The sequence below is a fragment of the Enhydra lutris genome, unplaced genomic scaffold, assembly GCF_002288905.1.
Source record: "Enhydra lutris kenyoni isolate GAN:26980312 unplaced genomic scaffold, ASM228890v2 scaffoldscaffold62, whole genome shotgun sequence".
NCBI classification, from domain to species: Eukaryota; Metazoa; Chordata; class Mammalia; order Carnivora; family Mustelidae; genus Enhydra; species Enhydra lutris.
Window position 1 is genome coordinate 8,175,813 of NW_019154146.1, and position 101,479 is coordinate 8,277,291.

The 101,479-nt window shown below is 44.1% G+C and overlaps 5 protein-coding genes and 1 pseudogene across 9 annotated transcripts in view; 2 read left to right on the top strand and 4 right to left on the bottom strand.

Annotated features, from left to right (window-relative positions):
- LOC111158671 (PARN like, ribonuclease domain containing 1) overlaps window positions 1-16,322 on the bottom strand; it is a 19,064-nt gene extending 2,742 nt beyond the window's left edge. The window contains exons 1-16 of the mRNA XM_022520865.1: window positions 16,051-16,322; window positions 15,564-15,621; window positions 15,176-15,249; window positions 13,884-13,923; window positions 13,021-13,144; window positions 12,772-12,860; window positions 11,063-11,163; window positions 9,465-9,541; window positions 9,142-9,285; window positions 8,595-8,664; window positions 6,967-7,052; window positions 5,807-5,862; window positions 2,803-2,867; window positions 2,360-2,413; window positions 2,130-2,172; window positions 344-443 (exon numbers count right to left, since the gene is read on the bottom strand). Of these exons, the coding sequence (XP_022376573.1) occupies window positions 344-443; window positions 2,130-2,172; window positions 2,360-2,413; window positions 2,803-2,867; window positions 5,807-5,862; window positions 6,967-7,052; window positions 8,595-8,664; window positions 9,142-9,285; window positions 9,465-9,541; window positions 11,063-11,163; window positions 12,772-12,860; window positions 13,021-13,144; window positions 13,884-13,923; window positions 15,176-15,249; window positions 15,564-15,621; window positions 16,051-16,126 (1,257 nt within the window). The 5' untranslated portion in view covers window positions 16,127-16,322. The remainder of the gene's footprint in view (window positions 1-343; window positions 444-2,129; window positions 2,173-2,359; window positions 2,414-2,802; window positions 2,868-5,806; window positions 5,863-6,966; window positions 7,053-8,594; window positions 8,665-9,141; window positions 9,286-9,464; window positions 9,542-11,062; window positions 11,164-12,771; window positions 12,861-13,020; window positions 13,145-13,883; window positions 13,924-15,175; window positions 15,250-15,563; window positions 15,622-16,050) is intronic.
- Window positions 16,323-17,672: 1,350 nt separating this feature from the next.
- On the bottom strand, window positions 17,673-23,177 carry LOC111158672 (mitochondrial ribosomal protein L18). Of its 2 annotated transcripts, none has more exons than XM_022520867.1 (4): window positions 22,954-23,177; window positions 22,475-22,661; window positions 18,701-18,783; window positions 17,673-18,061 (listed from the first exon to the last, which is right to left on the bottom strand). In XM_022520867.1, the coding sequence occupies exons 1-4, from the start codon at window positions 23,003-23,005 to the stop codon at window positions 17,994-17,996; spliced, it is 390 nt and encodes a 129-aa protein (XP_022376575.1). In that variant the 5' UTR covers window positions 23,006-23,177; the 3' UTR covers window positions 17,673-17,993. The 2 variants fall into 2 exon arrangements, with proteins under 2 accessions (XP_022376575.1, XP_022376574.1); XM_022520866.1 differs by having other exon boundaries at window positions 18,552-18,783; window positions 22,954-23,173.
- Window positions 23,178-23,910: 733 nt separating this feature from the next.
- On the top strand, window positions 23,911-35,043 carry LOC111158669 (t-complex 1). Its single transcript, XM_022520861.1, has 12 exons — window positions 23,911-24,134; window positions 25,014-25,099; window positions 25,303-25,431; window positions 27,594-27,691; window positions 28,085-28,195; window positions 28,507-28,688; window positions 29,073-29,199; window positions 32,775-32,950; window positions 33,331-33,454; window positions 33,759-33,951; window positions 34,084-34,247; window positions 34,729-35,043. The coding sequence occupies exons 1-12, from the start codon at window positions 24,071-24,073 to the stop codon at window positions 34,943-34,945; spliced, it is 1,671 nt and encodes a 556-aa protein (XP_022376569.1). The 5' UTR covers window positions 23,911-24,070; the 3' UTR covers window positions 34,946-35,043.
- On the bottom strand, window positions 34,939-48,730 carry LOC111158670 (acetyl-CoA acetyltransferase 2). Of its 2 annotated transcripts, XM_022520864.1 has the most exons (9): window positions 48,560-48,730; window positions 47,905-48,039; window positions 46,097-46,278; window positions 45,077-45,194; window positions 38,697-38,840; window positions 37,728-37,850; window positions 36,374-36,528; window positions 35,742-35,852; window positions 34,939-35,336 (listed from the first exon to the last, which is right to left on the bottom strand). In XM_022520864.1, exons 1-9 carry the CDS (start codon window positions 48,612-48,614, stop codon window positions 35,166-35,168), a joined length of 1,194 nt encoding a protein of 397 aa, XP_022376572.1. In that variant the 5' UTR covers window positions 48,615-48,730; the 3' UTR covers window positions 34,939-35,165. The 2 variants fall into 2 exon arrangements, with proteins under 2 accessions (XP_022376572.1, XP_022376571.1); XM_022520863.1 differs by lacking the exon at window positions 48,560-48,730 and having other exon boundaries at window positions 47,905-48,328.
- LOC111158658 lies at window positions 43,092-43,765 on the top strand (annotated as a pseudogene).
- An 8,307-nt stretch (window positions 48,731-57,037) lies between the features above and the next one.
- Window positions 57,038-84,595, bottom strand: LOC111158696 (WT1 associated protein). 3 transcript variants are annotated; one of them, XM_022520905.1, is made up of 8 exons: window positions 84,447-84,595; window positions 76,718-76,755; window positions 74,503-74,558; window positions 70,925-70,983; window positions 68,796-68,923; window positions 65,017-65,195; window positions 59,752-59,906; window positions 57,038-58,304 (listed from the first exon to the last, which is right to left on the bottom strand). In XM_022520905.1, exons 2-8 carry the CDS (start codon window positions 76,745-76,747, stop codon window positions 57,721-57,723), a joined length of 1,191 nt encoding a protein of 396 aa, XP_022376613.1. In that variant the 5' UTR covers window positions 76,748-76,755; window positions 84,447-84,595; the 3' UTR covers window positions 57,038-57,720. The 3 variants fall into 3 exon arrangements, with proteins under 3 accessions (XP_022376613.1, XP_022376612.1, XP_022376614.1); XM_022520904.1 differs by lacking the exon at window positions 84,447-84,595 and adding an exon at window positions 84,113-84,279; XM_022520906.1 differs by lacking the exon at window positions 84,447-84,595 and adding an exon at window positions 81,644-81,683.
- Between the last annotated feature and the right edge of the window lie 16,884 nt (window positions 84,596-101,479).

Sequence of the window (101,479 nt, forward strand, 5' to 3'; positions counted from 1 at the left end):
GGGCTTTCTGCTCAGCAGGGAGCCTGCTTCCCCATCTCTCTCTGCCTGCCTCTCTGCCTACTTGTGATCTCTGTATGCCAAATAAATAAATAAAATCTTAAAAAAAAAAAAAAAAAAAGAAAACCCTAAGAGGCTAAGAGAGACTGTGTCTCGGCTGGGAGTGGACGGAAGGAAGGTGCACAGCCACGGCAGTTGAGGCAGGAAACACACGGAAAGAGCCAGCCTAGCAGGACGGGAGCTCCTCTTGCTGTGGTTTTGGTTTCCAGACCACCTTGGAAAGGTCCCCAAGGAAACCAGGCTGATTCCCTGAGTAGGGCAAAGGAGCAAAAGAAATGCTACTCACAATCTTAGGGACCCCGGCTCGGATCAGATTCACCTGGTTCACATAGGGAGCCAGCACGTCGAGGTACAGAGGGAAGGAGGGCTCTGGCATGGGGCCGGCACTACAGAGACAGAGAAAACCCCAAAGCATTCAGACACACCAGCGGTCAAGTACACGTCCTCAGCCACAGCAAAGGGTCTGGGGATGGAACAGGGGCGGGTGCCACCTCAGACCACTCTCCCCCTCCCTCCCTCAAATCTGCAGGCCTCCCCCAACCCACCGACCCCACAGAGTACTCTCCGGGGCCCCAGACACAGTAGAGCTTCAGGTGGTCACCACCCGTCGGGGACACTTGGGTAAAGACTCCTTGACCGGGGCGCCTGGGGGGCTCAGTGGGTTAAAGCCTCAGCCTTCGGCTCAGGTCATGGTCGCAGGGTCCTGGGATCAAGCCCCACATCAGGCTCTCTGCTCAGCAAGGAGCCTGCTTCCCTTCCTCTCTCTCTCTCTGCCTGCCTCTCTGTCTCTTGTAATCTCTGTTTGTCAAATAAATAAATAAAATCTTAAAAAAAAAAAAAAAAAAAAAAGACTCCTTGACCAACATCAGCAGTGGTTCAAACAGTTAGTGAGAGGCCACGGTCCAAAGGCCCACGTGACAGGACATCGCCCTCCACCCCGGATGGCTGTCCCTCACCCTTCATCCTCGCGTGCCCTGCCTCGGTACAGACACGACCACACACCAGAGCCCAGGTCTGCGGGGGGGAACCATAGGCCTCACAGCCAGGCAGGTCCGGGCTGCTACGGAACTTCACTACACCTAGGAGGGTTTTTAGGTCAGGAGGATTAGAACGCAAGGATGGAAGGCGCCAGGTGCAGGGCATAGGGGCTCCCCTGCAGCTAGTGGCCCTCCCCGTCGGGCACACATGTGCCTCCCCAATAGCACTCGGATGCTGTCAAAGCACAGGAAAGAGTGAGGGGGCAGATTTCTTATTTAAGCTTGATTCCTTATGTAAGCTATAAGTCTCACATCAGTAGGTCATAGGCTATTTCTATGCATAATAGCCATCACTAGAATAAAAAACCTAGGCAGTACCAAAGCTAATAAATAAGTCCACAATCATTATTAATTTTATTAGTCTGAAAAGGTTTCCAAGTCAGCCTTGAAGACCCGGTTACAATTTTGATCTGCTCTTCCATCAGACCTAAATCCTATTTAACAAACACGTACACCAAGGATTATGCTCTAGAATTCATATTCTAAGTGTGGCCCTGGTGCCTCAGGGCCCGGTGCTGCGGGCATCAGGGGCGATGCTGCCATGAGGGAAATGCATTTGCGATTTCAGTTTGGGATTTTAAGAATCTCTCCCTTATCCACCTTAGTCCGCCACACTACCCCTCTCCCCAGCCCGACTCTGTGGACCCCAAGGAGGTGTCCTTCCACCTCACAGTGATTTCCGTGGTTATGATAAACGGGGGCGGGGGGGGGACAGACAAAGCCAGCATACCACACTGGGAAGGCCCGAGGCAGGGGGAGGCCCTGCACCTGACCTTACTGCCTTGGCCTCCCGCCACACGACCCCTCCCGATGCAGAGACAAGGGCCCCGTGCCAGCACAGAGCAGGCCGGGACGGTAGGAAATGCCATCCCAAGGAGGAGGGCAGCTGCCCAGTCAGCGACGGTCTCTGCACCACAACATTCAGTGCCCTCCCATCTTTGGGAGCCACAGGAGCCCTGAGGGCTTAGCTGACAGCAAGGGCTCAGGGGTTCAGACTGCCATTCCGTGAGCACGATGGAAGGAAGGAACACTCACCTGTGTACTCTCCATGCGAGCAAGTGGGCCACTTTCAGAAGAACTGGGGGGGAAAAGCTAGAGATGTAATACACATCCAGGCTCAACCAGATCACCTCATCACAAGACGCCAACTTCTGCTTTATTTCTGTGATGCACAACCCACCTGGAAGTAAATGGAGAGCCTCGGGCTGGTGGGGGAGTACCACGAATAAAGCAGGAGGCCCCTTTCAGAGGGCAGCAACTCTCACCTGATCCACAGAGGAAGGCATCATACGCGGCCTCGTGGGGGTACTTGGTCTCCACTGCAGCGGCGCCCCAGTAGAGGAGAGTGGAGCAGCCATCAGAACACGGCCTGGACAAGGGGTCTCCTCCCCACCCAGCTGCACACCGACCACCCTCATTCCTCCAGAGATGCGGGTGGGGAGAAGGGCACACACACCCGTCTTCAGACCAGTGCCCCCACAGCAGCAGGAAGCCGAGGCACAGAGCCTCCCGGCAGGCCAGCCACATGCCCAAGGGGATCAGAAGAGCCCAGGAGCTGCGATGCCTTCTGGGGTGGCTCCTTTGTGAGGAGGGGTACACGGAGCCCCCCATGACCCTCCCACACACCTGCCCACGGTGGGGCCAGGCCTCGTTCTGCTACCTCAGTACTTGGCTGACCGTGGCGTGGCTTATGCTCACGGGAACGTACCGTATTTTTCACACTTGCTCGCGTGAATGACCACTGGCCCGGAATTTCTGGTAGGATTCAAGTCGCTGGTAGAGAAGAAAAACAGGATAAAGAAGACTCATTGCAAATAAGCCCTTCTTGGTCTCTCCTCACCGCGTTCATATAAGCAAAAAGGGTCCTCAGGACTGGGGTGCCTTTTAAACAAAAGACAAACGGGACCAGGCAGGTTGGGTCTTGGTAGGCGGGCACCAGGGCAGATGGAGCAGCCCAGCAGGGCTAGAGGCTGCGGCCGGGTCGCTCGGGGCACCTGCCCCATGCCGAGCTGAGCCGAGACACTGGGACATGCACGACACCAGCTGGGACCACAGAGCTACCCCACGGTCCAACGGTTGTCCGCAAGCCTCGGCCCGCTGCTGCAGTGCCCGAGGCCCACACAGAGCACTCAGGACACAGAGGTCATGGGCAGGAGGGCGGGAGGGCTTCCCGATGCAGGCGGTACCACCGGAGTCCCGAACCAGAGGAACTCGGGCCGCTGAAGCCATGTGGAGGTGGCCGGCACTTTAAGCATGGGGAACACGCAAAGACAGCGAGGGAAAGGGAGCGAGGCCCGGTGGCGAGGCTGAGGCACAAGGTGCGGTGAAGCCCCTGTGGGCAGGGCTGGGCCGGGCGGGAAAAGAGGATCTTCAGGAACATCAGGAAAACAGAGCAGAAACCTGACCTAATCGGGTTCACATTTTTAAACCTCACTCCAGTGGCAGGGGTGATGAGCCAGGACAGGCCACAGGATACCCATGGGGCCTCTACCATCCCTGGAATGAAAGAGGCTGGGCAGAGGCCAGGATGCTGGGCGCGCAGGGGAAGGGCAGACCGGAGAGATGTCAGAGACGCTGAGAATGTCCAGACAGACAGGAGTCCGCCGACTACAAGGCGTGGCTGGCCCGCTCCCAGCTCTGGCACGGGTGGGGGCGCTCAGTGAGGAAAGCTTCCCTTCGTTTCCTGACAAAACCTCTTAGAACCAGGGTGTGTGCAGCAGACACCGCATAGACACGGGCTGAGTGCAGGCCGTGGTCTGAGTCCATTCCCGTGGCCGAGCACGCTCATCTCCACGGAACCTGCGAGTTCCCTGCAGCCACGTCCTCAGGTCACAGGTGGTAGAACAGAGGCTCAGAGAGATGCAGTCATTCTTTCAAGGGTGCTCATGAGCTGGCTGCGGGGCGGGGGAGGGGGGGGCAAAGCCAGGCTTTCAACCCAGGACATCTGGATTCAGATCCTGTACATTTCCAACAAAACCTTCACATTCGCACACAGCCCTCAGCACGGCCCCTGGGGCCATAAGGCCTTTGTGTGAGTTGCTCCAGGAACAGAGGTGGGTTTGAGGGACCAGAACAATGCCAAGTTAAAGATGCACATGGCCGTGCGGGCAGGAAGGCCTGGCAGCCAGGCAGCAGGAGGGGGGGTCCTGGAGACCTGAACGGTCACAGGCAGTGGTAGCTGACACTAAGGGAGCGCCTTAGGTCACCAAGGGACACAGTAATGAGCAAGAAGAGGGCCAAGGAGCAACCCTGAAGGGACTTAAGAAATGGCTAGAAGGACAAGCACCCACAAGGAACGGGCTGAAAACTATAAAACCCACGAGAAGTCCAAGGAGGGGAACCACCGAGACATGGGTGGGGAGAGGCTAGGGTGCCAGGCACCAGAGAGCGGTCAGCAGGCCTGTTCCATGTGCCTCGTGCCTCATGCATCGGCCCTTGACTGAGACGACGGAGCAGCCTGCACCAGGTGAGATCAAGAGAGCGAGTTCCGTGAGGGAAGATAACCCAACCTCCGAGGGCCAAGGCCACATAGAGGCCCCTGAAGAAGCATGTCACAAAGAGAAGAACGAAGACTGAGGAGGGAGGGAGGGAGCAGAGTCGGGAGGGAGGCTCTGCGGTTTCTGGGCCCAGAGAACGAGGATGATGGTGAGGGAGGGGAGGGGAGAGGGCCAGCCTGGAGGCCCCGCCAGGGACACTGCTCAGCCAGGGGAGGGAGGACCACGGGGCAGGATGCTGGACAGGCAGGCGGAGGGCAGCCCTTTCCCTTGGGCCCCGCAGGAGGCGCATGTGTGTGCTGGCTGCTGGGAGAGACCCGGACAGAGATAACACCATGAATGTCTCCAGGGGGAGAGCAGGGAGAGGAGATCACCAGCACTTGGCCTCGTATTTGCTTCCTGGAAATGGGGACTCGGGGGACCCTTGTAGGGAGGAGAACATGAAGCACGAGGCCCCAGAGGAGACGACTGCGGGGAGGGGAGCACCACGCGGGAGGTCAGAGGACCACCACCACCACCACCAGAGGAGGAGATCTGTTCCTGCAGAGAGGTGCCCCCTTCAGCTGCCGCGATGTGGCGCCCACTCTCTCTGCTGCTGGGTTTGCGGGTCCTCCCAGCTGGGGAGGAAGCTGCTGAGCTCCCCGACCCTGGTGCTTCCCAGGCACGGTGCCTCTCCCCGTCTCCCACCCCCACCATCAGACAACCCAGGCCTCAGTCAGTCAGGGCTGTGAGGGCAGGTAGGAGCTGCTTCTCCTACAAAAAGGTCAGGGTCACCCCTAGTACTGGGGTCATTCAGTCACTCAAGTGTTCAGGGTGCACCGACCAGCCCACCGGCAGGCCCATGACACACACCAGGGTGCGGAAGGAAACCGTCCAATCTGCGGGAGCCTACCCCGCCAGCAAGCAGACACAGACCCAAGAGAAATGAAGCCACCACACAAGTCAACAGCTGTCGGTATCTCACGGGTTCCTGGCCCTCCAGACAGGGCTTGCCCTCCCCAACACTGGCAACGCTGTGGCTGGGGGATTCTAGGCCGTGGGGGGCTGTTCTGTGCATTCTGACCTTTCCTCCAGATACCAGTACGGCCCCACTTGTCACAACCCAAAATGCCCCCACACTGGCAGGTGTGTCCTGGGGAATGAATCCTCCCCCAGCATGAGAACCCTGCTCTACAGGCAGCTCCAAAACAAAACAAAACAAAAACAATCCTTCCTTACCTGTTTAGGACCTCATAAACTTCTGAAAGATTTGAAACCCTTGGGAAATTCAGTTCCTAAAATTATGGAAAACAAATCAGGGAGAATAAAACTTGTGCTTTTCTTATGTGCTTTGGGTATTACCAAATGGTCCTTAAAAGAACCTGCAAGATAATTCCTACAAACCCCTAAGTGTCCTCATTCCTTGATCAGGATGTCCAGGCACCTAGCAATCTTGGGTTTCCTAGAAGGTCCCCAAAAACCGAAGCTAGAAAAACTGCAACAACCCCTACCGCCTTCCTTCAAAAAGTGTTTAAGGGGTTCCATATACGTATGCCTCCGAGGTGCCAGGCCATGGCCAAGGACACACATGTAGGACACCAGGTGCCCCAAGAACCAGAGAGTCTTGGGCAATGCCAGGTCACCCTAGAGCTCATCTCTTGTGTGGCAAGGAGTCTACATGGGTCCCCTCAGATCAGTCCATGTCCTTCCTGCCTCACACTAGGACTGCTACACAAGCAGCGTCACAGAAGCGTGCAAGAGCTAGACACCCGGGCAGTGCGGTAACGAACGTACTCTGGCCAAGGATGCTTTAAAATGCTGATCTGATTCCCCTTTCTCTGTTCCTCAGTTTAACTTCGAAGAAGCATTTAATCCAGTTGGGTGCCACTCTTCTTCATGTGTGGTTCACTCCCTAACTGCACAACACAAGCCACCTGGGGGCTTTTGAAATACCACCCCTCCCCCATCCCTCTAAACCACAGGGAGCTGGTGGTGGGACCCCGGTGTCAGGATTGGCTTCCCTGGGGGACTAATGCGCTCAAGGTGGAAAACTCATGACCTTACGCCTCGGTCAAGATCTTTCGGGGCCTCCTCCAGCCTGATGCTCTTGGAGCCGGCTGCAAACAGTCCTCGCGCTTACATGGAGCTCCCGCACAAGGTGTCGTGCGGAGTGCTGATTTAGATCAGACACACTCCATGTAACTCATTCAAAACATGGGAGCCTGAATGAGGGAAGGAAAACAGAAGCTAACAGGACGAGCCAATGCTAACACACAAAGGAAGCCAATACTGGCTGTAAAATAGGAGAGAAGGGTTCCAGGAACGATTTTTAAAAAGAGACAAAGTAAAGTGTGACTGGAACAGAGCACTCCTTCACCCAAAGCAGTCCCGTTCGTTACCTTCCAGATATCCTTGGTCACATTCTTGGTGTCAATGAGAACAGGAAACAGGCTGTGGATGTTCAGCTTAAACTGATCATAGCTTTCTGATTGACAGACCAGAGAGAAAGGAGTTGGCTGGTAAACATGGGCAGGGAGAGTCTCCAACCTAGCTTGTCCCCAACACTAACAAATAAAGCAACAAATAGAACAAAATGGGAGTGAAAAACTTCCTTTCCCCTGATTATTGAGAACGGATAGATTAAGCCAAACTGCCATCGCCATTCAAGGTGGTCCAGGCCAACTGGCTTCCCATTCAGTTCGGGATATTGTCTACGGTCAACGTTAATGTAGCTCGCAAGGTTCTAGCCAACAGAAAAAGGGAGAAAGAAGTGCTGTTGAAAAGACAGACATGAAATCGTCACTTGTAAGGGACTATTGAGAGAAGATCCAAGAAAATTCAGCTAGAAATGATGAGGGAAGTGCCCCAATAAGGAATTAAGCTATTGATTGACTTATCAAGTCCTGCCTAGATAGAGTTTCAAGAAGTTTGTTGCAAAACCAACCAACACAAGTCTTGCTCTCCTCATTCCACTCCCTAAACAAGCAACTTCCCAGTGCTTTTCTCTGGGTGTGTGTTCCCAGATTGCTCAGCGGGCAGGGCTGTGCTGTGGACAACTTCCCCAGGTTTCAGCACCTCCGTGTGGCTTCCCACTGCATAAGGGGACAACTTAACTCCTGACTCAGCCCCGGGCCCATACCTCCTCGCTCTCGTAGGACAAGGCCACATTCCCCACCTTCCCTTTCTTACCCAGCTCTTGTTCTCCCTGCAATTTTGTTTTGTCATCTTAGTTTTTCGGGTCACAGCTTACGAATTTTATTCCTACTTCTCTCCTGATTTTGTCAATATGGTCCAACTAAGATGTTTTGTCAATTCATTTCTTGGGGAAATCTTAGAACCACCTCACCCTCTTCGTCTAGATAGTGTACGTTACTTCCTTTAATCCCCTGATACTAGGATGTTGGTACTGTTAGGACCCATTTTATAGGCAAGGAAGCAGAGAAATTGCCTTGCTGGAGCTCACAACATAACCAGGGCTGGAACGAGGACCCAAGTATGGCTCCCAAGTCCATGTTTTTATGGCTACACGACCCTGTCGTACATCCAGCCAGGGAACTATCGGTCATGGAAGAGTACGGCCCAGCCACGAGACAATGGCACACAGCCCCTGACCCGGCATTTATTAGGTCAATGACACAAATGCTTTGGGTACGTGGAAATATACCCAAACAAAATCGACTATATAGTGTGATCTAATCTGAGAACTAAAAGAAAAAAGCAAAGAGTTAGGATTATAGCAGAGACTGAAGGCAGCTTCTCTCCTGCTCACATTTCTGATTTTATAAGGTTTTAAAGAAGGATCTGGGACACCTTCCATAACAAGGGTCAGAATATCCATTCAAAAGTATATTTTTCTGCCAGAATAGCACCTGACTTCCACTCCGGGAAGATGGGAACAGGCACAGAGGTGCTGGGACTCTGCAGAAGCCGACGGATCGTGGGGAGACAGCAGAGGACGACTCTGGCCCACACCCCCTCGCAAGGTGGCAAGTGAAGACGGAGAGGGGGATGGCAGGTGTGCCCATACCTGGGAGCGGCCTGAAGAACTTCTCGTGGAGATGCAGCAGGTCCATCATCATGTTGTGGCCCACTAAGGGCTACTTGGAGGAATCGACAGGTGCAGAGATGAGGTGTAAAAACAGACATCCAAGGTGAACACACTCCCGTGAAGGGGGTAGCTTTAGAACCCTAGCACACGGCAGTCCACCCCTGCTTCACGCACCCTCATGAGAGGTGGCCCAGTGCCTCCAGTGCCAGGATGTCTAGTGGGGCGCAGGAGGGATGTGGGGCAGGGTGTCCCTGCCGAGGTTCTAAACTGAAGACCGTCCCCCAGTAGTCCGAGGTCGGCTAGTAGTGCAGTGGCCGTGTGCCTAACGGGGGAAGGAACGCAGCATTCCTGTCCCAGGAACTTTCCCCGTCACTGTTTGGGGAAAGCAAGGCTAGATCTAGGAAGCCAGTTGCTGACAGGAAAGAACTACTTATCTCAAGGAATCTTATTTTTGCTGGAGGACCCAGCCTATTTTTATGGTCAAAAATACTTGCTAGAGAGCAAGAAAAAGATTTTTTTTCCCTACCTTTTGGGCTTTCACTAGCATCTGGAAAAACACTGAAAAACCCCTGGCAGAGAGAAGAATCTTCTCCTTCCAACAGCTCGCTCGATCACAGGAGGTGTTCTCAAGATACCACCGATGCTGTTTGCTCACTTTTTTCACTATTATCTGAGACAAGAGTAGAGACAAGTTCTCTGAATCCTGGGTTCCTGGGAATGAAGCCAAAGAAGCAGTTCACCTCGAAAGGAGAGGGGAGAAGACGGGAGAAAACCTTTCACAGAAGCCAGATTTGGCGGAATGAGTGAGAAAGGAGCCACTGGACCACCCGCTCACAGGTGGGAACTCACCCCCTGGTCTCTCGGGACCGTCCAGATGTCGGGGAGGGCCTGCCTCAGCACCAGCTGGACCTCAAAAGCCTGGAAGCCTGTGGCAAGGAAACACAAGGCTGGCACAGAACCACCTAGATGGTGGTTCACCTTCCTCTCAGGAGCAGAAGTTGAGAGATGCATGGAGACAAAGGAGAGACAGATCTTAGGTGTACCCAAGCCCAGGAGCGCCCACGACAGGGACGGCACAGGATTCATGTCCATTCTGGAAGTCTATCCCAGAGCCACTCAGAGATGGACGATCCTGGTGACCCTTTGTGTGGGGGTTAGAGCTTTTGACATTCATTGCCTTAGAACAATTACATTGAACAGTGTAAAGTTCTCTTTTAAAATAATAAACCCATTATGCTGCTGCCCATGATTCTGTAACACTGTGCATTGGTTACATGAAAAATATTGATTTGCGGAGTTACTGGAATCTTCTGATGTTCACACGTTATACACGATCAACCAAAGACACTTGTACCTACAGCCACGGACCATCAGAATGGTCTCAGTATTGGGAAGCTTGTCAAGCTCACGGTGGCAGACAAGAGTTTTCCAAAATTTGGGGGTTTGATGGAAAGCTCAAATTTTATCACTAGCAAATTCTGTGAGTTATTTTCCTTATTTATTTCCTGAAAAAATCTTTTTCTTGCTCTCTAGCAAGTATTTTTGACCATAAAAATGGTCAAAGTGACAGGCTTACTCTTCTCACTTGAGAAAAGGACTGAAATACCCAAGTCAGAATAACCACAGTCCCTTCTTTCCTATAAGAAAAGACGTTCCATTCAAAGAAAAGGCGCAGACTGAGCTTCCAGCTCAGACGTGCATGAGCACTTTCCTCCAGAGCAGCGCTGCCTTGCGGTTACAACAGCAAGGTTTTACGCACATGTATTTGGACCCAGTGAAATCAAATGATGAGCAAAGGCTGAGATGTAATAAAATAAAGACTTCTTCTTTATAATAAAGGTGACTACTGCACCACAAAGGTAGTTCATAAAAACTAGATTTCACGTTTCTAAACCGGAAGTGGCGACGAAGAAAAGGACCGCTGGGAAGACCTGCTCCCACGTGCGCTTTTACCCACCGCCACCACCCCCCCGCAGCACTATCCGTGCAAATGCCTGGTAACAATGGCAAGGGACCACAGAGTGAGATTCTGATAATACTTTTGAGCTGGTGGACCCCTCAGAAAGGGTCTGAGACCCCAAGGGTCCAGAGACCAGGCCCAAGGACCACTAACTGAGGACAGGTTCATTGTGATTCTACACTGTGCCAGGAGGGTAAAAAAGTCCAGAGATGAACACAAGTAAATAAGAGTAACTCGGGCTCTCAGGATTGGGATAAAAGGAGGACACTGAATAGGACTGAACGTCTTCAACCTTAAAAGTCAAAATAGGTCAAAAGCCTCCCGCTTTCGAGTTGGGGTCAGGGCTTTATCTAACCCCAGTGACAACACGTGTGCTGAGCCAATGCCCAGGATCCCCAGGAAGGAGAGCGTACACATCCAACAACACCTGCATGTGCCCGTGACCAGCCCCAACACCCCCAGGCTGGGCGAGCAGCCTCCTCCGTACCAGTTATACCAGGGAGAGTCATCCAGTCGCCCTCCTCTGCCAAGTCCAGCCACCGCGTCACCTCATCGATCACCACCTTGATCTGGTCTTTATCCAGAGAACTGGAAACAGGCACATGAAAGTGGGATGCTAGAGAAAACCACCAGAACCTTCAAGCGATGTTAACACGACAAGAGTTTTGGAGGACTCTAGGTTTAACGCTGGGATCTCAGCAACAAAACAGACCCAGAAAAGACTATTTTCTGAGTCTTGTCTGCAAGAGTGAACCAAACACTCGGCCAATTCTCTCCTATCCAAACGCAGGAGGAAGTTTCATCCCTTTCTGCTTCACTGGGTTGCATGGGAGCTAGCCAACACTAAACACTACTGTCAGGCCTGTCTGCTTAATTCAGCTTTGGGGGTGAAAAAGCACCATCTGGTGAAATAAGGAAAAGATAGAACTTTGGTAAGCACGTCTTCTACATTAGAAATAGAAGAAAACGGTGTTATTTTGAGATGAGGAAAGACTTTTCTCCAACATTTGAAAATAACAGAAGATGAAAAATTCAAATAGATCTTCTCTTACAAAAAGCTATATTTTTATGTGAAAACCCAAGAATAAGGATTTCAGGGGAGGAAAAATTTTAAAAGTCACCTCTAGGAGCACCTAACTGGCTCAGTCAGTGGGACACATGACTCTTGATCTTGGGATTGAGTTCAAGCCCTACATTGGTCATACAGCCTATTTAAAAAAAGAAACCATCCAATACTACATAGCTATCTGGACCCAGTATTCGATCATAACATTCCAGAGATTAAAATTGGTCTAACTTAACCTCTCCTCCTGATAAAGGCAAAAAATCTAAAGTGCAAAGAGCTGAAATGACTAGTTCAGCTCCAGACTCTGTGAGCACGACCTGCCTGGGGCCCAGGGGACCACAATGCTGTCACTCCATCACTCCTGGTCCTAGCTCTGTAGTAGTAGTAGTGGTTTTAAGTAGGATAACTGGCACTGGGAGCTCAAGAAAAAAGGCAGAGGGGTGCCTGGGTGGCTCAATTGGTTAAGCATCTGCTTTTGGCTTGGATCATGGTCCCAGAATCCTGGGATCGAGCCCTGCATCAGGCTCCCTGCTCAGGAAGGAGTCTACTTCTCCCTCTCGCTCTGCTGCTCCCCCTGCTTGTGGTCTCTCACTGTCAAATAAATAAAAATCCTTAAAAATAAAGGATTTTTTTTAAAAGGCAGAGACCTGCCCTCAGGAGCATACAGATTCAAGAACACAGGGCAATATGTCCGGGCCAAGGCACATGACCGGCGTCATCAAGGTTACCTCTAATTTACCCCCAAGACATCCCTGAGATGGCACTGAAGGCCAGACCAACCTCTCATAGGGAGTCCACCAGAGCCTGCTTTTTCCCCTGCAGCACTGAAATGAAGCTCCTGCTTTTTCATCTGAGTACGGAGTGAAGAGCCGGTGCCTTTCCTTATCTCCCCTTCACTTTTCAACATGAAAGTCACACTCAGTGCAGAAGGACGGCTCTCATCTCAGGTGAGGAACAGAACCATCAGCACTTTGAGCTGCCGCGTTTGGCGGATCACACGCTGCCAAAGCCACAGCTAAAGAGGATGGACTGAAGCCACCGTACCTATACCCTGGCCAGCACGCCAACCCACAGAAAAACTCAGAACAGCGGCCCAGAGACTATCGAAGCCCCAGAGAAACAGGCTTTACCTGCGAACTCTCCAGTTTCCAGTCAGAATGTTGTGTTTAATTTTCTTCTCCTGCTCTTCATTCATATACGGGATCCCGTTTTTGAGAAACTAGACGAGGAACAAGGAGACTAGTAGAGGCATCCTCTGGGCAGGGGAGCAGAGGGAAAAGCCGACTTCCTTGTACAGTTCATGTGGACAGGAAATGGACTCAGCCCAGCTGGACCAGAGAACCTTTAAAACCTTCCCACTTCCCTCCTCTGTGTCATACCTTGTTGTAGTCGAAGCCATACTGATTCAAAAACTGAACACTAGAAGCCTGGAAAGAGAATTCTGAATCCAAGATCCCAAATGTCGTCGGGAAGAGAAAGAAGTTACACGAATGGGCTACATACCTATAAAAAAATAAATAAATAAATGTAAGAGGGGCACCTGGGTGGCTCAGTCATTAAACAACTGCCTTCAGTTCAGGTCATGATCCCAGGGTCCTGGGATCGAGCCCTGCATCCGGCTCCCTGCTCAGTGGGAAGCCGGCTTCTCCCTCTCCCACTCCCCCGGCTTCTGTTCCCTCTCTCACTGTGTCTCTCTCTGTCATATAAATAAAATCTTTAAAAAAAAATTTAAATGTTAAGAATGAAAAGCTGAAACAATTTTTAAAATTCTAGCTCACAGAGCTGAATTTGGAGCAGGCTGCTCCTTTCATTCTAAGAGTATTTGAATGTTGGCTGTTTCTAGCACTAACTAGCCCTGGGGCCAAAGGAAAAAGGCAGAGGTCCTACCAACAGGGAAGAGTCTAGCCCCCATCCTGATGCTACCGTTCAGCACACTTTCTGACTGCTGATGCCTGGAGCCACAACGCCCTCATTCTGACACCATGTTAACTGCTACTCTGAGGGCACGGACACAGAAATGGGGAGAGGAGCACTTAAGTGCTGGGAAAGGCCCCCAGGAAAGATGTTGTGCAGGGAGAGACTCGGATGAGCCAGAAGCTGCAGCAGACAGTGGGGTGGAAGGGCACGGAAACAGAGGAGACTATGGAGTGTCCAGGGCCAGCTGGTTCAGACCCTGAGGCAGAAATTGCAGGGGAGCAGGTGGAGAAGATCAGTGGGCAAGAGCCAGGTGTTTTGCACGTACTTGTTTGACTCTCCTTCAATGCTGGAAAACACAGACAATCCTAAAAGAAAGAGGAGGAAATGAATACCAAAGAAAACGTCCCAGAAGTGAGCTTCAGAAAGGAAACACTTTGAGCAATACTTTGCACTTAAAGATACTGTGTACCCTTTAGAATAAGATTATCTCCTAAAGAAAGAAAACATAGAGCCTGAGTGGCTCAGTTGCTTAGGCAACTGCCTTCCACTTAGGTCATGATCCCAGGGTCCAGGGAGTGAGCCCTTCATGGGGCTCCCTGCTCATGGGGCGTCTGCTTCTCCTTTGCCCTCTGCCCTTCCCCTGACTCATGCTCTAATACAATTTTAAAAAAAGAAAACAGAGACTTGGAACAGGAGAACTGTCAAATTATAATTCACACTGAAATTATTAAAAGAGAATGGTGAATGGTTCTTCAAACACAGAATACTGACCTTTTTTCTAGTTTTAAAACTAACCAGAGTAAAAAAAAAATAAAAATTAAAAAAACTAACCAGAGTAAATGCTAAAAAACCATGAAAATCTATACAATTAGCGGCTTCAAAATGTCCATATTGCTAAAGAGACCCTACACAAAGTGAAGAAGGCTTCAAAGTAGGGGAGGACAACAGAAACATATCCACATGCTGTTTCATATACTTTCCATAGAGATTTTACTATTAAGTAAAAAACCACAATAGAATAGCAAAGGACAAGGAGAGAGAGCAACACACACACAGATGTTCACCATTCATAGAAAAAGCAAGAGTCGGTAAAATCTGCTGGAAGTATACCAAATACATACGTACACAGCAGGACAATCAATACAACTTGTTTTATTACACACAAAAGGTCACCCAAATGTGCATCATCAGGAAACGGAGTCAATTGATACATTCAGTTCGAAATAGTAAGTGACTGTTAAAAATGGAGAGCGGTCTATGCCCATAGAGAAAGATCTCTAAGCCCCATTAACAAAAAAGGCTGCAGGGCAAAATACTTATAACATCATCTTGTTTAAGTTTTCTGTAAACAAAAACCATACACATTTTTTCTTGGACGATGGTACAGACTCCTTCATGTTGACAAACTGAGGCAGGAGAACGGAGCTGCTACCCTAGGTTTCTGCACTGCACAGTGGGAGGCCCACCGGCAAAACACAGGCAAAAATCAAACAAGCATCCTAAACCACAGCCAGTTGCTCCAAAAGGGGTCAAGGCTGTTTTACCAGCAGGAAACACAAAGACAACACAGGTACCTCCTGCAGGGACTCCTAGCAAACGGCTGAAAAGGACACTCACCAATCTGACAGATTGTGAACTGCTGGACACTGTGGCGGGTTTTTAGATACCACTCCGAGGGCAAGTCAAAGAGACTGTGGGAAAAATAACAGGCATTTCACTCCACACGCAAGGAGAGGGCATGAAGGTGCCACAGCCTCACCGTGGATGGGCACCTCTCAGCCAGAGGGAGCATTTTACCTTGTGACCACTAGGGAAGACTAACCGGCATTTTGAGGACAAAGGTCAGGTCCCCAGACACCCCTCCCTGCCCCAAAGTGCCATCCTGCCCCCTCAAAGCCAATAAGGGGCCTGCTGAGAAAGAAGAGGACCTGGCTGGAATGCTAGTCTCAAGGGCACAGGTGAGCGCACCCCCCGCAGCCCAGCTGTAAGGCAGCGTTGGCTTTACCTGATCTGCTGGGGGTGCGACAGGTTAGAGCGAAGGCCCGTGAACTCTATGTCCAGACCTGTGAGCCAAAAAAGAAAAAAAAAGAGTCCCAGACACAGACCAGTGCCCCACTATTCTTGCTGTCAATGCTGCAGGTGGCAAACGTGTTGGAATCACTGTCAGTGCTCAAGAGGACAGGTGGGGTCAAGGGGACGAAAAGGAGAAAGCCAAAGCAAGGACACGCCAGGCCGGTCGTCCCATGGGCTGTGCTCCACTGGGGCCAGAGCAAGGCCAAGGCCGTAGGTGCTGCTTAACGTCCCACCGCCCAGCCGGGAGGAGGACTCTCCCGCCCTTCTGAGGGGCCCTCTTGGAGCCTCCCGAGGCCTGGCGCCCGTCCCTACTGGGCCTCACACCTCTCGGCCCTGTCCTGCCCCGCCCCTGCCCTTCCCCGCAGGCTCACAGCCCCCAGAGCTGAGCGGCGACACCGCCGGGACTCCCCGCGCCTTACCCACGAAGTCAGCGCCCAAGACGAGCTCCTGCAGCAGAGGGAGACTCTGCTCGAACTCGTCGGCGCCCACATCCATGGCCACGCAGCTCCGCCCTGGGCGCCGGGTGCGTGCGGCCACGCGCTGCCACGCGCTTCCGCCGCGCTGCCGGCCTTAAGGAGCTCGCGCGGCGATTGGCTGCGCGCCGCCACCTGCCCGCCCACAGGTGTCTGCTTGCTCACCTCCGCCAGCTGGGGCTGCCGGAGATCCCGCCTTCACAGCCAGAGCCCAGTTACCGTGGCCGCAGCGATTTCTCTGCAGTTGCCGGAAGGGGCCACTTACGTAGACCTAAGGTACCAAGAGGGGTGGTAGAAAACAGTGCAGAAGGGTGCGCGAGACCGGCCAGCAGCACCCGAAGAACAGCAGTAGGGAGGTAATCACAGCAGCTGTGGCGAGGGGAGGGGCCGCATCTCATCCACATTGAAATCAGCGCAGCTTGGCCCTAGTGAGCTGGCCCGGTCCCCTCCCCCACACCCCACCTATTTCTTCACTTTGGTCTGCAACATCGTCTGCAATACCCTCTCTCAAACTTGCCCCAAAGACCCTCAGGAACTGCCTATCAAACTGAGGGAATCTGGTGAAGAGATGATCTAGGGCCATCCTAGTCCTTGCAGAGAAAACCCCTATTGTCCAGGTGAATCCTATTTTTGTCATTGCCAATTTCCAAAGCCACTAGTCCAGTCTTTGGTCTTTACATCTTCCCTTGGACACCAGACTTGTTTGAAAAGCCTTCTACAACTACAGTCTTCAAAGTGAGATGCTCCAATCTTTAAGATGAGGCAAGGATATATCAGGCCTTTAAGAAACACTTTTAAATGTCTCCACTGGGGTATTTATTGGTCACAAGGGGACCACTAAGTCACTGCATTCTGAAGGCCTCTCAGAACCAATCATACTTTTTAAAAAAATGTTGGTGCATACCCATCTTTTTAAAATATCAAACACTTGTAAATAAAATCTTTAAAAAAATAAAATACCAAACACTCAGGTTAGAAATAAAAATGTTATTTGATTTCTGTATAAATATGAGATTAGGCCACCCATTTAAAAATTCGGAAAGCTCTAGAAGCCATCTTAACTGCTTACAGGTTCTTTCTCATCGCACCGGGCTTAAGTAGCCAGAAACAGTTCTTTTGATTTAATTGAATCCTATCAAAGAGCTGCAGTGATGCCCACCTAGCCCAGCTTCATTTTAGATTCCGGTGAATGCACTTCAAGCTTCTTCTCCTACCCAGCAAATTCTCACTTCAAGCCGAACTGAGCATAAGCCAACCCTGCTCTCGTCCACCTCCACTTTCGGTTCCTCACCGCATTCCTTCTTCTTTCACATCTGGTTCTGCATGTCAGGGATCAAGAGCCCAAATAAGGTCATGATTTGTCCCTTTTATCTTCACAGCACTGTTTATAATAATTAACTGAAAAGGACATTTCCTATTTTAAAAAAAGGTCCACACTCTGCAGCAACAGCTCTCATTTATTCAGATCAACCACTATCAGCTGGACATGGTAACAAGCAGTCTGTACAAACCTCGTATGTGTACTCTCGCCACAGAGGGCTCAAAGGCAAAGATTTCACGTAACCAAAAACAGCTCATAATCTGTGTTTATTCTTTAACTTATAAACAACATTTAATTTGTCCTTGCAAAGTTAATCATAACTGGCAACAGCTTTTTCTCAGATACTTCTGTCCAAGAGAGGGGAAGAATTTAGCCCTTGATTAAACCACCGCCCCCTCAATACACACACAAGGGAAGGAGGGGATGACCTTAACTAGTGACAATACTTCACAGTAACATGATTAGACAAAACTTCCAAACTGGATGCTCTTCCAAATGCTCTCTTCTGGAGGACAGGACAGCTCACAGCTTTTGTATTCATAGGTTCGGAACAATGCTCCTCTCTCATTCATAGATTCTCCGAGGCTCCCGCAGCACCACACCACCTTCTGTCATGGCACTCTGCAGTCGTTTCATCTGGTTTTGAAGATCCGAGAAAAGGAAAAAGTTAAGTCACCACAACAAGGAAGCTGACAATAAACAGTTCACTTCCCAAGAGAACTAAAAAAGCTGATTTGCTCCTTGCTAACTCTCAGCCTGCACGGATTCTTCCAGAAAGTGGTAATAATGACACAGATAAGAGGCTCTAGAGATGTCAAAGATTAGCAGCATTTCATCATACAGACAAGATGTTAACACATGGACAGGGAAACACAGTGGGGGACGTCGCAGTTATAGAGTCAGTCACCCCGGACTCACTCTGGACAACCCAGCCTCAAGTGACCTGGGCATTCGACTCCTGACCTCTGGGCTGCAATGAATGGAATGAGGTCACGCATGTCAGGATACCCACCTCAGCATCTGCCACATGGGAAGAACTTAATAAATGCAACTACTGTTACTGTGTAAGGACCTGCTGTCGGGAATTCCTACTTTTTTAAAAATAAGTACATGAAAACCAAAATACCGAGTCTGAGGCTGCCTCCCAAGGAGTGGGCTGGTAGACCATGAAGTTGATTCCTGCCTCTAAGCATCGTTCTGCCAGCACTCGTCCTACACTCTCACAGGCCACCACATTTCTGGTGCTGTAAAGGTGCTTTTTAATAGCCCATTCCCGAGTGGATGCTGAAACCACAACCTGGCCGTTGCGATGCTCAACGCGCGCTTCTACGTGATGCTGAGTCCTGATAACTCGCAACCTAAGTGAGATGAGAAGAGAAGAAAATCACAAAAGGGTCCTAAAGGTAAAAGGCCTCAGGTGAATAAATGCCTACATATTTCTCAAGAATACAATGTCTGTTTCACTTATTTCAACATAGTTAACCTGGATTTGACTTGGAAAAGCTGTTTTTCCTCTGTCTTTATGAGCATATCCTCAATAACAACAAACCAAACATTTCCACTTAACCTCAAATATCCAGGAGAAATCTGGTATTTGAGATGTGAGAATTACACAGCATCACTTCAAAAAAGGATTTCAGGAGGCAGCGCTAAGCTCTGTGATCCTCCAGTGAGTAAGGATATTTATTTACGTTATGTTTCTACTTTCCAGCTAACACTAAAATAAACGTAAGATCGATCAAAGATTTAAATTAAAAACTGAAACTGTAATACTAGCAAGCAGATTTTTTTACAACGTCAAACTAAGTCTTATTTATTTATTTAGTTTAAATTCAATTAACATGTAACATTAGTTTCAAAGTGATTCATCAGTCTTATATAACATCCAGTGCTTATTACATCATGTGCCCACCTTAATGTCCACTCCCCAGTTATCCCATCCCCCGACCTCTTTCCCCTCCAGCAATGCTCAGTTTGTTTCCTATGATTAAGTCTAAAGTAAGCCTATTTAAATACGACATCAAACCATGTCATCCAACCTTTATAAAGAAAAAATTGACCAAGTTTTCTACAGTTAAAAAAACAGTAAACTAAAGTCAAAAGGCAGCAAGAAACAAAAAATACTTTAAACACATATTATTCATGGGGCTGATTTCCATATGTATGAGAGCCTCCTATAATTAGTTTAAAAAAAAAAATACCTTAACAGGCAAAAGGTTTGAACAGACCATTCACAGCAACAAAATATTAAAGACTCTTGGGCCCATGAAAATACACCCATCTCACTGATGAGATGCATGGACTAGGCAATTCATTGCTACCCTGTTCAGGATCATTAAGGTAATCATCAGTAAGAAGCTAGCTCACTAAGACAGCCATATGGTGGTATTCTATATAGCCACCAGAAAGAATGACGTAGCACTTACGGCAGTGCTGCTGCTGCCGTTCGTTGAGCACCTACTGTGCCAGGCACTGTCCTCCTGCTTACAGGCAGAGCTCCTGTTTCAAAATGATCTCACGTTTTTCCTTTCTCTTTCTCTTTTTTTTAAGGTCGAAGAAACTGACACAGAAAGGTTTAGTAACTTCAGCAAGATTACAACTAATGGTAAGTGAAAGAACTAGTACTTCAATCAAGGGGTCTGGCTCCAGAGCCACTGTTCCTCAACAACACAAAGATGTATTCTGAAGGAGGCAGAGAGGATTCAGATGAAAAAGATCAGATGAAAAAGAGTGTACGTGGTATGCTAATATTTGTAATTTTTTTTTTAAGATTTTATTTATTTATTTGACAGAGAGAGATCACAAGTAGAGAGGCAGGCAGAGAGAGAGAGAGAGGGAAGCAGGCTCCCTGCTGAGCAGAGAGCCCGATGCGGGACTCGATCCCAGGACCCTGAGATCATGACCTGAGCCGAAGGCAGCGGCTTAACCCACTGAGCCACCCAGGCGCCCAATATTTGTAAATTTTTTAAAAAGATTTTATTTATTTATTTGACGGAGAGAAAGAGAGAGACACAGAGAGAGAAAGCACAAGCAGGGGAAGCGGTTGGCAGAGGGAGAAGCAGGCTCCCAGCCGAACAGGGAGCCGATGTGGGGCTTGATCCCAGGACCCTGGGATCATGACCTGGGCCGAAGGCAGACGTTTAAGGACTGAGCCACTCAGGCACCCCAAAAATCACAGTTTCTTAATCAAAGGTCAACAATCCTTTTCCATTAGGACTCAGATAGTAAATGTTTTAGGTATGTAAGCCCTAGAGTCTCCTGCAACTGCTCAACTCAGGCATAATAATACTAGAACAGCCAGGTGAAAATGAGTGGCGGTATATTACAATAAAACATTCTTTGTGGATAATAAAATTTGAATTTTATATCATTCTCACATCGCAAAATATTATTCTTTGGGATTCTTTTTCACATTTTAAAGGAAGGAAATTTTTAGCTTGCAAGCCAACTTTGGCCCATGGGCCATAGTTTGCTGATCCTTGTCTTAAACCATTTGTTCAACAAAGGCATAGGCCTCATCCTCTCTAAGGTCACTTCCTATTATAATATGCCAAAATTCTATACTGATAATACTGTGAATATACTAGATAGGAAAAAAGAAGTGGGAAAATAGATCTCTAATTACTTAAATGATCCAATATTAAGTAAATAGGTTGAATGTGTCAAAAGAATTTTAGATTAATTCAAGTGATCTGCCTACTACTCCTTTTGACTCCTTTCTATGTACACTAAGTAAAAATGCATCATAGCACCTGTAAAATTTTATTAACCTAATTCCATCTTCTACAACAAAACATAAAATTTTTGCTAACAAGGATGACATGCAATGCCTTTGAAGTGCCACAGGCCTAAGGTTTGTTGAATGAATGTGTCACACAGTTATGACTTCTATGTAACTTCCAATTACAATTTTATATAGTCTCTAAGAAATACTCCATTCTTAACAAATGCTTACCAAGTAAATAACCAAGTAAATAACATAAAGCAGCACATTAGTAACAATTTATAGTGTCTTGGCTCTCAGGCAGGTCAGACAAAAACATGTTTATAACTTAGCTCTAGAGCTTATTAACCTTGTCTCCCCTAAGCCTCGATTCTCTTGCTCCCACAAAATGGAGGAAATTACTGTACCTGCTTCATAAGGTAATTTTAAGGGTTAAATGAGGAAGTGCACAAAAAGCAACTAAGGGTTCCTGGTAAATACAAAGTGTTCAATAAATAACCATTTTTAGGGCGCCTGGGTGGCTCAGTGGGTTAAGCCTCGGCCTTCAGCTCAGGTCACGATCTCAGGGTCCTGGGATCGAGTCCCACATCGGGCTCTCTGCTCTGCAGGGAGCCTGCTTCCTCCTCTCTCTCTCTGCCTGCCTCTCTGCCCACTTGTGATCTCTCTGTCAAATAAATAAAATCTTAAAAAATAAATAAATAACCATTTTTATAACAAAGAACAGACTCCTCACTTGTCTCCCTGCTTCTATTCTTCCCCCCTTTACAAACTTCTCCCCAGAGCAACAAGAATGGTCTTCAAGTTCAAAATTTATTAAATTCTCTCAGGTTCCCACTATTGTGAAAAACTGTGAAGTGCTTACTTCAATTTACAAAGTTTATGATGTCTCCCACCTACCTCACCATTTCCATCTTACACTGTTCACTCCTGTGCACACTGAGCTCCAGGTACACTGGCCTTGTGGTTCACACACACGAGCCATTCCCACCCTAGCCATCTCCTCTGCCGGGAATGCTCTTCTTGGCAAACTGTCTTTCAGAAGGGACCTTAGCAGGCGCCCAGTCTCCCCCTCCGAACATCACCCTCTTTAAATTTTCTCCCTGACCCTGACACCTATTTATTGTCTGTCTCTCCGGGCCCATCCCCGCCTCCCCGCAATGTCCCCCGACCCCCATCCCCGCCCACTAACCCCTCCGCCACCAAATGGCTGCTTCCTGAGAAGACAATCTCCAGAAATACCTGGCCGGTTGACTGAACTGATGAAAACAATTTGTAGGGTACCGTGCACTGCTCTGTAGGATCGATTAAACAGCCGCCTTAATTACCTGTGCCAGAACTCACGGGAGGGCCACGCTGTCCCCCAACCCCGCTCTTTCCTGGCCACTCCTAAGAGTTCCAGATTGCGGGGGTTCCGATTGGTGAACTCTGGGGCAACAGCTGCATTTTCCAGAGGGTCCACGTCAGGCTTCGGCGCTGGCTTGGAACTGGTTGAGAACGCTGCGACCCCACACCCTAAGAATGGGAACCACCACACGTATCTTGAGAAACGACAAACACGGACAAAACAGGACTATGACCCCACCTCTGTCCCCATCCACGCCCCGGAAGGGAGAGAAGAGGTAAGTCTGGTCACAGAGTACAGTCATCACAGACCCTGGTTCTTAATTTCCTATTGTCTCTGCAATGCTGTTAGCCAGTTCCCTGCTCGGGGGGTTAACAGAAAACACGGCTTGCAAACGCACACTTCGTGTGCGGGCCCTGGGCGGGGGGGGGGGGGGTGTCATCTGGGAGAAGCGAGAATTACCAGGGTTCCTGCAAACCGACAGCCACTCCCAGAGCCGCGACCGGAGCGCCATCGCTGAGGGATCGCTGGCAAAGCCTCAGGAAAGCCTCGCGCCCTTCCCTCATCTGCGTCCCAGCCGCTCGCCGGCAGCAGCCATATTAACTCCGGGAAAAGCTTTTGGAATCCGGGGGTCACCTGCACCTCGACCCGGAACTAACAAGTCCCGCCGCCCAGCGGCTGACCCGCCGATCTGTTACCTAGGCTCCTCCAATCACTGCCTGCGCTGGCGTCCACGTGATGCTGCAGCCCGCCAACCACGTCTCAGCGACGCGCTTGCGGGCGGGGCGCAACCCGCTAGTTTGGGCTCCGTGTTCCGCCAGGGTCGAGTTGCTTTGTCTGGTCGCAAAGCGACCGCCGGTCGCTGTAGGATCCACATGCAGCCCCGCTGGACAATGGGGGACCATGGGGGTTTCTTTTCAGAAACCGTAATTGTCATTTTTCCCATATGGCCCATATAAAGCTCTTCCCGTCCAACCCAGGTTCCGGGCCGCAAGCCTAGGCCCGTGAGCGCAGGAACCAGGCTCGTGACTCGCCACGTGCTCGCCGAAGACCGTTAAAAGCAAACACGCGGAACTCAGAAGCCCAGCTTTCCCGTGAAGAGCCCGCCCTCTCTCGTCACATCCCAACTCCAAACTCCGCCCTACCGTCCCCCTTTTCTAGAAGGCACTAGAATGTGCAAAGGCGCACGCGCAACCCGCGCTTGGAAGAGGGGAGGAGAAGCTTCAGCCGACCACCTCCTTCCTTCTCCAGTGCAAGACCTTGACTTCCGTTCTCCTGCCTTCGCGCCCTTCTTATTCATTCTCTAATTGGGCGAAAATGCTGAGTCCGCCCTCTCTCGGCACCTCACTTCCTGCTCTTCAGCACTGCTCGCTTCCCCCCACCCCCGACCTCTTCTTTCCTTCCCGCCCTGCCCCGCGGCCGGGCCGGGGGAGCGGTGTTCCCAGCAGTCCCCGCGGCCTCGCTCGGGCCTGTTCCACGCCGTAGCCGCCGCCGCCGTTGTGGCCGCCACCGGGCCTTGGGACCAAGAAACTGGTTGTCCGCGGTGAGAGTGAAACTCGACGTGTACCCCGCCGCGAAGATGGAGGGGCCTTTGTCGGTGTTCGGAGACCGCAGCACTGGGGAGGCGATCCGCTCCCAGAACGGTAAGGACGAACGAGGCGTGGGTCAAGCCCACGGCGGTGCGGGGACGAGCCGAGGGCGGTGCGGGGCCCCGCCTCGCTCGGGCCGCGGCCGCGGCTGCGGCGCAGCGCCTTCCCTTTCTCTCCCGGGAGAGGGCCCGGGGTCCGACCGCGCGGGTCTCGTAGCTTCGGGGCGGGGCGGCAGCGCCCTCTCCCCGCTGGCGAGGAATTCCCGAGAGTCCTGCAGGTTTGGGGATCTGTCCCGTTGCGCGTGGCTAGCCGTGGATGCCCAGGCCCTGGAACTGGAAAAGCGCTCCCGGGCCTGGAGAGCCAGCTCCCCGCAGTGACACGTGCCGGTCACGCCTCGTGTCCCCTTTGGTCCGGGTCTTAGGTTCCGATTCTAACTAGCGGGAGCGTGTATCTCCACCTTTGCGCCTCGTTTTAGGACTGTTACCCAGAAAAGACTGGTCCTAAGTGCTCATTTTACGGATGAGCGAATGGCCGCGATCCAGATGACTTGCCCATTGTACCCCACTGGTTAGAACCTGCAGTAGATGCCGGGTGCTCCGTGTCCAGTTCCCATTCTGACCCCACCCATCGCTGACAGGTTTTTACAGTGAAGTTGGATGAGGAAATTTCGGTTGGACGTTAGCCTTTGTGGTACTTAAGATGAGTTTATCCTAACAAACGTTACGAATTAAGACATTTGTTGTTGTTGAACCTCTTGAGAGCGCGTGCACCTGGAAGTTATGGATGTCTGTCCATCTTATTTTAAGTAATTAGGATAGATTTGTAGATTTGGAAAATCCGGAGGCTGTTGGATGTCATTTACTTACTTTAAGCCGGAATGGCTGTCATTTGGAGCAGTGGATTTAATTTTTTTTTTTTTTCTCATTTCTACAGTTATGGCTGCAGCTTCCATTGCCAATATTGTAAAAAGCTCTCTTGGTCCAGTTGGCTTGGATAAAATGTTGGTGGATGATATTGGTGTGAGTACGCCTGTTTGTTACTTTACAGGAAAATAACAGTGCTTAAACATTGAGCTATGTGAATTCTCTGTTTTTATCGCAGTGCTGGTACGGGAAGGTGTAGTAAAGGTGATAATGGGTTTCTGATGGGTATCTGTTAACTTAAGAGGTGCTGTGTTTGCTGGTGATTTTGTTGTCTTTTTTCTTCCTTGTAAATTTCTTAGGATGTAACTATTACTAATGACGGTGCAACCATCTTGAAGTTATTGGAGGTAGAACATCCTGCCGCTAAAGTTCTTTGTGAACTAGCCGATCTGCAAGACAAAGAAGTGGGAGATGGGACCACCTCAGTGGTAGGTAGTTTGTCACCTGGTAGATGGCTGTAGATGGTTTTCCTAAAATTAAACTTCGATAAAGTGAAGCCATAAGTAAGTCATTTGTTTCTGAGTCAGAAATAAGCTCCATACTTAGGAGGGAGAAAAGTTTCATGAGTTTTTCAGCTACAAAAATATTCATATATCACATACAGAGGGGTTGTGTTTTTTTGTTTTTGTTTTTTTTCAGAGGTTTGTGTTTTTGTTTTTTTTTTTTAAGTTCTTTTTCTGTGTCACCTGGGTGGCTCAGTAAGTTAAGTATCTGTCTCTTGATCTCAGGGTCCTGTGTTCAGGCCCCTCGTTTAAAAAGAAAAAAAAAAGTTTTGTTTTCTTCTGCCACTACCTGAAACCCAGAAATCCTAAAAATCTTATCTTTATAACTAGCTAGGGGAAGAATATTATTGGCTTTTTTTTTTTTTATTTCCAAAGATGTTTTTATGTCAAATGCTGATAGGCAGTCTCGTGAGTTCAAAACAGGAGTGCAAGAAAGTAAATGTGAACAATAACAAACTTCTCAGATCATCCAACAAACTGATGTAGTGTGTTTTGTAGTATAGAAACACTATTATTTGGTAAGGAACAAATAATAGTTTGGTTTAAAGACACAGGCAGTAGTTTGCGGAGGAAATGTTTATATTTCTAGATTAAACTCCAAACCATGAAAAAAACGGAATCTACTTCTTCTGAAATGACAGATACAATTTCTAAGTAATTTGTCCACAATATTAAAAATAAAGTGATTATAATTTCCCCAGAAGCAGAGTTTTTGATTTGTTAATGTCTTTAGAAGAATGATTATTTGAATTCCGTTAATTAACACATAGTGTATTACTTGTTTCAGAAGTAGAGTTCAGGGATTCATCAGTTGGATATAACACCCAGTGCTCATTACATCACGTGCCCTCCTTAATGCCCATCACCCAGTTACCCCTTCACCACCTCCTCTCCAGCAACCCTCAGTTTCCTAAGATTGAGTCTTTTATAGTTTGTTGCCCTCTTTTTGTCATCTTATTTTGTTTTAACCTGCCTTCCCCTGTGATCCTGTTTTGTTTCTTAAATTCCACATAAGTGAAATCATATGATAATTGTCTTTGACTGAGCTATTTCGCTTAGCATAATACCCTTTGATTCCATCCATGTCCTTGTCCTTGGTAAGATTTAATTTTTTTTTTTTTTTAAGATTTTATTTTATTTATTTGACAGATCACAAGTAGGCAAAGAGGGAGAAGCAGGCTCCCCGCTGAGCAGAGAGCCCGATGCGGGGCTCAGTCCCAGGTCCCCGGGATCATGACCTGAGCCGAAGGCAGGGGCTTTAATCCACTGAGCTGCCCAGGTGCCCCCAAGATTTCCTTTTTTTTTTTTTTTTTTTTTTTTTTTTTTTTTTTTTTTTCCCCCCTAAAGATTTTATTTATTTATTTGACAGAGAGAGATCACAAGTAGACGGAGAGGCAGGCAGAGAGAGAGAGAGGGAAGCAGGCTCTCCGCTGAGCAGAGAGCCTGATGCGGGACTCGATCCCAGGACCCTGAGATCATGATCTGAGCCAAAGACAGCGGCTTAACCCACTGAGCCACCCAGGTGCCCCAAGATTTCCCTTTTTGATGGCTGAGTAATATTCGTGTGTGTGTGTGTGTGTACATACACTACATAAAAGGATGGTTTTTAAAATAAACCAAGTAATAATCTAAAATAGTATAAGTTATAGGAGGAGTAGAGTCTTCAGTTGGTTTCTGTTGAGCACTTAATATTTAAAGGTAGTGGATGTGTAGTTCTCTACTGTTGTCCACAGAACTGGTTTGTAAGCCAGAACACTTTTCTGGCTATCAGCCTTTGGCCATTTGCATGTAAAGTACTGTGTACGTGTATAGGGCATCTGGGTGGCACAGTCGGTTAATTGACCCAGGTCATGATCTCAGGGTTATGAGATCAAGGCCCATGTCAGCTCCATGCTGGGCGTGGAGCCTACTTAAGATTCTCTCTCCCTCTCAAAAACAAATGCACAATTTTTTTTTTTTCCAGATTCCCAATAACCAGTTATTCACCATCAGTAGCATTCTGGTTGATAATAGCTGATTTTTGTGTGGTTTTTACATAAGCATTTCACGTGCTGTCAGACCAAGAGCAATGAATATTTTCTCTACAGGTTATTATTGCAGCCGAACTTCTTAAAAATGCAGATGAACTGGTCAAACAGAAAATTCATCCCACATCAGTTATTAGTGGCTATCGACTTGCTTGCAAGTAAGATTGTTTGCAGTCAGAGAAAATTTTACATTATGCGATGTTATAGTTGTAAACAGTGTTCTTTAAATCTTGTTAATGACTAAATTTTATTTTGAAAAAGTGCTGTTTTAATAGTAATATTTGAAGTAAGAAGTAGGGCTGGTGGTTTGTTTTTTGTTCTTTGTTTTTTCCCATTTGACTACCACATTTTCTCCCAATAATAGATTTTGTTGGCTATGCTTATGGGATAGATAAAATTGCCATGATCTGAAGAGGGAGGATTTATTGTGTCCTCCTCCTATATGAAATGGCCAAACAGAAAATGGGTGCCTAAGACATTTTGACACAGTGATAAAACAAAAATTTTGAGTAGTGAACTTATAAGTGTTTTCTCCCATACACTTCAAACAGGGAGGCAGTGCGATACATCAGTGAAAATCTAATTATTAACACAGATGAACTTGGAAGAGATTGCCTGATCAATGCTGCTAAGACATCGATGTCTTCCAAAATCATTGGAATGTATCCTTGTGATTGTTCAGTCAAGTTTAGGCTTTTTTAAAAGGAAGATCTTGGTTAGTTTTTGTGCTGAGTGATACTGTATTGGAATTGTTTGCTTCCTTCCTTGCTTTTCTAGGGAGAGAGATAATAATAAAGTGTCACAGTAATACGAATTGCAAGCAATGATAAATAGTATTCCAGCATTTTGAAGGCATAGTTAATGCTTGTTTCTTCGATGAGATTGCTGAAAGGAAGTGCCTTTGAAGTCCCTTGATTTTTGTGTGCACCCGTTATCCATTCCATGCTCTTGTTCTCCTTAACTCTTGGCTTAGAAATGGTGATTTCTTCGCCAATATGGTAGTAGATGCTGTCCTGGCAGTGAAATACACAGATGTAAGAGGCCAGCCTCGCTACCCAGTCAATTCCGTTAATATTCTGAAAGCCCATGGGAGAAGTCAGACGGAGAGTCTGCTCATCAGTGGCTATGCACTCAACTGTGTGGTGGGATCCCAGGGTAAGGCCTAGGATTTGATACTGTAGGCTAAAGTTTGTTTTTTATAGACTGTGTACTATATATATCCTTTAGGTGATCTATCCAAGACCAGCACTTACTATTCTTTAGGAAAACCCAGGGGAAAAGGAAAGTATACGTCCAGGTTTTCAGTGTCGCTTGTGTGATGTAAGCACATAAAACTTGGGAAAAATGCAAGTTAAGGAAAGGTAGAGGCCATAAAAATTTGTAAGGTTAAATGTAATAAAAATGTAAATTTATTTATCTTTAGAGTTGGTATAATTTAATATTTCTTATTACTTTCATTATGCTTTAAGAATAGTTGTATTTTATAAAATGTAACATTGTTACAGTTCTTATAAAGGAATTTAATGTGTTCAATTATAGGCATGACCAAGAGAATAGTCAGTGCAAAAATTGCTTGCCTTGACTTCAGCCTGCAGAAAACAAAAATGAAGCTTGGTGTACAGGTGGTTATTACAGACCCTGAGAAACTGGACCAGATTAGACAGAGGTATGTGGACCTTTGAAAGAGGTGTTTGTAAATTAGACTTCTATTAGAGCAGGTGACAATTAAAAAAAAGTATACAAAAACAAGGAGTGGGGCACCTGGGTGGCTCAGTGAGTTACACATCTGACGTGGACTTGGGTGGAGATCTCAGTCCTGAGATGGAGCCCCATGATGCGCTCTGCGCTCAGCAGGGAGTCTGTAAGTCCCTCTGCCCCTCCCCCTGCAATCTTTAAAAAAAAAAAAAAAAACAAGGAATGTTACACTTTTAGATAACAGCAAGTAATCAACCAGCTGCTAGGTAGCAGAGGACGGTGATGAGGCAATGGGATTATTTAAGTGTGGGTGTCTTGGAGGACTTGAAAAATTAATTTTTACTTATTTATTTGGGGGCGCGGAATGAGTATAGGGGAGAGGCAGAGGGAAAAGCAGGCTCACTGCTGAGCAAGCAGCCCAACGTGGAACTCAATCCCAGGACCCTAGTATCATGACCTGAGGCAAAGAAGGCACACATTTAACCGACTGAGCCACCTAAGTGTCCCGAAAACTTAATCTTTACCAAAGTCAAACTTTCTCTGGAAAGTTAGAAAGCGGTGGTGACTTGGTGTTTTAAGATCGATTTGGTGATATAACTTCGATGAAAATTCTGATTTGATGCATGAAGATATCACTAAAGATATATCCACAAACATAATTTCTCAAATAAACAGCGTAGTGTTGATTGAATGCTTCCTGTATGCCAGGAGCTCGGGGATGCTACATAGTCACTGATCAGTTAGCCCGAGAGCGGGAGTTGTTGGACCGCTTGCTTCCACTGGACCCTGCCGTTCACATATTTTAACGATTAGTTGGTTTTGTTAAAAAATAAACACAGTAACTGACCCAGACCTACAGGAAATCTTTGCCAAGATGTGGCTCTCTCCTTTAGATCTGCATATGTACTTTTTTCTTCCCAGTAGACAAAGTATCCTTTCTTTCACCAAAGGCCAGTTCCTTTAGTGTAAGTGTACTCAAGCTGCATCTCCAGTTACGAATTCCATTTCTCATTCTTTTTCTAAATGCTACTTGCAGCCACTTTGTAGCTCTCTTAACCAGAGATAAAAGCCTCCTACTCACATCCTGCTCCACTTACTCTCTAGCCTTCCCCATCTCTTCACTGCTGGATGTCCCAAGTTTTTTACATAAAAACGGTTTGCTCGTATTTTATTTCTCATCTCCTTCTCCGTTCTAATCTGTTCTCCAGTGGAGGACCATTTGCTAAGGTCACTATTGGCCCCTAGAGTAAAATTCTAGAAAACTAGACACTTTGAGTCTTCATCTGACCATCATCAAGCTAGTGACTACTCCCTTCTTGAAACACTTGAAGAGACGGCCATGGCATTATGGTACTGCCCCCTCGGTATTTGTATGCCTGGGCAGCCCCGGGCTCTGCTCTGCTGTCCCTGGGATAACTCCTTGTCACTTCTAGGATTGCAGATACTATGTCTGTGCTGGAAACTTCAAATCTGTTTCTCAGAGCTTCAAACACCTATGAACACTGTATGCATCGCAGAGTCGGTGTTTAAAACTGAACATAGGGGCACCTAGGTGGCTCAGAGGGTTAAAGCCTCTGCCTTCATCTCAGGTCATGATCCCAGGGTCCTGGGATCGAGCCCCGCATCGGGCTCTCTGCTCGGCAGGGAGCCTGCTTCCTCCTCTCTCTCTGCCTGCCTCTCTGCCTACTTGTGATCTCTGTCTGTCAAATAAATAAATTTAAAATAAATAAATAAATAAAATTTAAAACTGAACATAAATCTGCTAGTGCCGCTTTAGTGATGAGGACCCTTGGAGAAAACTAGGAAATATTCTTAACTCCTTTTTTTACCTCATGCCTTTTTTCTTCTAATCTCTCACTTAAAATCACTTGATTTTTATCATCAAATTAAATCTCAAATTCATCTACTTTCCATTCTCCTGCCCACTGTTGTTGGGGCAGCCAAGCTGGCCACCTGGTTTCCACTCTTGCCCCCTCTCCCAGACTTTTCTACACAGCAGCTACAACGACCTCATCACTTCCAAGGGCAGAGCTTTTTGTAGGTTTCCTATTGCTCTGGAACAGATTTTTTTTAATTTCTTCGATGTTTTTTTTCCTCTGTGGTCTGGCCACACCTGGAACTAGGATCCACCAGACTCTTCCCCCACTGGGCCTTAATAATGTTCTTCCCTGCACTGTGATGTACCCTCTCCCTACTGGTTTTGACTGGTTAACTTTTTACTTACTCTTTAGCTGGTCAGTCTCTCAAAAAAGCTTTTCTTTCTCCGTCAGTCTAAATTCCGTTCTGCTGAGTTCCTCCACTTGATCTTCCTGGGCCTTGCACAGTTTTTGTGTGTGTTTGTAGGACTCAGACTTTAAGCTTCAGAGGCGGAGCCCCAAGGATGTGCTTGGCTTCGCAGCTCCTGCCTGCAGTGGCCTCTAGCTCTGTATGCACGGGGAGGTTAATTTGAGGTCATCTTGAATTCATTCTACTTTAAAAATTCTTTGAATGGTAAGTGAGATGGTTTCAGTGATGGGTATTTTGCCTCTTTGGGATCTGTTTCCCTTCCTCATAGCTTGCTTAATGATTTCCGTCCTGTGTCTGCCTGCCTCCTGGCAGCTCGCGTGAAGGATGCTCCTTTCAAAAACTGAATTCTCTGTCATCTGAACCATTTTTACTCCAGGAGTCATTGGCTGACACTCTCCATCACCTCGGCCATAAACCGAGACTTCTGTTCAGACCATCTGTTCTCATCAGACATGGTCTTCGATCTCCAGGTTACTTCCTCTTTGCCTCATTCCTCCATCTTTCCGGTGCAGTCTCCACCCTGATGTCAGGGGACCCTTTTGAAGACACCGATTTGATAATACTCTTATTTAAAAATACTAAACTTGGGGCGCCTGGGTGGCTCAGTGGGTTAAGGCCTCTGCCTTTGGCTCAGGTCGTGGTTCCGGGGTCCTGGGATCGAGTCCCACATTGGGCTGTATGCTCGGCGGGGAGCCTGCTTCCTCCTCTCTCTCTCTTTCTGCCTGCCTCTCTGCCTGCTTGTGATCTCTGTCAAATAAATAAATAAAATCTTTAAAAATAAATAAATAAATAAAAATAAAATTACTATACTTGTTAGCAGTCCACATACTAGCATCCCTACAAAAGGTTTTCCATTTTCTGGTCCTACTGGCCCTTTCAGTGCTGCACCCTTCTTAACTCCAGGCCTTCGGGCTTTCCTCATGTCACCTTGCAGGCTAGAGTCTGGCCTCTCACCATCTCTGCATTCCATTGTAGTACGTCTTGTCCAGAGCATGGCTGAGTGTTCACCTGCCAGATCCCTAAAGACAGGGTCGCTGTTTCCTTTCTAACCACAGTTTTTGGTTAGGAACTCCCATTGGGCTGGAGGGCACAAGTGGTAATTTTAAATTTTTTGAACTTTTCTGTAAATTGATTTAAATTTTGGCCACAGAAGGGAAAGAATGATGTAATTTAATGTGCATTTATTTTGTGGGAAGTACGTAATGGAAGTTAGAACTAGATAAACACAGAAGATGACTTTGGGTTCTCATTTCTCTGTAGAGAATCCGATATCACCAAGGAGCGGATCCAGAAGATCCTGGCTACTGGTGCCAATGTTATTCTAACCACCGGTGGAATTGATGACATGTGTCTGAAGTATTTTGTGGAGGCAGGCGCTATGGCAGTTAGAAGAGTTTTAAAAAGGGACCTTAAACGCATCGCTAAAGCTTCTGGAGGTAGGGCCTCTGCTGGCTCCAGCTGTGGTGTGTCACGTTACCATAAGTATCAGTGTGTGTCTTTACGTTGGAAAGTCCTCACTAGGCAGCCTCAGAAACATCAAGTTTTTACTTTTTACTCCCTTAACGCTTCATGTGACAGAGAGATCTTATGAAGTCACTTTTCATGTTACTGGAAAAGTTCTGCTGAATTTCTTTACCTCAAAATGACATAGTTCCTTGTCAGGATAAAAGAACGGTGGTTTGTCTGATGCCTAACTCGAAACCTTAAACTTGCATCTGTGTATTACTTCTATCATAAATGTTTCTGAATTTAAGACCAGGTATGAAAACGTTCATGGGAAAACGGTACTTACATGTCTTTGTCATTATTTTAATAGCAACTGTTCTGTCAACCCTGGCCAATTTGGAGGGAGAAGAAACTTTTGAAGCTTCAATGTTGGGGCAAGCAGAAGAGGTGGTACAGGAGAGAATTTGTGATGATGAGCTGATCTTGATCAAAAAGTAAGCTGCTTTCTAAATTATGAAGCTGTACAGATTTTATTGATGAGTAGAAGTAGATGGCCTTCCCATTGATTTGCTGCTCTAGTCTTGCAGTGATAGGAGCGGTTATACGCATGGGAGAGAACAATGTTAGGCCGTGGTAAATGGAGGTGGAGTGACCATTTCATCTCTTCTGCCCGGCCCAGACACTGCTTCTGTGTCTGAATGAACTGTGAGCAGGATTCAGTTAAGGTGCTTACAGTGAATTTGTAGGTAGATTTATTTTATAAAAATACTGATACAAAACTTATTTTTTTTTTAATAGCACCAAGGCTCGCACATCTGCATCAATTATCTTACGTGGGGCAAATGATTTCATGTGTGACGAGATGGAGCGCTCTTTACATGATGCTCTTTGTGTGGTGAAGAGAGTTTTGGAGTCAAAATCCGTGGTTCCAGGTGGGGGCGCTGTAGAAGCAGCCCTCTCCATATACCTTGAGAACTACGCAACCAGCATGGTAAGAACATCTAATAACATGTTTTTTTAAGAAGGGCCTGGGACCCCATCTTTGGCATTTGGTTACTATGCCCTTGAGACCTGTGCTGCTGCTGCGGGTTTTGTGAAGACAGTGCATTGTCTTTCTTCCCAGGGGTCTCGGGAACAGCTTGCTATTGCGGAGTTTGCCAGATCACTTCTTGTTATTCCGAACACACTGGCAGTTAACGCCGCCCAGGACTCCACAGATCTGGTTGCAAAGTTAAGAGCTTTCCACAATGAGGCTCAGGTTAATCCAGAACGCAAAAATCTAAAATGGTAAGCAGACAATTTCCTTGTCTCTTTCATGGTCATCTGTGTATCCTGTGTGGTAGTTAACTTTATTTTAAACTCCAGAAAGATTGATAGCTAGTGATTATATTCGCATGGGTGTATTTTAATTAGCATCTCTGACTCCTAGATCTCTTCCTGCTTCTCTGGGTAATCCCTGTACCTGTATAAGGGTCCCACAGATGCAGGGGGGATTGTTTTGGGGTGATCTGAATCTTCTTAAGCAGTCCCTGTTTAAGATGTTAAATGATGTTTAGAAACAGTGTCCTCACTATCCTCTAACCTTTCTACAACTCTTTCAGTACTTCTCATTATTGGTAATCAGCTACTGTAGTCTTCAGGGGTCTACCATAAGGTCCCAACATTTCCCAAGATGAACACTGGAGTGGAGTGGCCAGATTTAAAGAGCTGGAATGGGATAGGTGTACGTTATATAAGATGCCATTGAATAGTTTTTTCTGAATTGCAGGATTGGTCTTGATTTGGTTAATGGTAAACCCCGAGACAACAAGCAAGCAGGGGTGTTCGAACCAACCATAGTGAAAGTGAAGAGTTTGAAGTTTGCAACAGAAGCTGCAATTACCATTCTTCGAATTGATGATCTCATCAAATTACACCCTGAGAGCAAAGATGACAAGCATGGAGGTTACGAAGATGCCGTTCACTCGGGAGCCCTTGATGACTGATCTGCTTTATCCTTTATTTATAACAATGTTGGATGCAATTCTCTTGTTGAGTATTACACATTAAAAAAAGTAAACTCAAGCCTTGGGTTCTCATGAAAGATGGTTTCCATCCTCACTTTGGTTGGTCCTATGATCTCACTTACTGTAATTTAGTACCGTACTAGTTTAAAAGGAGGTTAAGGTCCAGTTGTGTTTAGGCATGATTAATTGTTAAGTAATTTCATCCTCTCTGAACACACATTGCTATGCCCATCCCACCCCCAATGCACAAGGCAGCAACACCACGGTGTCCACCCTTCCGTTCCATCGTGTGTAACAGGGTAACAAGAATCCGACAGCCGGATGCTCCAAGAGGATGGCCCAAGGCTATAGCCCCTCCTTGAATGTTGACCTAAGGGGAAAAAGATATATACCGTTTATTCTGTGGACATAGAGTAAAAATCCTAAATTATCTTTTCCCTTTTAACGTTAACACCAGTAAACTATCCTTTCAAGTTCCACTTTCATTTTAACTGCTTAGGAACTTGATACCCTGTGACGTCCACCCTGACTACATTACTAGCTCAGAAAAGTCAAGGCTGCTCTGTGATAGAAGTAAATGAAGAGAGTCCACGGGTTTCGCCCTGGGAAGCAATAAAAGAACTGAGTCCCAGTGGAGCTTCCCAGTGTCCACCCAGTAACAGTATGGCCACTGCCTGCCACACTACAGAGCTATGTGTGCCTGGGGTTTGCTGTTTACAATGAGATTTGCACTGCAAACACACATCTGCTAACTGGACTGCTCACTCGGGTTTACCTTCTCTGGGTTTAATCCAAGTTCTTTAGTTATTGCCACGGAGAGGGCAGCAAAAGCTTCGTTGATCTCAAATACATCCACATCCTCCAGGGACCAGCCTGCTTTTGCAACCTAAGGGGAAGATTAATGGAATAGAGGCCTAAACACCCACGTGGCCGCCTCCTTGTAGATACTAGAACATACACTATGTGACATCAGAGGATCTCTTAAGGGTTCCTCCATGAACCTAGTGATAGCATTCTAAGACACAGAAAACATCCCTCTGGAATCAAAGTTTTGAAGTAGTAACACGTTATGTGTAGGTGAGATGATCTACGTGATTTATCAGTTCCGCTAAAAAACGAGATTCAAATGTTCTTGGCTGTTCTTTGTGGCAGGGAAGCAGACTAGAGATACAACTAACATGAAAAAGCTCATTGAAGACTAATGGAGAAACTTTCATAAAAGGGGGGAAAAAAAGAAAATGAAATCCGAGAGGAATAAACAAAAGCTCAACCTTGGCATTTTGGGGTGGAGGATCTGAGCCAAGGTTTGAGAAGGCGGAACTGAAAAGTGAATTACAGCGTGGTGTTCTGGTCCCAAAGACGTTCGTTCTCCCAACAACAGGTGCCAACATTCAGAATTAAACTCACAGCTTGCTTTATCGCTGGAATCGGTCCTGTCCCCATAATGGAAGGCTCCACGCCTACTTGTGACCAGGAAACGATCTGTGCTAACGGTGTGAGCCCTCGATTAGCGGCCTCCGACTTCTTCATTAGCACCACAGCGGCAGCACCATCATTTATTCCTGTAAAATACGAACGTCCTCGCTTTTGAAATGCTCACTGAGTTCTATACCTGTGCCTACTTTCTCAAACACCTGAAGACACGTGTTCAATTATTCTTTATACATAATCTTGACAAAGTCAGTTGCCATAATGCCTTTTTTTTTTTTAAGACTTTATTTGACCGCGAACATGCACAAGCGGGGGAGCGAAAGAAGCCGGCTCCCCATGGAGCAAGGAGCCTGACAGGAGGCTCAATCCTGGGACTCAGATCATGACCTGAGCTGAAGGCAGGTGCATAACTGACTGAGCTACCCAGGCGCCCCCATAATTCCTATTTTCCAGTGTAATTAGAAATGCTAAGTTTGGTAATATGACATAATTGACCACAGAACATTTTAACTGAGGAAAGTGGAAAGATCGAAAGACGGGGAGGGAACAGTAGTGAAAAGAAAAAGAAGAAATAGCCTTGCTCAGGGGACCTGGGTGGCTCAGTCGGGTAAGCATCTGCCTTCAGCTAAGGTCATCATCCTGGGGTCCTGCGATTGAGCCCTGCATCAGGCTCCCTGCTCTGCAGGAAGTCTGCTTCTCCCTCTCCCACTACCCCTGCTTGTGTTCCCTCTGTTGCTGTCTCTCTCTCTGTCAAATAAAATCTTCAAAAAAAACCAAAAAACAAAAAAGAAATAGCCTCGCTCTCATATAAGGCATCAGGAGTTTCTGGTTTTGGAAAAGCATCGAGAGACAAGATCAAACTCTGTGGTTCCCTAATTTGCTTTTTCATCTATATATCTAGTTCGGATGTTGAGAAGTCAAATCCATTCTTTATAAGTTAAGTCAAAAATACGGCGATGCTAGGGGCCCCTGGGTGGCTCAAGTGGGTTAAGCCTCTGCCTTCAGCTCAGGTCCTGACCTCAGGGTCCTGGGATCGAGCCCTGCATCAGGCTCTCTGCTCAGCAGGGAGCCTGCTTCCCCCTCTCTCTCTGCCTGTCTCTCTGCCTGCTTGTGATCTCTGTCTCTCTCTGTGTCAAATAAAATCTTAAAAAAAAAAAAAAAATTGGGCGATGCTAGTAATGATCAAATATAGAGAAATTACATCTTCCCTTCAAGCAACTAAAGGTCTTAGCATAATTTGCATATAAATAATAAATGAAATGAAAAAGTCATCAATTTGGTAGGCCTAGCAGAAGATGGATCCCCTCAACTGCCCTTTGGGAACTCAAACCTGAAGCATTAGCTGGGGTGACTGTTCCTGTTCCATCTGTAAGAAAGTATGGCTTTAACTTAGATAGGCCTTCTATGTTGCTCCCATGGCGAGGAAACTCATCTGTTTTCACTTCAGTGAGACCTGAGCAAAGGAAAATGAATTAACCAAGATTAGTACCAAGATGGCAGTGAGTGTGCCAGGAATGGTGCAGTCCTCAGACACGAGGCTTCAAATTTGGAAAGAAGGTTTACTAAAAAATACTTTCATTCCAACAGGAAAGTACACATAATAAAAGGTGCATGTTCCCAGATTTTATAAGCACTGTCCTCATGAGATACTTCGAGTGTTTTCCACAACCACAGCCCTTTCTGAGGAAGGCAGTTCTTTGTGCGAAAGGTGGTAAAGGTGTGGGGTGTAGGACTTAGCTGGTTACAACTGACAGGATCAGGGAATGTCAAAGCCAATCTCATAAGGGTGGACGTAAGCAGTGGCAGTTATTGGTAACAGAACAGTTGATCAGTAAGAGCTCTTTGACCGGAACATTCCATATGAGATAACAGCAATGGACCCAAAAACATGCACCCTCAAGAAACACGAATTGTATGCAGACATATATAGGAAGTAGTGGGTGTTCGATTCTGAGGAGATTTAGCCTGTAGGGGCAAAAGGTCAGCTGTTGCCTCCTAACAATGATAAGCCAATGCTCCAGTTTCTCACACAAAACCTGCTCTATCTACAGACCAGTGTGGACACTCTGGGACTAGGAGTGCTCAGAGCCAACACAGTGCCCCATGTTCTCACCCTCCAGCACCCGATAAACATGGCCCCCAGCCCGCCATTTTCAGATGTACCCAAGATCAACCTTTTCTTTGCAACCTGAAAGACCTAAGACACGATGTATAAACATTCCTGTATATTATTTTTTGGATCATTCTTATCTATAAATAGGTACACCAATGTTCAAACCATTGTATTCTATATACTCACCTTTTCTAGAAGATACAAAAACTGGTATAATCTCTTTGTCAAAATAGCCAGCTTTCTGTGCACTCTCTGTCCTGTTCTGGGACACAACTGCATACTTGTCCTGATCTTCTCTGCTCACTTGCCATTTTTTGGCTACATTTTCAGCTGTGAAAGAAAATAGTAATAATAAAGCAAAAGATAAGCATTTTCAGGAACTGGCTTTTAGAAGCTCAAGTTTTTCACCTGTAACCCAGCACTGCCCCCACCACCCCGCCGCGCCCCAAGCAGGCCCAATGACAGTCTGAGATAGTTCCGGCCTCCCACTGGCGATGAATTTGGGAAGGCTGCAGGGACTCTTAAGAAGTCATTTGCTTTCTTTGCTTCCTTCCTGCCTTCTCTTTTCCTACGGAACTATAAACTTTGGGAAATTTCCTTTATGCAGATTCACCAACTGTTTGTATTTTTGCCCCATTCACTTCATCATTCTCTCTCTGAACCATCTGAGAAAAAGTTATAATCATGGCTCTTTATCCCTCAATTTTTAATTTCACTGTATCTTTCCCCCGAACAGCCATTTTCTTACATGAGCACAGCTCTCAAAATCAGGAAATTTAACACTTACACAATCCTATTATTTAATCTTTGGTCCATCGTCAAGCTTCACCTGGTGTCCCAGTGATGTCCTTTGTGGCTCATTCGTATGTTCATACCAGGATCTTCACTGCCAGTCTCATCAGTGTCCTTTTACTGAGAACAGCTCCTCATACTACCTTTGTGTTTCTTTACCTTGATACTCTTGAAGGGACCAGTTCTTTTATCAAACGTCTCCAATTTATGTTTGAGGTCTCCTCAAGATTAGATTAAGGTTTTGCAGAAAAGCAGGTATCCCACTGACCTGACCATCTCGATGAACCTCACTAGTTTATCTCAGGTGGTGCAAGCTTTGACCACTTGATTAAAGTCTCTCTACACTGTAAAGTTACTACTTTTCCATTTATAATTTTTTTAAAGATTTTATTTGAGAGAAAGCAAGCAAGAGAGAGAGCACAAACAAGGGAGGGGCAGAGGGAAAGGCAGAAGCAGAGTCCCTGCTGAGCCGAGCAGGGAGCCAGATGTGGGGCTCAATCCCAAGACCCTGAGATCATGACCTGAGCAGAAGGCAGACGCATAACTGACTGAGCCACCCAGGTGACCCTCCATTTAGAATTAATCAGGAAGTCAGGGGAAATTATTTTGACACTACAAAGAAATGTCTTCCTCACCCAATTTTACCCGCTTCTCTTCGCATTCACGATTTTCCAACTCCAGCCTTCCTCTGTTCTGGCATCTACTATAAAGAGCTTTTCCCTCTCTCCATTTATCATCTTGACATCAGTATGGATTCAAATATTTTCACTTCATTTAACAAATCATATAACCCATTACTGTCATTATTGGACGAGGAACTTCCGGGAGCCACTGGGCAGCACGGGCTTTGTCTTCCGGCTGCTTCCGGAACCAGAGCTGGGCGTCAAGATCTGGTCCCTGAACATTCTGTGTGCCCTACTGTCAGTGCCTCTGGGTTTCTACCTGCTGCACTTAACTTTGACATATTGGTCTGACTGGTGCCCAGTGAACTTCTTGGTCATTTCTTTTTTTTTTTTTTTTTTCAATTTTGAAGATTTTATTTATTTACTTGAGAAAGAGAGAGCCAGAACATGAGCGGGGTGAGGGACAGAGGGAGAAGCAGACTCCCCTCTGAGAAGGAAGCCAGACATGGGGCTCGATCCCAGGACTCTGGAATCATGACCTAAGCCGAGGACAGATGCTTCACAGACTGAGCCACCCAAGCCCCCCTCTTGGGCCTCTTTTTAATGACCTGAGGTCTGAGGGCAGCCAAGATGCCAAGCGGGAGATGGCTGCCACCGCCACAGGCCATGCTAGGGAAGAGACTTATTTTGTCCCACCCTGGAATGAACCACTTCTCAAAGGAACCTTAGTTCCCTTTAGTGGAGAAAGTATTTAGAGACAAAGATCTGGCTGTTAGGACTGCTCATTATGCCTGGCAAGTCACCGTTTCCGTGCCTGTTTAGCAGGGAATTCTATACATGTAATTCAGGACTGTTCACACACATTCACACTGATGTCTCGGCATACATTCTCACGCCACAAGGGCACGCTTCCCACTTGCCATACTTGAACTCCCTTCTATAGTAGTGAGAAACCTGGCTCCCATTAGCCTCAATATATTCACTCATCTGCTTGAATCTATAATACACACAAGGTAGTTTCCGAATGAGCTGTCCCACAACACTGGGAAAAGCAAACATAACTAGAGCTCAGTACTTGTTTACAGTTTTTTTCTTTTTTTAAGTAAAACCTATACAGAGTGAAAAACAAAAACCTGAAGTGTATAATTCAATGAGTTCTGACAAATGCACGCAACCACATATCCCACATATGTAATATTTCCATCACCCAGGAAGTTCTCATATGCCCCTTACCTATCTCGCCCTCCTTAAAACAAATGTTTTGATTTCTTTCAGCATAAATTATAAGTGCAACTTAGTGTCTTTTGCTCAGCATTCTGTTTATCATACTTACTCATACCATTAAGTTGATCACTTAAAGTCTGTTCCTTTCTCTTACAGAGTGGTATTCTGTGGTAAGAATACAGAACTATTTGTTACACATTCTCCTGCTGATGGATCCCTGAGCCATTTCTAGGTCTTGGCTCTAATGAATAAAACTGCTTTGCTCGTGCAAAGCTTTCAGTGATCATGTTTTCATGGGTCTTTGGCAAAGAAACTGTCCAATCTTTTCCAAAGTAGTTGGACTACTTTATGCCTCGATGTATGAGACCACCCCAGGGCTGCTGATTTTTTTTTTTTTTTAAAGATTTTATTTATTTATTTGACAGAGAGAGATCACAGTAGACAGAGGCAGGCGGAGAGAGAGAGAGGGAAGCAGGCTCCCTGCTGAGCAGAGAGCCCGACGCGGGACTCGATCCCAGGACCCTGGGATCATGACCTGAGCCGAAGGCAGTGGCTTAACCCACTGAGCCACCCAGGCGCCCAGGGCTGCTGATATTCTTCCAGGACTTGGTGCTTGAACTATGTTTTTCACAAAATTTGGACATTTTCAGCTGTTATTTCTTCCATATTTTCTCTGTTTCCTATCTCTTTCTTCCGAGACTCCCATTCCGTGTGTGTATTTTGCTTCAGCGGTCACTGAGGCTCTATTTTTTTTCCATCTTTGATCCCTGTGTTCTTCAGGTTGTAAGACCTACTCTATCTGTAGATCAACTGAGACTGTCTTCTGCCTCCAGTCTCCCCTGAGGGCCACCCAGTGGGATTCTCATCTCAGATTGTGGGCTTTGCAGTTCTAATTTTCACCTGGTTCCCCTTTTACTGCTGAGATTTCCCCTATGTCTTCCTTTATATGCTTAAGCACAGGTAAACAGCACCTTGTCTTCTGATTCCGGTATTTTTAATTGCAGGGATCAGTTTCCATTGACCATTTTTTTCTCCTGTTTATAGGCTACATTTTCCTACTTGTGTAAATGTCTAGAAATTTCTTATGGCATGCTGGACATTACAGTTGCTATACTGTAGTGTATTAGGTATGCAGATACTGTTGAACATCTGGATTTTGTTATCCTTAGCAAGTATACTGAATTTTGTTCCCAGTAACATACTAGCAGATCATCTGGATCCTTTTGAAGCTTATTTTTTAAGCTTATTAGTTTGGGTCTAGCATCATCCTTACTCTGGGGCTAGAGTGCCCCTGCCACTAAACTGTGGGTTTTTTGAGATGTCAGTAGAGTGTCTAGTGGGTTCAGTAAAGTTTCTACTCTGCATGGTCAGAACTCCTAGGTCTCCAAGTAATCAATTCACAACTCTCTACAGCTGTTTCTACTAGACCTTGTAGGGTGCTGTCCTCTACAGCTGAGTATTTGACCCAAGAGTTGAGGGGACCCTTATGGAGATTTCCGGAGCTCCTTTCCTAGCTCCCTTCTGTCCAGTACTCTGCCCCACAGACTCCAGGCATCTCAGTAGCTCCAAACTCTAATCTCTGCCTCCCCAGTTCAGTGGTCACTATCCCCCCCAGGTAGAAACTCAGTGACAGTGGGGTTTTCCCTTCTTTCAAGAATCTCGAGGCACCTGGTCGGTTAAGCATCCGACTCTTGATCTCAGCTCAGGTCTTGATCTCAGGGTCAAGAGTTTAAGCCCCACCTTGGGCTCCATGCTGGGTGTGGAGCCTATTAGAAAAAAAAGAAGAAGACGAAGAAGAAGAAGAAGAAGAAGACGAAGAAGACGAAGAAGACGAAGAAGAAGAAGAAGAAGACGAAGAAGACGAAGACGAAGACGAAGACGAAGAAGAAGAAGAAGAATCTGTCTTACGACTGACTGCATTTGAGGTAGAGGCGGGGCTGGCATGGGTAAAACCCCCATTCTCACTCAGGGGAGCTCTAGAGTGGTCCCCTGGGGAGAGGACTCCAGAAGAACAGCAAGAAATTGCCCTGGGTAGGGGAAAGCGAGGTGCTCTGTTAACCCGCCCCTTCCTCATCACAGGATCCTGTGGGGCAGAAAGAGGGAACCTGAGGTCACAATGCCCCATTAGGAATCTTCCAACATCCCTCTCAACTATTTCAGATCCTGCCCAAACCTGGGGTCTATTACGTCCCGTGGGCCAAGATCCAGACATGGGCACACTGAGAACATTCGGCAGACTGTGGCTCTGACATGACTCAATCCCAAGTGATTCTGAGGGCTCAGCACAGACCCGAAGCACAAGATCCTGCACCAAGTTGGCGGAGCCGTTCCAGGTGGACTCCCTGTACCTTGTCCTTGGGGAGCTAGAACACCCGAAGTGGAGGAACAACATAACACGCTCCTCCATATAAATCTAGAAGGGAGGGTTTCCCAAGGCTGATAGGAGGAATGAGCAGACAGGCATCAGACGGGGGCTCCATGGGGAAGGCCTGGGTACCGGTTTGTGTGGAAGGAATGCATCTACCCCTGTTAGAACAAGCGCCCCAGGAGCAGAGGAGGTACCAGCAAGAGATGGGGGAGGAGCCAGTGAAACCGTCCCCTGCAACCTGCCCCTGAGGCCAAGCCACTGGCGATGCCTACACCACTGTGGAGAACATGCTGGATCTTCCCAGGAGTGACAGACTTTGTCTAAAGCCAGAGAGAATGGGGGTGGGGGGTGGTTGTTTGGATTTGGGTTTGGATTGTTCCAGACACCCCCCACCAGGCGCCTGCAGGAGTCCGAGCTACGGGGTGCTGTGGGCTGAGCCTTGAGTGGGAATATGGAGGGTTCTTGAAGGTCCTCGTGAATAAGGGCCCCAGCAGGGTTTAAAAAAAAGGAATCTCAGTCTTACGTGATTGTTGGTGGTCGACATTTGAAAGCAGTAGCTTGAAAGATTTTGGCCAGTTGTATATTCGTCTGTATTAGGGAGTCTAGTCTTTACTAATTAATTACTACATCATGGCAGCCTGAGGCCTTTTTTTTTTTTTAAGCAACAGAAACTTATTTTCTCATATTGTGGAGAATAGAAGTCCCCGGTGAGCAGGTCTGTTTCCTCCTGAGGCCTCACTCCTCCCGGCTGCCTCATCGCCGTGTCCGCACATGGTCTTTCTCCCAAGCTCACATCTCTTGTATTTTGTCCTCTTCTTACAAGGCTGCCAGTTAGACGGCATTAGAGGCCACAGTAAAGGCCTCACTTTAACTTAATTACTCCTTAAAAGGCCCCAACTCCAAATTCAGTCACGTTCTGAGGTCTTGGGGTTTGGGCTTCAACACAGGACTTTCCAAAGGTCATAATTCAGCCCGGAACACCTCAGAAAGGGCTCGGGAGCTGGATTTTCAGTGACAGTCTCCGGTGACATCGAGACTGTCGGCTGTCGTATCCCACTTTGAGAACCTCTGGCCTGGACTCGACAACCAGGAAGACCCCGGCACGGCGCCCACAGAGGCTGCTGGTGTGTGGCAACACTCTCCTGCCACCCCTGCTGCCACTCTCGCTCGCGGTGGCCAAGATGCCCATTTTTCTCACTGCTCCCCACGGCTCCATGCCGCCCTGCCTCAGCCTGACACACACTGTTCCCTCTCCTTTGATTCTTGCTCTTTCCCCCACTTTCTCACGGGACTTTCACCTGATTTCTACTGCTCCTGGACCCAGAGCCATTGCCACATACATTTACGCAAGGTCATGTAACATCTCAGGGCTTGTTTCTTCAAGTCTAAAATGAAGTGTCCCTTCTGGGCTTGAGTTCTACATTCCATATGAAAGAAAGACAGAATGATCAGGACACAGTCTCTGCCCATCAAGAAGAGAACACCTGCAAAGCCAGTGGTTATAGGACCTTCTGGAAACCTGTCCGTACTCAGTGTGTTTTCGGCCGTGCGTGCCTTACCTGTCATGCCCATGTGATAGTTGTGGAATGCATCAGTAAGCCCATCACAGAGGATGCTATCTGTCAGTGGCATTTCCCCCATCTTGACTCCTGCCCTCAGATGAATCAAGTGAGGAGCCTGGACACAAGAAATACAAATGGATTTGGGATTGTCTGTCACTAGCTCTGTCCTTGTGATCCCACTCAAAACTACCCAGTGGCTACTCAGTCTTTACTTAGAGCCCCCTGTGACCCTTCTCCCCAGTTCTGGCCCATCCTCTGCCCCACCCAGGTCTGGGGCCTGGAGACCCCTGGAATCAGCAGACTACTCTATCATTTCTACCCCTGAAAAGCTGTTACTCTCCTACCCTATTTCCATTTATCACCAAATCTCTCCATTCTGATTTCCTTAAAAACCTCATTTATTCTTTCCAAAGAGGCAACTAGTTATCTGTTAAATGAGGAGCTCATCTAAAGGCATAAATGACGCTAACAGTGTGTAACTTCCTCTGAGAAAAGACATAATGCCTATAGTGAGAATCATCAGGTGGCCTAACTAACTAATGGAAAGGGATTTCTAGGTGGGTATCTTTTTAACTCCTACCGATTCAATAGCAGCTATAATAGAAAGGAAACACTTGGAGTCAGAAGATCTGTATTCAAATTCTGGCTCTGGGCCTCAGTTTCCTGATCTGTAAACTGGGCATGATAACTCCTACCCTCTAAGAGCTGTTGTGACTATGTGACTGTATAACCATGGATGTGTCAGACCCCTGCTCAGCGGGGAGCCTGCTCCTCCCTCTCCTTCTGCTTCCCCTGCCTCCAACCCAGCTTATGCTCTTGCTCGCTCTCTCAAATAAGTAAATAAAATCTTTAAAAACATAAAAATAAAACCATCAAGATAGAGATCAAGGTTGAATCCGGTTTTTGTGTGTTTACTGTTTGGTTTCAGCTCTGCTATGTGTCAGTTTACTCTGCTATGGCATGGACGTGAGTCTATTGGCAAGAGGTCAGTGACAGCCATCTCTCCAGAGGCCTTACCTTGCTCATACTTTCCATGCCTCCTGCAACCACAATGCTGGAGTCTCCTATCCCTATGGACTGTGCTGCAAGGCACACGGCTTTTAGGCCTGACCCACAGACCATTTGGCAGCTCCATGCTGGAACAGAGTAAGGGATTCCTGCATCCATACTGGCTTGTCGAACAGGATTCTGCCCACAACCTGGCAGAGGGAACACAGAGACAGCTCAGCAATCAAACAGAAGGGGAAAATATTTAGATGAAAGTGCACAGATATTAGATTAGCAACTGGGCTCCTATCACTTCCCAGCCAAGCTGAACCAAGCCACACTCCCAACCAGACAGAAAAAGGCCCGTGTCCGTTCTATACCTGCCAGTCTAGCCCCTGAATACGGATTAGTCTGTGCTTATGGATATAAGCTTTCTTTTCTACAAGGAAGTTATTAATATCATAAGAAGGAGGAAATGTTCCTCCAGTGATCTTTCAACAAGATTGTGGAGGGTACCTAGGCTTAGGGAGTAGGACAGATGAGGATTCAAATACTAGCTGCACTTCAAACTGTGCCCCTCAAAAGCTCACTTACTCATTTGCAAAACGGAGATAATACGATTCAACGCACTTACTGACAGGACTCAGTAAAGCAGTGAAAGCACTAAGCCCAGTGCATTCAGCATTCAGCATTCAGCAGGCCCTCAATGAACATAGCTATTATTTGTTTTATAATTATGTGGAGATACTAGGGAGCACAGATGTGGAAGAGATAATGGTCCATCCGGCATGATGGACCCTATGGCATCTGAGTAAGTCTAAATCATGGGTCTGAGAAGGAAGGAGGATGTGGGCTGAAGACAGCCAGTCTGAGAACAGTACATATTTTAAAGCCCTTGAGAGTCATGAGAAAGTGGTAGGCTCCAACTTTATGGCCCCTCAAGACAATATGAGAAAGGAGAATCAGGAATTAGAACTACAAAACTATAAAATGAATATATGCAAAAAAGGGCCAGGTCTCAGACAGGGTAAGGACAAAAGTTGGTCATAAGTGAGCATTTCCAATTACCACGAGGATCAGAATTTATGCTGCTGCCTGAGCATGAACCTAGTTATTAATAACTGTCTAAGAACTGTCAGTGGTCAAGGATCTAGAAACTCAGTGGGAAGTGAGACTGGAGCACTCTGGTGACTCACCTGCCCCCATCCAGGGATTGACAGCCCTGTGAGGAGCTGGAAGTGAGCCTTACCAGGCCAAAGGGCCCGAACCTTACCTGTGTTGTTGGAGCCCTATTCCCAGCACCTGGCACAGTCAGGGCACAAAGGAGGAATTCATCCACTTTTGTTCAATGTGTGACACTTTAGGCGCAAATAGAGGGCTGTGTATACTCTCCAATGGGCCTGGTTCTAAAGAATGAAAAGGCAGGGGCACCTGGGTGGCTCAGTGGGTTAAAGCCTCTGCCTTCAGCTCAGGTCATGATCCTCGGGCTCTCTGCTCCGCGGGGAGCCTGCTTCCCTCTCTCTCTCCCTACCTGCCTCTCTGCCTACTTGTGATGTCTCAAATAAATAAACTCTTAAAAAAAAAAAAGGAAGAATGAAAAGACAGTGGAGGGCGGTGGTCTAGCCTGGGCTCATCAGGAAACGCCTAGGAAAGTCACGGGGTATCAAGCTGGACAGAAGCTATCGACAGGGGCATGGCAGGGGAGCGACAGGAAGAATTCCAACAGAGGTAACTCCAGGAGCAGACCTCCGGAGTTGAACACTTGAGTTTCGGGAGCAGGAGGTGTGAGCGGGGTGTTGGCGGGCTGCTTCCAATGAACCTGACCTCCGAGGAGTTACCTGCTGCCAAAACGTGTCCGAATATGACCTCTGACACCTCTTCGGGAGCCACAGCGGCCCTCTTCAGGACTTCTTTGATGACAGCTGAGCCCAGGTCACGGACAGGGACAGCGGCTAAGGCACCATTGAAGGAACCTAGGGCAGAAGGGAAGGTGGGCACGACGAGGGCGCCCAGGCGGCTCTTCTGGGTACGGAGCGGACCCGCGGGAAACCCTCGCATCCATCTCCTAAGCGCCAGCAGACGGGGTCGGCCCACACTTCCCTAACAAAAGGGCTCGACAGTCCCGCGCGCCCAAGGCTTTGATATCTCTGCCGCACTATGCACCGGGAGGCAATTCTCAGGAATCCTCCATTCAGCCTGCTCGGACCACCAGCGACCCCGCCCTTGCGGCCATAGGGCTGACATGGTTCCTCCAGGAGCTGGCCAACCAGAGGACTCGAAAGAGAGCACCTCCCTTCGCCAGCCAATGGGAGAGCAGGGCGGCACGGTGGTTCTACCCGCGGACTCAATCAGAGCACGCGAGGCGGAGTTGGCACCGCGGGCGAGGACGGGTGGGACTGTCGGCCGGCCGGCCCGAGAAGGCGCGGAGTGCCGGTTCCGGGAGGTCCCAGAGGTTCCGGGGTCCTCGCGGCTGAGCCAACGCCGGCCACTTACCTATGGCGGTCCGCGCCGCCGAGACGATGACCACGGGATCAGAGCTTGCACTCATCCTGCCGCACGACCACTTCTCGAGCTGCTGTCCGCCTGCACTTGTGGGCGAGGGAGGCAAAGCCTTGCTCGGCGGCTCACAGGCCGCGCCGGGGGGCGGAGCCGCAGGCTGCCCCGCCTCCGTCTCCGCGGGCGCTAGTGCGCAGGCGCGAGGGCGGGGCGTTCGGGGATGAGGTGGACTGGGTGAGGGCCGAAGCAGTGGCCTGGGGCCCCGCCCCCCCCCAGGCCTTTATCCGAACGCTCGCGTTGTAGTTTATCTTGGTGTTTTGTTTTGGGGCCCGGGGATGGGTTTTTTCGAACCTAGTGTTTTTCGAGTCATTGGAAAGTGGGGGTGACAGTAATACCCCACGTTCAATCCAGGACTCAAATCCCACTGGCGAGAATGTGGCTACTAATCCTGACAGCTGCAGGCCTGCAGGCGGTTCTCTGTGTGCTTCTGCTCTGGTGGCTTCGAAAGCGCCTCTCCGTTTTGACCGGGCGCCAGTGATCATCCATTCATTAGGGGTTAACTGGGTTCTCCTCTGGGCAAACCCTTCTCCGTGCCTTTCTGTGGGGTTGGCACCACTTGCCTTATAATCATGCTGGCAGATCAGCTCCAGCGCTGATGTGTGAGGAGGTCGGAGTGTCTTAATCCCACAGACAAAAGGATTTCCTCCAGGTAACAGTTTGGAGAAATCTGCAAGAAGCGTGTGCATGGAACAAGCCGGACCACTCGTGTTTCAAACCCTTTATGACTTCCTCTTACCCGGCAAAGCTCAGACTTTCTCAGAGCTGTCTAGGACCTTAATACCCACCCCTCCCCCACCCATTCACTTTTCAGCCTCCGGTTTGGGTGTTTTCTTCTAGACACACCCCACAGTATAGCCCACCCTTCCAGAGACAGACCTTGCTTGTCTTCTCTCTAGCCCTCAGGGCAGTGTTGGACCCACAAGGGGTTAATGCATTAATAAATATTAATGAATTTTCAGGATATTATCCAAAAGCTTTAACAATCCCCTAGGGTTGCCTAAGACCCCATATAAAGATTAGAGTCAGCCACAGATATGGAAACTTAAATATTTGAATAATAATTGGGGCAGCTCCCTTGGCAGAGTGTGCAACTGAGCCTCTGGGTTATCAGTTCGAGCCCCACATTGCGGGTAGAGTTTACTTGAAAATAAAATCTTAGGGGCACCTGGATGGCTCAGTTGGTTAAGCATCTGACTCTTGGTTTCTGCTCAGGTCATTATCTCAGGGTTGTCAGATTGAGCCTCGAGTTGGGCTCGGTGAGAGCGCAGCATCTGCTTGAAATTCTCTTTTCCTTCCCCTGCTCATGTGCGCCCATGGGCTCTCAAATTGTTAGGTCCTTTATTAAACGAAACAAGACTGAGACAAAGTGAAAGTTATTTAAAGCTTTATTTTATGATAAGTATTAGAAGTTAGACTGATCGGTCAGGGGAATGAGACTGAGACAAGGTGAAAGTTATGCAAAGCTCTATTCTTTGCCAAGCATTAGAAGTCAGACTGACCGGCCAGAGCACTGATTGATTCCCAACATCCATTTTACTCTAATTAATCAATCTTAGCCCTGGGCAATGGTTTCAGAATAGATACGTGACCCAGAAGGGTGAAGGGAAGCTGGCTGGCTAGGCTCTGGGAACAATATTCTCACTTCTAAGAAACAGGAGGATGGATCCTTCTTTCCTTTGGACAGTGTCTGGATGCGAGGCCTTGAGCAAGAGAGGAGCCAGTATTGCTGCTTTGCTAACAGCACACGGGGGAAGAATGAGGTACAAACAAGTCAGCTGTAAGAGAATGGAGGCAGGGGACAACAGCTGGAAGGACTGTGCCTGAACAACTCCTCAATCCCGTATTTATTAGATACAAGATAACAAAAGAGAAGAAAAGAAGTTTATACATTAGCCATATGTCTAGTAGGTAAGCAAGGAGGAATGTGAGTCATACGTAGGTCACAAGTTTTAGAGGTAAACGAAGTAAACAAGAAAAGTAGGGCATGTCTGGTCCAGCAGCATGATTCACAGTTGTGCAAATGCACTTAAAGGGGTAACTGTAACAGGAGGCTTTCTCCGACAACGTGGGGGAGATGACGATAAAGGGAAGAGGCTGGTGTTCCACCCTGAGCGGGCCGGCGTTCCAGCTGCTCGGCTTCCAAGACGTGTATCATCCCCTCCACTAGAGGCCTGCTGCTAGGACATGTTTTTCTCAAGGTCATCTTTAAGTATGCTTGCGTGACCAGTACAACTCCTCATTGGTTAAAGTTATAGTTTAAGCAGTGTATTATTCTGAAGGACGGTTACAAGCATGACCCTTGGCAAGGCCAACACACTGAGGACAGCAGAACAGAGATGGAGAGAGTACAGCCTTTGAGGGCATCTCTGAGGTCAACCCTAAGTTCAGTGTCTGAATCCAACCTCTGATTTTCCAACTATGTGAGACAAATATTCCTCCTTGTTCAAGCCAGCTTGAATTAGACAAACTAACACATGCCACTGAGAGCATCCTGATTTATCCACACTGAATTCCTGGGAGGAAGGTAAGATTTCTGGATATGGGAGGAAGGAAAGGGGTTTCTCAGCAGGCAGGGCAACCTGTTGAGAACACTAGGACAAGAGAAATTTGTCACAAGGTTGTGTGAGGGAAGCTGCTGCCAAGCCTCCTCCTGAAGAGCTTTCAAGCAGATTGAAAACTCATTAGGCCCTAGGAATGGACATTAAGACTTTGCAGAGGTATGCGGACGGGCCAAATGAACCAGAGAAGACAGCTAGAGCATTGGCCCCGCAGTAGGAATAGCTTGGTTAAGTGTCTTCTTTGGAAAAGGTCCTTGGTCTGGAATAGTGATTACCAGCAGTCCTCCCTAAGAATTCAGCAGCAAATCTAAGATCCTTCTGTCTGAACTGTGTTCCCTGTTCTGAAACATACGAGTTCAAGGAATGTACGGAACTTGTGCCTTGGCTTCATGCTCTGTTCTATCCCGGTGTCCCCTTACATCTGAGGCTACTCAGTCTCCTTTGTGGGCTTACTTTGACTGCCCCTTAATATTTTCCCCGGGTTGTTACTTTGCACCAGCACTCTGGGTAATATCCGCCACTCCCATGGCTTCAGTTACCCCTATATGCTGATCACCCTGAAATCTCTCTCATCTAGTTGTCTCCTGAGCAGATGCCCTCTCCATTAAAATCTCCCAGAAGCACATCAAGTTTAACACATCTAAACCAACCTCATTATATATCCACCTCTTCTAGCCTTTGTTTCATCTCTGTTCAAAATCTCAGGTGTAACTTATCTCCTGTCAACCAGACTACTGGGTAGCAAGCACTCCACTAAGGCATCACTTCTTCCAGGAAGCCTTCCTACCTCCTACATTTGGTGCCCATTGGCATCATCTACCTAACTTGTCTTCTTACCAGATGTTAAAATTCGTAGTTTCATCCTGTCGCCTCTAGTAGACTACATAAGCTTTGCAAGATCATCTTGTTACACTGTGTTATGCATAGCCCCTAAAACATTGCAGGAATTGAGTATGAATGAATATAATGTATTCTCTATGCCCAGTGCCTAACACAAATGAATATGAATTTATTCTTCTGGATGCAAGGAATGTATTCAACTGTTTCTTACCTAGAGGCTCGATCAAGAACCAAGTTAAGAGCAAAACCGAAAGGATACTTGCTTGCTTCTGTTGAGGGGCTACACAGCATCTGTGGCAGGGGGTTCGTCATTATTGTAGCTCATCAGGCTCTATTCAGAGCTCTGTATGGGCCAGAAAGGAACGAAGAACAATAAATAGGCAAAAGTAGAGTATCATTTTGAAAATGGCATCAGATCTACAGTCATATGCTACCTAGGCTGGTGGAGTGGGTGGGCAGCCACCATCATCTCCAAGTGCAAGTGAGGGGCCACGGCTACAGCAGGGCTACTGAGCCAGTTTCTCCTGAAGGAGCCTTGCAACCATTCTGGGTTAAGTTTCACAAATAGGGTTGCAGGAGTACTGGCCAGATTTAAGCCGGGAGGTAAATTCCCACAACCTCCCATGTAGCAAACTCCCTGGTTAGTCTGGAGGGAGCAGTGACTCAACACTGTGGACTGGCCACAGCTGGTTTGCGGTGCACTCCTGACAGTAGTGGGAGCTCCATTCTTTCCTGGCACACATCCCCCATGGTGGCTCCAGATCAAAAGTAACATCACCCAGGGTTGTAAGAAGTATTCATTATAACCACGGGGATAGATGAACTCCAAAGAAAGAGACAACAAAGGAGGGGGCAATGGTCTAGAGGACAAACTGCTAATGAAAAATAAAGAATATCTGAGAGAAAACTGTGAGAAAGAATGGCTTTGCCTTACGTTTGATGCAACTGATGCAACTCATTTGATGCAATGGAGCCCTCTAGCTTCTGAGAAGTGTCCCAGAAGCTAGAGGGCTCCGCTGCATCAAATATAACTGAGAGGCCAAGGAAACAAACATCTAGAGAGCCCTCTGCACCAAGCATGGTTACGTTTGCTCTCGTTACAACCTTCCCGGCAGCAGCATCCACTGAACCTTACGTGAAGAGATGGCAACTGGTACACCACCCTCCCGTCATGCCCGACCCTCATGAAATGTTCTCATCCCTCTCGTCGACAAACTGGTGCATCCTTCCAAAGTCAATCCACTTCTAAGACTATTCTTAACTAAAGCCTCCTACTTTAGCCAGCATCTTTAACTATATATTCAAAATTTTTATAATTTGCATTTCCCCCATCGCCGCATTGCTGGTTCATTTGGCTGTTTCTAGCTCCTACGTGTTTGGCACAGCAACCATTCAAACTGCTTGCGAGATCTCACGCTCAGCTCCAGCAGTTCTTCCTCCTACTCCAGCGGATGAGACAGGAGGACACAGCACCAAGCCTGGGCTCTTGGAATCAGATACGCTTCTGCTGCCAGCTCTGAGGTGGGTACTGTCCAAGAAGCTTTGATGACAGCACCTAAAGGGCCGACCCAACATTTAGCAACCCTTGGGGGATTGCTTAACCTTTTGAAAGTGATCACTTAACCTTTTGAAACCCATTTTGTTTTCTGTAAAACACCCAAGTGCCTCCTATCAAGGGGGTGATAGTGAAATTGAATATAAAGTATGTCAGTTTCTGGCATTTTGTAAGGTTTTTGTTGTTGTTGTTGTTGTTGTTTTTACTATCTTCATAGTACAAATATCCCTGGAATGATGCTAAAGTAGAGACATTGAAACTATCTTACTAACTTTTTGGGTTTTATCCAAATCGACTGCCCTTAAAATTAACCTTCTTTGGCAGTACACTCAAGCTTTTGCCAAATGGTGGGGTTCTCAGTTCCAGGAGTCATCTAAAGAATGCCTCAGCACTCCCACTCGCCCCACTTGAAGAGAAGTAATACACTTTTAACAGCTTTTCACTATTATATCCAAGACATCACAATCCATTTAAAGTAAGCTTCTATCTTTTCTATCCAATAACACAAATTTATATTTGAAGTAGTTTGACCAAGGGGGATGGCCTGTCATCGGGACTGGAACTTTGAGATAATAGTAATGGCTACTATCTACTCAACGGTCACTCTGCGCCTGGCACCGTCATAAGCGTTTTACATGTATTAACTCACTTAATGCCCTTTACAGGAAAAAACTGAGCCACAGACAGAGAAAGGAGTTTCCGCAGGCCATAAAGCAGGTTAAGTGGTAAAGCCAGGATTCAAATCCATTAGTTCCAGAGGCCACTCTCTCATCCTGGATTATGACTTACCACCTCTCTTATCATAGTCATACTAGCAAAAAAAGTATCCAATTCCAAAAGTGAAGAATACTCTGTACAATCCAAAGTTCTCTGCCCAAGTTACTCATCAACTAACACAGATACAACAGAAACTTGAAAATTGGTAATGACATACAACAGGTCTACATTAAATTTAGTCATAAAACTTCTATCGCTTGTTGAAAATTTCCTATTGTACACCAAAGATTACAGAACATCGAAGGAAAGAAATTCCATTTTTGTTTAAACTGGGCAAGTTAAAAAAGGACATACGTGAGAAAAACCAAAGTCAAAAGTACTTCATAAATCAAGGGAATATTTAGCATTTTAATATACACCAAATCGTTAAATTATCCTAAATAAATTTTAAATAAATGTATTTAAAATTGTGTAGGATCTATTTACTTGAGACTACAGGAGAGGCTAATCAAGAGTCGGGGAGTGCAGTATCTTAAACACATCAATGAAGACAAGATATATCTGTATGCCAGTTAAACAAGCAAAAACACAGGAGGGCACCTGGGTAGCTCAGTCGTTAAGTATCTACTTTCAGTTCAGGTCATGTTCCCAGGGTCCTGGGATGGAGCTCCGCATTGGGCTCCCTGCTCGGTGGGAACCTTGTTGTCCCTCTCCTACTCCCCCTGCTTGTATTCCATCTCTCGGTCTGTCAAATAAATAAATAAAATCTTTTGTTAAAAAAGAGGACTTGGGCACCTGGGTGGCTCAGTGGGTTGGGCCTCTGCCTTTGGCTCAGGTCATGATCTCAGGGCCTGGCATCAAGGCCCGAGTTGGGCTCTCTGCTCTGCTCCCCACCCCCGACCCCTGCCTGCCTCTCCGCCTACTTGTGACCTCTGTCAAATAAATAAAAAAACGTAAAAAAAAAAAAAAAAAAAAAAAAAGCTATTTTTAAATAAGCTGTACCTCAGTTTCAAGTGTCATAATTCCACTTCTGAGGTGCCCTATGTTACAATACCTAAAACAAGAAAATATTTTGCTTTCAGCATAAATCACATTTCATCTCAACCACATATACGAAGAGCTACAGATTCTAAAGCCATTCCATACCATAGACTTTGTTTAAAATCAGACAATGGGGGGGCACCTGGGTGGCTCAGTGGGTTAAGCCTCTGCCTTCGGCTCAGGTCATGATCTCGGGGTCCTGGGATCGAGCCCTGCATCAGGTTCTCTGCTCAGCAGGGAGCCTGCTTCCCCCTCTCTCTCTGCTTGCCTCTCTACTTGTGATCTGTCAAATAAATAAAATCTTAAAAAAAAAAAAAAATCAGACAATGGGGCGCCTGCTTGGGTCAGTCCTTAAGCGTCTTCCTTTGGCTCAGGTTATGATTCCAAGAGTCCTGGGACTGAGCCCCACATCAGGATCCCTGCTCAGCGGGAAGCCTGCTTCTCCCTCTCCCACTCCCCCTGCTTGTGTTCCCTCTCTTGCTGTGTCTTGCTCTGTCAAATAAAAATCTTAAAAAAAAAAAAAAAAAATCAGAGAATGAAGCAACCTTGAGTCAAAATCATTTTCTCCTTCATTTTAACACCCCACAGCCTTACCACATAGTATCAGCAGACATGTTATTATAATAGCAGTGGCCAATGTTTTTTGTTTTTTTTTAAAGATTTACTCTAGAGGAAGAGCAAGTAAGCAAGCGAGCAGCAGGGAGAGGGGCAGAAGAAACAAATTCCAAGCAGACTGTGGTAATCGCAGAGCCCAATGTGGCACTTGATCTAATGACCCCAAGATCATGACCTGAATGTGGCCAGTGTTTTAAAATGAACATCACTGGGGCCCCTGGGTGACTCAGGCGATTGAGCATCTGCCTTCGGCTCCAGTCGTGATCTCAGGTCCCAGGATGAAACACTGTCAGGCTCTCTGCTCAGTAGGGAGCCTAGTTCTCCCCCTCTGCCTGATGCTCCCCCTGCTTGTGCTGTCAAATAAAGAAAATCTTTTTTTTTTTTTTTTAAGATTTTAATTTATTTATTTGACAGAGAGAGATCACAAGCAGGCAGAGAGGCAGGCAGAGAGAGGAGGAAGCAGGCTGCCTGCTGAGCAGAGAGCCCGATGCGGGGCTTGATCCCAGGACTCGGAGATCATGACCTGAGCCGAAGGCAGCGACTTAACCCACTGAGCCACCCAGGCGCCCCAAATAAAGAAAATCTTAAAGAAAAAAAAAAAAAAAATCATTGACTATACAGATACCCTAGTTACCTGAAATCATTTCGCAAAAATAAATCTACTTTTCAACTAAACACTAATACATAACTATGCTTCTTTATACTTTTCTTTATATTTAAAATATTTGAGTACTTTATAATTATTTTTACAAGTCAGAAAAAACATTTATAGTCCTAAATTCCATGTTCACTTGAAAAAAAACAAAGCATACTTGTTTTTAAAAGATTTTATTTAAGTAATTACTATACCCATTGTGGGGCTGTAACACACAACCCTGTGATCAAGAGTTGTACGCTCCACTGAGCCAGCCACACTCCACAAAACATACCTTCCTTAAAAATTAAGTGCACAATCAAAACTGATGCGTGAACTTAAGCTTCACCATTGTGGTATGTTGAAGGATGAGGAGTAGAAACTCAGCAGTTCAATGAAGAGAAGTGACAAATACTAAACCTATAGATACAAGCAAATAAAAAAACTAATGCAAGTGGTTACAATAAAAATCTTTATTTAGGTTTGGTCAGTACAGATAAGATATACTGGAGTCACAGAGCAATATGCATTAACAGGATACAACAGTTCATAAAAACTGAGTAACTATGCACACAAATTTCTTAAACATTCAGTCACCTAAAGAGAAAATGCACAGATGTATGGTGGAAAAACTGTATCTAACACTGAAACTACTATAGGACTCCATCAGCAAGTCCAACTTTTAGTGATAAAACTACTGTACTGGGCAAACTTGGCAGTCATAAACCCACATCTACTACTCTAACAAGTCTGAATGGTGCATAAGTATACTAACAGCATGAGTAAGAATGCCCTTACACAGCACAGGTTCTAGGAGAGACACAGATTCATACAGACATCATTGTGTTATACTTTAAGGAAAGATTTCCATTTACAACTTCACATTAACTCATATAAAAATAACTTGACCCTACACAAAATGTCCTTTTAGCAACATTCAAGGTAATTAACTGTTACAATTTCCAAAGTGGCAGAGGTATTGAAGCAACGAAGGGGAAGGGGAAAAAAAAGGGGGCGGGGGGAAAAAACCACACCCACAAAAAAAAGGCAAATTGTGACAAAAAGTATGCGTTAATTTTCTGGACAGCATCCTCTCCCAAATTAAATGACACTGTATAAAAATTTGCTGGAAAAAATATTACAAAACTGAACCCTGTACATTTACACTTGAGTCCAAGCCATTCTGAACGTGGCGGGAACCCGCAGTTCGGTTACCTTTCCCACTCACTGTTTTCTCCTCTTGAGGGTCATGATTGGAGTCTGTGTCATTTGAGTGGTGTGTGAGAGAGTTTTCACTGCCCGTGGGAGAGTCTACACTTTCATACCCCGCACTGAGTTGATTTACGTAACTACTACCTCCTCTGCCAGTTCTCTCCTCTGAGCTGTTGGAGGCCTTATTACCATTCCCTGGAGAAGAAGGAAAGTCATCTTCGGCTGTGTCCCCCTCCCTGTGAAATCCAGACCCAGACGTCCTCTGCCGGGAGGAACTGCCATTACTTGGTCCGTTGGCCAGTCGACTGCAGTCTTTACCTGTGGCCTCTGCCTGTCCTACAGGCTCGGAAGATGTAGTCCTGCTGGTACCTGGGGCTGGAGCTTGAGGCTGCTGCTGTTGGTACTGAGCCAACTGTTGGCGAGTCTCTTTCAGTTGTTGCTGAAGAACTAGAATTGTGCTCTGCATACCCTCTACTTCTTCGTCAAGTTGAATGATGAAGTCATTCAGTTCTGTGCAAAGAGGAGTCAAACCTACTTTAATATCTCTTAAACATATTGTACTTTTTAAAGATTTATATTTTAAAATATTAGTGTCTGTCACAAAGCCAGATAGTCAATAAATGTTTAAGTGAATGAATATAATTCTGAAAAATCACAACACATTTTTAATTTTTTTTGGCCTGGAATTTAAAAAATAGTCATTGAAGAATGACTGATGGGGGGGGGAACATGCTTAAAATATCTTAAAGCAACCAAGTTAAAACTGATTCAAACCATCTAGCCATATACAACCGATTATAGCCCCCCAAATCCACTCAACATGTTTACCTGTGGGCCCACATGCTGTGGGCCCTTTCCTCCTTACCCCCCCAGCCAGTGTTTGTCTCAGCTCCACAGCAGGTCTAGCCCTAGGGAGCAGTGGGTCCTCTAATCTAACACTCAAAAGAGGCCTATGCTATAATGAAAACAAAAATCAGAGAAAATCACTCTTGAAAACTGATAAAAAACACATGTCCATTAAGTCCTTAAAAAAAACGCTTGACAGAGGGTAAAGTCCTTCGCTACTATACAAAATCTCCTAGTCACTATGTTAACAAATACTAAGAGCTAATAACTATCACTTTGAAAAGGTACTTTAAAAGGTATTCTATTAATTGATCTTTTCAATTGTCAAATATATTAATTTCCATTTATTTTGAAAATTTATTTGACAGAGAGAGAGCAGAAGCAGCAGGATCAAGAGAGAAAAGCAGGCTCACCAATGAGCAGGGAGCCCAATACGGGGCTTAATCCCAGGATCCTGGGATCATGACCTGAGCCAAAGGCAGATGCTTAACTGACTGAGCCACCCAGGCATCCCTTAACTTTCAATTTAATTTCCAGAGTTCGGATATTTTAGTTACTATTCATCTTCCTCAAAAAGAAGAGAAACAGAAGGGACGCAGCTATACTTGCCCCCCAAAAAAGGTGGGGAGGGCAAAAGGGGCTGACAGTTCGGTTCAGTTTATCTTTAGCAAATTTAAACATTACATCTTATTTACTAAACAGGACCATAACAGGTACAATTAATTCTGTATTTTTAGACCACTGGATAGCCTAATACTTTCAAGATTTATACTCAGAAACTGGTTAAATGAAGATAATCCCCTTTTAAATATTGAATATAAATTTGTGTATGTAATGCCTTAGTAATAAACAGCCTATCTTTCACCAAATCCCAATGCCCCCAAAACCAAAAACTTACAAAATTTGTACAATAAACAAGAGTGTGCGTGGGGGGGGGGGGTCCACTAAAATTAAATGGCTTTGCTGAGTCAACTAGAAATGTTTCATTTGTAATTTTTCAGACCCACTGGCACAGATTAGTACATACAGAACCTCATCTGTAATATTCATGCCTGGCAAGGTTTTTTAAAGCCAGTGCAAAGTTAACCAAACTTTCCAAAAAACCCCTTACCATCCTGACTGCTTTTAAGCTCCTCACTATATTTCTTCTGTAAAGCCAACTCTGCTTCAAGTTGTGCAATACGTCCCTGGGACAGCTGCCTTCCAAGCTCTTGATTCTCCTGGATAAGCATTCGACACTTCGCCATTAACTTTTTGCCTGTTTGGCTGCAAAGGAAAGAGCCATCCATCACAAAATGAAGACAAGTGTCTACAACCTTGTTTGCTTACAATTATTACAGCAATAGATGTAACACGTACAGAATGTAACTGTCATAGCAGATGCCTCCCTATAATTACCATCTTCTTTTCTGGAACACGTCCATCTTCTGCATTTCAGTATTTTGCCAATACAGCAGCAAAAATAAACCCTTAACAAAAAGTACCCAAATGGCCACACCTTCTACTACACTAATAATGGATTCTGATATCTAGTTTCATCCCAAATTATCATTTGAAATGGAAACAAGCTAGTTAACTAATGCAAACCTCAGATATACTGATATTAATAAAACACTAAGGTACTTAACTTCATAGAACAGGAAAGTTCTTGAAAAGGTAAAAGCAGTAACGTAGAATATATTTATTGTTGCTAAAGTAGCATTTGATGAGGGTGCCTCTTCACAGGCAGTTGTCATAAGAATGTTTATTGCAGTAAGTGAGGCATATTCAGTAATTGTTTATTTAGAGACTTTTAACAGATTTTTTTTTTTTTTAAGAAATCTCTACACCCAACATGGGGCTTGAACTCATGACCCTGAGGTCAAGACTCACATACTCTACTGACTGAGCCAGCCAGACACCCTTAAAGAAACTTTTTAAAAAGAGCCTTAAGAATATTTCCATCCACTAATCCCTCATTTTTTTTTGAATTTTATTGTCCTTTTATCATCTGTGTAGATGCAGTTAATTTTTTGTCCTTTTTCAGCTAATATGTTCTATCGTGGTAGTCTTCATTCCCCTCATTTTTTTATATACTTTTGAGCTGTCTTAAACTGTAACACGAGTTTTTAAAAATTTAATATTGATATGTGGTTAAGATTTTATTCATGTTATAAAGGATTATCTTTAGAACAGAAAAATAAGACTAGGGTTATTTGTCACAAATAATGCAAATATGTTAAGTATCTGCCAAACTAGGAGCACCAAACTTTCCACAAATTAGTTACCAAGTATTAGTGCAACCTTCTACAGAACCTACACACACATACACAGCAACGGCAAAAATGCAATCAAAAGCCTTGATAACAGTCCTTAATGAAGCTTAGGTCTTTTCTTTAGCCTTAACAAGAGAAATGATCACTTTTAAAGGGATCTGATTACATAATTGTGATCTGACCTGATACTTGAGTAGGGACACCCTGATACTTAAAAAAAAAAAAAAAAATTTTTTTTTTTAAGTAGGCTCTACACCCAGCATGGTGCTTGAATGCACGACCCTGAGATCAAGAGTCACATGCTCCATCGGGGACAGTCTGATATTCTCGTGATGGCATGAAGTTCAGAAAGATCTAACCTAACTGGTTAAAAAATTTTTTTGTTGACACTTTGTTCTTTTCTTCACTTACTAGGGCTTTCAATTGACGATGTATTACTTCAGATGCAAGGCCTCCCAAATTAAAATGAGAGCATTTTGTAACTAATTCTCATTCTTTCACTCAGTGTTGTAAAATAGTACATATTTTTTAACCCATAGTAACCCATAGTACATATTCTACCCTGATGTAATTCAAGCAGAAGTTTGTAATTTAAATTTATTTGTTGTACAGTAAAACCTGGTTATTGCTGCTCAAAGCAGCCTCAGGTGAAAGCACTTGGTAAGGGTTTTATTCTCTATATGGCAAATTTATTTGCGGGTGTTCTTGTTCATTGCAATTGTAGCTCCAGACACCTGCCCTCCCCACCATTTCCCATTAGCATCCTCACACTTTGGCCTCAATGAACATGAGTTTAGAAATCCCATGAGGAGTTCAGAGATAGGTCCCACTGTCAGGCAGTGGCACTCCTCCCACCTTCCTGTCCATGATCCCACATTTTGTTTCCTTACAAAATCTATTTAGCATTAGTGTTTTCCAACTAACCTGAAAATCCTTCTATGTGAATTTAACAGAGATTAGGAAAAATACTATAAAACCAATACATTAATTTGTGACCTGACTTAATCTCATATAAAGTATGTCATAAACTGAATGCAGAAATGTTTCATTCCTAGTTATACCTTTTCACAAATGCCTGTTCTAAGACAATCCTATCACTTCTAAAATTAGTGATCATTCAAACAAGTCTTAAGAAAACTGTTCTTTACACATTTTGTCATTTTATCATGTCATGTAGTAAGATTTATGTTGTGTTCATCACATCCCCCAAAATGAGAAGAGTTCAATTACAAGTAACTGTCTTTGGAATAACTTTAATTACAACCCTCCCAACCCATTCCTAAAATCAAATAACTCCAAAGAAAATATGAAAGAAAACACTTTGAGAGAAAGATTTATAAAAAAGAACAGACGCTATACATTGCTTTCCGATCACAAGGAAGGGGGCTAGGATATCTGAGAGGTGTACACACAATTACCTAAATGATTATAATGCAAAACAGAACTGTCAAAACAACTGAAATAGATTGCTCTTAAATACTCTTAAACTATATTCACTGTTACATGTATGGAATATCTTAACTAAAGCAGAGAAGATAACTCAATCTTTCTCTTTCAAAATTAAAACAGAATAGGAAAGTGTGTGGGGAGGGCCCACAACCCATTCTATTTGAATTGTTCCAAACACAATACTGATTGAGCACTATTCTGTTTCAAGTTAATGATGTATTTATCGTACCGTTTATAGCCTATTCTTTACAGAACAAAAATCCATTTACAGGTGATTAAAATATATTATGATTTATTAATACAAAGAAAATATTATATAACCATTAAAAATGAAGTAATCTAAATGTACTTAAAAAAAACTGTGCAAGGGATAAAATGTATGGTGGTGATTGGGGGGGGGGACGCCAAACTTCAATCATCTATGTTACGTATGTTCACATTTAAAATCAATATATATAAAATTACTGTATATGCATAGAAATTATCTTGATGATACCCAAGAAATTTAACAGTGGTTACTGCTCTTAGAGAACAGACTGGGGAAGGAAAGGTCACATCCAGGAGTGACTCTCACTTTTTGTCTCCATCTTTCTTCATGCTGTTCCAATTTTATACATGAGCATGTATTACCTTATTAAAAAACATTTTAACAGTAAGAAGAGGAAAACCCACAGACCTCACAGTGACTCTTACCTACGTGGCAAAGAAAGATGCTGGCTAACAAATCTGAGTACATGTTAATAATACATTTTATGAATTATTTCTTGACCTGCTAAAAATACGTAGGCCATTTCTACTGTAATCTTAAATGGCATAAAATATAAACAAATGCCTTACTGTGGCAATATAAGCTAATTTCAAACAGATTTGGTTACTTACCCTCCAACCCCACAAATAGTGAGAATTTGAGAAGCGGATTTCTTGCTGTAAAGTCACACAAACCACTTCTTCAACCCACCCTCTGCCCCACAATCAGTTCCCTAGAGCACAAACATACAAGATACTTACAATTGATTTGAATGGTTAAGAGAGAACTTAAGTCACCCTTGTTAAAACTGCACTTAAACGTTGGGACAATCTGGAACATATATCTTCCACACATCTTAGACTCCATTATCACCAAGTGAAAATTCGCACTGGTGACTTATAGAATGATCTGACGAAAAAAATTCACCTCCACGATTGGATGGAAGCATGAAGAAAATAATGCCTCATTTATCTAAATGATTAAATGAATTTGCTAGAAATGATCACTATACCTTTTTTTTCAATTCACAAAATATCTCACTTAGCCCAGCCCACAGTTCCAGTACATGAGTTCCCCAATCTTCTGGCAGGCACCCTGTGAAGCTGTCCCACATTAATTTCTACTTCAATATCCTGGGACAAGGTGTCAAAAAGTAAGAAGTGTCAAGTCTCCTTGTCTTTTACGATACCAGCTGGAAAAATGGAGGCCTTTAAAAATGAGACACGGAGCCTTTTCCTTCACTTTGATGAGCACAGCAACAATTTTTCCCAAAATCAGTCTGCTCTGCACAGCCCCCCAAAATCAAAACGTTAAAAGTACAACAAAATCATCATAGTATTCCTTGAACTTAAAAAAAAAAAAAAAAAAAAAAAAGCCAACTATTTCAAGGCACATTTAATTTAATATCAAGAGTGCAATACAAAAGCCCCAAATACAATGAAGGAAACACATTCCCCCATTAATACCAACGACAATGCTCTTTCAACATGTGCCTGTTGAATGGAATGGGGATTTAATTTCACTACTGAAAAAAAATAATGCAGTGAGTCTCTTCACAGCCAATATCCTTATACAATCTAGTAGTGAAATGAATGTTTATAATGCTTCAAACAGTTTCAACCTGCAGTTTGATACCACACCTTTTTGTTTGTACAGTCCTCAGTAAGATGAGCTACAGCAATAGCAACCATTCAAAGAACAAACCATTGATTAAAACCGCACTGATTTAAGGCTCAATCAAGTAATATAGAGCCCCAAACTAAATGGTTAAATATATGAACTACTTGTATTGAAATCCCTTATTTCTCTCATGACTATTAAATTGGTTCTTAGCAAATAAACTCTTTAAAGGCAAAATTCACCTCATTTGAGTTTTGACCCAGAAGTTCAACAACAATCACGAAGTCCACAGTCTTATTGGCAAAACTGATATACAGTGTCTCTAAGTCACTATGCTCAAGGTTAAGAGCGATGCATATTCCATTTTTACATTTTACTGGAATTTTACATGTTCAATTCATGATTTTAAATCTCTAGGTTTTCATTCCTCCAAACTGTCTGAAGACACAGTGTGCCACAGACTTAAGACTTCTGTTTCTCTCTCTATTTTCTTCAAACAGAAACATTTCTCAAGTGTCTACATGTTCTAGAAGGGGAATTTTTCGGAGGTGGCCACTTCTTCGGAATAGTCCGACGCCATCAGGCCTCTGAAGCAAGGGGAGGGGGAAGAGAAAAAAGCTGAAACACAAGGTTCATCTGGTAAGTTTTACATTAACCATTACAAGCTGGATAGTATAAGAATGTGGCTTTTTTGGCTCAAAAAGTCTGAGTCTTGGTGTGGAAACGAGTACTTGGCTGTCCCACCACAGCTTTCTCGTAGTGGGACTGTCAGGGAAGTCTTGACTGGGGAGTATGATTTGTTTACCTATCAGGCGTAAACTTCCAGGCACTCAGTTCATTTTGGGCTTGTTCCAGTTTGTCTTTAGTCTGTTCCAGTTCACCTTTCATTTTTAGGAAAAACAAGTTGATCGCTGGGTCTACCATTGTTGATCTCAGTTGGGCAACACTAGGCTGCTGGACTTGCTTGAGGTACTGGATTTGAGTCTGTACAAAGCAAAAAAACACAATTACTACCAAATCAAAGAAAAATATATACATAGGAAGGTGGGATAAAATTCCTTTCGTTCACAGAATTTACCAACTTGTTAAGTCCTTCCCTCTTTGAGCTTAACATCCTCTAGGAAAAGTACAAATTACAAACAACTATTTAAGGTTATCCATGTAGGAATCAAGGCTATGATTGCATTTCCATATATGGAATCTTTAAAGAGGCTTCATCCCACTTTGCAACCAAAACGATACCCCCCGCCCCCAAAATTCAGTTATATTTACTAAAAATGTTGATACCCACTAGAAAAAAGCCATATATAAAATATTACATAAATAAGAGTACAGGGAGGGGTGCCTGGGTGGCACAGTCGATTAAGCATCTGACTCTTGGTTTCGGCTTAGGGTTGTGATCTCAGGGTGATGAGGTCAAGCCCCACTGAAGTTTCTCTCTCCCCCTTTCTCTGCTCTGCCCTACTGTGCACTCGCACTCTCTCAAAGTCAGTCTTAAAAACAGAAAAAAATACAGTGGTTTACTCTTTCCAGTTCGTATCTATGGAAATTATTCTATGTATAAGTCTTCTAAAAATACACCTAGTTGTATCACATTGTACTTAAAATACATATCTGTATTTCCAAATTAAAAAATATAATGCTTATATTTATGTAAGTTGCCATTACAGCATTATAAATAGCACTGTTAAGTCAAAATAAAAGTATGTATCCAATTTTTCCTTCTGAGTGGAGCTGAATCACAGAATTGTATAGGTGGAAGGTGCCTGATCAAGTCCAAACTGCTTATTTTTGAAATTACATAAGCTAACTGTCCAAGGATACAGTTAATTCAGTGCCAGAACTTTGACTAGAAAATAGTTCTCAAGCCTCCTGACTCCCAATCTAGGGCTTTTTCCACCACACCACAACCCCACTACTTACATATGAAACCTTCAATTTCCACTTCAGTTGTATTACTTACTAGCACACTAAAAATACATTTCTAAAATATGAAATACAGTTTATTAGCATTAAATGCATCACTTTCTTCACACCCACAGTCGATTTGGTTCAACATCCTGCTACACACTAAGGCTTAAATAGGATTAAAGTAAATTTATAAACTGCTAATTTCTACCATAAATTTAAGTAAAAAATACAAATATCTGGATTGGGAATATATTTACTATTTCACTGAGCAAACAGAAGTAATTTTTATTTAGCTTAATGAGATTTTCTTAAGTAACTCATCTTAAACAAAAAACTACAACCGTTTATTCAATGTAAGACCAGTTTCGAAGATAACCGAATAGGGATAAAGCATGTCATGGAGTTATATACACCACGGGCTGGGATCCCTAAAGAAAACACAACTCTACAACACTGACATAGTTAGTATTTAGGCTTACAAAGTGAACTGCTCTCATCTGCACATATAATCTTGCCCTTTCCTTGTGTTTTTGCTCCTGCTGCCCTTTCTGCAAAACCTTACTCTGTAACTGAAAATGAGTTGTTCAGCTTATCTGTGCAGGGAAGAGCTGTAAAAAATGACTAGAAATGGTTAGGTTCTAGTTCAAATAGCCTTAAAAACCTGGGATAAGAAGACAAAGGGTGATAGAGCATCACCAAAGGCTCTGATCAGGCACGATATGATCAAAACTGCCAGAGTATATATAAAATTGCTGGAGAATCAGAGTGTATCAACAGCATACACTGTCTAGGTAAGTGTTAAGAAGTCTAAGGACTATGTGTTGTATGAAAGGAGCATCCCTCTTGACAAGGATCCAACAGGCCCTCAGTCCTGACATAGGGGTAAGGCATTGCCATCCACTGCATGGTATCTAACCATCATTTAAAAAAAAAGTATATGAACTAGGAGAGCAAGAGTAGGACTCAAGAAGAAAGAATTCAAGAGACACTGGCTCTATGACATGTAACTGTTGGCACAATCCACTCACACTCTCATCAGCAGTCAGCCCTTTGAAAGTAAGAGCATCCCTTTATGTGTGACAAGCATCTAGCAGAATGCCATGCAAACGGACACCTAAAACTGGGTAGAATCTAGAATCCTTAGTAACAGAAAAAGAAAAGAATTAAAGAAATGTGAAACTCTAGAGACAATGTGCCCACTCCATTAGACATGAAAATCTAAGAGGGAAAAAAAATTTCTTTTGAAGGGATAGAGTGGGTATTACAAATAAAGAAAACTATATTCAAACTACTGGGCAAGACTTCCTAGAACCATATGTCCAGATTAAAAAAATAACCAAAGGCTGGGATGGTCAAGAGATGAAATTGCAGAAAGTAAAAGTATGTGATTACTGAGAAAAGTAATTTTAAGAAATAAAAGGACTGTGGGCACCTGGGTAGCTCAGTGGGTTAGGCTTCTGCCTTCGGCTCAGGTCGATCTCAGGGTCCTGGGATCGAGCCCCGCATCTGGCTCTCTGCTCAGCAGGGAGCCTGCTCCCCCCACCCCCGCCTGCCTCTGCCTACTTGTGATCTCTGTCAAATAAATAAAATCTTAAAAAAATAAAAAAGGACTGTGACTGAGCCCTAAAGAGCACTATATTGGTGAGAAAAGAACTGGGAGTAAGACTGTGTCCCATATATTATCAGTCTCCAATGACCAGAACATTGCCTTCTGCATTAGATTTAATAAACAATGTATCAGACCAACGGAGATTACACAAAAGAATTCAAGCAAATTTCAGATTTTTGGGGTTGCTTGGCTGGCTCAGTCAAAAGAGCATGCAATTCAGTCCCTTGGGTGGCTCAGTCAGTTAAGCGTCTGACTTCAGCGCAGGTCATGATCCCAGGGTCCTGGGATTGAGTCCCACATCAGGCTCCCTGCTCAGCAGAGTCTGTTGTCCCTCCACCCTGCCCCCCTGCTTATGGTCTCTCTTGCATATAAGTACATAAAATCTAAAAAAAAAAAAAAAAAAAAAAAGCAAGCATGCAGAGCCCCACATTGGGTATAGAGATAACTTTAAAGAAATAAATTTTTTTTAAACCTCAGATTTTCAAAATTAGAATAGATAAAACTACCTCTACTTTACATAACATATATGTAAACACTAATAAAAAAAGAACAGATAAGACTACTGAAGATAGCATATAACTGAACCTAGACTCAACCAGAGCTGAATGACCAAATATGTCACTGGACTTCTGATCCATGTAGACATGGCAAATACTACAAATGAAAGCTGTAACATTAAAAGCAGATATGGAAGAAGTTACTGATACTAACAAAAAAATTTTATACACAGAGAGGTCAAGACAGAAGAGAAAGAAGACAGTCCGCTTAGCCACGAGCAAGTGCTTCTTATACCCTCAGGCATCAAGAAAAATATCTGAATCGATATACTAACTCTCCTATCATGGAAATTTCAGAGAATAACTTAAAATTTGTAACTTCTTGGCCAATAAAAGTATTTTTAAATCCAACAATGGGGTGATCTACCAAAATTTTAGCATAATTATAGTTTAAGAGATATTCACTTATAACATTAAGTTCGTAAAATTAGCTAAATACCAATACACGTAATAATGCAGACTAAAATCCAATTCCTCAAAAAGACTTGAAACATCTGAAATACTTACAGTACACTCTTGCATCTCTTGCTCCTTGGTTGCTAGTCGCATTACAAGGATGTTTTCCCTGCGAGCAGACTCTTGTTGCTGTTGCTTTAATTTTTCTTCAGATTCCCTTAACCCAGTGACATCATTAGCTGATGAATAAAGAAAAAAAAGTTCCAGAATATTATGAAATATAATTTCAGGATCAAAATGACATACCCAAAATAAAGTTCTGACTGCCTTTATCAAGAATAATAAAAACAAAGGCAAAAAAATTCATTGAGTCTTTTGTTTCTATCCTACTTTTATAACAAAGAAATTTGTTCTTGATCATTAGTGTTTTTAGGAGATAGTGGTGTTAAGAGGCTTAAAGCCACCTAATACTACGTAGAATTATGTTATTATACAATCTACCTCCAACAGAACACGGGAACTTAATTATCTGTATCTGTCTATACCATAGTGTGTCCACAAAGTCCTGACTATATTGTTCATAACCTATCTGATGAAAACATGCCAATAACTGCATAAACAATTATCACTTAAAGCATTCACCATATTGGGACACCTGGGTGGCTCAGTCAGTTCAGCATCTGGCTCAGGTCATGATCTCAGGGTCATGAGACTGAGCCCACATGGGACTCAGGGCTCTAGGAGGAGTCTGCTTGAGATTCTCTCCTTCTCCCTCCTTTGCTCAAGCACATGCACAGGCACTCTCTCTCTACAATAAAATCTTTTTGTTTTTTTTAAGATTTTATTTATTTATTTGACAGAGAGAGAGATCAGAAGTAGGCAGAGAGGCAGGCAGAGAGATAAGCGGGGAAGCAGACTCCCTGCTGAGCAGAGAGCCTGATGCGGGGCTCAATCCCAGGAGCCTGAGATCATGACCTGAGCTGAAGGCAGAGGCTTAACCTACTGAGCCACCCAGGCACCCCTAAAATAAAATCTTAAAAAAAAAAAAAAAAAAGTTTCCAGGGCACCTAAGTGGATCAGTTGGTTAGGCAACTACCATCAGCTCAGGTCATGATCAGGCCCTGTGTCAGGCTTCCTTCTCCGCAGAGAAGTCTGTTTCTTCCTCTCCCTCTGCCACTCCCCCTGCTTGTGCTTGCTCTCTCCCTCCCTGAGTCGGTTAAATAAATCTTACAAAAAACAAAACAAAACAAAAAAAAAACTTTCACAATATTAATACCTATAGATTATAATATAGTCATATAGTAATTGAAATTTCAGGGTATTAAGCTTTCTGAACTTGGAAAACAATATTGCTTTGTATACTCACAAATAGTATATTACTGCTAACTCAGTGAAAAGTGACAGAAACTAAAATGGTTTGAAATTATTAAACTTTGTTGGTATTATTTTTCACCAGGTTTTGAAAAATCTGTATATATGTGCCTATACCCTACTGTTACACATTAAACTCTCAGAATTTATCCTGTGTTGCTTCTATGTATCTCCTTTCTTAAACTAATAACTCATGCTTCACTTCCAATTCTTCTGTGGAAAGACTTATGGACACATCAAGGAAAATTTCAAGTAGTTGTACATTTCCCCATCTCTACTCTCAGACACCTGTATGTAATTCTACTAAAACAATTATGCTATTATACAATTATTATATATCGGTCTTCCCCAAATGACTGGGTAGGAATTCCTCAAGAAAAGGGATCAGGGTTCATCTATTTCATAGCAGCAATAAAGTGAGTGCTTGGGAGAGTTCTTTAACAAAATGCTTCAATGAAAATTACAATTGCTTAGGCGAACCTAGTTGGTTTAGTTGGATGAGTGTGAGACTTTTTTAAAATAAGATTTTATTTATTTATTTGACAGAGAGACACACAGCTGGAGAGGGAACACAAGCAGGGGGAGTGGGAAAGGGAGAAGCAGGCTTCCCACCACTGAGCAGGGAGCCCAATGTGGGGCTCGATCCCAGGACGCTGGGATCATGACCTGAGCCGAAGGCAGAAAGAAGCTTAACAACTGAGTCACCCAGGCTCCCCAAGCTTGACTCTTGATCTCAGGATCATGAGTTTAAGACCCACACCGGGTGCAGACATTACAACGGCTTAGTAAAACCAATTACCCTGTGTCTATAACAAAAATCTAAAAGGAGATATTCACATACTCTTTAGGAAGGTAAAACTCAAACTTACAATTAAGATCTGTGTACTTGCCCTCCAAAGCTTGGACATATGCTTCATATTGTTTCCATCTAGTACAAAGATAAATTCGTACATTAGTTGTCACATTAATACTCCCAGAAAAATCACCACACCTAAACTTATAAATTTAAGTAATGACAAGAATTTCACTATGATTTTTAACCAATAATAAAATTAGCCACTTCTTTATTCCTTCTCAACTTACAGGAACTAGGTAAAAGAAAATACAGAAAAAAGTATCCTCTGCTGAGAATATACCAAGTATGCTCCTTTGGGTCACTTCACACACCTTACAGGACTTTGTATCACTGAGTCTCAGCACGATGCCTTGATTACAAAAGCGAAGTAAAAAACTTACTACTTTCAAATATACTGTCTACCTCAAACAAATGGCACCTAAGAAACACGCTTAATTATCAAGGACTCAAAGGTTCTTTATCTTAGCTCTTTCATGAAAATACCATAAAACCGAAGCAGTGGTTCAAAGCAGTATTTATTTTTGTCTGTAAAAAAGGGAGAATATACTATTTTCCAGGACAATTCTTTAAACACCTACTTGGCAGAAACAATCTGCATAAACGACATATACTATCTGAGTATGAAGGAATCCTTCTTCCTTGTTATATTCCTCTACCCTCAAAATACAGGCTATGCTAGAGCCTGGTGATTACTGTTGAAAACAAGGTCTCCAGTCTTATGTTTAAGCAACTTACAAAAAGTAACATGCCCTGAATGTCTGCTATCCTGCTTCCTGAAAAACCTATGCTTTTCAGCTGCTCTTCCGTTACAGCTATCAAAATTTACAGTTGATCCGTGAACATGTAGGGTGGGGGTTTAGAGGTGACAAACCCTATAGTAAAAAATCTGTGCATAACTTCTGACTCCCCCAAAATTTAACTACTAATAGCCTACTACTGACCAGAAGGAAACCTTACTGATAATATAAACCCTTAAATTACACATATTTTATGTATATATATTATACACTACATTCTTACAATAAAGCTAGAGAAAGGAAACATTTAAAAAAAACAATATACACTTGAAGTACTATACTATACAAAATCTGCACATTAAACGGACCCACACAGTTCAAACCTGTGTTGTTCAAGGATCAACGTACCTCTGATTTTAGAACATCTTTCTATAAAACTTCAATAACTCTGACAGCTTTGCTATGAGATGTATTAATACTATACCTTATTAAAAAATTTCCCATAATACCAAACTAATCCACCTTTTATATAAAGACTGTTCAATCGAAGGCATGCTTTTTTAGGATTTTATATTTTTACCTGAGAAAGAGAGAGAAAGTGCGCGCACGCGAGCATTAACAAGGGGTAAGGGTAGAGGGCGAAGCATTACCCCTGCTGAGCAGAGAGCCCGATGTGGGACTTGATCCCAGAACCCTGGGATCATGACTTGAGCCGAAGGCAGATGCTTAACGACTGAGCCACCCAGGCACACTGGCATGTTTACTTTTATGGTCCAGAGGACACAAAACAGGAATTTCACTCAGTGTTTGGGATAAATAAAGGTCTTTTGTGGAGGCTAAATTAAGATCTATTTCAGGAATGCCTGGATGGCTCAGTCAGCTAAGCGTCTGACTCTTGGTTTGGCTCAGGTCATGATCTCATGGACTGTGGGACTAAATCCTGTGTAAGGCTCCACTCAATGGGGAGTCTACTTGAGATTCGCTCTCTCTTCCTTGCCTCTTCCCCCACTCGTGCTTGCTCTCACTTGCATACTTTCTCTCTAAAATAAATCAATCTTAAAAAAGGAAGAACTATGTGTTTAGAGGAACAGAAAAACGTGAAAGTTCAACCAGTTTTGTTTTGTTTTTTAAAGATTTTATTTACTTGTCAGAGAGAGAACAAGGGAGAAAGCACTAGCAGGGCGAGCAGCAGGTGGAGGGAGAAGCAGGCTCCCACTGGGCAAGGAGCCCAGTGTAGGACTTGATCCCAGAACCCTAGGATCACGACCTGAGCCAAGGGCAGACGCTTAACCAACTGAGCCACCCAGGCATCCGTCAACCAAGAACATCCTTATCAGGATGACAGAAAACACAGAACAGTTAAATAAGTAGCACTTGATTTAAAATCACCAAGAGAATTAATGAGGGGGAAAAAAAACACACTTTAAAGTCATACATGAGAATCCCCTAAAAGAAGTTGAACTGACCTCAAGAATATAAACTGCAGAACTTAAAAACCTTAAAGATAAATTAATATAAAAAATTACTACTATGAATTTTATTTATTATATTACTGATTTCTTTCCCTACAAGTATGTCAAGAAAAAGACTGGGCACACTAACCAGAGATACAAAGAGAGTATCAACATGTGAGTGACAGTACAGCACAAGCATGGGTTTACACCTCAGCAGGAGGACAAGTGTTTTAGAATACTAAGAATTTAAATTTCATGTATGGGAAAATAAATGCATGCAATGAAAAAACAGTCCTTTGCATGAAGAAGATAAAGAGCTTGTCCACAATATGAACAGCTAGGAAGGTGGGAAATTATCAAACTCCAGTTAACAATGGAACATGCCATCTGCATCTGCCTATTTTCTACAACACCTCTTCCGGAGAGCCGGGGTGGCTCAGTCGGTTAAGCATCTTGCCTTCAGCTCAGGTCATGATCCCGCGGTCCTGGGACTGAGCCCAGATCCTGGCTCCCTGCTCAGCAGGGAGTCTGCTGCTTCTTCTGCCCCTCTCCAGCTCATGCTCGCTCGCTCGCTCTCAAAATAAATAAATCAGAAAGACTTCGTCATCTAAAAATTACCATCTAAAAAATTTATCACCCAAAGTAATAAAATGTAAAAAGAACAAATTTAAGTTAGACAATACAAAACATGCATTGATCCCGTTTTATGCTAAAGAAATAAATAACGTTAATGCTGTTCCTGACTCTTGGCTTTTCAAGACATTTGTAAGTTAACCACAGAAATTCCGAGCTTGGAGTAACCTTTGAAAGTAATTTAACTCAACTCCCTAACTTACAGAGGAGAAAATGAAACAAAGTTATATGAACTGACCAAGGTCACAGTTATAAGAAAGAATAACTTTGCTATCAGTAAATAATGTATTTCTTCCATAACTAAACATGGCACCCTTTAGGACTACAACTTTTTCACACATTAAATAGAAAAGGAAAAAATAATGACATCCAAACGATTCTACATTTTGAGCAACTGAAAGCTTTCTGAGAGTAGGGTCTTTCCCCACAGCAAGTTCTACACATGAAGTACCAACGCTTAAAGCTAAAATTCTGAGTATCTTCCCTCTGCAAGAAAAACTCAGGTTTTCCTAGTCACCTAGAAGTTACCCAAGCTGGTACTTTAAAGTGTTAAAATGTTTTTTAGTTCTTTAAAGTGTTATGTTTTCCTCAATGTTTACATAACGAAGAGACAGACCATAGAAAACATGGTCAAAAAGTACATTAAATGATTTGAGAATGTATTAATGTTAAAAACAGAACAATATAACTTAAAAATAATTACAGGATAGAACCACAATATGTTCTATAGAAAGTATTTTATATTTTTGATAAAAAGAACATTTTACCTTAGAATTAACTCATCTCGTGCCATAACTTTGAAGTCTGTTTCACTCAGCCGAACCTATATATAAAGAGAATTAAAATATGAACTGACTGCTTTTCCTAAACTTTAAAATATTAAATACCACTGGCTCTTATGTTCTTCATATTTTTATAGACAGGATCTTAACCTTTTTGTCCCCTAACTGCTCATTTCTGGTATTGGGAATATCCTTAACTACTGAAGACACACAAAGTCCCTCCCAAAGGACCACCATGCTGAAACCTCTCCAGAGCCCCAGGTTAAATGGCTCAGTATATATTACTGTTTTTTAAAAATTCTTATTGTTTTTAAAAGGCACATTACTTATCTTTAATACAGGCATCATTCTTAGGGAAATGCAAATTAAAAGTCCAATGAGCTACTGATACACATTATTAGAATGGCTTAAAAAAAAAAAAATAAAGTGTTAACACCAAATGCTGGGGGAAGATGTAGAGAAACCAAACTTTCACACACTGTTGGTGAGAATGTAAAATGGTACAGCTACTCTGGAGATTATTTTGGTAATTCCTTCTGAAACTAAAAATGGATGTGCCATACAACCAACCCAGCAGTTACATTCATAAGGATACATCTCAAAGAAATAAAAAAAAAAATATTTTCACAGAGAAATTTGTACACAAACGTTTACAGCTTTATTTGTAGTAGCCCCCAAACTGGAAACAACCCAAATGTCCTTCAACTGGTGAATAGTTAAACTATTATTTAATCATATCCTTGGAATACTACATTCCCCATTAAAAAGAAACAGCCTATGGACCAACTTGGATAAACCTCCAGGAAATTGTACTGGGTAGAAAAAAAAAATCTCAGAAAGTTACATATAATGTATGACTTCATTTGTACATTTGTGAAATAGCATTAATTAGTGAAATGGAGAACTTATTAGTGGTTGCCAAGGGTCTGCGATGGATGGGGTTACAGAGGAATGGCAAAATGGAAGCTTATGGTAATGCTTCCATTACATATTTTGGTTGTGGTGATGGTTACACTAAGTTACACATGATAAAACTACACCAAGCTAACATACACAAACACACACACTGCACATATAATCCACACATGTGGATTGTATCAATGTCAAGCTCCTGGTTTTGATATTGTTATATAAGATGTCTGATAGTTATGCAAGATTAACATTGAAGGAGGCTGGATGAGGAGTGCCACAAAACCCCCCTGTACATTTCTTCACAACTGCTGGTATATCAACAATTATTTCAAAATAAAAAGTTAAAAAAAAAAAAAGGTACAATATTCTAGCTGAAACTGTTCTGTAAATTGAGAAATATTAAGTGTTTCTCTATACCAAATGAAGATTGTAAAGGCAAGGCACCTCTCTTGCTTTAGTATGAAATTAACATTTCATAGGTTTCCTTTGTAAGAAACTTGTTTCAAATTACAACACTAACTGTAACATAGTACTATGATGGAAGAGGGAAAATCCCTGTACAAAATATATTAAAAGTCTAAGAGAAAGCACAGAGTTAATTCTGATTATTGAAACACAGTAAAACTCTATTTCATGAATAATTGGACTCCAAAACTTAAGACAAATTTCCATAACACTTATCATCTAAACTATTCATTTAAATACTCACTGGTTAATAAGCTCATACCCTCCACTTGAAGTATAAATTACTTTCAGAAACTATATTATTTTGCAATTTTGTGCATGTGTGTGTGTAACAGTGACTACAGTAAATTAAGTTAGGGAAATAGTTAAGTTAGGGAACTAGAACAGGGAGAAAATGAGACTAGAAAACAAAAACTTCAGAGGAAAAGACAGAATCTAAGAACTAGCTATATAACCCTTTGTTGATATATAAAGAGGTGGTTTTACCTTACAACCAAAGAGATTTAAAAAGTACAAAAAAAGAATAAGTAACTTCTAAGTTGTGAAGAAATCTTTTTTCACGTTTACAGTTATGCAGGTGGAAATATTCACATGGCAAAGATTAAGAGCAGACCACAGAGATATAATTATACAAGTTTTTCAAAAACTGAAAATATTCTAAAAATACATTGTATACAAGATACAATGTCTAACACATTATACACCCACAATGTTAGCAGTGTTATAAAGCAAAAGAGTGAAAGATAAGCAAATAAAGACAGTCCTTTCATCTCTATTAACTGCCCCCCCCCAAGGACTTAGAAACTACAGGAAAAAAACACACCTTTTTGGGAAGAGGTTCCTCGTTGGTCATCTTGAATCCTAGGAAAAAGGGGCAGAGAGAAGAGGTTCAACTGATGTTCTTTCAGTTAAGGCAGGAACAAGAAATACTGGCTTTTCCAAACCAATTTATTAGGGAACTCAGTATGAACCAAATCATTAGATTATTTATTTAATAATAGTTTTAGATTTACAGAAAAGTTACAAAAATATTACAGGGTTCCTGTATACTCCACACCCACTTTCTCCTTTGCTAACACATTACCACTGTTTTTTTAAGTTATTAAAAAAAATTCCTTTGTAAAAAAGTTAATCATTCCTTTTGATGGCTCTATAAAGGACTGAAATGTAACTTTTCAATGCATTCTTATAACCGCCCCCATGAGAAAGACAAATCTTACATAAGTGACATCACTGTGCTAAAGTCAGACAATGACCTCAGGCAGTATCCCAGGCATCATGCTGAAAGGATATTAAGTATAGTTCCAGTTGCTAAGCCTTTCCTTTTACAGCATCATGTTGTTATAGTAAGGTAGATAGAATCTATCATCATAATTTACTACTGTGCAACACTTATATGATATTTAACCTTTATAAAAATATTCTTAGGGGCGCTTGGGTGGCTCAGTGGGTTAAAGCCTCTGCCTTCAGCTCAGGTCATGGTCCCAGGGTCCTGGGATCAAGCCCCGCATCCGGCTCTCTGCTCCGCGGGGAGCCTGCTTCCTGCCCCCCAGCCCCCCAGCCCCACCCCACCTGCTTCTCTGCCTACTTGTGATCTGTCAAATAAATAAATAAAATCTTTAAAAAAAAAAAAACCCTATACTGTTTAATTTCATGCCGCAGAATCTGTATCTCAAATTAGTTTTATAATTTTATACAAAATTTACTAACTCTATTGCAAAAGATACGTTATACAATAGAAAAACTCTCATTAACTTTATTATGCTCACTGAAAACATTTACTTCCTAATATTCAAATAAGAACACAAGCTAATATAAATTTATTCGTAGATTTTATTTCCAACAGCACTGTCATGAATCTTCCTCTTATATTTTTTATACTTCCTTGATATTCACTTCGCTTACTCATACTTATCACAAATCCCAAACTATTAAACATTTAACCAAAGAGAAATAAGTCAAGGAGATGCACAGCATGGTAACTATAATTAGTAATACTGTATTGCATGTTTGAAACTTGCTAATAAATCCTAAAGGTCTTCACAAGGAAAGAAGGAAAATAATTTTTCTAACAATGTGGTAACAAATGGTCACCAGGCTTAAAGTGGTGAGCATTTCACAGAATATACAAATATCCAACCATTATGTTGTACACCTGAAATTAATTGACCTTCCATGTCAATTATACCGCAACTTTTTAAAAATTAGCCAAAGAACTAAGAGTGAAAAACTGAATTTTTAAAAGATAATGGACTTCGTATTATTTGAGATTCCTCAAAAGAAGACAATCTTCTGATACCATTTTTTATGCTACATACTGTCCCAACTCTGTAAATCAGAAATTCCAATCATACACTGCCACTAAAACCTCATTTTCAGACTAGATATACTGTACATTTTAGGGAAAAAAAACATAAATTGATCATACATCACTGGCTTATTCCGTCTTTAATAATCTTATCATTGGATACAGCAAGCAAAAACCTGAGTATGTCATTTTCTTCTGAGCTAATGAAGCTGATCAAGCCTCTGACCAGTATTTATGAAAACATACCGTATCTCCACAACTTAAGGTCTGTATATTTTTCTAATTTTTTTCCTTTAAATGGGTCTCTGTTTACTTTAGACTTCTTATTGCCCAGTTTATATTCTCTGTTGGAAATAATGGACAGCTACTTAGTGACTATCCTGACATGACACCAGTGATTATAATCATTTGGGAAACAAACCTTCACCTTGTTTATCCCCACAGAGATCTACTTCTGTTTTAGTATGTTTAAAGTACATTCACTCTACTTTACCACAACCCACTGGAACCCAGCTATCAAGCTTGGCATTTCCTTGGAACACCCCACTTGTCTGAGCTAAATATACTAGGTAAACATGGATTCTAGCCATTGGAACTTTTAGCCAATTTAATATGCCACTAATCTGATTAAATCCTTCTTAAACTAAACTCCCCATCTCACTCAAAATAGTGCATGCCAATCCTCTGCTATCCCCTCACATCATGCTTTATTTTTCTTCACAGATTCTTATAATGATCTGATATTTTACATACTTATCTGCTTCTCCCAATTATAAAATTAGCTCCATGAGAGCTGTTTCATTCACTGCTGATGCCACAGTACACAGTAGGCACTCAAACATATGCTGAATGGAAATATGAACAAATGAATTTGCTTCAGTTACTACTGAAATCATAATAGTAAGCTAAATAAGCCAATCTAATTTCCCCCCAAAATAAACAAGATGACATTCTGTAAAATTTTGAGAATAAATGTGAAACCTAATATAACAAATACTGTGGTAAGAATGCTGTATAAACAGTTAAATTTTCCACTGCAGATAGTCCACCTGTTAACTAGTTAATGGGCACTATAGCTACTCAAAATTTTAGTTATAAAACCTAAGAAATATAAATTCCAGTTATAAACTAGTAAATGCTTCTATAACATGACACTTTCCCTAGGTTTATTTGTTCATTCTTTTCTTAATACATATTCAGGTTATTCCACTAAAATAAAATTAACTGCAAGCTTAATTAGCAACAAGTAAGATACTATTTTTAAAAGGCATTGAAAGGACTAGGAAACACAGGAAAGAAATTCTAGTAATCCTGCTTTTCTATAAGAGGGTGGCATACTTTAAAAACAAAAAAAAAAGCCACAAAACCTGAGCCTCAGTTTCCCCAACCCCAAAAGAAGTATCACCACCAAGGCTCAAAATGACTGAGCTACGTCTAAAGATAAACATTAATCTTTAGCATGGTGACTAGCACAAAATAAGCAATTATTAGTTTCCTTCTCCCCATCAAAAAACAAAGACTCTCAATTACTACTTCTTGAAGAAAGTGAAGGGAGAATTCAAAAGCAGAGATAACAATGAAGACCTGTTGCTCCTGTCTTTCTTTTTTTTTTTTTAATGATTTATTTATTTGAGAGAGAGAGAGAGAGAGAGAGAGAGAGAGAGACAGCAAGAGACTGGGAAAGTGGGAAAGGGAGAAACACACTCCCTGGTGACCAGGGAGCCTGATGTGGAGCTTGATCCCGGGACCCCAGGGATCATGACCTGCCTGCTCTTGTCTTTGTTTCTAAGCCCCACTGCTCTAAGTCCCACTGCAGAACTCTTGGTAAGCTCGAGTTTTTATTTTTTTATTTTTTAAAGATTTTATTTATTTGTCAGAGGGAGAGAGAGCGAGCACGCGCAAGCAAGCAGAGTGGCAGGCAAAGGCAGAGAGAAAAGCAGTCTCCCCGCCTAGCAAGGAGCCCGATGTGGGACTCGATCCCAGGACCCCAGGATCATGATCCGAGCTGAAGGCAGCAGCTTAACCCACTGAGCCACCCAGGTGTCCCGAGCTCGAATTTTTAAAACTCTAAAGAGCACGTTTTTAAAATTTTTAAACATTGGTTTATATTCTCTTCTAAAAAGTTTGATGGTGGACAAACTTCAATTACATATCACTCTGAGGATATATATATTTTCTTTATAAAAATAAATTTATTGATTTGTGACATATGTCAAAGATAAATGCAGTTTTTGCATAAAGGTTTGCATTTCACGTTGACTCTGAGTCATGTCATTTCACATGTTATAGAATATGTGACATGGGAATTCAAAGGTTAAGCATTTAGAAAAATTCCTCCCTGATTTTTAGCCACTCAAAGTCAATCTCTCCTTCAGAGCCCATATATGCTGTAAGAGTTAAATAAACAGTTTGGCAAAAGGCAAATTAGAACAGGTTTAAATTTAAAAGTATCAACACTCAACTATTTAGTCAAAATAGAACTTGGTTCTCAAATCTGATTTTCACATTGCATGAGTATACTAAGAAAATTATTCCCCAAGGCAATTTTTTTTTTACTCTTTTTGAAGATTTTATTTATTTATTTGACAGAGAGTAACACAAGTAGGCAGAGAGGCAGGCACTGAGATGGGGGAAGGAGGCTCTCTGCTGAGCAGAGAGCCCAACATGGGGCTCAATCCCAGGACCCTGATATCATGAGCTGAGCTGAAGGGAGAGGCTTAACCCACTGAGCCACCCAGGCACTCCAAGGCAACCTTTAAATTACAACTGAAAGCACAATAATCATCTAAAATCAATTCCAGATTCATGAAGACAGTGAACATCCCAGGTTCTCAGATCTATTTTTATATCAGAAAAATCAAGTAACTAAGGGCCCCTGGGTGGCTCAGTCGCTAAGCATCTACCTGCTCTGCGGGTAGCCTGCTTCTCTCTCTTCCCACTCCCTTTGCTGTGTTCCCTCTCTCCCTGTGTCTCTCTCTGTCAAATAAATAAATAAAATCTTAAAAAAGAAAAAAGAGGGGCACCTGGGTGGCTCAGTGGGTTAAAGCCTCTGCCTTTGGCTCAGGTCCTGATCACAGGGTCCTAGGATCACAACCCCCATTGGGCTCTCTGCTCAGCAGAGCCTGTTTCCCTCTCTCTCTCTGCCTGCCTTTCTGACTACTTGTGATCTGTCTGTCAAATAAATAAATAAAATCTTAAAAAAAAAGAAAGAAAATAATAGAAAAATTGAGTAACTAAAATATTGAGTTGAAACCTGAATCTTGAAAAGGGGGGGGGGGAGTATACACTCATTACTGAGTCACACAGTTAATAATCACAACTTTTCAAAGTCGAAGTTAGCATCCATTTTCCAGATGATGAAAATGATTCTTAGTCACTAAATGATTAACTCTGGTCAAAACACCATTAATAAATCGGCCGTTAGGATCCCAAACACAGCACCTCTCTAAAGTTGGTAACTTATAGAGATGGATTATTCCTCTACTCTCTCATTCTCAATAATGAATAAGCTTTACTAAAAAACAGAAAAGCAAAAGAGAAAAGAACTTAAAATTGGCCAATTTGGCTACCTTTTAGGAGGTTTAAGACTGGTTAAAACATGGTCTTAAAATTATTCAAAGGTTTCAGTTATTCACATTTCAGATAATCTCTGAAATTCAGATCTCAGAATCACCATGTACTCTTGATGCTTTTGACACTGAGAAATACTTTATGATGGAGAGTTTGGTTTTGGTTGGCTAGGTGCCTAGCATCCCAGATCCCAGTACTTCCACGGCTCTTAGCACAATGACCTAAGTTATGCAACTCAGCTCTCTCTTAGAGAGGTGAACACCAGCCAACACAATTTGAGAAAGCATGTGCCTCATTGAAAGTAATTTTAAGTAAACTCAAGAAAATAATCTGACAGCATACAACCTTGGCTCTGGTTAGGAATCAGATGCCCAACTTTTCCGGACTCTTATTATCAGTCAATGGATCTTGAGCAAGTCACTTAACTCTGGGCTGCGGTCTCCAAGTCAGGGGGGAAAAAAAAGATACCAATTTTGCCTGCCTTACAAAGTGCTGCAAATCTCAACGCTCCAGAGCCATAAAAATGTTATACAAAGGATTTTGCAAATAAAATATCAACATCAAGAGATAATTTTAATGTACATTAAAAAAATTAAAACTAAAGAGTATTTATTTATAATGCCCAGTTCTAGCCTGATCAACCAGCTTAATATCCAATGGGATATACGGTTATGGGAACACTGAAAAGTTGTTCTAAGAGGCTGAATATCAGAAAATATTTAGAGGCAAAAATGTAGGAAATAATTTAAAAAATAAAAACAAGCATAAAACCAAACACTACCTCGGTCTAGTTTTGGTAAAACACCCATCAACTTAATTTTTAGAGTAAGCTACTTTTTTCAAGAGCAAGATAACATACAATTATATGAAAATGCTATGACCACCAAGTACAGGATATTTTCAAGGGGATTCTATACTACATACATACAAGAACACAATGGTCTTTGAAAGCTGTAACATCCTGTACAAATATAATTATTACACCTCTTGTTTCCACACTGTAGAGCTACTACAGATTTTCTACACCATACAAACCAACTCATTTCTAACACACAAAAATACGGAGCAGGCATGACCCAAAATTGAATCGGGAAAACAAGGTATTATTAAGTTCTGATGAGCTGATCAGTAAAACACCAGCAGTGGCTGGGACACACTTTTATTACTACTTTCCTCCTCTGGGACTTGGAAATTCATTCTTAAGTTCCGCCACTGAGAATTGAAAATACTGACCACTTGGCTATAGCTATCTGTTTAACACAAGGTAAGCTCTGAAAGAACTCCCCAAATACACCCACCCAAACCCTTAAAATTAACTTCATCCTTATCTCATGCCACCTGGTGGACTGCAATTTCTTTCCCCGACTTGCCTCATCAGGTGCTATTGAACGGCCGTATTAAATAAAATTTAGGTTATCTTGAAAGGATTTTCCCACATGGTTTTTTTCCTTAATGGGGGGCATGAATGACGACGATATATGCCCCTACCGTAAAAAACTTAAATGATCAGAACTTAAAAATTAAAAAACGAGAACTCGTGATTGACTCGTGACTTCCACTACCTTCCTCAGTAACAGAATTAACTAAATTCTAAGAGATACAAAACTAGACGGGAGAACTCACGACTATAAATACACTCATGGAAATACTCTTCTCAGGGCAAAAGAACAGTCTCTTTACTTTCGAAACAGTTATTTAGGATTGTAACACAGTCCTCTGAGATCAAACTGACTTCATCAAAACAAGAACTTGGACTTTTCCACTGTGTCCTCTTCTGAATAATGAAATACGGTTTTCAAAAACCAAGTAACAGCCTTAAAGAGACCCAAGGCGAGACTTTAAAACTGCACGAAAACCCCCCTCTACTGTAAAGAATTCTTTCTTTACTCAGAACGTATGCCATCATTTAAAAATGGAAGTCTTCAGGAGGATGCAGCCGCAGTAATAACCTACTGCGCGACGGGAAAACTGGTCAGCGAACACGGCTCCCCTTCCCTTGCTGAACTCGTTAGTGCCGCCAACCCTCGGGTCCAGAGCAGAGATGGGAGGGGGCCACAGAGAGGCGGGGACACGACGCGCAGCGAGGGGGCGGCCTCCCGGTATGGCCGGCCCGCGGGTGCGCCCACCTCGCCCCCAGGACGGAGGATGGAGGCAAAATGGCCTCGGGGCGGCGGAAGTGTCCCCACAGGCGGGAAGGAGATGCAGCTAACGGGAGGCCTGCGGGCCCAGGAGCCCCGACTCGCCCTGGGAGCTCTGCCCGCCCCTTCCCCGGCAGACCGCGCCTCAGCCCTAGGGACCCCAAGGTCCTCGCGGCCGCTCCCGCCCGCGGCCCGCACCTACCTCTCCAGACGGAGGCCGCGCCGGCGCCGCCCAGTCACATAGGCCAAGGCCGCGCTGCCCGCTCGCCAGCCGGACCTCCAGACCGCACTACCCCCAGCCCCCGCGCTCCTCCTCCCGCCGCAGCCCCGGCGCTCCCCTTTATTTGCGGGTCTCGCTGCCACAAAATGGCGCTGAGGGAGGACGCGAGGCCCCGACGCCCCACCCCCTTCCCGCTCCTCCCGCCGCCCCGCCCCGCCCCGCCCCGCGCCTCCCGCGGCACCGCCGGGCCCCAACGCGCCGCAGCCGGCGCCCGCCCTCGTCACCGCCCGGCCATGTTCGCGTCCGGCCCACTCACTGAGTCGCCTCCCGGACGCGGCCGCAGCCACCGGTCCGTCACGGCGCCCCGCCGCAGGGAGGAAAAGCGAAGGGACGGCACCCGCCCGGAGGCTCCAGGCCCTAAGGGAGGAGTTGCGCGTGGGTGACACGCCCCGCAGATCCGGAGCCCTGCAAATTCGGCGGGGGCGGGGGGAGAAGCGGACCGAGGGGAGGGGTGGGCGACGAGGGCGACGAGGTCAGAGGTCAGCCGCGGGGCATCACGGGAAGGGCGGCGGGGGTCGCGATTGGCGGCGCGGGTTGAACGCGCTCGCCCGGCCACCTGCGGCTGCGGCTCAGCCTCTGGCGGAGGAATCTGGGCCAGGCGGCGCGTGATTGGCCGCTTTGTGGTGCAGCGTCCATCGGTGATGCTTCCGCGTGTTGGCGGGCCAGGTGCAACCTCAGGATCTGGGAGCTGTGCGGGGAGTAGGGTCAGTTCGGGCTTCGCATACTCTTGCTGTTTGAGAACTTAGAAACCAGTGTTCTAGCTTCTGAAACGCCGCCTCCCGGCTTCTTGGTTCATCCCCAACTTGACATCCCGAGGCTAAACGGTGGAGCTATTGTGTAGCAGATGGGGGTTGTGCCTCTGTCAACAGCTCTAGCGGCACCTTGCAAACTCAGAAACGCGGGGAAGACGAACCCAGTGAGTTGTTAATGAACCTTATGAAATACGTTTTGTAATTTGAATATGCTCCCTTACGCGAGACTTGGTGTCACCCGGACCATTGCGTAAGAACTATGGTGTTACCTGCTAAACGTGAAACAATCTCTAACACTTAATACAGGGGGTCGGGCAACTCTTGACTGATGTTTCCTTACCCGGCTTTTCTGAAAGTGTTTATCGCCTAAGGAACTGCCCTGAAATGAGGTGATTTATAAAGATAAGATTAAAGTGGCAGGCGAGAATTCTACCACTGAACCACCAATGCGATAAGATTAAAGTGTTCTCCTGATGGTCAAAGGGTTCGTGGTATATTCCGAGTAAGTCACATCGGTTTGGAGAAAATATTTGCAACTTCCAGCACAGGAAGTCTTGAAAAGTGGAAAAAGACAAAAATCCAGAGAGAATTTTTTGGGCAAGAACGTGAACAGACAATTCACAGAAAAGAATAGCAGTGGTCCTTAGCTGTTTGTCCTCACTTATAATGGAAGTACACTTTGAAATTGCAAAACTCTGGACAAACAGTGCTCATAAATTTCTTGGTGGCAACGGGAAAATGATTCAAGCTCTATTGAGCACCAAAATGACATTTGCGTCTATTCTTATATCTTGGAATTCTACTTCTAACTCTAATCGTATTCTGAAAATACACCTCCACAGATAGAAACAAATATAGGCAAGGTTACTTGTTGCAGTGTCATTTGTCACAACAAAAGTTTGGAAATAAGGCGAATGTCCTTTAATAAGGAAGTGGTTGGACATGATAAAACCATGCAGTGGAGTACAATGTAGCCATAAAAAAAGAATGAGTTGCTTTGGAATGAGTCCCAGGTTATAAGAAAAATTAGAAAGATAGGGAGGCTGGGTGGCTCAGTTGGTTAAGCATCTGCCTTCAGCTCAGGTCATGATCCCAGGGTCCTGGGATGGAGTACTGCATTGGACTCCCTGCTCAGCAGGAAATCTGCCTCTCCCTTGCCCGCCCCCTCCCCCAACTCTTGCCCATGCCACTGCCTTCTCTCTCTCTTTCCAAAAATAAAATCTTAAAAAAATAAATAAATAAAGGATATTTGGAAGGATATCCTAGAAACAAAAATGGTTACCTACAGGGGATTGTGGAAAGGTGCAGGGGAAAGAAGTAGAAGCCAGACATCTGATTTTGACCTAAAGTTTTACAAAGCCAAAAAGTAAATAAAAAAAGGAAACAAAGTAAACCCAGCATTGAAAGCAAATTGAAACAAACTTAATTTTAAGTTAAATTGGTAACATAATTAATGTTGTTACCCAGAGAGAAATATTCCTCCATGGCTTTTTTTTTTTTTTTAAGATTTTATTTATTTATTTGACAGAGAGAGATCACAAGCAGGCAGAGAGGCAGGTAGAGAGAGAGGAGGAAGCAGGCTCCCTGCTGAGCACAGAGCCCAATGCGGGGCTCGATCCCAGGACCCTGAGATCATGACCTGAGCCGAAGGCAGCGGCTTAACCTACTGAGCCACCCAGGCACCCCGGCTTTTGAACATAGTACTCAGGCAACATCTGTGGTGGGATATGTTCTAAGGATGAAAAAGAAAAACAAAGGAATCTTAAGCTTCTCTAAGTGGTTTACAATTAATGGCAATACTGTTGCTTTGGTTTTGAAACTATATATATTATAGGAGAATGCGAGTATTATTGTAATGTATAACTTTTAAGCAGAAGAGAAAATGAGGTACAAATATAAATCAAGGAATTTCATAAAAAGCCTGTAATACACTTAAATTATAGGTATCAATTTGAGCACATGATTCTAAAAGTACATTTCCTAGTTCTGTGCACTAAAATGGCCAAGAAGCACTAGGTTAACAAACTGTCCCAAGGGATTTTCCAGGATGCTGCATTTTCAGTGTTAAAACTGGAACTGTCAGAGGCAAACCAAGATAGTTGGTCGCCTCCAGGAACCATGAACACACTTGCCCTCCAGATCATGGTTTCTAAATTCCATTTCTCACTAAATAGATCTAAAACTCTTTTTGGAGAATTGTCTGATTCCACACTGGGGCAAAGAAAGTACAGGATGAGTCAGACATTTTGTGTCTGAATGAAGAGGAAGTGCTTAGGCTAATAAAGATATGTCAACCCAACTCAGAAGAACAGGCAAAACTGATCTATAGGGATTGAAGTCAAATCCTGCTTGGCTGGGGGTGAAGGGGGAGGAGCATGAATCAACTAGAAAGGAAAATGGGGAACTTTGGGGGGTTATGGAAATATTCTACATCATGATTAAGGTGATGCTTACCCAGGCTTTATAGATATGTAATATAGATATATAGACATATATGTAAACATTCATCACACTGTATCACTAAAATGGACACACTTAATGTCAGTTTTACTTCATATAAGTTATATATATTTATTACATACATATACTTCATATAAATTAACCCTCATATGTACGTATTCAGGGCAATTTTTACATCAAAAGGAAAATGGCAACAATTAATTGTAAATACTGAATAGATAAAAATCTATGACCCTTGAGTAACACTTGATGAGAGAGGGGGTGGAGGACGATTTGCTCTGAAAATGAACAATTAAAGGGAACATAGTATTTGCCCTACCTTTTTTTTTTTTTTTTTAAAGAAAACAGGAATTGTGGTTCATTCCCGATTAATGAGAAAAACCTCTTCCTCACAATAGGGTGCTAGCAAATAAAGGTAGAATAAATAATGAAATTCGCGAATAACTAGTATGCAAATCTTTTTTTTTTTTTTAAAGATTTTATTTATTTATTTGGCAGACAGAGATCACAAATAGACAGAGAGGCAGGCAGAGAGAGAGAGAGGAGGAAACAAGCTCCCTGGTAAGCAGAGAGCCCGATGCGGGGCTCGATTCCAGGACCCTGGGATCGTGACCTGAGCCGAAGGCAGAGGCTTTAACCCACTGAGCCACCCAGGTGCCCCACTAGTATGCAAATCTAAAGAAATAATTGATTCAGGCAAGAGTCATCAGTGGACTTTAAAACATTTAGATGACAGATTGCTGGGAAACGAAAGTATACATTTGGAACCAAAATATCATTTCTCAGATTATTTATCTAATTGTAAAGAGAATAATTGTAAAGAGAATAGTGGAGTCATCTGGTGGTCACCATCTGAACCAAATGAACAAATTTAAAATCTGTAATAGCGGGACGATCTCCCATTCACCGAAAATACAGGAGAAAGAGTAGTAGTAACAAATCTAATGGCACTAGCCAATAGTCCCCCAAACCTTGATGAAACTGTAAGCAGTAACTATTTATTGAACACCTGAGTTAGGTCTAACCCAGTCCTCAGTGTCAATATCCACCCAACTTTAACCTACAATTTTAAAAGAGGTATCAAAGGATGGTGAATGTTACTTGCATTTGACTGTTTTAAATAGCACATGCTATTGAGTTAGATTGATGCGAAGTAAAGTGGACACTTCTTTCCCATCAGCCTTATAGTTAGCCTATAACCTGTATTCCTACTGCTTTGATTTAGGAACCATCTAATAAAATATGAATAGGAAAAAAGAGGAAGAAAAAGGCATTCACAGTAAGCCTGGCCTTTGTCATTGGCACATTAGAAGTCCAAGGAGCTGGAGATGGGCAGAATTGGCAGTCAAAGAAGTGGGCGGTGCTTCAGGGATGCTCTTCTAGGCTCAGAGATGGCACGACCGTGACCCTGAGCGTGTCAAGTTTTCCATGAGTCCGTACTTCCATTGGGTCCATTCTTTTTATCTGCCTTGCTCTTTCTACTCTTCCTTACCAGGTTATCTCCTATTACACATTAGCAATCAGCTTTAGAGACATTATTTAGCCTAGTGTGTGTCAATCAGAGAGATTTGCAGCTTCACACATATGGGAGCTAAACAAAGCTTTCTAGACCAATTTTCTCTTTTTAAGCTAGTGGGTTTTACAGTGAGTTTCTTACAGAGTGTTTCTTTGAGCAGCAATGCAATATGCTAACCCAATGTATTTAATCTTTCAGGTTTAGTTAACATTTATAGTCATAGAGTTAGTGATGTTTAGTCTTTCTTTACAGACCACAAAAAAACTCCACTGGTACTCTTTAAACAAGTTTTTAAAAATGATTATATTCATATAATAATTTTTACCAGTATTATTTTAAAAATGCTATTTCACCATACCTTTCTCCTTGAATATAATACTGAACAATTTTCCAGGCTTTGTTTCCTTGCATTTTTTTTTTTTTTTTAAGATTTTATAGAGTAGGAGGGGGAGGGGCAGAGGGAGAGGGAGTAGAGGGCTCCCTGTTGGGAATGGAGCCCAATGCAGGGCTCAATCCTAGGACCCTGAGATCATGACCTGAGCCAAAGGCAGATGCCTAACTGACTGAGCTACCACGATGCCCCTTCTTGTATTGTTTTGAATCAGTGTATTTGTTATATACCCAAGAAACATTCATTAGATACTTGCCACACTGTACTGAGTACAAAGGAAATTTTATCCCCCAAATAGTGGCTCTGCAGTGGAGTTTCAATCATTCTGAATCTTTGATGGGGACAGGGAGCAGAGATAATAGAGGTGTGGGGAATGCAGAATCACTTGTTCTAGGAAACAGGCTTTTCTAGTTCCTGGGAAATCCTTTATTTAAAAAAAATAAAGGCCGACCTTGGAGATAATTTCCCTATCATGATCTCTGTCCTTGTCACCCACTCAGTGCAAATAACATGCTTTCGGAAAGGATTCAGTATGCCAGCATGAGTAAGCATCCCTGTACTCCTTCCAGCTTCTATCAGGGTACTGTGGTATTCACTGCCAGGAGCCATGTTCCTCTTCTTGCTGATGGTTCCCTGATGGTGTTTGAGCCATGAAAACTTAAGCCCAGGGGATGAATTATGGCCGGTATGGGCCAATATTTCTTAACAGGAGTACTATTGATATTTGGGGTAGGTTGAATTTTTGTGTGTGTGAAAGTGTTCTGTGCAAGTTAGGGCATTCTGCATTCCAGGACTCACCCACTAAATACAATAGTATCTGTCTATTTGTGTGACAACTGAGAGTGCCCCCTCTATATTTCCAGTACCTCTATATGGAGAGGATTCCCCTGATGAGAACTTTGGTCGATGAGGGGTTTTGGGATCTTCTTTACCAAATCATGACACTCCACCTTCCTGCAGGCACAATTAGTCAGTTGGCTAATTGCAGCCAGGACCAGAGGAAATCTCCTGGCGCATCTGAGAAAGGATTTTCTTTCTGATAAGAGAGGTGTTCATGAGGAAAAAGTGTTTTTCCCCCTCCCTTCCTCTTGATAGTCTGGAAGAGGCTGTGATGCTTACATCTGTAGGAACCATCTCACAATCAGGAAGTACCCAAAGGGAAAACAGAAGCCAGCCAGCTGAGAATACAGAGTAGGGGATGAAAAGTTCTTGGATCAAGGATGACTTTGTTAAGCTTCCACATGAACCCAGGGTTTGTCTTTTTATGAAGTAAAATAGAAATGTACTTATATTTTAAACCACTGTCCATTAGGGTGCCTGCTAACACATCACCAAACATTTTCTGACTTAGGCAGTTAGGGAAAAAGAGTATTTAAATAATAAGTTAAAGAAAATGGAAAGAGAGCAAGTAAAGCTAGGTTTTTCTTGGGGGAACAATATAATAAAACAATTCACCTGCAGAGAGTTGAATACTTAAAAGTCTCAATATATGGATTGTGTTTGCTTTACTGAACCCATGCGTCAAAATAATTGTTATTCCTGTACCACTTTGTTTTGTGGATAATGCATACATTTACATACTATTATTTACTTCCAGAAACCCAAGCTGTATAAGACACAGACCTAGCTACATTAAACGTGTAAAGATCTTGAAGAATCTTATTTTCAGAACTTTTCAAAACTACCATTCTATTTTCCTTTGTTGCTTGCCAACCTATGGGTACAACAGTTAAGTTCTGTTGTGTCAAACACTCAATGAAACCTCTTCTAATTTTTCTATTTAAAAAGGACAGCCTTTTATTCCCCACAAATGAAAGAACCACTAGCTCAGGAGACAGTCCATCCAAAAGCCATGCGCCTGACTCACTCCTGACCATGAAATCTGTACTTCTGCCAGAGAAGAGTAGTTGTTCAGTCATCATGCTGAACACCTGCTAGAGACATCTATTAGGAGCAACATAAGACTTATTTTCATTGCTCTTTCCTGCCTTTTTAACCTCTTTTCTCTATCCCACTCATCTGTGTCCAATGCTACTGGCCACATCCTGGTCTTTATCTTTTCTTATGGAAAACTCCAACAACCTCCTAGTTGGTTCCCTGACACCCATCAAAACCATCGTCCACACGGTAATTCTGGGAGATTTCCACGTTTGGGGTTATGGAACAGACATACTATTCCATGTTCCTCTCACTAAGCACAACAAAAATCCTGCATTTTACCTATGAAATGAGCATAAGAAAGCACACAGAGTATGGATATCAGGACTGGAGAGCAACACAAAGCTTGCCCCACGTTCCCTGGGCTTTCTTTTAGCTTCATAAACTCAGAAGCTAAAAGAAGCAGGCAATCTGGAAATACCAACAGGCACAGACAAAACATGTCCACCCCCGCTTGCCCCCCAAGAAAAGCCTGCTCCTTATAACCAAAGGCACAGGGAAGAGGCATCCCAGCAAGACAGAAAATCTTTATACAGCAGCCACTCTCTCCAGCCAACACCTCTACCCATGTCAGCGCAGGATACTGATTTCAAAAGCATGGGTGAGCCAAGATGTGGTTAATCCTGGAGATTATCCGGGAGTTATCTCACAACCTTCACACTCTGAATCAGTTATTTGTTACATCTTTTCAACAAGTGGCAGCACAGGAAGTGCTTTATAGCACTCTGGGAAAGTGCACCACCTTGTGATGAAAGAAAAGGAAACAATCTAAATGCCATGCTTCTAAGCCCTTGGTCAAAGCCAAGTCTAGGTGGACCCTTAGAGAATGACTCCCAAGGGGGGAATGTACCTTCAGGAGAAGGGGCTGATGAAGCCCAATGTTCCAGATCAAAGCTGGGCTCATCCCTCTTTAGGAGGGAACATTCTGTATGAGATATGTCACACCGTGGGGAACTCAGGGATATCTGAGGTCCTGGGTTTCTGGAGAGGAAAAAGAAGATGGGGCAAGTTATAAGGAAGAAAGAGAGAAGGAAAGTGATGCTTAACACTATGCCAAATACTTTACATACATTGTTCCATTAGTTTTCACAAGTCAACTACTAGGCAAGTGAGGTCTTGTTTTAGTGTGGGACACCTGAGGCACAGAGAGGTTCAATAACAGCACAGGTAAGAAGGGGTAAAGCCTCAACTTGGACAAAGTTAAGCTGATTTCAGGGATTCTGTCCTAAACATAGACAACAGGCTTTCCTCAGGAACATATGCACAAAAAGAAACCTTCAGCAAAATTAAGGTAAAAACTACTGCAGAGAACATAACTTAAAGTATGTTTAATCTCCTCAGCCTCATATTATGATAAAAATAAGAGTCTCTCTTTGAGACATCCTTATTTTATACCTGTAGACCGCTGTGCCGAAGAACAAGTCCCAAACCACCAGTGAGCACCACCAGTGCTTCTGCCCCAGAGAGAGGAATAGACAAATGATAATGAGGGCAGATTTGGGTAGGAGGCAATCTAAAAATGGCTGCAGGGACCACAGGGTCTTTCTTAATAAGGAAAACCCAGGTGTCCAAGGCCATGTCCAGAAGGCATAGAAAATTTAGGTATTGTTAGGCAAACAAACATTTCCAAAGCTCCATTCTCTGAGCAGGGATCAGCAGTGAGGGGTCCCGCGGATGGAAAGGGACGCAGGACAGAGTTTGTGGCGGCGGCGCTAATTATAAGCCAAGTGGGAGACCAAGCAGGAGCCCAGATTCAGAGAAGAGGATTAGGATCCAGGCCTTTATTTATTTATTTTTAAAAGATTTTATTTATTTATTTGACAGGGAGATCACAAGTAGGCAGAGAGGCAGGGGGATGCGGGCTCCCTGCTGAGCAGAGAGCCCGATGTGGGGCTCAATCCCAGGACCCTGAGACCATGACCTGAGCCGAAGGCAGAGGCTTAACCCACTGAGCCACCCAGGTGCCCAGGATCCAGGCCTTTAGAAGAAGGGATTGGCAAGGGCCAGGAAGTGTCCGTGGGCCTCAGACATTGAAAACGGGGAATGAATAAGATATACAAGAGGAATCACAGCAGATAAATGTGTTTTGTATGGGAATCTTACTAGAAGGCATTACAAAGATAATAAATATTTAATAAGTTTTTCAAAATTTTCTTAATTACTCAAGAGAGAGAGAATAGGGGGAGAGGGACAAGCAGACTCTCCACTGAACAGGGAGCCTGATGTGGGTCTTGATCTCAGGACCCTGAGATCATGACCTGAGCCAAAGGCAGACCCTTAATCGACTGAACCACCCAGGCACTCCTATTAAATAAGTTTTTAAAGGATAAACCATGGTGTGGCTTTGACCTAGGTATTTTTCAAAACCCACTATATATGTGGCTTCAGCCTCGGCCTTTGGAAAGCTGGGATCAAGTGCTCACTTTGTTATCAGTTGGACCATCCCTGGCCTTGTGCTAGACAAGGGATTGTGTAATAGCTTCAGTTAGTGTCATATTCCACTGGGGTAACAACGTCACTCATGGGATCAAGGCGTGCTGTCCAGATTCTTTTTAATAGATAGATGTAGCAGATGTAGCATAGGTTGAACATCTTGGGTTTTGTGTTCACTGAAGTTCTATTAGTTGTATAAATATATATGCATTACACAAAAACTTTAAAAGAGCTAAATACATCTCTCTTCTGTGTAATATTTAAATTTTTATGAACATTGATTGACTCGGGGGCGCTTGGGTGGCTTAGTCATTAAACGTCTGCCTTCAGCTCAGGTCATGATCCCGGGGTCCTGGGTTCAAGCCCCACATCGGGCTCTCTGCTCGGCAGGAGACCTGCTTCTCCCTCTCCCACTCCTCCTGCTTGTGTTCCCTCTCTCTTTGTCTCTCTCTCTGTCAAATAAATAAAATCTTTTAAAAAATTTAAAAAATAAACATTTAGTGACTCAAAAAGAATATAATGGTCTTCCTAAAGTTATCTACCTAATATTTAACACTCTCATTAACTTCAACTTGTTTTCAAATGTATTTAGCTTTCTAAGTGTTCTTTTTTTTTTTTTTTAAAGATTTTATTTATTTATTTGACAGACAGAGATCACAAGTGGGCAGAGAGGGAGGCAGAGAGAGAGGGGGAAGCAGGCTCCCTCCTGAGCAGAAAGCCTGATGCGGGACTCGATCCCAGGACCCTGGGATCATGACCTGAGCCAAAGGCAGAGGCTTTAACCCACTGAACCACCCAGGCACCCCTAGCTTTCTAAGTATTCTTAATAACTACTTTTGTACAGGGGTGGCTGGGTTGGTTAAGTGTCTGACATTGGCTCATGAACTTTGATCATGATCTAGAGGTCCTGGGATGGAGCCCCATGTAGGACTCCATGCTCAGTGGGGAGTCCTCTTCTCCCTCTCCCTCTGCTTCCCCCCAGCCCCGCTTGTGCTCTCTCTCAAATAAATAAATAAAATACTTTAAAAAATTAATTAAGTCAAATTCAAACTACTGCTAAATGTTTTTTTTTTTTTTTATTTTTAACTTTTTTTCAAGGAGGGAGGCAGGAGGGGCAAAGGGAGGGGCAGAGGGATGGAATCTCAAGCAAACCTCCCACTGAGCCCGGAGCTCCCCCACCTCCCTGCATGAACACGGAGCTCAATCCCAGGCCCCTGAGATCACGACCAGAGCTGAAATCAAGAGTCAGGTGCTTAACTGACTGAACCACCCAGATGCCTCAACTTTTCTAAAGGAATTTTCAAGAAACATTTGAAAACAACTCAGGCTGCCATAACATGTCTTGAAGAACTGAAGTTGTGACTTTTCATACTACTTGCTAACTGTACAGTCACGTTTGGGCTGATTAGAGGTGGGTACCCTTCAGTAAAGTGGTGCGTGCAGGCTTGCCCTCTAAAATCCCACCGAAATGACCCAGGGGACAAACTCATGGGGGGAAAACATCCACATTACTGCCAGAAATCTGAAGTACACTCAAAAACCAGATATCTGGGAGAATTCTTGGTAGACATAGTCTTTTTTTTTTTTTTTTCCAAATAAGCGGGGGAGGGACTGATGGAGAGAGAGAGAGGGAGAGAATCATGGGAGAATTTCTGGTAGACATAGTCTTTTTTTTTTTTCTTTCAATTGGTGGGGGGCTTGAAGGAGAGAGAGAGAATCCTCAAGCACACTCCCCGCTGAGTGGAGAGCCCTGCACAGGGCTCCACCCCACGACCCTGAGATCATGACCTGGGCAGAAACCAAGAGTTGGAGGCTTAACTGACTGAACGCCCCCGCCCCAGGCGCCCCTCTGGTAAACATGGTCTTGATGTGTCACTGTCACATGGGGTAGCAGTGACTTGTGGGATGTGATCGTACAGTGACTCCACTGTGTCATTACGCTGTCCTGCTGAGCTTGGTTTTTTCTTTGCCCCGGACCAAAATGCTGGTGGCTAGGACTTTTTTTTTTTTTTAATTGTAGGTGATAAATCATATAATCACTTTAAGTTGGAACACAGGCTCAGTTTTAAATGCCCAGTTCTACATACAAACCTCTGTCATGGACTTTAAGTTGAGACTCGTCCTTCAGTGCAGGCCCCTGGCAAGCTGGCAGTCTGCAGCGGGAGGAGGAGAGGGAAGCTGGTGAGCTCTTCCAGTCTCGGACCTTGTTCTCCTGCTCTTGCTCTCTTACCAGGCTGACCCTCACTCCTGATTTTCCAGGGACTGAGAGGCAGGAGAGAGGAGGTGTGTGGTTATGGTTCATGCTGGTGGTGTGTGGAGTGAGGGGCCTGTGGGGGAATCTTGACTACTATTGTTTTGTCTGGCTGTTGTTTGACACTGACTCTTGTGGTTTGTAGACCACCTGTCACTGAGGATTTCTCACCCAGAACTTAGTGAAAAAGCTGAGAGGGGTGCCTGGGTGGCTCGGTCATTAAGTGTCTGCCTTCACCTCAGGTCATGATCCCAGGGTCCTGGGATCAAGCCCCACATCGGGCTCCCTGCTCAGTGGTGGGAAGCCAGCTTCTCTTTCTCCCAATCCCCCTACTTGTGTTTCCTGTCTTGCTATGTCTCTGTCAAATAAATAAATAAAATCTTAAAAAAAGAAAAAAAAAAAGCTGAGAGACCGCATTGTGTTCCAGAGAAGCATAAGGAAAGAAAACCAAATCTCCACTTTATCCTGAACCAGAAAGAAAAGTAGACCATCAGAAAGTCAAATTTTAACAAAAATGAGCATATGTCCAAAGACCAGTCTTTTTTTTTTTTAAAGATTTTATTTATTTGACAGGATAGAGAGATCACAAGTAGTGAGAGAGGCAGGCAGAAAGAGAGGAGGAAGCAGGCTCCCCACTGAGCAGAGAGCCCAATGTGGGGCTTGATCCCAGGACCCTGGGATCATGTCCTGAGCCGAAGGCAGAGGCTTTAACCCACTGAGCCACCCAGGCACCCCCAAAGACCAGTCTTTAAACACAACTTCCAAAGTGCATACCCAGAGATAAGTGTTCTTCATTTAGCACTGAGACATCTTCTTATTCCATGTGGTCAAAAAAGTTGGAGTCATAAAAAAAAAAAGTCATATACTTACCTTGAACAATGCATTTTAACTTAAAACATGCAAATGCATATCCATTCAGTACTTCTCAGATGAAGAGCCAGAGAACTGTTGGAGCTGCCTGTGACCACACTAACCATGCATTGTCTATGGTTTCCGTTGTCAGTTCTCTGGAGTGGAGCATTCCAGCAAAGCATTCCAACCCTTTCACTGTTCAATGATCTTCCCAATCTTATATTACTCATTTTGCCCACATCTAATTGAACAGTGATTATAATTAGCAGTTCACCTTTATGGAAACTTTCCAAAGTATTCACTTTGGTTTTCATGAAAATAACTTGCTTTCTCATATCTTATCAGTGTACACAAGACTTCATTAAATCACATAATTTTAATAAGTGGTAAATAAGTGAAACTAGGCATAAATTGGGGGAACAAATACAGCTGCCTCTTGGTAAGCATCCTTCTCAACTGTTGGGGCAGTAGTGAGGGGTCTGGCCCTGATCCTTCATGGGTTACTGGTGTCTGTCACTATGCCCTCCAGAGGAACGGAAAGATGTCTGTTAATCTGGAAAGCTGTTGAGGTGGACTGTGTATAAAAGCTTCTACTATATGTATTCTGCCTGGAACAGCATGGTATGGTGGAAAAGCATGGGCTTTTCCACTATGCCTTCCAAGGTCTGGCATCCTTTGCTGACTGACTCACTCGGTTTCACATTTTTGTAATAGTTTTACTTTCGGACAAGGGCCCTCAACTGGAGAGGACTTGGCCCTTAGGGGACATTTGGCAATGTTTGAGATATTTTTGGTTGTCAAAGCCGGAGGTGCATAACATCTAGTGCATGGTGTCAGGGGGAGAGTAAGTATACTAAACATTCAGGGTAACCCACGTAACAGAGTTGTCTGGTCCAAAATGTCAACAGTGCTGGGGGGACACCCTGCTCTCTGAGTTCTGGTCTCTGACTCCAGACTCCTGTGTTTGGGTGGCTTATGGGGCCTTCCCATCAGCACTCCCAGATCCCACCATCCTTCCTGAGTGACGGGCTTCCCAGGTCTGTGACAGAGCTCCTGGGGATAAGGATGATGGCTGGTTCTTTGCACAGCTTATAACAAGCTTAGCCTCCAGAGGACAGTAGGTACATCATTGTTTAAATAACAACAACAGAATGTGGAGGTTAAAGCACCGGTTGAAATCCTTTCTCACCCACCCTCCAACTTCAATGAATGGAGTCAGCTGCTACCAAATGCAAGATTCTGGGTTCCCTCCAGCCTGGATCAAAGGTGGAGAAGCTCATGCTGTGGACAGGCTGTGTGAGCTTGGCGGCTTCCCCCCGGGAAATACAGAAGGGGGCGGGAAGGAAGAGGTGTTCTGGCCTTTAACAGAGTGTTGGGCTTGATCCTTTGAATTTGCTCTCCACTCATGCCTATGTGCCCTGAACCTTGGGGGTGAACCTGGACACCGCTACCGGCATTTGTCAGGATATTTCTGAGGGTGGAGGCACCAGCCAGTCTCTGAGGGAGCATGGTGATGAAGCACGAACCAGGCCGCCTGCCCTGCATGTTGACCAAAGGAACATTTACCCAGAAAAGGGACAGGCCACATCTGGGCAGGGGCAGGGGATCTACCTGACAAAAAGCGAACTGGGGGGAAGCTGAGCTGGTTATGTCACCTGTACAACAATGTTTGTCCGTATGTGGGGCCACTAGAATGAAGTTGAAGCAAGTGGAGAGAAAGTGCACTTCTTCTCTCAGCCCCTGACTGGAGCTGGAGCTGGTACCTGGGGTCAGACGACACCAAAGCAGGAGCCGGCTGCGAAAGGCCAACCCTCCTGGATACAGACTTCCCTTTCCCTCCCAGTAGGTGAATGCCAGCCAGCCCTCTGAAGGAGCAGGGCAGGGAGGAAAGCAGAGGGGACTGCCACGGGAGGAAGTCCCCAGTGCAAAGAAGACCCAGTGATTGTGATTATAAACCCAACTGTGGCTGACGGTTTGTTAACCAGATTGGATTACAGAAAGCTGTGAGCTGTCATTATTAGTTTGCTCGGGTTGTAAAGCAAAATACCACAGATGCAGTGGCTGGAGCAACAGAAATCTATTTTCTCATGGTTCTGGAGGCGGGAAGTCCGAGACCATGCTGGCAGCAGGATTGATTTCTCCTTCGGGCTCTCTCCTTGGCTTGCAGATGGTCATCTCTCAGCCCGTGTGTGACTTTCTCTCCCCTTACAAGGACACCTGTCACTGGCTTAGGGCCCACCCTGAAACTCTCATTTTAACTTAACTACCTTTTTAAAGGCCCTCTCTCCAAATACGGTCACATTCTGAGGTGCTGGGGGTTATAACATACAACATTTGGGGGAACAGAGAAATTTGGAGGAGACACAATGCAGTCCGTAACAACTGAATTAAGTACTAAACTGATGTGGGACAAAACTAAGATGTCTGCTCAAAGGAGAGTTGAATGTTCAGGGTCAGTTTTGAGATTAAGAGAGCTTCTGGAGGAGTCCAGATGGCGAAGGAGTAGCAGGCTGAGAGGACATCAGGTAGCAGGAGATCAGCTAGATAGCTTATCAAACCATTCCAAACACCTACAAATCCAACAGGAGATCAAAGAGAAGAAGAGTAGCAATTCTAGAAACAGAACATCGACCACTTTCTGAAAGGTAGGACCGGTGGAGAAGTGAATACAAAGTGACGGGAAGATAGACTGTGGGGGGAAGGGCCGGCTCCTGGCAAGTGGCGGAGCAACAGAGCACAAAATCAGGACTTTTAAAAGTCTGCTCCACTGAGGGACATCGCTCCAGAGGCTAACCCAGGGTGGAGCCCATGCGGGGACAGCATGGTCTCAGGTCCCACGGGGTCACAGAAGGATCGGGGGGTCTGAGTGTCACAGAGCTCACAGGTATTAGAGCGGGGAAGCCGGCTACAGAGACGGAGTCAAGGAGTGAGCTCTCAGCTCGGGGTTATCTTAAACTGCGATCCGTGGCACAGTCAGACCACTGCTCTGTGAGCAGGGACCCCACAAGTGGCAGATCTGGGGAGACACCCATGGAAGAATGGCACGGATCTGCTGGGTTTGGAGACTCCAAGCGGGGCTTTGTGCCAGAGAGAGAGACGCTTGGTGACAGGCTGGGTGAGCTCGGAGCATGGCCAAGGGCCAGGGAGACAGGAGTGAGGGCGCACTGAGGAGTGGGGTCCCGAGCTCTCGGCTCCTCCGGGCTGGAGATTGGGCAGCAGCCATTTTCATTTCCCATCCTCCGGAACTCTACGGAAAGCCTTCAGGGAACAAAAGCTCCTGAAAGCGAACCCGAGCAGATTACTTAGCCCGGCCCCTGGCAAGGGCGGTGCAATTCCACCTCGGGCAAAGACACTTGAGAATCACTGTAACAGGCACCTCCCCCAGAAGATCAACAAGAAAATCCAGCCAAGACCAAGTTCACTTACCAAGGAGAACAGCGGAATTCCAGAGGAGGAGAAAGCAAAGCATAGAATTCATGGCTTTCTCTCCATGATTCCTTAGTTTTGCAAAGTTAATTAATTTTTTTTAATTTTATTTTTTTCTTATTCTAATTTTTTTAAGTTTTACTCTTTCCTCTTTTAACGTTTTTTAACTAGTTTATCTTAACAATACCTTTCATAAAAAAATCTTTTTGAACCTTCATTATTATAGTCATATTTATCCCTCATTGTATCTAACTTTATTTTCTATATATAAATAGGGTCTTTTCTTCTAAAAAATTTTGGGATACAACTTCTAATAGATCAAAATATACCCTAAATCTAGCACAGGGCTTTGTTCTAGTCTCCAGCCTGAGCAAATTCTCTCCACTTTCTTTTTCTTTCTTTTCCCAACCAACTTATCTTCTCAACTCCTTTTTTTTTTTTTTAAAGATTTTATTTATTTATTTGACAGAGATCACAAACAGGCAGAGAGACAGGCAGAGAGAGAGGGGGGAAAGCAGGCTCCCCGCTGAGCAGAGAGCCCAATGCGGGGATCGATCCCAAGACCCTGGGACCATGACCTGAGCTGAAGGCATAGGCCTTAACCCCCTGAGCCACCCAGGCGCCCCCTCTCAACTCCTTTTTTAGATTTTTTAAAATTTTTCATCTTTATAGTCATATTCCATCCCTTCATTGTGTTTACCCTTATTTGTGTGTGTGTGTATGTGTGTGTATGTATATATATATATATATATATATATATATATATATATATACATATATATCTAATTTTTTTTCTTTCTTTAAAATTTTGGGAAGTAGAGTTTCTTCTAAGAGACCAAAGTACTCCCAAAAGTAAGTGGGTGACTCTGTTCTATTCACCAGTCTAATATTTATATTTTCTTTCTTTTTTTTTTTTTTGAACTTCTTTTTACCCCCTTTCTTCCCCCCACAATTTGGGTTCTCTTCTTATTTGGTTAACTCACATTTTTCTGGGATCGTTTGCCACCCTTTTAGTATTTTATTCCCTCCTCTGTATATTCTTATCTGGACAAAATGACAAGCTGGAAAAACTTACCACAAAAAAAAAGAATAAGAGGCAGTACTGAGGGGCACCTGGGTGGCTCAGTGGATTAAAGCCTCTGCCTTCGGCTCAGGTCATGATCCCAGGGTTCTGGGATCGAGCCCCATATCGGGCTCTCTGCTCAGCAGGGAGCCTGCTTCCTCCTCTCTCTCTGCCTGCTTCTCTGTGATCTCCATCTGTCAAATAAAT

What these genes read in the sequence shown, in the direction of transcription:
- LOC111158669 (XM_022520861.1), top strand. Translation starts at nt 24,071, where the DNA reads ATGGAGGGGCCTTTGTCGGTGTTCGGAGACCGCAGCACTGGGGAGGCG. An exon ending in GGCGATCCGCTCCCAGAACG is followed by an intron (nt 24,135 to 25,013) that starts GTAAGGACGAAC and finishes TCATTTCTACAG; the next exon opens with TTATGGCTGCAGCTTCCATT. An exon ending in CTGGACCAGATTAGACAGAG is followed by an intron (nt 29,200 to 32,774) that starts GTATGTGGACCT and finishes ATTTCTCTGTAG; the next exon opens with AGAATCCGATATCACCAAGG.
- LOC111158696 (XM_022520905.1), bottom strand. Translation starts at nt 76,747, where the DNA reads ATGACCAACGAGGAACCTCTTCCCAAAAAG. An exon ending in AGGAACCTCTTCCCAAAAAG is followed by an intron (nt 74,559 to 76,717) that starts GTGTGTTTTTTT and finishes CTTTATATATAG; the next exon opens with GTTCGGCTGAGTGAAACAGA. An exon ending in AAGAGATGCAAGAGTGTACT is followed by an intron (nt 65,196 to 68,795) that starts GTAAGTATTTCA and finishes TGCTTTGTACAG; the next exon opens with ACTCAAATCCAGTACCTCAA.
- LOC111158670 (XM_022520863.1), bottom strand. Translation starts at nt 48,124, where the DNA reads ATGCGAGGGTTTCCCGCGGGTCCGCTCCGTACCCAGAAGAGCCGCCTG. An exon ending in TTTTGTATCTTCTAGAAAAG is followed by an intron (nt 37,851 to 38,696) that starts GTGAGTATATAG and finishes TCCTTTGCTCAG; the next exon opens with GTCTCACTGAAGTGAAAACA. An exon ending in TTCCAGCGATAAAGCAAGCT is followed by an intron (nt 35,853 to 36,373) that starts GTGAGTTTAATT and finishes TCTTCCCCTTAG; the next exon opens with GTTGCAAAAGCAGGCTGGTC.
- LOC111158672 (XM_022520866.1), bottom strand. Translation starts at nt 23,005, where the DNA reads ATGGCGCTCCGGTCGCGGCTCTGGGAGTGGCTGTCGGTTTGCAGGAAC. An exon ending in GTCGGTTTGCAGGAACCCTG is followed by an intron (nt 22,662 to 22,953) that starts GTAATTCTCGCT and finishes TCCCATTCTTAG; the next exon opens with GGTGTGGGGTCGCAGCGTTC. An exon ending in TCCCGTGAGTTCTGGCACAG is followed by an intron (nt 18,784 to 22,474) that starts GTAATTAAGGCG and finishes CATCTCACTTAG; the next exon opens with GTTGCGAGTTATCAGGACTC.